At 46.4% G+C, this 122798-nt stretch overlaps 2 protein-coding genes across 6 annotated transcripts; both read right to left on the reverse strand.

The window, feature by feature from the left end:
• Window positions 1-27100: 27100 nt before the first annotated feature.
• FOXJ1 (forkhead box J1) lies at window positions 27101-32227 on the reverse strand. The gene is made up of 3 exons (XM_081272808.1): window positions 31506-32227; window positions 30374-31036; window positions 27101-28744 (listed from the first exon to the last, which is right to left on the reverse strand). Exons 2-3 carry the CDS (start codon window positions 30869-30871, stop codon window positions 27977-27979), a joined length of 1266 nt encoding a protein of 421 aa, XP_081128934.1. The 5' UTR covers window positions 30872-31036; window positions 31506-32227; the 3' UTR covers window positions 27101-27976.
• Window positions 32228-32771: 544 nt separating this feature from the next.
• Window positions 32772-103919, reverse strand: RNF157 (ring finger protein 157). Of its 5 annotated transcripts, none has more exons than XM_081270502.1 (20): window positions 103553-103919; window positions 84655-84773; window positions 62881-62969; window positions 57899-58045; window positions 57243-57360; window positions 56774-56840; window positions 56459-56502; window positions 56049-56096; window positions 53224-53295; window positions 52258-52417; window positions 51974-52086; window positions 48458-48696; window positions 47667-47775; window positions 45877-45988; window positions 45190-45362; window positions 44869-44934; window positions 43836-43896; window positions 42019-42129; window positions 36944-36984; window positions 32772-35223 (listed from the first exon to the last, which is right to left on the reverse strand). In XM_081270502.1, the coding sequence occupies exons 1-19, from the start codon at window positions 103638-103640 to the stop codon at window positions 36944-36946; spliced, it is 1977 nt and encodes a 658-aa protein (XP_081126628.1). In that variant the 5' UTR covers window positions 103641-103919; the 3' UTR covers window positions 32772-35223. The 5 variants fall into 5 exon arrangements, with proteins under 5 accessions (XP_081126628.1, XP_081126630.1, XP_081126626.1 ...); XM_081270504.1 differs by having other exon boundaries at window positions 43848-43896; window positions 103553-103918; XM_081270500.1 differs by lacking the exon at window positions 36944-36984.
• Between the last annotated feature and the right edge of the window lie 18879 nt (window positions 103920-122798).

Below are 122798 nucleotides of genomic sequence, written 5' to 3' on the forward strand. Positions count from 1 at the left end.
AGGAAGAGGAAATGGGGCACAGAGTAGGGAGAGGGATTGGCAGCTCTCCCACTGACAGGAGGACAATTTCAGACCTCTTGGGTTGCAGTGAAGGTGGTGATGAGGAAAGTACTCATATGGCGCAGCCCTGTTGCAGAGGGGAAGATAAAGAGTCAGGGTTACCGAGGTGGCCTTGTGCAGTCCTGAGACACTAATGGGGGAAAAGGTTAAACTGTCAGGTGGTGGGAACAGAATAGGAGGGCTAGTGGGCTGCTTCTGGACCATTGTACAGGGGCTGGTGTAGGACTTAACCTCTCTGAGTTAGAGAATAGAATCTATCCTGTAGTGGGTGCTCAAGAAAAATACTGATAACATTTTGCCCTGTAGGTCTTAGGGAAAGAATTCTTCATGCTTGCCAAGAAATAATGTTTCAAATTTTGTACACAAACACACATCATTGCATTTTTGTAAAGAAACTATGTATGCATATGCCACACACATCATTGCATTTTTGTAAAGAAACTACATATGCATATGCTTTTCTGAATCAAAAAAAATTTTCTTGAAAGTCTGAATGAACTTTGGCAGCTAACTACTGGGCATTGGGAGCCTTCTGTTTGCTCAGCTCTGTTGCAAACACCATCCTTGGTATTATTTCGTCTAATCCTCATGGTAAACCTACAAGTCAGGAACAGCTGTTGTCTCCTGCAGATGCGGAAGCTCAGGCTCAGAGGTCAGCTGCATTAAGTCAACACAGCTGGCCAAGAGAGGGTAAAAAGGCTGTCTCCATGTCCCAGGTAGCTTTGTTTTGTTATCATGTGAACTGCCAATCTGATTTTATATGACAAGTATATCTTCTAAAAGATAGAATGAAAAAAAGTTCATTTTCACTCCAATATCAGGCATGTGTTGGCAAGTAAATATTGGTTCAGTAAAAGCTATAAGTCTCCAACTATGCTCAGCATGGAACAGGCTACCTGAAAAGGAAAAAAGTGATATTTCAGTTATAGCTTTAGAAGCCTTGGTTTTCACATCCACAAACTTATACAAAATACAAAGATGCCAGTCAGAGGCAAGCCCCCAGCTATCCACTCACAGGGATTCTGTTTCCAGAGGGAAGGTGGGAAGGAAGAAAGGGGAATGGAGAGGGACTGAAGGCCCTCCTCCCCCAACAGCGTAACAGCGTGATTTGGGTTTTTTTTTTTGTTGTTGTTGTTGTTGTTGTTGTTGTTTTTGTTTGTTTGTTTGTTTGTTTTGAGAGAGAGAGAGAGAATTTTTTAATATTTATTTTTTAGTTTTCGGCGGACACAACATCTTTGTTTGTATGTGGTGCTGAGGATCGAACCCCAGGCCACACACATGCCAGGTGAGCGCGCCACCGCTTGAGCCACATCCCCAGCCCCATTGTGTTTTTGTTTTTGTGATACCAGTGGTAGAACCAGGGATTCAGAATTCACAAGTACCAGGCAATCCTCCTATCACCAAACCACACCCTCAGCTCTAACTTCCTTTCCAGGTTTCTCGCTCCTTCTTGGCAGTCAAATGTACATTTCCTCCAAATAGGATCACAACCTAGGATCACAACCACTTGAAATATGATAGATACATTGCACTAGGAAGACTTTAGGAAAAACCCACAAAATGCTAAAATGATGTCAAGTAGATAGATAGTCCTTTTTCTCTAGGGTTTGTTTTTTTTTTGTTTTGTTTTGTTTTGTTTTTATATACTGAGAATTGAACCCAGGAGTGCTTTACCACTGAGTTACATCCCAGCCTTTTTATTTTGAGATAGGACCTTGCTAAGTTGCTGAGATTGGCCTCAAAATCCTCCAGCTTCAGACTCCTGAGTGACAGGGATTACAGGTATGCACTAATGCACCTGGTTTAAGTTACCTTACTATTAAAACAATTCTGAGAAAACATTTTTTTTCCCGTAATATATATATTTTTAAGTCTATTTTCTTCATTTGGAGACCACATTGATCAGAAGGGATTTTCTTTCTTCCTTTCTTTCTTTTTTTTTTTTTTTTTTGGCAGGGGTACTGGGGATTGAATCCAGGGGTGTTTAACCATTGAGCCACATCCCCAGCCCTTTTTTATATTTTATTTAGAGATAGGGTCTCACTGAGTTGCTGAGGAGGCTAGCTTTGAACTCGTGATCCTCTGGCCTCAGCCTCCATCCCAAGCTGCTGGACCTGGCGGGTTTTTTTGGATTTTTTTTTTCTCTTGAAATCCTCTAGATATGAAAATAAGAGAGAGGTCCAGAGTACCCAAAGCCCAGGGGTGGACAGTCTTTCTTTTTTTTTTTTTTTCTTATAAGGAACAGAAAGCAAAGGAAATGCTTTGTATGCTTTTATCTCTTTACAGGCTGACATCTGTAACTTGATTTTTAAAACTATTTTTAAAATTAAATGTGACAGTTATACAAAAATATAAAACTCAAACTATAAGGAAGGCATAAGGTAAAATGACTTTTTTTCCCTCCAGGCCCTGAGTTTGAGCCCCAAACCACAAAAATAAATGAAAATAAAGTCACACAGCTTTATAACTGAATTATGCATTTAATATTTGGTGGGGATATTCTATTTATTTGTTTACTTTTATTTTGGTACTGGGGATTGAACTCAGGGGCATTTTCTCCACCACTGAACTAGGTGGGGATATTCTTTCTTGGATGAAGGTGAAATGTGACCCTGGAGAGAGAGGACCAGCATCCTCCTGGTGGTGCCTGTGACATGGCCACAGAGAGAGAGGCTTGAAGCCAGGAAGAAGATTCCTGGACCTCACAGGCAGAAGCTGGAGTGGAGGAGTGGCCAGGCAGCAGGAGCCCTGATGGACAGATCAAAGGCAAGGGGGTGGGGGCAGCTCTCTTCACAGCTGATGGACATAAGCAGAAGGAAAGCCAGGCAGGCAGCTGATGGAATCTCCATGGTGACCAGAATCCCTGGACAGGCCTTCTCAGGGCTGCCTCCCAGCTCCCTGCTGTGACCCAACATGGGGTGCTTAATAAATCACTGATGAACAAATGAACCAACAAGTGCCTGAGGCTAATCCAGAGAGTGTGGTGTGGGGGAGGTCTAAAGGGATGGTGTACATGTCCTGGAGTGGGCAAGTGAGGAAAGAGGCTGGGTGCACTTTTTGGGAAAACCATGAACCTCTGACCAGAGAATCTGCCACATACGCCTGAGCAGTAGAAACACACAGGCATGAGACCTGATGAATCTCTATCTCTTCTTGCTTCTCTTGTGGCCAGACCCCCACATACACCCGCTGGCAAACCCACTTCTCTCCTTATCCAGGGTAGTCTCAGGAGGGCACTGTCAGAGGTGGGGTTCTGGCTGGCTTTGACTTTGAACTGAGGACATGTGCTCACACAAGAGCATGTTCCCCATGGTCAAAACTGCAGCCAGCACCCTGGGTGGCAAAGAGACCAGGTATGAGGTCAAACGGAAGTTCAATCCCAGCCCTGCCACCTATTAGCTCTGGCCTTCAGTCAAGCTGAGTAAAATACCACATGCAACAAAAAGCCCAGCAGGACTGCATGACCAGTGTGATGCTACAACACGAACACTCAGAAAAATGGGAAATTATACCCATCTATGTGTGACCTATCCAAGTGCATAAATGCACTCTGCTGTCATGTATAACTAATTAAAATAAATTTAATATTTTTTAAAGAGTCTATACTGGGAGAAAAAAAAATCCCGTGAGATTTGGGATGAATTAAGTGACACAGCGTATATAAAAGGCCTGCACCTAATCAGTGTTCCATAGCTGTTAATCAGGGCCCAGCAGCCTTGTCACATTCCCTTGCCAGCTACTGGAGTGTATTAGGAACTCAACAGGCTTAGAAACATGTTTTGAGTCCAAACAACCAATTTATCCAGAACCTTTGGAACCCTACCTCCTCTTGTCTGGAGGGAACTTTCTGGCACCTTCTAGACATGCCTCTGCACCTCTGTCTCTCCTTCTGTAAGGACAATAATTCACACCCCCAATGCTCCCCACATGTACAGGTTGTTTTCAGGACTTCAGGGCAGCTCACAAGGCTCAGTGTGGAAGCATCAGGATGGGCTGCTGCTGGCTCAGCACACACACCCTGCAGGCTCACTTCCTGGCATGTAAACATGTAGGAAATGCCACTCATGTGTTCCCTCAGCGGGTGCCATGTGGTTCCTGCTCTTTAAACAACCCATCAGGCACAAAGCACTCCAGAGCAGCCTCGCTGGAAGGGATGAGGGGCCAGATGGCTCAAGATGCTGTCTGTGAATGACTTGGGACAAGGGGGAGGGTCCCAAAGATTCTGGATAAACTGTCCAGAACTTAGGCTACCAGAAAGCAGGTACTCCATTTTGTCCGTTGTGATGTTGCACATAACAATTTCAGAATGACCCACCAACAGGATGACCCTTCTGGGACCACCTGGAACATTCCATAGCTAGCCACAGTCCCACCTGACTAGATGGTGCACCTGAAGGCCACAACAACCAGGGGTCCTGGGGACATCCTGAAGACTTTGGTCTGGCCAAGGTCTTCTGGATCCCAAAGTGGAAGAGAAGTGACAAGGCAGGTGAAAGAGACAGATGCTTCTTCCTCACCACTGGCTCCACCAGGGCCAGGAGCCCTCCTTGTCCCTTTACTATGTCTCTCAGCTTCAGATCCCCATCTCTTGCCTCTGCTCACACACACCCCACCCTAATGCACACAGGCTACAGTCACCACACACCACTGTGCCTGTAGTCCATCCCATGTACCTCTCCCTCTTTCCTCTCTATCCCCGCTCCCTCACCCCTCCTTTCAGACCACAGCCCTCCCAGCGCGGCCCGCGCCTGGCCCCATAACAAACGTGAGCGCCTTCCCGCTGCCCAGCAGCCCCTGCCCCGCCCGCGTCCTGCGCCAGTGCCCGCTTTCCAAGCCCTGGGGGCGCTGCGGCGCGGCTGTGCAGCCAGGGGGCGCTCTTGGTCCGCGAACTCAGACTGGTGCTGTGGCCGCGAGGGGGCGCTCTCGACGGCCTTCGCTCCCTTCGGTGCTGACCCACACCCGCGAGGCCCGGGGCCGCGGACCAGCCGGAACCAAGAGGGGCGCGGGGCGGCCCAGGGAAGGAACTTGCTGACCGACAGGAGCAAACACTAGGGGCACACGAGAGGGACACAGAAGGGGCGAGTGGGCGGGGCGGGAGTGCTGCCCGGGCAGGACCGGGGCGGGGGCGGCCTGCCGGGGTGCCCTGCGCGCCTCCGCCTCCGGATTCCTCCCAACCCGCCGGGCAGGGGGCCGCGGTGACGTCAACCGCTGGCACCAGCTCAGCCGCGGCTCCTGGCAACCGCTACGCCGATGGGGCTGGGCTTGCGGGTGCGGGCGCCCCAAGAGGTCCCTGCCCCGCAGCCCCGGGCGCGCTCCCGCAGGCCCAGGCACAGCCCGCGCCCTGCAGGCCGCGCTCCCCGGGGCCGCGTGCCCGGAACGTGATTCAGCGCTTTCACCGGGCCTGTGCCTGCAGGGAGGGGAGTATCCCCGCCTGCGGGGCTAGAGGGCACGGGGACCGCAGCCCGAGCTTGGGGACGGGGACAGGGTCTGCATAGGTGCTCCACACAGGCCCCCCCGCCAGACACTGGGGAAGTCACGTCCTTTGTGGAGGGCCTCGATGCACCTGCTCAGAGGGTGCATGGGGAGCACAGGGCTATGGGGCTAGATTGGGGAGAAAAAGACAAGCCACGTGAGCAGGTCAGGGGACTTTGAGAAGGACAGGTGTGTGGCCTGGATTTTGAAGGATGCGAAGAGGGACCTCAGGAAGAGGACCCTATTTATGGGAAGTAGGGAAGCGAGCAAGGGTGTCCATAGAGTCCAGAGAAGAGAGGTGTTTGGAGGGAGTGAATCTTTGGGGTCCAGGTATCAGCTAAGGCTGGGCTGCATTTGGCTAGGAGCCTTAGAAGGACAGGCTGAGAAGCAAGAATGGCCTGTGACTTGGACACAAGTGAGGAGGCCACCCCAGTGACCCAGGCAATAACTAGAGTGGGCGCAGGGAGGCAGTAGTGAGACCATCAGGACTCAGGCAGTGGGACACTGTGTGTGTAGTGGTGGCGGCGGGTTGGGGGATTCTCTAGAACTACTGACTAGGGCTGGGGGACACAGGGAAGTCCTGTCTGGAGCCCTGAGGGCCAAGTTTCCGGTTCCCAAGCTGAGGTCTTGTCACTATGGTTGGAAACCCAGAGAGTTCGTCCTCTTGCTTGATAACTACCTGAGGCAAGAGATGACTGTGGGTTGGGAGTGGTCCCCAGTGTACTCTTGGGACCTAGCTGGTTTTCCTCTGTCTGCCTAAGCATGTCCTCCACACCTATAGAAGGGTCCTCCTGTATACCTGAGATTTGTTGAGTGAATGAGTGATCATAGAGAGGCTAGAGACAGGCAAATGCTCTCAGTGTACATTACCTTTCAATAAGGCCACATTTCAAGGAGGCTGGTCCTGGGATCTCTGAGGGCAGGGACTGCAGACCTGAGCTGTGTTTCTCCTGGCTCCCCACTGTTTACCCAGCTACAAGCTCTGTCTTTTGGATCTAGCCTGCCTTGTCTATGCTGGTGTCCTCCGCTGTGTCCTCCCTCTGTACCTCAGAGACCTGTTATGTAAGCAATACCAGAAGGCTCCCAAGGCCTTCTGCAGACTAAAGGTCCCTGCTTCTATGATGGACAACTGCTCCAGCTGCTCCCTTCCTCCCACGGAGAGGGCACCCTTATCCCTCCAGGTGTCTGGGCCTTTAGCTGCCCAAGACAAGACTCAGAGCCTGCTGGCTGCCAGAGGCCAAACAGCTGATGCTTTTCCAGAGCTCAGGGCCCAGCCCAAGATCTTCCCCACAAACATGAGCTGCAGATAGCAGCCAGGAGCCCCAGGAGAGCAGTCTATGCCATCAGTAGGGGAAGGGCATGAGTGCTGGGCAGGCAGAGGACAGAACCCCAACATTTGTCCTTTGACCTTGAGGCATTCTGCAGACTGCTGGAGTGAAAAGGGGAAGGGAACGTGGTGGAGGTTGGCCCCCAGACTGAGTTCTTGAACCACCAGATAGAAGAGCCAGGGTCAGGGTGGTAGGGAAGCCAGGCTATGCAGAATTCTGGCCAGCTGGAGGCAGAATGAGCATCCAGAAGCACTAGCCTTGTTCCCACCTAATGTGACATTGCCAGTGTTGAGGTTGGTTCAAGTTTGAGTGAGACCCCCAATGTGTATAACCAACTGCCTTCTCCACAGGAGAGCAGGAAGTGTTGGCACGAGTTCTATCAGGATTGGCCCTGGAGTGGTCTGGCCATTGGGTATGGTGAACCTGTCCTGGCCCTGCGGAACACAGGAATCAGGGGCACTCCTGCACTGCTCCATTAGGGGTCTCCCAGGCAGGTGTGGGGAGGACAGTGCATTGTGTTGAGGATGCTGTGGGAGACCAGACCCATATGAAGCCCAGATGGAAGGGCCAGGATTGGGGACTCAGAGCATGTCACCCCACAACCGTGTCCTGAAGGGAGTTATCCGGGTGAAAGGGTAGAGGGCAGGGTTAAGGGCTGGAAGAGTAGAAATAGTGATTCCAAGTAATGTTAATGTGACTAGTCACAGAGGGAAGGGTTGGATGGCAAGATGAGCAGCAAACAGGAGGAGGATTTCGACCAGGAAGCCACTGCAGTGTCCTGACCAGAGAAGTGACTTGGTAAAGGTGCACTTGTCAAGAGTCACACTGGACTTTACCCCCACCGCACGGAGTGTCCAGCAGCTCCCTGGGTCTGCCAGCCACTGCCTGCCATGAGCTGAGCAGCTCCCTTCCACCAGGACCTTCCGCCATGACGGTCTGCCTTACCTCCGGCCCAGAGCAATGAAGCTGGCCAACCATGGACTGAACTTCAAAGCTGTTAAGTCTTCACCCACTCCCCTCCTTCCGCCTGGAACTGCTTTCTTCTCTGGGTTTCGAAATGAATTGCCGCAGTCTGGCTGGGCACAATTCAGGAGCCACTTGTCAAAAGAAACTAACTTTATTTTTAGAACTACAAATGCCAAACAAAACAGCTCCTCAGGAAAAAACCCTCAGAGCCCAACTGCCACCACCGGCTTCCCACAAGCCTCTCACTTCCACACAAACCTCACCACCTCCCACAATCCTCCTGCTCTTGAGGCTGATTGGCTGGGTTGTGTGGGCAGAGCCAAAGAAGTCCCCCAATGAGCAGCTCCGTGGAGGAGCCAATCAGCTAGATGTTGCTGGGGCCGCTGTGAGCCAATCATCAGCTGGCAGTCTGAAGGGCAGGGAAACAGCCCAATGAACATCACCACAGAGGAGCCAATCAGCTAGATGTTGATGGGGCTGCTGTGAGCCAATCATCAGCCGGCAGCTGGAAGTTTGCTGGCAGCTGGAAGTTTGCTGGGGCCCCTTTGGCTGTGGCTCTCAACATCTCCCCCTCTCTGTTTAAACAACAAGCATGTGGCTTGGGGACCGTGCCTGCCTTAGGTTGTCCAATACTACATATGGTCCTTACCCGTCTTCGGATGAGCTGACCTCAGGGCGTCAGCCTCCTGTCTTAGGTTGGTACCATTGTAATTGGATCTTACCCGTCATTGACTACCGGTCCAGTATACAGCCACACCTGTGGAGAGGTCTTTGTCATGACAAGCAGAAGGGAGGAAGATACACCAAGCCAACTGATGGCTCTTGTTGGAAAAATTGTACCACCAATGACATCATCAGCAAAAATACCCCAACACTACCACAAGTCGCTGCACCAACAGATAGTTCACAATGCATACAAGTGACACATAGTCTAGGCAAGTTCTGCAAGCAGTTCAGTGATGGCTATTGCAGAAGCTGTAGATTAGTTTTATCTTTGTCTTCACCGGCACTGGGATGAAGATAGGAATTCTGGCAATAATGGCTAAAGAAAAAATTATGTAACATTCCAGAAGGCACTAAAAGAAAACAATTTTCTTAACAATTTACATTGTCTTGAAGAGAATTATTAAATATAATGAAAAGGTAAGGTGAGAATTATTAAATATAATGAAAAGGAAAGGTGAAAGTAAACAAACAGATCTGTTAACCTCCTTTTTTGTTTACATATTAAAACAATTCTTAATAGTTATTTACCCAATTTAAATTAAACCATTTAAATCACGTGAATAAAAAAAAAATATTTGGATCCATTTTTTCATGAGCGCTCCTCATATATGATATATGGACATACGTACATTCAAACATATAACACAAAACACAAGTGTGCACACATAATATAATATATACAACACATAACATAATAGTAAAGGCCTTATAACTTTTTACAGGTGAAATCTCCATTGCAATGTTTAAAAACTCTATAGTCAAAAAAAAAAAAAATAGAACTGATCAGCAAAACATTAACCTAGGTCTGTATGAGCTCAAAAAACAAAATAGAACTTCATGATATGGGAAAGGGCAATAATAAGATAGATATTGAAAAAAGCATCCTGGTTCTGTCGCAGATGTAAGGATAGCCAAATTGGAGTTTTGGATATCAGCTGTTATGGATTTGAGCCAAATCATCTTCTTTTTGGTCTGTAGAAATCGCTTTAGTTAATCTCTCTGGAATCCAAATCGGCTGCTGTTCTCCCTGTGGAAATACACAAACAGGCCCCCGACTCCAGACAATCACTGAGTCAAGATTTTAGTTAATCTCTCCGAATCCAAATTGGCTGCTGTTCTTCCTGTGGAAACACACAAACAGACCCCCGACTCCAGATAATTACTGGGTCAGGACCTTTCCATTGTCCTGTTAGAATATCTTTCCAAAGTACCTTGGGCTTATGTACATTTTTTGGACACATATGCCTTTCTGCAGCACTAAGTCCTGATGGATCCAAATTTAAAAAGTTTAGAGTAAAAAGGGTTATTTTAAGTTTATCTTTGGGGAATATATACCCCTTCCCAATTCCGTCTTTTTGCTTTAATAAGTACATTTTAATAGTTTGATGAGCTCTTTCAACTATGCCTTGTCCCTGTGGATTGTATGGGACTCCTGTTATATGAGTAATGCCAAATGATGAGCAAAATTGTTTAAAAGAGCTAGAGTATAACCAGGGGCATTATCTGTTTTTAACTGTTTTGGAATGCCCACAGTGGCAAAATTTTGTAAGCAATGAGCTATAACATCTTTAGTTTTTTCTCCGGCATGAAGGGAGCCCATCAAAAATCCAGAAGAAGTATCAACTATAACATGCAAATATTTTAATTTTCCAAATTCTGGCAAGTGTGTGACGTCCATCTGCCAAATATGGTTAGGTATCAATCCTCTAGGATTGACTCCAAGATTAACTTGTGGTAAAAAGGTCACACAATTTTGACATTGTTTTATTATTTGTCTAGCTTGTTCTTTAGTTATTTTAAAATGCTTTTGTAAAGTATTAGCATTGACATGGAACCTTTTATGAAAATTTATAGCTTCTTCTAGTGTAGAGAAAATATGTATGTCATGTGTAGTTTTATCTGCTAAATCATTGCCCAAACTAAGGGCTCCAGGCAATCCTGTATGTGCCCTGATATGTCCTATAAAGAATGGATCTTGGGCTGGGGATGTGGCTCAAGCAGTAGCGCGCTCGCCTGGCATGCGTGCGGCCCGGGTTCGATCCTCAGCACCACATACAAACAAAGATGTTGTGTCCGCCGAGAACTAAAAAATAAATATTTAAAAAAAAAAAATTAAAAAAAAAAAAAAAAAGAATGGATCTTTTCTGTCCCAGATTAAACTTTGTATAGTGGAAAACAAAGAGAAAACAGTAGAAGAAGGGGAAATCCTACCAGCATCTTCAAGGGATACTATAGCATTAACTATATACTGACTATCAGAAAATAAATTAAATACAGAATCTTTAAACATCACAAAAGCTTGTAATACTGCATTAAGCTCTACCTTTTGAGCTGATTGTTTGGGTACTAAAAATGTAAAAGTTTGATCAGGTGTAACTATTGCTGCTGTACCATTATTTGACCCATCAGTGAATATATTTGGAGCATTCATGATAGGTGTTTTTCTTGTCATTTTTGGAAAAATTACAGGATGCAATGACCAAAAAGACAATAAAGGATTAGATGGTAAGGGTTATCAAATGAAACATTAGATTTGCACATGATTATTGCCCAAGTATTTAACTCATTAGCTAATTCATCAATTTGATTCATAGTATATGGAGTAATAATTTTATTGGGAGAAATTCCAAATACTCCCTTTGTTGTTTTTATTCCTTTGAGTATTAATTGTCCTACAGCCTCAGGATACCTAGTAAGAATAGTGTTAGGAGAATAAGATAAATGTATCCATAATAATGGATCTTCTTGCCAAAATACTCCTGTAGGAATATTTTTTGTTGGTAGTACAATAAATAATAAAGGCAGGGCTGGGGATGTGGCTCAAGCAGTAGCGCGCTCGCCTGGCATGCGTGCGGCCCGGGTTCGATCCTCAGCACCACATACCAACAAAGATGTTGTGTCCGCCGAGAACTAAAAAATAAATATTAAAAATTCTCTCTCTCTCTCTCTCCTCTCTCACTCTCTCTTTAAAAAAATAATAATAATAATAATAATAAAGGCAAACTTATATCAATTCTATCCAAATGCATATTTTCCATATATGTTTCAATGATTTTTAATGCCTTTCTTGCTTCAGGCGTTAACATTCGGGGTGAATTTGGATCTGATGGACCTTTTAGGATATCAAATAAAGGTCCTAATTCTCCTGTTGGAATACCTAGATAAGGCCTTATCCAATTTATGTCTCCTAATAACTTTTGAAAGTCATTAAGTGATTTGAGTTGATCTACTTGTATTTGAATTTTTGGTGGACGGACCATGGTTGAGGATAATAGAACTCCTAAATAATTAATTGGAACATTTAATTGTACTTTATCTATTGCTATCTCTAGATTATAATTTTTTAATAAATTTGTAAGTGTGGCATAACATTCTAACAATGTGTTTTTAGCTTTGTGTGCTAATAATACATCATCCATATAGTGAAATATTTGTAGTTCAGGATTTTGATTTCTAAGTGGCTGGATTACTTTGTTAACATAAATTTGACACATAGTTGGGCTGTTAGCCATCCCTTGAGGGAGTACTTTCCATTCATATCTCTGATCAGGACCTTCATGATTTAGTGCAGGGATAGTAAATGCAAAACGTGGACTATCCTCAGGATGAATTGGAATTGAAAAAAAACAATCTTTAATATCTATAACTAAAACATACCAAGTTTTTGGCAAAGCAGACAATTGAGGAATCCCCGATTGAGCAGGTCCCATAATGACCATTTCATTATTAATGGCTCTTAAATCTTGCAATAATCTCCACTTACCAGATTTCTTTTTGATGACAAAAATGGGAGTATTATGGGGAGATACAGAAGGTTGTATATGTCCTTCCGCTAATTGTTGTTTGACCAGATCATGGGCTACTTGTATCTTTTCTTTAGTCAAGGGCCACTGAGGAACCCATACTGGTCTTTCTGATTTCCATGTAATTTTTATTGTCTCAGTGGCCCTTTGTGAAAATCCAACCCATGTCTGTCTGTTCCTTGATCTATTTGTATTGGTGCTGCTATACCTTGTTCTTGTTTTTCTAATCTTTTTCCTTTCCTAAAACCTTGTCTAGCCATAATAGTGGGTGCATTTTGATTGGTGTTATTTGTTAATGTCAAACCTAATTGATCTAAGACATCTCGTCCCCATAAATTTACGGGAAGATGATCCAATACATATGGCTGTATAGTTCCTTCACATCCTTCAGGATCCTTCCAATCTAATACCATTGCACTTCTATGGGGATAAGTCGCCACTCCTAGGCCTCGAAGTGTTTGAGTTGCTTGTTGTAATGGCCAGTGTTTTGGCCATTCTTGACGAGAGATGATGCTAAGGTCTGCACCTGTATCCAGTAGCCCATTAAATTCATGTCCTTGAATATTTAGTTTTAGCATGGGGCGAGAATCTAAATTTAAAGAAAGCATAGCCCAATCTACACCTGTGGAGCCTAATCCCTTGGAACCTCTTTCTACAGCATGACTGGAAAATTTATCATGTAGGCTTGGTATTATTAGTAACTGTGCTATTCTATCTCCTGGTGAAATTATTGATATACCCTTTGGAGAACTGGCTATAATTTTTATTTCACCTTCATAATCGGGATCAATTACCCCAGGACTTATCAAAAGTCCTTTTAGAGGGCTGGGGATGTGGCTCAAGCGGTAGCGCGCTCGCCTGGCATGCGTGCGGCCCGGGTTCGATCCTCAGCACCACATACCAACAAAGATGTTGTGTCCGCTGATAACTAAAAAATAAATATTGAAAAATTCTCTCTCTCTCTCTCTCTCTCTCTCTCTCTCTCTCTCTCTCCCCCCTCTATCACTCTCTCTTTAAAAAAAAAAAAAGTCCTTTTAGAGTAGAAGAGCTGCGTCCCAATAATAAGCCTACTGTTCCTTTGGGAAGAGGTCCTTTTACCCCTGTGGGAATGATTTGAACTCCCATCTCTGGAGTTAGTACTGATCTGGCGGAGGCGCAGATGTCCAACCCTGCGCTCCCTCTGGTTTGTCTGATGAGGGATCTGATGGACAATGTGTCCTGGGCACTACCCTGATGGGGTTGCTGGGTTCCTCCAGTGCTCCGTATATTTGTGGTTTGGGGCCCCGGAGCATTGGGGCCCCCTGTCCATTTTTTGGCAACGGAGCCTGATGCCTTTTTCCACGATATTGTGGATAAACACCTTGTTCTTGTTCGTTTTTTGATAATGGAGTACCTTCTATGGTGGTTTGAGAACGGCATTCATTAGCCCAATGTAATGGAGTACCCTCTATGGTGGTTTGAGAACGGCATTCATTAGCCCAATGTAATGGAGTACCCTCTATGGTGGTTTGAGAACGGCATTCATTAGCCCAATGTCTCCCTCTACGGCATCGTGGGCAAATACCCGGTATTCTACTCCTTTGATACCTGGTTTTGTTAAACCCTCCTCCTATGGGGCAATTCCTTTTAAAATGTCCTGTTTGTTGACAATTGTAGCATGTTCTTGGCCTGGTATATAAAGCCTGTTTTACTGCAGCTGCCACAATTTGCCCTTGTTCATTAATGTCTCTGGCATCTAAAGCCTGTTTTACTGCAGCTGCCATGACTTGCTCTTGTTCATTAATGTCTCTACATAATTTAATATATGTGTTTAAATCTTCCTGTTTCCATGGTCTAATGATATCTCTGCACCAACGATTCGCTTGGTCATAAGCCAGTTGTTTTATTAATGGCATTGCTTGTTCTGTATTCCCAAAAACTCTGTTTGAATAAGCCTATCTACAAATTCAGCGTAAGGTTCATTAGCTCCTTGTATTATCTTAGATAATTGACCTTGTAAACCTCCATGTCCTTGTAAAGTCTTCCATGCCTTAACTGCATCTACAGCAATTTGTAAATATACACCAGGATCATATGCAATTTGTTGCTGCCGATCCTCATAAGGTCCCTTTCCTAACAACATATCTAGATTTCTCTGAGAATAACCAGCTGCTGCATTTCGCCTAGCCGTCTCCTTGCAAAATTCCTCATTGGCAACCTTCCATAACAGGTATTGTCCTCCATTTAGCACAGCTTTACAAATATTAGCCCAATCTGCTGGCGTCATGTTTAAGTTGGTAATGGATTCGACCAAGCTTACAGTGAAGGGTGCTTGAGGACCATAGGTTGTTACAGCCTCTTTTAGCTCCTTCACTGTTTTGAAATTTAAACCCTGGTAAATTCGCTGCCCTCCTACCTCAAATACAGGGCATACTTGAGATCCTGTCTCAGGATCCCAACTATCAACTGCGGGGGTTGGGAGCCTCCTAGCATATGGAGGTGGTGCTGTTGATTGGACACTTATGCCCTCTGGTGATAGAATGCTGTTAGTAGCAGTCTCCTGTAGAGGTGGTGCCGTTGGTTGGACACTTACGCTCTCTGATAGAAAGGTGTTATTAGCAGTCTCCTGTTGTAACTTTTCCCCTGATGGCTTTTTCTGCTCTAAACTTCCTTCCTCTGTCTCACTAGCTTGAAAGACCTTCTCTTTTACTTGAATCAATATGTCTTCTCCTTCCTCTACCTTTGTCTGAACTGAAGGCTTTGGACTAAGCAAACCAGATACGAACGTCCACAATGGCAATGTGCCAACTGGCAGAGGCCCTGGGTTGTTCTTTTCTATTCTTTTTAAATCTTCACCATGATGGTTCCATTGTGATATATCTAACAACTCCTCCTTAAAAAGCCATGGGCTACATTTTCGTATTGTATCAACGTATGCCCTGACTGTTCTTGATTTTACTGAGATGCCTCCTTCCTCTAACAATTTACTTAACAGTCTTTTGGTTTGTTTTTTACTAATTTCTGTTCCCGTATTTCTACTATAATACAACCCAACAAGATGACGCCAAACAAAACCGAGACAGAATGAAATAAAAATGGAACCACACAAAATCATTATATCAGCCTTTCTATCCTCCTGAAATGTGCATCCGTCCTTTCTCCCTATCTGTTCCTCAGACGCAAATAGTTTTTCCTCAGATGTGAGCGGTTTTTCTTCCGCCTCACTCATCTCCAGGGACAGGCAACTTAAAACAAAAATGAAGCAAAACAAAAGAGGAAACTTAGAATGGCTACCCATCCTCTCGCCCTGCCCTCAGGGGCGAGCAGTTTACTTACCCTCAGTCGCTCCCCGTGCGAGCCACCAAATGCCGCAGTCTGGCTCGGCACAATTCAGGAGCCACTTGTCAAAAGAAACGAACTTTATTTTTAGAACCACACACGCCAAACAAAACAGCTCCTCAGGAAAAACCCCTCAGAGCCCAACTGCCACCACCGGCTTCCCACAAGCCTCTCACCCCCCCACAACCCTCACCACCTCCCACAATCCTCCTGCTCTTGAGGCTGATTGGCTGGGTCGCGTGGGCGGAGCCAAAGAAGTCCCCCAATGAGCAGCTCCGTGGAGGAGCCAATCAGCTAGATGTTGCTCGGGCAGCTGTGAGCCAATCATCAGCTGACAGTCTGAAGGGCAGGGAAACAGCCCAATGAACATCACCACAGAGGAGCCAATCAGCTAGATGTTGCTGGGGCTGCTGTGAGCCAATCATCAGCTGGCAGTCTGAAGGGCAGGGAAACAGCCCAATGAACATCACCGCAGAGGAGCCAATCAGCTAGGTGTTGCTGGGGCTGCTGTGAGCCAATCATCAGCCGGCAGCTGGAAGTTTGCTGGCAGCTGGAAGTTTGCTGGGGCCCCTTTGGCTGTGGCTCTCAACAGTGAATGTCCATGTGTACTCTTTTAAGAATGAACCTGGGGTGGTGCCCTTGAATGTGGCAGCTGTACCACACCTGTCTATGTTTCTTTTTTCTTCCTAAACCCCACCCAAATTAAAAGTGAAGGAATTTAAAAAAAGCCTCATACAAGAATGTACATAAGCTTATTTACCATAGCCTGACTGGCAACAACCCAGATCTCCATCAAGAGGGCAATGAGTGAATGACCTGCATAACCAGCTGACGGAGTACTCCTCAGCCATAAAGAGGATGCATGCAACAGCAGAGTTGAATTTCAAAACTGACATGCTGAAAGGAGACAAACACAAAGTACAAACTTGAATGGGGCCATGTGTGTGAAATTCTAGAACAGGCAAAACTGACCATGGCAATAGATATCCAGTAAGTGGTTGCTTGGGAATGGGATTGTGTTAGTCTTTTTTTTTTTTTTTTTTTTTTTGCTGTGACCAAAATACGTGACAAAAACAACTTAGAGGAAGAAAAGTTTATTTTGGGCTCATGGTTCCGGAGGTTCCGTCCATGGTTGGCTGATTCCATTGCTCTGGGCCGGAGGCGAGGCAGGGCATCATGGCAGAAGGACCTGGGGGGAGGAGAGCTGTCAGCTCATGGCAGTCAGGGAGCCGAGAGCAAGAGCGAGGAACTGGGGACAAAATATAATTCCCTAAGGGCATATCCCCAGGGACCTACTTCCTCCAGCCTTGCCTTACTTGCCTAGAGTTAGCACACAGTAATCTATTCAAATTATCAATCTGCCAGAGGTATCGATCCAGGGATGATGTCACGTCTCCAATAATCCAATCATCTCACCTCTGAACATTTTTGCATTGTCACTTGAGCTTTTCAGGGGGTACCTCATGTCTAAACCATAATAGGGGTCCTGGTGGGGATTGACTGGAAAGGGACACGAGGGCACTTTCCATGTCCTGATAGGCATTTGTCAAAACTGATGGAACAAGCAGGCACAGTGGTGCAGGCCTGTAATCCCAGTAATTTGGGAGGCTGAGGCAGGAGTATCACAAGTTTAAGGCCAGCCTCAGCTGTTAAGTAAGACCCTCAACAACTTAGTGAGATCCTGTCTCAAAATAAAATAATAATAATAATAAAAGACTGGGGATGTAGCTCAAGGGTAAAGCACCCTGGGTTCAATCCACAGTACTGAAAACAAAACAAAACAGGATGACTGAACAGTAAGTGGCTTCGGATCTGAGGGCTAATTGTATGTGAATTTAACTCAACAAGAAAAAAAAAATCCATAAGAGGAAAACAGAAAGGGACAGGGGAGAGGAGACAAAAACTGGTGAGGGGTTTCAACAGGGTTAGGCTGAAAACAGAGGAGAATGACAATGAGAATCAATGTCACAGAACAGAACTGCGGTGGACCTGCAGCACAGAATTCCAAAAAGAAGTCACATGATTGGGGCTGGGGATGTGGCTCAAGCAGTAGCGCGCTCGCTTGGCATGCATGCGGCCCAGGTTCGATCCTCAGCACCACATACCAACAAAGTTGTTGTGTCCGCTGAGAACTAAAAAAAATAAAAATAAATAAATATTAAAAAATTCTCTCTCTCTCTCTCTCTTAAAAAAAAAAAAAAGAAGAAGTCACATGATTTTCTCCAGATTCTGCAAAAGGTCAGAGCACAGAGCTGAAATATGTATAGTGACAGCAGATCTGGAGCACCCCTGCCCCATCTTCCTACCTGCTGCACAGGGAGACTGTAGCCCTCCTCATCCTCCACCTCATGGAGATTAGAGGCTCCTTTTCTGGAGCAATGGAACCAGGCTCTGGACCAAGGCACATCAGGTACTTGGGGTGGTAGGGATTAGTCACTGGTCAGAAAACAAGGCTATTAAGTTAAAGTCCACCTGAACAAAGAGACCTTAGACCCCTTTCCTGGACCAGCACCCATCACATCAGCCTGCAGCCCTCAGGAATAGACTAGACTTCTCTGAACTAACAAAATGACCTCAGGGAAATAGTCTGCTGGTACTGATTGTTAGGGCTCCAGGTCTTTGTTAGGGCTCCAGGTCATCTCACAGTGAAGCCCAATAGTTTGACCAACTACTCCATTTGCTGAGCTTGCAATTGATGCCAGGAAGTAAATGGGTGCTCTGAATGCAGAGACTCCTCAGTAGACAGGCACTCCACCAGTGAACCACATCCCCAGCCCTTTCTGTTTTTTTGAGACAGAATCTTGGCTGAATTGTTGAGACTGATTCGAACTTGTGATCCTCCTGTTTCAGCCTCCCAAGTAGCTGGGATTATAGGTGTGCGCCACCGTGCTGGGCAAGTGCTTCAAACATAAAAATAAGTAAAATAAAGGTATTGTGTCCATCTACAGCTAAAAATATTTTTAAAAAAGAAAGGTTAAAGGGGCTGGGAATGTGGCTCAGGCGGTAGCGCGCTCGTCTGGCATGCGTGCGGCCCGGGTTCGATCCTCAGCACCACATACAAACAAAGATGTTGTGTCCGCCGAGAACTAAAAAATAAATATTAAAAATTCTCTCTCTCTCTCTCTCTCTCTCTCTCTCTCTCTCTCTCTCCTCTCTCCTCTCTCACTCTCTCTTAAAAAAAAAAAAAAAGAAAGGTAAAAGATATTGCAACCATGAAGCAAAACCAAGATGATATATAAAAAGGAAAAAAAAATCAGCCAGGTGTGGTGGCACATTGCACAGTGGCTCAGGAGGCTGAGATAGAGTTCAAAGCCAGCCTTAGCAATGGTGAAGCACTATGCAACTCAGTGAGACCCTGTCTCTAAATAAGATACAAAATAGGGCTGGGGGTGTGGCTCAGTGGTTGGATGCCCTTGAATTCAATCCCTGATATCAAAAAAAAGGGGGGGAGGGGAATATCAGAACTAAAAGAGGTCTTGGGAATTTAAATATGGTAGTAGAAAAACAAAGTTCCACTGGAACACTGGAAGATAAGCAGAGGCAATCACCCAGAGAGTCAAACGAGATAAAGTGATAGAATACAAGAGAGAAAGGATAATCCACTTATTTAAGGTTAAACATCTGAAAATTGTAATTTCAGACCAAATGAAGGGAAAGAAATTATGAAAGAAATCACTTGAGACAGTTTCTCAGCTTAAAAAGGTCCATAAGAGGCCCATCAATGAACAAAAGACCCATACTGATGGGCACCGCCATGGACTTGCAGCACATCAGGGAAAGAGTGAAGACCCAGCTTGAAGAGGCTGCTCCAGTCACTGCAGTAAGGCCATATACTCCCCAGCCCAGGGGTCTTGCTCATCTCTGTGGCCTCCCCCAACTCCTGCTCCAACTCAGCCCAAAGGTATTAGGAATCAGGTCACCAGAGGAGCAGCTGGCCTGTGTGTCCAGCACCAGGCATTCTGGGCTTCCTCCCTCGCCACTGGAAATCCCCCTCCTGCTCCCATCTGAGTCCCTCTAACTGGAGACAGGCATTGCCTGGAGCTGGTCTTGAGGTAGGACAAAAGAAATAAGAAAGAGCCAGGTGTGGTAGCACACACCTGTAATACCAGGAGCCGGGGAGGCTGAGGCAGGAGGATTTCAAGTTCAAAGCCAGCCTCAGCAAAGGCGAGGTGCTAAGCAACTCAGTGAGACCCTGTCTCTAAATAAAATACCAAATAGGGCTGGGGTGTGGCTCAGTGGTTGAGTGCCTCTGGGTTCATTCCCCAGTACAAGAAAGAAAAAGAGAGAGAGGGAGGTGGGGGGAGAGAGGGAGGTGTAGAAAGGAGACATAGAGGAAGGACAAGAAATTGGGATTTTAACTCAGAAATTCTGCATACTTTTCAGAATTGTCATTCCCTTCCAGGTCTTCCAAGTCTACTACTCCCAGCTTCCTGAAAAATCTGAAAATCTACCTGTTCAGTGTTGGTTAATCCCCCATTAGTTAGATTAAGCAAAGAGAGATATAATATCTTGAGGAAACTATAATTTAGGGGACTTTACAACACTGTGTGGATTGGATAATGCAGATCATGTCAGCCTCAGGATCCAGAGAGTGACCAGACCATCTTGAGATCATGACATTCCTACACAGCTTTCCATACCCATCCGTCACCAAGTTTCCTTTAAAATAAGAGCCAGGAACCCCAGAAATGTCTCTCTCTCTCTTTTTCTCTCTCTCCCCCATTCTCCCTTGAATGTGTATTTCTTGTTTAACCCCAAAGGAATCTCTCTCTTGAGATGGCCGCGGCGTTTTCCCTTGAATTTGTATGTACTTTTCATATATATATATGTTGTAGATGGACACATTACCTTTATTTTACTTTATTTATTTTTATATGGTGCTGAGGATCGGACCCAGGGCCTCATACGTGCTAGGTAAGCGCACCCCGCTGAGCCGCAGCCCCAGCCCTGTATCCACTTTTCTAAATAAACCTGTGTGTACCTGAAATTCTTTTCCATCATGTAAGCCAAGGACCCCGCTGGTCCTGAGTCCAGCTTCCCCTCCTCTCGAGAACTCCTCAGACCCTTCTTCAGAGGCACTTCTTCCCCAGCAACAGTCTGACCTGCTGGTGGTCAGTACCTCCCCACCTCCCTTAGTGTCCTTCCCCCTTACTTCTGCCCCCTCCTCACACCCTGCTGGCTGCCACTAGCCAGAGCTGGACTCCTGCATGTGGGCCTGTCCACCCCAGCAGCCCACACCCAGCCTCTTCCCTCTCCTCCCTCCCTGCCCATTTGAGACCCTCTTCCTCTTCTAGCCCTCAGTGTTCTCCTCCCCCCGCCTCCTGGATCCACTCTCTCCTGGGCTGCGGGTCATGCCCTTCTCTCCTCTACTCAAACACACTCTGGTCTCCAATCTTGAAAGCTTCCCTTAGGCCTGTCCTCACTGGAACCACTGTCCTTTCCCCTCCTTCCTTTCTCCCTTCTTGGAGTGCTGAGTTTGGGGCCTGCTCTCATACTTTGGCTATATCCCCACTTCCCCTGTAAGAAAATTGCTCTGTAGGAGGCCACAGGGACCTCCTAGGCAGATGCTGCCTTCCTCCCCCCACCCCGGCTACTCGATGGGCAGTGCTGGGCCCTGTGGACTCTCTCTTGCCGCAGGGTGCAGGTGGGGCCCATGGAAACAGGGGTGCAGGGGAGGCAGAACTCCCTCCTGCATGCTCAGCATCTGGATGGCTGGGATCTCCTCCTTTCCCCTCTTGGGGCTCTCAACCCTGGTCCCTGCCTTATTGTCCCCTAACAGTGGCCCTTCCTGAAGCCCCATCCCTGGCTCTCTGCTCCCCACTCTGTTCTCATTTCTGCGAGACTCCATGCACCTGGGCCTTTAGCCGCATCCTTCATCACATGTTCCCTGTGACTTGTCTTAGCCCTGGATCTCTCTCTCTTGGGTTTCTGGTAGCCACCTGCTGATGATGTCTCCTCTAGACACGCCAGGGTGACCTCCATAGGACTGCTGAAGCCAGCAAGTACCCCGACCAGGTGGGCTCTGCTTGTCAATGTATCTAGCTGTCCTCAGTTTTCCCAGATTTTCATTTTGTGGCTGCCTCTTTTTTTTTTTTTTAATTTGTTTTTTAGTTGTAGAGGGACACAATACCTTATTTTATTTATTTATTTTTTAATGTTTTGCTGAGGATCAACCCAGTGCCTTACACGTGCTGGGCAAGCGCTTCACCCCTGAGCCCCAGCCCCAGACCTGTAACTGCATCTTGCTTGTCACTCGGGTCTGTGCCTCATCTTTTCTCTTAGGGAGCAGTGCCTTTTCCAAGTTCTGCTGGAGGCCACCACAGGTCACCTACTTGGAGGGGTCTGGGAGGAACAGGATGGAGAATCAATGTTCAAGGCAAGTGGAGGGAGTTTTCTTCTGTGGGCATCAACCAGGCTGAGATGCACCGATGGGCCCCAGGGCCACTCCACACCCTGAGTTAAGGGCGACCCATGGAGAACAGCTCACGGTGCTTGACCTGGTCCCCATCCACCCCATCCACCCCAGGGTATCCCAGGGGCCTCCTGTCCCTCACCCACCCCAACGCCCCCCACATACCTGGTTATTTCCTAAGCTCTTCCTGCAGACGGGAGCTCCCTGGGTCTGAGGGTTAGAGTCTTCAGCTTGGTCAGGAGGTCAGGGATGGACATCGGTTCCTCTTCATGGCCCCTGTCTCTCTGGGCCCAGTTGGAGAGTAGTCTTTGGCTTATTCTCTCCCCTGCTTGAATTTTTTCCATCTGGGACATTCTTAATGCTCCACTTACTCCAATAAAACCTGCACATGAACTAGGGAGCTGGAGGGGCCCAGGGAGTGTGTGGGGGGGTGAAGTCCACTCACCCACCCTCCCCATCCTGCCCAGAAGCCAGGGAAGTCTCCAGGAAGCCAGGGTTAATCTTTAACCAAATACCAGGCCTTGGCGCTCTCGGGCTCCCCCTGAGCCCCCCGCCCCCCCCCCCCGCCCTTGGTGTTGGACACTGGCCACATGAACCTGGGCTGCCAGGGGTCTGAAGTACCAGGCTCAGCAATCTCGGGGCCCTGTCCTGTCCTGGTGCACAGTGGAGTGGGGCCTGGTAAGGATAGCTGAGCTGGGCACAGCTCCTCTCTGGAGACCTTGTGGTCAGCGTCCAAATAGGTAAAAGGCCCGTTTGCTGACTCTGTGGGTTTGGATGGAATAATAAAAGAAGAGGAGGGGACTCCAGTGCCAGTTTCTCCACTCCAGCCCTGCCTCTTGGCTCTCTGTCTTCTCACTCCTGGGACACCTGGGACCAGCCCGGGGGATTGAGGCCAGAGGAGCAGATGAGAATGAAGGTCTCCTTGCCTCTCTGCCCCCCGCCTCCCTCTCTCGGTTCCTTCTTGCCCAGTTTCCCATCTCTGGCTCCTTTCCTGCACAATCCCAGGCAGCCTCAGGTGGCATTCAAGGCACCAACTGCCTTTCCCACGGGTGAGACACCCAAACACACAGGGCCAAACAGTGGCCAGTCCTTGCTTCCACAAAGCAGCAGGGGGCTTGCGTCGGAGTTCTCCCTGGGCTGGAATGCCCTCTCCCCAGCCTCTGCCCACCATGGGGAGAACCACAGACTCCAGGGGCTTCAGGAATGTCCCCAGCCCAGTGTCCTGAGAACCCCTTGATGTTGACTAGGTCGAGCATTTTGCCCAGGCCACTTCCCTGTGTGTGTGTGTGTGTGTGTGTGTGTGAGAGAGAGAGAGAGAGAGAGAGAGAGAGAGAGAGATTGACCTGCCAGTCAGCACGTGATTCATTAAACACTCAACACGTTGGCCGCTGTTGGAGGCTCCCCTTGTAGGAAGGAGCAGGACAGCCAGGTTGTCTGTCTGTGGACCTACAGGGGCTGCGTCTGCTCCACCCTCCCTGCTCACCACTGCCCAACTCAGGCACAGTTCACTTGGGGCAAGTTGGAGGGGACAGGGTTTGGTGCCTGAGTGAGGGAGGAGGGGGGCGGGACGGCCTGTGGGGATAGGGCCACTGACTGAGAACAGTTGGCCACTTCCCAGCTTCAGCTTAATCCCCTGGGCAAACAGCAGAGGGCCACCCAGGCTCAGCTTCAAAAGGCCAGGTGGGGGTGGGCCGTGGTGGAGGAGGTGAGCTGATGGGGGTGTGCAGGCCACAACCCTGTCCAGTTCCTGGTATTCTTGCTTCCTGAGGGCTCAGCTAAGCTGCTTCCTTCTAGGGGGAAGAGGGCTGGGCCTCTAGTCCTACCCTCAAAAGAGGGTATTATGGTGGGGCCCGGGGCCAGCAGTTGAGGGCTGCAGGGGAGCTGAAGGGGCCAGCAGAGAGACCTGGGGCCTGGCGTCCCCCTTTGCTTACTGTACATCCCCACCTTTCCCTGCCTGGCTTCTGGGGTCAGTGTCTTTCCAGCTGGTCCCACACAGGGAAAGTTCAGGCCCCAACATGCCCATCCTTTGAGGTGGCTGTGACCCACACCACTTGGACGCAACAGAGAGGCGTGGACACAACCAACGGGGAGGAAGGCAACTTCACTCCCTGCCCTGCAGCTCACACTGGTCAGCCTGGCCCTGGGCCCTGCATGGGTGGCCTCATAAAGCCCCCTCCTCTGCCTAGGTCCTCCCTTCCCTTGTCACCTGTGTTTGCTTCCTCCTCCACACACAAGAATGTGTCAGCAGGACCTGGGCCGCTGGCCCATCCCATTGTTAACAACACCCTATTCCCGACCCTGACAGGCCCAGGCCTGCCCCTGCGGCCAGCCCGCTGCCCCCTGCTGGAGTCCAAATACACCTGTTTACCTTTGGGCCTGAGCCCAGGACCGAGTAGCAGTGACTCCTAGCACCCTTCCTTTTCTGCCTGCCCTCCAGCTCCCCCTTGTCCTTAGCGGTTTGGGTCCCAGGTGTGGGTTGTCTGTGCCAGGGGTGGGGGTGGGAACAATTCCCTCTCCAGGTCTAGCTCAGCTCTGCAGGGGGCCTGGCCAGTTTGTTCCAGGAAAGCAGGATAAAGTATGGGACCAGGGGGATCCCCAGGGGACTTCCATGCCCCCTGGGTGGCCTGTCCTATGGAACTGGAAGTGTCCTGGGAAGGGAGGAGGAAGCCTCCAAAGTTCAGTAGCTGTCCTTTCTTCTCCCTTTCTGGAACCAGTTTTTCTGGCTGGGCTGGGGGGCAGATAGGAGAGGGGGTAGAGGGAAAAGGCAGGACACTAGGGACAGGAGAGTGGCTCATTCCCTTAGGAAAGAGAATGAATGCCTCAGGCACTGGTCACTGCAAAAGGGGTTTGCATCCTGGAATGAAACCGGCTCAGAGAACTTGAGTCATAAGCTTAAAGCCACACAGCTTAAATGAGGTAGAACAGCAAAGGTATCATGTGATTTAGATCATAATGCTGGTGCAGAGAGGAGCTCTTGGGGGGCAGCCTGCAGAATTTGGATGAACTCTGTGCCTTGGATGAGATCATCAATTCTGATTTTGATGGCTATGTAGACACGTCCCTGTTTTTTTTTTCTATTTTTTTTTAGTTGTAGATGGACACAATACCTTTACTTTTATTTATTTTTATATGGTGCTGAGGATCAAACTCAGTGCTTCACACGTGCTAGGCGAGCACTCTACCACTGAGCCACAACCCCAGCCTGACATGTCCCTGTTTTATGGAAATGCACACTGAAGTATTTAGTGATAAGAGGGTGTCATGTTTGCAACTTGCTGTTGAATGGTACAAAATATAATTTGGTTGAGATTACTCTGAATCTATAAATAAATAGGAGGTAAATGAACATTTTTTTTTTAAAAAGCCACCCTGCTAAGGGGCAGGTGGGAATGAAGAGGCGTGTAAAGATGGGTGCTTTCCCTACCACTGACGCTGCCTGCAAGCCCCCTCCAGAGCCCCCTCGCAGGTTTGGCTGCACATTGGAAGTGTCTGGGGACTTTAAAAATGCAGATGCTGGGGCCCCATTCCAGAGGTTTTACTCTGGTTGGTCCACAAGCAGCTTGGGCAAGTGCAGCCAGGGGCACGCCTCACGCTGCCTCTATGGCCCTGTGCACAACCAGGTTCTGGTGACCCTGACATTGCCCCCCCTTCCTCCCAGCATGGGCTAGGGCAGGCAGTGACTCGCCCGCTATCAATCCATGGTGTACCCACCTTGGCCAGGGCTGGAGGCTGATCCTGGGTGTTAGTGAAGAGGCTGGACTCCCCTTCTCCTTGTTCCCTTAATGCCGTGGCCCCTGGAAAGGTAGGGGTGTGTTGGGTGGTGGGGAGAGAGAAGGAGCTGTTGGAGTGGAGGCCCTACTGGGGCAGCCCTCTCTGTGTAAAGGAGACAGGGACTGACTTCTGGGCTCAGTAAGGCCCCAACCCTGCCTGTCCTGCAGTGTGTGTGACCTTCTGAAATATTTGGAATAATTAGCAAGTGAAAGCAGCAAGTTAGACTGAGGAGTGCCAGGCTGGCCTACAGCCCATCTCAGGAGAAAGCAAGAAAGGGACCGGGGAGAAAGCAGTCCATGGAGGCTGGGCAGGATCGCTCAGGACAGTGCCCATTTTTTGCTGTGTGTGTGTGTGTGTGTGTGTGTGTGTGTGTGTGTGTGTGCGCGCACCTGACATCTGCTCACGGGGGCGGGGGCCGGGGATGGCTGCACACCAGAGAGGCATGTATGTGGGGTTGGGTGGGGATTGGGTAGGGAGGTGGGTAACAGACAAAACTAGGGTAAGGGGACCGAATGGTGCTGGCTGTCACCTAGAGACAGGTACCGTGCCTCAGTTTCCCCATCAGGACTCTAGTAACCTGGTCCCTTATAGAGTGGACCTGATGGTGTGACTGAGGGCAGAGGGTCAGAGCACCCTATGCCCATTCCCTAGTGGCCTTCTTCCTCCCCAAACTGGCACTGGGTCAGGTCAGGTAAACACATGCCAGAGTGGGAAACTGGGACCCTCAGACCTCACACTCCATCCCTCCAGGAGAGGACCTAGCAAGGGAGGTGCTGGACTGGACGCAGGCCCAGGCCGTGGCTGCTGACTCTTGACAGGCAGGCGGGCGAGCCCAGGCAGGCCCTTGTGGTGGGGTGTAGCGTGAGTCCCTGGGGCCGGGTGGGGAGGCAAACCTCCTCCCTTTGTCCCCTGCTCCCCTGGGGCTCTGGGCTCAGTTCTCCCCATTGCGCAGATGGAGGCGCTGAGGCCCAGGCTGCAGGGGACTCCTGAGAGCCGCTTCTTGGTCCTTTCCTCCCAAGGGACACTGAGGTCGTGGGGAGTTCCATGGGGGATCCCTCTGCAGATCCCCATCTTTCTTCCAGTCACTCCCCCTCGGGCAGCCCCTCCCCACAAAACCACCTGGCCCTTGTCTTTCCCAAAGAAAGCTGTGTAGACATCCTTGTTCAGATTTTTAAAAAATTTAGTTTAAAAATTTTTATTGTAAATAACTTTCCATGAAAAAGGTTAAATTGCCCCATGCGGAGGGTGGATGCTGGATGTAGCCCTGGGTGGAGCAAGACCCCAACCCCAAGTGAGGGCAGGGGCATGGGGCTGCCCCCTTCCTGGTCCCAGCAAGCTCAGTCCCTCCCAGTTAAGTCTTAGCTACAGCTACTCACTATATTAGTCTGTCTGTCCCCCCTGCAGCTTGGCTGCCGGGCCCTAACTCCCCAAACCTCAACTTCCTGCTGCTCTTAGCCTCAAGTCAGGCCCAAAGATTAGGGATTGACATCCTCCGTCCTACCCCTAAGGATGGGGTCAGGTGAAAACCCAGAGGCCTTAGAGAGCATCTCCTTGCCCTACCTTGTGCCCCCACCTCATTTCTGCCTCCTCTCGGCCCCCTCCCCCAGTCCATCCCCTGCCACACTCCACCCCAGCCCCCACTGCCCTGGCCCCAGGGAGGCTCTGTGGAGAGAGGTCCCCAGGGGGTTAATTTGCTGTTACCTAATTAGCATTTGTTGTACCTGGGAACTTTCTCTGGATAGAGACCTGGGGAAGAAGGAGGGAGTCGGGAGAGGGGTGAAGTGGAAGAGCTCTGGGGAGGGCCCTATTCTGCTCCTCCCCAGCCTTGCCAGGCCCCTCCAGGCCCAGTTCCTGGGGTGGGGAGTCGAGGATCAATGAAACACTGTGTGGAGGGGGGCTGATGAGTGGAGGCGGCAATTCTGGTCCTGGGCCCCCAGTTCTCAGCCTCCTGGGCTTGAATCTGAGGACATCCTGGGCTGGTGGCAGATGGCCTCGTGCAGCCAGCCTAGGGAAACGTGGCCCAGCCCCTGCCTGGGTGTGGGGTGTTCACAGGCCGTGTTTGGGGGCAGTTCTGGGCCCTGACCTGGGCACTGTCCGGAGGTGGGGTGGGGCCTCGCCTCTTACACGAAGGCACCCACGCTGGCCCAGTCCTGCAGGTCAGCGGACAGGGTGGCATCCCCTGCCTCGAAGAGGGGCTCTGGGGGCAGGCAGCCACTGCCGCTCTCGTCCCAGGGGTGCTGCAGAAAGGATGTGGCCAGGAAGGTCTCATCGAAGTCCAGGCTGTCGGTAGCCTGCTCCGCTGGAGGACCCCAGGTAGTAGGGCAGTCAATGTGGTGGCCATGGACGGTGAGGTCTACATCCCCATGCAAGGTGGGGCTCAGTGGTGGGCTTAGCTCCAGGGCCTCCAGGGTGCTCAGCTCCCCGCCCAGAGTGCCAGCTTCGAAGATGGCCTCCCAGTCAAAGTTGCCTTTGAGAGGTTCCAGCTCTCCCTGCTCCTCCTGGGTCAGCAGCAGGGTGCTTGGGGGCCGCAGGACCTTGGCCACCCGCTTGGGCAGCGGTTGCTTGCGTTTATGCCCAAGCCTGCCCTCGCCCGCTCCCCAGCCCACCTCCCCCGTGGCCTCCTCAAACTCCCGCAGCAGCTGTTGGGCCTCGGTGTTCACGGTCAGCGGGCCAGCCCAGGGGGTGGTGCTGGGCTCCTGCGCAGCTTGGCGGGCAAAAGCCGGGTGGATGTGGACTGAGGGCAGCCGCCGCTTCTTGAAGGCCCCGCTCAGCAAGCGCTCAGCGTACTGGGGGTCGATGCGCCAGAAGCCCCCCTTGCCTGGCTCATCCTTCTCCCGAGGCACTTTGATGAAGCACTTGTTCAGCGACAGGTTGTGGCGGATGGAATTCTGGGCACAGGGAGAGAACAAGGGAAGGAACCACTGGGTCAATGGGGACAGTGGTGATGGAGTGGCGCCCAGTGCTCCTGCACACTCCCCCCATCTTCTCTGTGATGGGGGAAGGGAGGACAGACCTACTGCTCTGACCAGGCGGCTGCAGCTCTGGGACAGCAGCCACAGGGCACTGGGAGCCTGGAGTGCTGTCGGGGGCTTTTGTTCTCTGTTGCTGGGATATCTGCCTGCTCAGTCATCCGAGCTCTGAGCTGTAGGGTGGCTCTCAGTGCCACCCCTGTCGCCTGCCCTCCCTCCCTTACCCTGGTGCTTGCGGCCCCTGGCCAAAGCCCCTGGCTCCCCCAGGGCCTGGACTGCCATATCCCTTTGCCTGGCCTGGCCAGTCCTCCCAGTGAAGTGAGTGAGTGGATCAAGGGAGGGGGCTGGGTGTACAAGGATGGTATGTGTGTGTGTGTTGGAGGGGGCGGATCTGGTGACTTTCATTGTTTGTTGAGTAGGCTGCTGGCCTGGTCCTTCACCCCCCACAGCCGTCTCTTCCCATCCCAAGCTCAGTTGATTATTTTCCAGCCAGGAGCCTAGGGTTTGAGCTGGGGGCTTGAGCTGCACAGGCCTAGGGTAGATCTTCTGTGAGGACATGAGTGGCTGGGGACTGTGTTTCTGTGGCCTGGCCCTTTTGGGTGCCCCAGGGAAGGGTGGGCATCCTTAGGTTTCTGTCTCCAACTAGCCCTGGATCCTGACGGTTGAAGACTCTTGGAGCGATATCTACTCAGCCTCAAACCCAAGGTTCTCCTGCCTTGTCCATTCTTGGCTGCCTAGTTTTGTCCTACCTATGCTGGAGTATGGGGGCCTAGACCCGTACAGCAGGCAGATGGGTGGATAGTGCCTCCCAAATTTGGGATGTTTACATGGTGGCCTGGGCCTCTTGGCTGCTCTGTGTCAGGTTCTGGAGACTTGGAACACAAGCCAGTGCAGCAGGCAGAGCCCCTGTGGAAACCACCTAGCTCAGGTAATTGTCTCCCCAGGGAGGCTGGAGAGAAGAGGGAGAGTAGAGGCAGGAAACTGGGGAGGGGTTGAAGTGGGGGCTGGGCAGCAGCTTTATGAAGGCCCAGACCCCCTTTGCTGAGGCAGCTGATCTTTACACCCCCAACCCTTCCCACTAATGTCCTCCCCAAACCAACTGCAAAAAGGCAGGATGCAGAGCCTGACTAGGAGGCCACCTCCTTTCCATTTCTGAGTCTAGCTCTGACAAACCATCCTTGGGCAGGACAGTGTCTAGGAATTCTAGGACTTGGGACAAGAATGTGCCCTCAGCCCATCACCCTCCCCAGGAGACTCTGCCCTGGTTTTTGGGCTGAGCCTGCAGGATGAAAAAATTCCTCCCCCTTTAACCTCAAAGGTCTTCATGCTAAAGCCATCTGCCCTCAGGATATTGTCCCTGTTCCCTCTCTGGAAGTCAAAGGCGGTGAGTTCCAAGAACTGGGCTCCTTCGAGGACCTCAGAGGCCGCCCTCCCATGGAGGCCCTGGCTGCACGGTGCCTACTTGGCCTTGCAGATCTGGGATGAGTCCAGTGAGGTGTGGGGAGGAGGGACTGGGGAGCGGGCAGATGCTGCCCGCGCCTCCCCTACCTGCCAGGTGGGATCAGCGTGGCGGAAATAGCAGAAGTTGTCCGTGATCCACTTGTAGATGGCCGACAGGGTGATCTTGGTGGCCTTGCTGGCCTGCATGGCCATACAGATGAGCGTGGCATAGGAGTAGGGAGGCTTCACGTGCGGGTTGGTGGCATAATCCACGTCGTCGGGGGGCGGGGCCTGCAGCCCCGGGGGCGCGCTCCGCGACGTGCACGACGACGTGGGCTTGCCTGGCGTGTGCGGCTGCCCCAGGCAGGCGGGGTCAGCCGCCATCGGGGACCCCGGCGCCATTGAGCCTGACACCTGGTGGTAGCCATGGGGGTCCGTACCCCCAGGGGGGAGAGAGGGAGCCTTGGCGTTGAGAATGGAGAATTCCTGCAGCCACTGCAGGCTGGTCAGGCTGTCATCCAGGGCGTCCGGCTCCTCCAGGCAGCCCTCCGGCCCGGCCTCCTCCACCGGCCCTGCTCCCGAGAGGCGTAGCCAGCTCTCCGCCATATCTGCTGGGACTCTCCGAGGGGGCGGTCAACATCCACTGGCTGAGCTGAGTGACTTGCCGCGCTCTCTGCTCTCTGGCTCCCGCGGCTCCGGTTACACAGCTTCCTGAACGTGAACTTCCATCCCGCGACCCGGGAGTCTCTCCTCCCAAAACGAACGCGGTGCCTGCGGGACCACAGCGGGAGCTGAGCACTCTTCCCCCGTGGCGGAGGGGAGAGGGTGTGTGCGAGGGGGAGGCGGCCGGGAAGCTCCCGTCGTGCCCTGGCTCCGACCCCCACGGCTCTGCCTGGCTCTCCCTGTTTCTCCTCGAGGTTTTACTGGCCACGCGAGGAAAGAGGGTAGGGCAGCCGAGAGAAGAGCAAAGATGGTAGGGTACCCCTCCCCTCCAAACAAATGGAAACGGGGTTGAAAAGTCTTGGGAGGGCAGTACGACAGGGTGGGGACAGGGCTTGAAAAGAGATATTAGGATGAGGGGTCACGGGAAGGGGACAAAGTTAAGGGGGGGGGCGGAAAGCGAGTTCTCCGAAACTCCTCAGATGTCAGTCTCTGAGCCCACTCCCTCCGGGTACTGATGGGGGACCCGAGTGGTACCGATGCCCGCCCTTCCGTGGCCCACAGCTTTCCTATCCCTTACCTGGCTCAGAGCGCAGCCCGGGCCAGAGGAAGATTCTGGAAGAAGTTCCTCCCACCCCCCGCGGCTCTCTGCCCCAGCTCGAGGGCCCCAACAGAGCTTCTCGTCGCCCCCACTCCCGCCCGACGGCGCTTCTCTGAGCGCCAGCGGCCCCGGGACCGGCATTAAGTAGCCGCTCCAAAGGCTTCTCCTGCTGCCATGGCGACGCTCCGCCCCTATAAACAGCTTCCGCCACTCCCATTGGCCAACACGTCACCAAGGAGACCGCGGGCCCTTGCTACTCTCTCTGGCTGCAACTCTCTCGGAACTCGCTCCTTTGCCGCGCTCTCCCGCGCCACCCAGCCCCCTACCCGCCACCGTGTCCGAGATCGGCGCATTCCCGCCCGAGGGCCCCGCGCTGGGAACAGAATGGCGCGCGGCTCCTGCCCGAGGCCCCGGGAACCGCCTTCGTCCCCGTACCCATCGAGTCTGGGCTGCTACCAGGGGTTGATGGCCCTGGGACCGAGCCTGGGGTTCCAGGGGCCAAGGCAGGGAGCAGGCTCAGGCTCGGGAACCGTATCCTTGGGGTTTTCTTTCCTCCCCTCTGGGCCGCGAGTGGCACTTTCTCAGGTTTCTGCGGCCTTTCCTTCGCTCTCGACCCTGAGTGTCCTCTCTGGTGCCCGCAGCAGGTCTGACTCAATGATGCCACCTGCCGCTCATATTCTCAAAACCGCCACACCGCTCGCAGACACCAAGGCGGTAGGGTAATCCATTGTCTCCCGGTAAGCAGCTTCCTCCGTCTCCGATCCTCAGCAAGGCTCCCGAAAGGCCCCACATTCCAGAGGCACCTGCAAAGGTGCCCTCCCTCCCTGATAGCAGCAGAAAGCCAGTGGGTAAAAGTCACCAACTTGCCAAATTCTCCTAGTGGGGTCATTTGCCCAGTTATTTTCACCATTTAAGTGATAGGAACCAAGACTAGGAGACACTGGGGATTAGCACTCCCTCTTCCCTCCCCCTGACCTCCCTCCTGTCACCAGCTTTCCTACTTTAATTATTGAGGAGCTGCAGTGTTGGGAGTTCTCCGGTTTAAAGCAGCTCTACCTAGGAGTACAGAGACGGGGCTGAAGGCTTGGTGCCCAGAAGGCCACGCAGAAAGCTAGACAGTGGGCTCCCACCCAGCAGCATGCCTCCCCTGCCCCTCTCTACTTCCAGATCCTCTCCAATAAACATTAAAGAGTACCTGAGGAACTCAGACCCACCACTGGCAAATGAGACTTGGTAGACAACAGCTCTCCTCCCCTTGTAAACAGTTTTATTCATGTTTAAAATCATGCAGCAATCCATAAATATTGCATTCTGGATGTCCCCACTGAAGTGTGCCCACAAGTGTACTCCAGAGTGAGGGGGGTACACAGATGGCACCAACAGCATCACACACGCACACGCGCGCGCGCGCACACACACACACACACACCAGGTGTGCAGGCCCTAAAGCAAAGTGAACAACTGGAATGCCTACAGGTGGTGAGACAGTGTAGTGTTTGGGTCGGTGCCCAGGAGTTGCCCCAGTGGGGGTATAAACTGGTGGGATGGAATTGAGTAGACGGCAAAAAAGCTCTGTGAGGAAACCAGGATCACCAAAGCACCGCAGAGCATGGGAGAATGCAGACCTAAATCAGTGTGTGCCTTCAGGGAGAAGCCAGGCCCTATTCCACTCTCTGGGCAAATGCTGATAAGGTGACTCTGGATGATGATTAGGGGAGGAGAATGGCAGCTACCTGTCCCTCATCAGGCCAACTGAGGCCTACTCCTTTAGTTGGGCTGTTTCTGCTTGCCAAAATATGAGAACAAAGTTGGGGGTGGGGAGGAAACAGGAACTGAGCAACAAAGAGTAAAGGGCACTCTAGCCTGTGGTTGTCTCTGTGTGGAACTAGGTCTTCCTGGGAGAGGACCCAGTGCTTGCTGTGACGGACAGACACTCTGGGAAGGGCTGCCAAAAATGGCTTCCATTGGGCACTGTTTACCTGAATCTCTTGCATCTCAGTTATTTGCCTAATCCTTCCAGGTCACTCCACATTGCAACTTCTGCTGGCAAGAGGAGGGGGCTTTGTGTCCCCTGCCTCCCAAGGGAAGCACCCTGTTGCCTAGTCATACTTCAAGGAAATCTGAAAGTGGGCTTATTGCTCAACATATATTGGCTTAAATTTTAAGTATGGAAGGGGCCAAACTCTCTGCAGCCAGACAGAAGGTGCAAAGGACCCACTGGGCACTGGGATTTCTTTCTTTCTTTTGGGAAAGCTCTTTTAGGGTAACAACTGCAAATCCTAAAAGACAACCCATGGCAGTGGGCCCAGCCTAAGGCTCTCCCACATCTCATCCTCACAAATATTTGTGTTTCCCAAACAATCTCACATCCCACTAAACAATCCCTTTTTCCAAAAACCAGTGGACAAGGTATCTAGGCTTCTGTTCAAGAATCACTGAGATGAGAAAGGTGTATCACTCAATGGCTTCTGGGCCAGCCTCACTGGCAGGCTTTGTTTATGTGCTGATTATTATCTCTAATTCGCCAATAAGCTTGTGGAGGCTGTACCTCCCCTTCACCTATCATGCTCAGAAATCTAGACAGCAGAGGAAAACACATAGGATGGGGAGGGTCCTGGACGTAAAGGCCCCAACACTGGCTCCCAGGCCACTGCCTGGTCTTAGCTCAAAGCTCTCCACCATTTCCTTTGGTGATCCTGGGCATCAGTTTGAGAACCACTGGTCCATATCTCAGCCTAGTTTTTCAACTATTAAAAAAGGGGTGGAGATGGGGGCAAGAGGCATAAGATTCCCCAGTCGCACGGCTATAGTGAAGATGAAATAAGGTAAAGACAGTTCCAGCACTGTGCATATAGAGGTGGTCCAGAGACACGCTTCTTGAAATGTCACCTCTGGTGGAGTCCTAGGCCTTTCCTGCTGCACCTGATCAGAAGGCCTCTTGAAGGGTGATCATCATAACGAGGCTCTCAGATTCAGGGCCCCTTCTGAAGCAGACAGGCACATGAGGTGCAGGAGACAACTCTGCTACCAGAAGGAAGACCTGGTCTTTTAACCAGCCTCTGGATGCCACCATCTTCCTTGTCCTTGAGAAAGGAGCTCCTAATGCTTTGTGATGAAAACCACATACAGTGTAAGATGGCCTCCCCTGACCACCATTGGTTATGAGGTGCCAGAGACTAGAAACTACCAGATGGGTGTTGGTAACAAAGCTTGATCTACCCCTGAAAGGAGAAAGAGATGCAGAACCACTAGCCCCAGGCTCTCGGCTCCACCTGCTGATCAGGTATAGCAGATGCAGTCCAGTCTCTACAAAGGGTCTCATGAGTTAGAGCTGCAGTTCTGCAGTTCATTGAGTGGCATCAGCTCACTGAGTAAGAAGGGCTTCCTGTCCCCTGTGAGAGGAAGGATCATGGTTACAGGAGACAAGTAGTGGAAGGAGGAGTGGCCTGAACTCCACATCCAGCTTTCGTGTGAGTATAAAAGTCCACACTGATGTGCAAGCCTGGGAGGCCAGTGGTGCAGTGAGGACAGATGGAATGCAAGGACAGGGGTGCCCAGGTACCAGGCAGGTGCTCTCAGACGGCCAAAGGACCCCAAACGCAGGCTCTGTTCTCGGGGTCCTCCAGGCTGCCAGATGATAAGCGCCGGTGCTGGATGTTCAGACGGCTGACAATGTTGTCATCTGACTGCCAGGTATCTGGAGAAGAAACATCAAAGGTTACAGGAGCCCATCCAGCCTTGGCCAGGTCCACTTGGCATATCCAGTCGGGGAGCCTGGGAGTTTGATATGGAAGCTAGCAGGATGTGTGTGACCCGAAACTCCACAGAGTGTGCAAGTCTCAGAACACATGAGAAAGAACAGGGAGAAGCAGACGCTGACAACGTGGAAGAGCTGTTCCAGCCCTGGCAGGCCAGGTACAGTCACTACCATGGTGGCCCACAGAGGGACATGACAGATGTTCCTTGTTTGTGAACTTACCCTAGGATCCACTTTGGTATGTTAATTATTTGGTTCTGGAGTTTGTCTATGTGTTGTGAGATAAGGGAAAAGAAACTGGGCCTAGCTATTTCCTAGGGCAGGCAGAAGTGGGGGGGCAGTGAAGAGAGCACTTGTTCCAGCCCAAAAGTGCTTGCTGTGGGAGCGAGTGGGGAGCTGGAAAGGGCTGGCTACCTGCAGGGTGCAAGGGACAGAAGGCACAGTGAGGCTCTGGCCACCCTCCCCCACCTCTGCTTTTCATCTCTTCCTGCGCCAGAGCAGCAGCTGGTGCCATCAGCCCAGGAGACACTAGCTAGAGAGCTGCCCCTGCATCCTGGCTGAAACCCATTCGTGGCATCTCTGTGCACACATGCTAGTTGTGTACAACTTTAGTCACAAGTACCTGGGCTTCACGCTTATGATGTACTAACTGGGTGGTCCTGAGAAGGCTATTTTACTTCCAGCCTTGGCTTTTTTAAAAATATATATTTTTTAGTTGTAGATGAACACAATACCTTTGTTTATTTTTATGTGGTGCTGAGGATGGAACCCAGTGCCCCACACGTGCCAGGCGAGCACTCTGCGACTGTGTCCCAGCCCCAGGCCCCAGCCTTGGCTTTTTCATCTGCCATGTGGGAGGCAATGCTGCCCTCAGGTTTGCTGTGGGGACTGGGCAATCTGTGGCTGGCAATATGTGCTTGGAACCAGCCCCCAGGCTTTGTTCAGATCACCCTCCTATCTCCCCTGCAAATAGGCTCTGCCTGTTCATCCCTTCAGGGCAGCTAGAGCCACCTTCACCCTTGGGATGAAGTCCTGCCCCTGGTGTTCAGTAAGGCCCTTTGTCCCATGGACCCTCTGGCCTCCCTCACAAGGCATCTCCCAGCTGGATGAGGCCCTGCGGCTCCCCAGTGAACTGAACCCCACTTCCCTCCTCACACTGCGGGAAATTACAGGCCCTTTTGCTTCTCCTCAGACATGAGCACCCCTGGTGTTGGCCACGGCATATCACCGTTGCACTCCAGAGCCCAGCACGGTACCTGGCCCATCAGAGGGCTCCTCGAGGGGTCAAGGCCAGCCAACTCTAGATGATGTCGGAGCCACTGACACACGGCTGGGGTCAGCCTAGAGTTTGGCCAGCTCAAGATATGAAACCCGTTAGTGGCAGAAACACTAGGATGAAGCAGGTATCAAGTGCTCATTCCCCAACGTGCCCTGGTGTGGTAGTCCATCCTGAGGACAACCGCAGCGAGTGGGCGTGAGCCCAGGGAGGGAGGGGAGTGAAGAGGAAGGGCTGAGCCTTTCCATGGGATCCAGCACCCATGAAGGTGCTTCTTCCCTCTAAGGCGGGCAGGAGGAATAGCAGGCAGTACTGCCCATTCAGTTAGAAACCCCAAATAAAATGATTTGTTTGTTCATTTATATAATTTGGTAGATCTCATACCTATTCCTCAATGTTTATGGGGCAGGACTCCGGAACTGCAGCTGTTCAGTAGGAAAGACCAAAAGCAAATGGTAAACAAGAGAGAAGACACACATGCACGCACAAATAAAAACAGCAGCAGCCACACCACTACCACCGGCCACAGCTGCTGGCACAGCAGGAGACTGGGCCAGGAGGCTGCCAGAAGGCTGTCAGGGCTGAACTCACAGGAGTCTGTACAAGCTCTACCTTCTAGTAGCTTTAACCAGGGCTTCAAATCAGCTCCTTGAGGAACAGACTTGAGACGAAGTCTCTGTGAACAGGGGAGATGTGGCTGGAGAAAGAGGTGTCTTTCTCCTGGAAAGCCCCGCTTCTGCCCCTCCCCAGTTCAGTCGGGGCAACCTGGCCATAGAGCAGACCCAATGCTAAGGAAGACACCCCTTCCAGGGAGCCTCTGTGGCCAGCTGGATTGGGCCCACCCTCCAGCCAGCAAATGGAGCTTGGATACTTGACATCCCTCTGGAGGGCAAAGGTGCTTTCCATTCACCTCCTATCTAGGGAACCAGAACTGGAGGAATGTAGAGACCTCTAGAGGCAGGTATGGGGAGCACTTGAGGGAGATCTGGCATCCCCTGCTGGGCCTCTACCAAGTCCTAATTACATTTTTTTCTTTTAAAAGATGGACACAATACCTTTATTTTTAAGTGGTGCTGAGGATTGAACCCAATGTCTCACATGTGCTAGGCGAGCGCTCTACCACTGAGCCCCAGCCCCCTAATTACATTTAAGGGTTGTGATAGTTCAATTGTCTTTGCAGCTTCTCTCCAAGGCAAAGAGAAACTTTTTTTTTCATTTCTTTTTTTTTTAATTAGTTGCTCAAGACAATACCATAATCTTGACATATCATACATTTGATTCAAATGGGGTGTGAATTCTTATTTTTCCACGTGTACAGATTGCAAGATCACATTGGTTACACAGCCACGTTTATACATACAGCAATACTAGTGTCTGTTGTATTCTGCTGCCCTTCCAAAGGGGCAGAGGTGTGAAAGACTGAGTACCCACGGTTGGGAACGTTCTAGAGAATAGTGTTCCCAGAAGAAATAAATACACACACACACACACACACACAAAAAAAAAAAAAAAACCAGAATATTTAGCCTGATCCTACTGACACAAAACTGTGTGTGCATAGCAAGCTGTCTATATGAGAGTGGTTACCTCTTATGATTTTTAGCTTCTATACCTTTCTGTATTTCTTTTTTTTAATTGTTGGTCGTTCAAAACATTACATAGTTCTTAATATATCATATTTCACAGTTTGATTCAAGTGGGTTATGAACTCCCATTTTTACCCCGTATATAGATTGCTGTATCACATCAGTTACACTTCCATTGATTTACATATTGCCATTCTAGTGTCTGATGTATTCTGCTGTCTATCCTATTCTCTACTATCCCCCCTCCCCTCCCCTCCCCTCCCCTCCCCATTTCTCTCTCTACCCCCTCTACTGTAAATCATTTCTTCCACTTGTATTATTCTTCAAAGAGAAACTTAATTTAGATTTTCCCTTAGTGTCTGCAATGTGCAAACTTTCCTAGTAGCATCTTAGTCTTGGGTTATGAAGCCTAGAGAGAGGAGTGAATTGAATTCATGTCTTGATAAGATTTCATTGGACATGCCCACTCCAATACAATGCAATAATTTTAAAATTATATTTGTATTTCCATTTAAAACACCCAAGTTGGGGGCTGGGGATGTGGCTCAAGCGGTAGCGCGCTCGCCTGGCGTGCGTGAGACCCGGGTTCGATCCTCAGCACCACATACCAACAAAGATGTTAAAAATTCTCTCTCTCTCTCTCCCCTCTCTCACTCTCTCTTTAAAAACAAAACAAAACAAAACAAAACAAAACACCCAAGTTGTCTTTGCCCTCTTCCTTGAGAGCTTGTCTGGAGGTTCTAGAAGGGGAGTGCAGTCACTCATATACCCTTTTCTGCAGAAAGCTCCTCCTTTATTGGAGAAGTCATTCTCTTCGGCTGAGCACACAGTTTTGGGAGGGATGCACATGAAGCGGTGAGGAAGGAAGAGGACACCCACCTAGCAGATCAGACGAGCTGAATGGGCCCTGCAGTCCGTGGGGTGACAGATGTCACAGGCAGATTGCCCTCATATCCCTCTTTGCCTTTTCCTATCACATAGACTACTGAGAACCTTTTCCCAGAACTGTCACCTGCCCCCATCACTCTCCTGCCACCTAGGGAATCTCCACTCACTTCCTTGGCACCACGTCAACTTCTCACGGCTATGCAGTTCTACTTTTACCACCTGTCAGCTCAGACTCCCACCTCGGAGGACTTTTCAGAAGCAATCTCAGGACATTGCCTTCCCCGGTGTGGAGAACCAGAAACCCTCTCTGAGTCTTGGGGTCCTAGAAGACGTGGAAGCTTCTTAGGGGAAGAGAAGCTGGACTTCCCAGGTGCCCACTAACCAAGCATGAGAAAAATGGTGAGGAGGGGTCTTTTGCAGAGCAGTGTGAGCATGGCACAGGGTGAGCACGGGTGCTCCCTGGGCTCCGCTCCCCACTGGACTTCCCTGGAGAGGCAGCATGCACTTGAAGAGGGAAGCAGACTCAGGCAGGGACCAGGGCATGGGAAGCAGTCTTGCAGGAACAGTGAGGAGCGGAGCCAGCCTGAGGGTGTCTGGTGGTAGGGTGGGAGTTTGAATGTAGAGCGGAATGTGCAGAGGCTCATTTAGACCATGGGGCCCAACAAAGTGAATTCTCCTGACTTGGACCCAACTGATACTTCCAGAGAATTTCCCAGCTCTTTGCTATAGGTGTGATGCTAACAGGAGAACCAGAGAAACATTTTGCCAAGAGAGAACATGCACCTTCCCCTCCCCACCTGATGCTTTGGACCTTTGCTAAGGACATGATGGATATTTACAGTACTTATTTATATCTGAGTCCCTCTCCCAACAGCTGCCATAGGTGTTTGATTTCATGTCTGGCCAAACTGTGAACCCAGTTTAATCTTAAAACTGCTGGCTCTAGAAGTGACCATGAGGAACCCCAGGGCTGCTTCCTTCTGCCCTGGTCTTGCTGCCCTCCCACAATCCCGGAAGGGAATAAACATTGATGAACAGGTTGGTCAGAGGGAGTTAGGAAGAAGGAGCACAAAGAATAGGCTCAGTTTCTACCAGCACTATTGGTTCAAACAATTCATAGCAGCTCCCTCTGCCAAGAAACAGGGGTGTGTATGGGAGCCTTGGAGGGGTGCTGGCTGGCAGAGAGCTGCCAGAGACAGAGCTAAGCAGAGGTACCATCCTCACCCGACTATGGACCGAGGATGCCAGTGAAAAACAAATCCTTCCCACAAATCTTCACCAATGAAGCATGCCCATTTATGTGGAACAGAAATGCATTCTCACAAATATTTTTTTCTTGGAAAATCTTACTGTATTGAATACAGGTCCTCCCTGGTTAGGAAAAGAAACCTTGTCTACAACCCTAAGCGAGAGCCCTCAATGTGAGCACGCCAGCAAGCTTGGTGTTGGGCTGAGCAGAGGCAGGGAGGACAGTGCTGGCACGGAATGAACATGAACTTTCAGAGTCAGGTAATGTAAATGAGTTAAAAAAATAAACAAACCAGACGGACAGATCTACATTTGGCAAAAAGACATGAAACACAAACGGACAGACAGAAGCAAGGTCAGGAGTGGGAGGGTAGGGAGTGAGTGAGCCCTGGTCCCAAGCAGCTCCAGTCCAGGCCTAACTGGGCAGGAGGCGGGCCATGTGGGTCAATGCTCCTCCTCATGCTCAGGCTGGAAGGGGGTTTGCCCTGGGCCTGTGCAGGAGAAGCAGGAGAACGGATACTGCCTCTTGGGTCCTCACTATGGATTAAGAGACCCGGCAGTATCCTTAGACAAACTAAATAGAGAATGATCAAAGTGCCCTTTGGAAGGCTGGAGAAAGTATCTCCGAGAATTCTGGCTTCCCCCACCACAAGCTAGTGTGGGGCCAGCACCTGCTGGGGCCGCATCTGGCACAAGCTGATGGAGAGTGGCAACCACAGGAGGCCGTGCGGCTGCAACACCTCCAGCCACTTCGCTGAGCGAGTAAAGCACTGGACCCAGGCATGGTGGTTCTGAAGCTGAAGCAGGTCTTCCTTCAGGGACACTGGAGAAGACTGTAAATAGCACAGTGTGAAGGGCCTCTCTGCAGTGAGACCAGGAGGGGCCATCAGACCTGGCCACTTAGGCAGGACTTGGCTTTTAGAGGAGTGTTCTTGGAGCCCTTGAATGAGCACAAGGAGGTCAGTGCTCAAAGTGTGATTAACAAGGTTGCTTTATACAGAATTATCCTAGACTCCATTTAGTATCCTGGAAAGAAATAGGGGAATACTCACTAATACTGTCTAATTTTTTTTTTTTTTTTTACAGAGCTAGGGATTGAACCCAGGGCCTCACACTTGCTAGACAAGTGCTCCACCATTGAGCTGTATCCCTAGCACTTCCTGATCAAACTTAAAGTTAGGGCTCCAGGGAGCAGAGTTACCCCCGACTCCTGGCCCCTCCTTTGGAATCCAAATCATATGTGAGATGCAGCTGGTAACCTACAGCTCAGTGGATCAGAGAGCCATTTGTTGGCCTATAAATTGCTGACTGTCAAATTCCCTTTGGATCCTAACTCACATGTGTCCTCTGAGGAGCTATGACTTCACTTTTAAAGAGCTCCGGCTCTCTTTCTGGGACCTTCATGGAGAGTAGTTGGCTGCCTAAACTTCCTGAAAACAAGATAGGCCACCTGACATGGCATCTGCAAGATCACGATGGAGGGTCATGGTTAGGTCAAATTGTAAGAAGAGGACTTTTTGCTCCTTTCTTCCTATCCCAGTATTCTCAGAGCAGGAGTCACTCTGCAAAAAACTCAAGGGCTCTTCAGAGGCCTTCTCACTTCCTCTCAGAACCTTAGCACACCCCAAGCCTTGGCAGGAACTGCAGGGCAGGAGTCGGGTGTACCAAGGGTGGGAGCAGGGGTAAGAGCAGAGGGATGTCTCCCACCAAGTTCATGTTCAGCAGACTGCCACTCACCGGGTAAGCAGACCTCAGAGCACAGCTTATTGTCCAGTGCTTTCACGCTTGCGATGTCAAAGTCATTGTTATTGTCACACTCCATACCTAGAAATGCGCATGTCCTCTGGCCTGTAAGGGAGTTAATGCAGTTAGAGAGGGGCTGGCTGTGTTTTTCTCTGCTTTGCTGTCCTTAAAATGAAAATCTTAAGGATGGAGACAAAAAATAAAACCATATGTTAAAAAAAAGACATTAATTAAGTGAGTAAAGAGCAGACAAAAAAAGGAATCAAATCGTGTGGGCATGTCTGGGTTCTCGCACCATCCTGATTTGTTCCCCTCATTGGCCCCTTTCTAGCTCTGCTCCCTAAGAATTCAGATCACTGCAGAGGGCTGTGGGACACAGGCTCTGCAGAGACCACCATGGAGGGCAGCTGTGCCCAGGCCAAGCTGCTGACACTGTGGCTGGCAGAAGCTGGAGAAAGCCAGGGACAGTACTCTGCTCATGCCTGTGGCTATCTCGGGTCCAAGCAGGGTGTGTTTATGACCACAAGGCTCTGCAAAATGATAAACACATAAAACAACAACTAAAGGGCTTAGCATCCATAATTTTGCATTTCAAATCAGAATGACCACATTCACAAAATTATGATTCATTCTCTTGCAGGACTAAAGTTTTTGAGTATGTTTTCAGTGACTGCCTACAAACCTACAGACATGTAAGAGGGGACGGGAAAGTTCTAGAAGAGATTTTTGTGAACTACCTTTTTTTTTCCCTTGGTGAAGAGAAGAGAAGAAAACATAAACCCACTGTGTGGGGTTCAGAGTATCAGGTGGAAAAAACCTGGCCACCCTAGACTCCTTAGAAGCAAATATTCTTTGAGAGAACCATCACCCAGGGCGACTCTAGAGCCTGAGGCCCTAAAATCACCCACACAGCAGGTGAAGCTGCAAACCCTAGGCTGGAATGCAGGAGAGGAGGGTGCCAGTCTCTCAAAGGGCCTCTCCTTAGGCTCTTGCGAGGTGGGACCTGTCCAGTCTGCAGCACATCCCTGACACACTGAAGCAATGGCCAGCACTAAAGCAGAAGCAACGAGGGTGGCAGGTGTGGTACAACTGCTTCCAGGCCATGGCACACGTGTGCTCAGGAGGTGCCCCAGAGCAGAGGGGATGGCAGCTTGGCTCCTATGACAAGTTTTGTGACTTTTCCAGCACCCCCTCTTCTTCCTTGCCTTCACTCCTTTACTTCTAGCCTTGCTGGAAGCAAACTCTTCCAAATGAAGACAAAATTGAAGCCTGGGTTACAGTGAAGCCATCACCATGGCAGCCTGGGAAGCTCTCACCTTGGCTGAGCTGCTGAAGAAACTGGCCTTTCCTCGGCCACACACGTCACGTCACGTGTCTGCTGCCTCCTGAGGGCTCCCTCACAGTAACACCAGCTATTTTCTCCACTAAAGTGAAGCCAGGCAGGTGGTCAAACAGTCCTGCCTCCCAAGAAGGAGACGCTGCTTCTGCTGCTACTTGAGGGCTGCTAGGGCAGCTCCCGGGCTCAGCTGGAGAGCTGAGGGGGCAGGTAAGGGAGTGGCCAAGAAGCCACAGGGCCCATCGACTGCATGTGCAGAACTGGGTGTATCTTCTGCAGCATCCTCATCCTGACTCCAAGCAAGAGCTAGGAAGGTCACTGAGATCAATGATACCCTGCTTGCCTTGATATTACCCTCAGGAAGACAAATGTTTTTCTAACAGCCACAGAGCTGAGCACTGCTGCCAAGTTCCCCTTCTTTTATCCCTTAGGGAACACCCAGGAAAGAAACAGCATGTGGACGCATAGGACCAACCAGGTCTTTTACCATCTTCTTGCATTGGAGATCCATCCTCTTCCTCTATGACGTCATTTCCCTAAGACAGAAGGAAGTCCTCATAAGTCTACGAAGCAGTCAGAGGAACATAGCAATTGGCTAAAGTCAGAATTAGGCATCCGTATCTAACTCCCGGCCATGTCCACAGTGCACATTTCCCACCCTCATTTAACGTGCTGAAGAGGCCTGGGGAGCTAGATCAGCCTGTGGAATGTACACTCAGGTATATACTCAGGATGGTCCATTAGGAATACCCTTGTAAACAGCTTAGCTGGCACCCTTTAAGGTGAAAATAAAAGTTAAATAAAAAAGCAAATCATGGAGGAATCAAAACTTTCAGACACCTCTTAGACTCCCATATCCCATCCTGAAGCCCTTTGAAAGAATCTGGCTCTAGAACCGTGAAGCCTGGGACCTGCTGAAGTCAGGGCATGCCCCAGCTGCACTTCAATCCTGTCTGTCCCAGGATGGGCTCTTGGAGGGGGAACTGGGAGTGGGGCGGGTGGAAACCTCTCCACTCAGGCTGACACGTGCCTGTGTCAGATGCAGCCCAGCCTCTGTGCAAACGCTCACACATTTCCAAGGCCCAGGGTCTAGCATGGAAAGGTCCCTCTTGAGCTCACTCCACATATCACACTGGTGCACCCTGCCAACTGACCAGAGTGTGTGCTGCTCTTACCTCTACCCACATTCTACTTCTTTTCCTTTTGTGGTACTGGAGATTGAACCCAGGGTGCTCTACTACTGAGTCACGTCCCCCGCCCTTTTTAGTTTTTACTTTTCAGATGGGGTCTTGCTAACTTTCCCAGGCTGACCTCAAACTTTTGATCCCCTGCCTCAGTCTTCTGAGCACCTGTAAAGGCACTGCACTGCTACCAATATTCCACTCTGACTGATCGAGGTGTGCCACCCGGGAAGGCTCCTTCAGTGCCCCGTTTCCCACCCCCATCCCCAGCCAACAGCAGCAGTTCTGGCTGAGAGGAGAGGTGCCACTGTCTGCCCTCTGGATTACCTCTGCATCCTGCTCTCCTGCTGAAAGGCCAGCAAAATTGCTATCTGGAGACTCTGCTGCCATCCCCTGCAAAAGAGCAACAAAGCCCAAGGGCACAGTATGGGTCTTCATGACAGCAAAACCAAGCCCAAGCCCTCCTTAGCACAAAAATGGCGGCAGACAGGAGTCTGGCCTAAGGGAATGCCACCCTGCCCTCAGTGCTGGGGGCTTGGCAGCTGGTTCTGGCACAGCCAGAGTAGTCTATTAAGCTACTTTGGACATATGTGCAGACAGCATCAAGGCAATTCAAGTGTACCCCCCTTTTAGGTGCCCTCCCCTTACCTCTCCTTCTTCTGAGGGGACCCTGCTGGCAGCCCGGGGGGAAGGAAGGGCTTCTCCCTCCTCTTCAGTGCCAGGAGCGATGTAGGAGCCAGACATGGAGGAGACTGTGTCAGTGCTGATCTGGGAGGACGCCATGGACATGACTGACTGGGCCAGGCTGCTACTGGCAGGGTCTTTGGAAATAGGAGTTGGAGGAGGGAGACGGAAGTCAAATTTACTAAGAAGCAGAACTCCCTCTCTGTGCTCAGGCATGGGGAACACAAGGGCTCCTTTGCCTTCCCCTGAAAGGTTCTCTCTCTCTCTCTCTCCATCATACTGGGGATTGAACCCAGACCCAGAGGCACTTAACTACTGAACGACATCCCTAGACCTTTTTATTTTGAAACAGGGTCTTGGCTAAGTTGCTTAGGGCACCACTAAATTGCTGAGGCTGACCTTGAACTCGAAGCCTCCTGCCCCAGCCTCCAGAAAGAGTCACTGAGATTACAGCTATGTGCCACAAAGCCCAGCTGCTCTTTTTAGAGCATCCTCATGGACCAGGATTTGCTTTTTCCCATCACAGTGTTGAAGGAAACCTGTGGTGAGAAGACCCTCCCATAGGCCTCCACGAGCTGCTCCCATCCCCAAAGAAGTGCTGGGACAGTTGTGCACTAAGTGGGGGACACACACAGCTGCTCCCTTATGTACCTTCGGGGGAGGAAATGGTGGAAGAGAGTGGCGTCCCTGTGCAGGATGACTGGTCAACAGCCCCCGAAGATGACAGAGTGAGATTCTCACTTTCTGGAGTGACAGCACATTCCTGGGAATGGGGGACATAACAGTCATGGAGCAAGCACAAGTCAGGCACGTTGGAAGAAGGGGTCAAAAGCAGAAAGGGGACACTGGGAAGGACAAGGTCGATGCAGCACTGGGGCTTCTCTTCTGTCAACACTCCTCCTCAGTCAGGTCCTGGAGTGACTGTCTCCCAGGGGAGGTGCAACTTCCGTCAGCACCTTCTGCCTGAGGCCCAGCATCTGCTGGGCCACACAAAGACTGCAGCTCCAGTGACATAGGTCACCCAGCAGCTGTGACATGGGGACACCGCTGGTTTCCCCAGGATCATGAAGAGCTTTCTTTCAGATGGAAAAGAACACAAAGCCGGTAGGGACCTCACTGCCAGAAAGACATCTCATAAATGTCCCGTAAGTTCCCTAAGTTCCGCCATTTTTTTTTTTAAGAGAAAGAGAGAGAGAGGAGAGAGAGAGAGAGAGAGAGAGAGAATTTTTAATATTTATTTTTTAGTTCTCGGCGGACACAACATCTTTGTTGGTATGTGGTGCTGAGGATCGAACCTGGGCCGCAAGCATGCCAGGCGAGCGCGCTACCGCTTGAGCCACATCCCCAGCCCCCAAGTTCCGCCAATTAATCTGAAGCTGACGTGCCTCTGCTCTCCGTCAGTCGTGGGCACACAGCCTCTCCTTCCCTCTGCCTGCTCCCCATGCTCCATTTCCTCTTCTCCAGGTGGCCTTCTTTCATCTGGGCTCAGGCCTGGGCTACTGAGCTGCTTCCTGGCTCTGCGACTCCTGGCTGATCCATGAACTCTCACTGTATTCCTGGCTCTTCCAAGCCTCCACGAGAATGTTTTTCTTCCCTTTCTCTCATGTCTAAAAAAGTTCAAGATTCAACTCAAATGACCTCTCTACTGTTGCTTCTGATCTCCTCCATTTAACAAACTTGTGTAGATCTCCACAATGACATTTTACGGCCCTCGTTTTGGGTGCTCTTCATTTCTACAGCAAAGGTACATCTCAGCAGCAAGTGCTTCCTGGGCAGCGACAATGTGCCAGATCTCATGCTGGTATTCGATACCTGTGCTGCCTCACCTGGATCTGCGCTCCTCCACACAAGGGCACCTTATTGTCACTGCCCAGTACCCTCGACAGAGTTGGCTAATAAACTGTGAAGTGAACTCTTAGCAGGGACTTTGGGACACACAGGGTAGAAAGTTCCAGTCTTCTGCCACTTCTGGTCAATCTTCCAGTGCTTTGAGAGCCTAGGACCCTCTTCTGAGGCCTCTGGGCATCTTGATCTCCCCTGCTTTTGTCCCTGCTCCTGGACCACTGTTTAAAGGGAAACCTCATTTCCAGCGTCCACACCCTGTTCCTCATCCAGCATTCCGGTCTCCATCACCACCGGCACATGTACGACTCTTACTTAGCCATCTGTGCCCATCCCTACCCCAACTCTGAAAGGACACAGTGTCATGAGGACAGGGGCTTTTGGGGCTTCCCCACTGCTGCTATATCTTCAGCACACACTGGGGAGTACACAGGCTTGACACGTTGTGAATTCGTGAATCTCAGGGAACCTTTGCAGCTGCCGATTCCTTCGAGGGTGGTGACGGTATCTGATGAATAATGAAGGCAGGGACCCGAGGAGCCAGGGACTATAGGCAGGAGGACAGGGATTGGTGGCCATAACCCAGGGAAAGAAATTACCTCTCCAGGGTGCTGGGCTGATGGTCTCTGAGACATCTGAGTCTCTGACTCGCTGCAAGAGCGCTCATCGTCTTCTTCATGCAGCACGGAAGAATTCTGAGAAATGGACCTGTAAAAGTGCAGAAGACAAGCGGCGGACTCTAATACCCACTCAGAGACCAGGGAGCTGCCTACACTCCTCCTACCAGACTCCTCAGGAAGAGGACCACCAGGAGCACCTTGCTGCTCTGCCATCTGGAGCAACGAGGGGTGGAGGAGCCCCTGGGGGAGATGGAAACCTCTTCTGCCTTTGGCTTCCTCAGGGACTTACTGTTTGAATTTGAGGAAGACCACTGAAGTCGGCAGGGTCTCATTTCTTTCATTTGTAAAAACACCTTCCTTACTCAGCTGCAGAGACTTGTTGTGACTATACCCCACTGAGCTCAAATGCTTAAGTGACACTGTCAGGAGGTTCCTTCAGTCTTCAGACTGACCCATGCTCCCCTGGAGCCACAGAGACCCTGTCCAATGTACATCCTCTTCCCTGACCCCAGGCCCTCCCTGCCAAAAAGACCACATGACAAGTGTGTCTAATGGGAATTGTCCCAAGGACTCACACACGTTTTATTTCCATCTCTTAGGGATGGCGTAACTGCCCCCAAAGTCTCCCCTCAGGTCTTCCATGACTCTGGCGACTCTGGGAAGAGCAGGAGGGCTGACCATGCCCTGGAGCCCATGAAACGACCAGCGCGAGGAGGGAGTGGGTAGACGCATCTCATAGAGGACCAGGGCAACACTGGGGATCTACTCACTTGGAGAGACTCCTTTTGAGCTTGAGTCCTTGGCCGCTGCAATCAGATAAGCGGTCCAGTGGGGAGAGTGTCCTGATGGGGGGCAGGTGGCCATCACTACCATAAGAAGGCAGCATTCCTGAGAGGTGGCCATCTCCAAGTACGTGAAGTGGGGGGACTGCTGGGGATGGGGTGAGGGGCCCATTGAGGGCCTCCAGAAGAGACACCACTTCGTAACCTGGTGGAATATTCTCTGAGGACTAGGAGAATGAGAGACAGGAGGAAAAAGGAATTAATGACTTTTTGATTTATGGAATTATTGTGTTTCCTAATTGATGCTAAAAAAAAATCTTCTTTACATATGGTTTGGTGGGTCTGGTAAGAAAAATTCTTATGCCTGTTTACATAGAAAAAACAGAAAGTCAAAGAACCACAGGCTCCTCGCCTGCTCAGGGGTGAATTTTTTCTTAGTAATGTCTACTTTTTTCAGGGACAGAAATAAGTACTCAGTAGAGGAAATTTGGAACATATATCAAAGCAAGAAAAAAATCACTACTAATCAATTACCCAATCAATTACCCAAGGTAACTTTTGTTAGCATTCTAGTATATATTCTCCCATTTACATAGTTACGATCAATCTGTAAGTGACAATTTTATATTCTGCTTATTTACAGAACATAAATATTTCTCTGTGGTTTTGAAACTTCTTCAGCTACATTCCCTTGTTTCTCCTGTGAGTGCTGGGTATTTAAATATGCTTAAGGCATCCTAGAGAAAACAAGGTTCTAACGAACATTCTTGTATATGAATCTTTTTCAGGGTTGGGGATGTGACTCAGTGACAGGGCATTTGCCTGGCATGTACAAGACCCTGGGTTTGAACTCCAGCATTATAAAACAAAACAAAACAAAACATCTTTTTCAGATTATTTTCTTGGTATGAAACCCTTAGACCTTAGATTACTAAGTATAAATGTTTTTAAAGCTTTTAATATATATAGATGCTTTGTTTTGTTTTCTTCTAATTATACTCCTATAGACAGTACAAAAAACTATTTTATTGATTCTTTGCCAGCACATAGAGTATCTTTTATTTATTTATTTTTTAGTTTTAGGTGGACACAATGTCTTTTTTTTAAAAACTTGTTTTAATTAGTTACACATAACAGTAAATGATCTTGACATATCATACATTTGAGTCAGATGGGATATAATTTCTCATTTTTCTGAGTGTACAGGTTGCAGAATCACATTGGTCATGCAGTCACGTGTATACCCACAGCAATAATAAAGTCTATTTTACTCTGCTGCCCTTCCCTTCCCCCCTTCCCCTCCCCTCCCCTCCCATCACTTCTATCTAATCTAATGTGACCCACTTCTTTTTTTTTGCCCCCTCACATCGTCATACCTGTATTCTGTATAAGGATGAGGGTCTCCTTCCACCTTCCATACAATTCCCCTTCTCCCTCCCTTTCCCTCCCACCCCTCTTCCCTATCTAGAGGTAATCTTCTTCTCATGCTCTTCCTCCCTACCCCATTTTGAGTCACCCCCCCCCCTTATATCAGAGAAGACATTCGGCATTTGTTTTTTTGGGATTGGCTAACTTCACTTAGCATAATCTGTCCTAATGCCATCCATTTCCCTGCAAATGCCATGATCTTGTTATTTTTTAGTGCTGAGTAATATTCCGGTGTATAAATGCCACATTTTTTTAATCCATTCATTTATTGAAGGGCACCTGGGTTGGCTCCACAGTCTAGCTATTATGAATTGTGCTGCTATAAACATTGATGTGGCTGTGGACACATTATCTTTATTTTACATTTATGTAGTGCTGAGGATCGAACCCAGTGCCTTGTGCATGCTAGGCGATCACTCTACCAATGAGCCACAACCCTAGCCCCATATAGAGTATCTTTAAAAAGGAAAGTTTTGGAGTTCTAAAGGTGAGAAATGGTATACTATTTTAACTTACATAGTATCGATTTTAAATGTGGCTCAATTTTTTTCTTGTGAGGCTAGGGGTCACACTCAGAGCCTCATACATGCAAGACAAGTGCTCATCCACTGAGCTATATCCCAGTCCTTCATATTTTTAATTTTTTGTGGTACTGGGGATTTAATCCAGATGCTTTACCACCAAGCTATATTCCCAGTACTTTTTAGTTTTTATTTTGAGGTAGGGTCTCACAAAATTGCCTAAGCTGGCCTAGAACTTACAATCCTCCTGCCTCAGCCTCCAGAGCTTCTGGGATCACAGGTGTATGACACCACACCTAGTTTGAACTTTTAAAAGGTTATTGTTAACCAGCTTTTAAAAGGTTATTGTTAACCAGCTTTATTACCTCTCTTAAGAATTTTTTGTTTAGCTAGGCATGGTGGCACCTACCTTTAATCCCAGTGACTCAAGAGGCTAAGTAAGGCAGGAGGATTGCAAGTTGAGGACAGCCTCAGCAACTTAGCCTCTATGCTTGACTAGGTTTTTTTTTTTTTTTTTCTTTAAATAATTTGTTCTTTGAGGGCTGGGGATGTGGCTCAAGTGGTAGCTCGCTCGCCTGGCATGCGTGCGGCCCGGGTTCGATCCTCAGCACCACATACAAACAAAGATGTTGTGTCTGCCAAAAACTAAATAAATAAATATTAAAATTCTCTCTCTCTCTAAAAAAATAATTTGTTCTTTGATTTTTAATTCTGGTCAATTTTTACAAACTTAAGTTTTAAATGTTTTATGTGGACAAAGCTATGGATTCTTTTTTTGTAGTTTTCTACTGCTTGCAAACTCAGAGTCCTCTCCATCTCAAGTCAACTAAATAATCATCTACAATTCATTCTATGTTTTTAATGTTTTGTTCAGTTTGCTTTTAACATAGTTAACTAATTGCTCCATCTTGAATTTGTTATTTGGTAAGAATTAAAGCACTAAACTGATTTTTTCTCCCTAAGTAGCTAACTAATTATCCCAGTACCATTCACTGAATAACAAATCTCTCCTATCACTGGGTTAATCTAAAGAGAGTCCTATCTGCTGTTCATAATTGCAAAACTTGGAAGTTTACTCTAATGCCATCAACTACATATGACACTGAGGTCAATTACTTTGTCTACTTGGCTCCTAAATCACTGAAGCCATAAAATGGGATAAAGAAAAAGTTACTTCTTCAAGGATTCAAATAAGATAGTAAGTTGCATTCAAATTCAGAACAATCACCCCCTTGTTTCTGCTCAGGGGAGTTCCAGAGTGGACCCCCCTAGAGCACTCTGCAAGCAGATGGCACTAGGAATGTAAATAAAACTGGACACAAGTTCCCAAAGAGGAACGGGAGATTTTAGTGACCAGTATTCAACTATCTGTCACCTTAACGTTGGCTGGTTAGTTTAGCTGACACGACCTCAGCCAGCCCACTAAATTCTCTGGCATCCCCAGGCTTAACACCTTGCTACAATGCCATGTAGAGGAGGGTGAAATGTTAAAAAAAAAAAAAAAGGCTCTAGAGAACTCTGGCTTCAGAGCGGCCGTGGCTCTGAGCCCACTTACTGAATGCTCTTCAGAGTCAGATGTCTGGGATGAGATGATGGGGTTAAAGCTGGTGGGGGACAAGGGGCCCAATTTTTTCCTCATGGCTCGAATCTGAAGCAGTGCCCGGAAGGCTGTGGAGAAGGAAGCAGGCAATCAGGACATCCTGCTGCAGGATTAGGATGAGCAAGGGCCAGGCAGAAACCACACCGCGCCCAGGTCCGCCAACCCAGTAGCAGCATGTGCTCTGCTGCTGTGACTGTCCTCCCAGCCTAGCCCTCTCACGCCCCCTGGCTGGGGCTTACGGAGCCGGCAGATGGGGCAGTTGTTGGCTTGGTAGCGCAGGGTGTCTGCACAGGTGTTACAGAGGCAGAGGTGGCGGCAGGGCAGGATCAAGGTGTCCCGGACATCCGAGAGACACACCACACACTCAGCACTGTTATCGCTCACTTCGTCCTCAGCCACCTGCGGGGAGACAGAAGTTCAGCTACAAAGCCCTAGACGTCCCTGACAAGGCAGGGAGGGGCTGAAGAGCTGAGGCAGGCATGAGGAGGAGTCCACGCTGACCCTGGACTTCACTGGGGGGCTGCTTATCTGAAGCGGAGAGACCAGGACTTACCACCTAGCGCAAGCCCTGAGGCCAGCTTTGGCCCTGTGGCACCTGACTGAAGGAACCTAGGTGAAAGGCAATAAAGACCCTCATGGGAAACGTCCAAGAGCCGCAGAGCACCAGGACAAATCCAGAGCAGCCTCCTCCTCTCGCTTCCGAAGTGACAGAAGCATAATGATCTAAATGAGGAAGAGGAAATCCTCTTCTAGGGCCTGACTGACTCCATGGTGTGGCTCAATTAATTCCTCCATCTTGGCTTTATCTGAGAACTGTGGCCCTGCCTCCCAGGAGGGGACGTTCAGAGTTTTGGACAAAACTTATCTTAGAATCATTTTTTTTAAATGAAAGTGTTTATAACATATCATTTATTTATTTATCTATTCATCTTTTTTAGTTGTAGATGAATACAATACCTTAATTTTATTTGTTTATTTTTATGTGGTTTGGGGAGCGAACTCAGTGCCTCAAGCGTGCTAAGCAAGCGCTCCACCACTGAGCCACAACCCTGGCTCCATAACATTTATTTACTTTTTAAAAATATTTTTTAGTTATAGAAGGACATAATACTTTAATTAATTAATTAATTTTTATGTGGTGCTGAGCATGGAATCCAGTGCCTCACACGTGCCAGGCAAGCGTTCTCTCACTGAGCGGCCCTTACCTTAGAATCTTGTGTGTTGTACTTGTTTTCAATTCCATAGATCTCCTGAAGAAGGTAGCTGACCCCATCTACCTGAACAGCAAACGGAGATGTTCAAGGACAGGCCGACCCCACTGGGAGACAGCGTAGGAGCCCCACCCCACACCCCAGGAACCCAGGACTACCGCTTCACAATGAAGGAACTCGCAGGCCTGGACAAATAAAAGATGTATTTTACAAATAAAAGATGTATTTTTTTTTAAAGAGAGAGTGAGAGAGGAGAGAGAGAGAGAGAGAGAGAGAGAATTTTTTTTTAATATTTATTTTTTAGTTCTCGGCGGACACAACATCTTTGTTGGTATGTGGTGCTGAGGATCGAACCCGGGCCGCACGCACACCAGGCGAGCGCGCTACCGCTTGAGCCACATCCCCAGTCCGAAAAGATGTATTTCTTTACTTCTGTTTTCTCTTTGAGAGGGGAAAGAAAATTGAGTGTTTAATTCACCCACCATTATATACAACAGGGAACATAAAATTCCACCATTACTAAAATAATATTTGTACGTGGCTCACTATTGTGGGCAGTCGAGAAAGGATATGCCTCAAAATATAAGCACTAGCTATGTAAGGAAAGTGAGTTCAGACATACAAATAAAGGAATAGAAGAGAGAAAGAAAGAGGAAATGGGCAAGGAAAAAGAGGGAGACAGAAAAATGCAGATGAAAGGGAGGTGTAGACTTGAAGGAGGGGCTGGGCACACCCCTCCAGCCAGAGCCACCCCTTTCCTACCCTGCAGCAAGATCATCCCCTTGGTCCTGTTTCATTTCTTCCTTTTGGTAGTAGGGATTGGACCCAGGGCCTCATGCATGTTACACAATGTCAGACACTTGTGGGAGTGCTCTACCCTGAGCTACCCCAGTCCTTGGTCCTGTTTCTTTTCTTTGTTTAGAAAAAGGAGTAGGAATGGGCCACGTGTGGTGGCCACGCCTATAATCTCAGTGGTCTGGGAGGCTGAAGCAGGAGGATCGAAAGTTCAAAGCCAGCCTCAGCAACAGTGAGGCCCTGTCTAAAAAAAAAAGGGGGGGGGGGCTGGGCATGTGGCTCAGTGGTTGAGCACCCCTGGGTTCAATCCCCTACCAAAAAAAAAAAAAAAAAAAAAAGAAAGGAGTAGAATTTATCCAAGTGTGAAGAATCAAAACACAACTCTTCAGAGACAAGAGGGCACCCTATAGCAGGTTACCTGTCCTGTTTTAATTTCTTTTTTTGTATGGCAAAGTTTTTACTTTTAAATGATTAGTATTCCAAATAATAACATGTAACAAGTTCTTGAGTCCTATCATCTAATAATTTTGATGAAAATAAACTAATAGCAGCCCAGAGAAGTCTGTTAGTATTCACTGCTCTAACCCTTAGTCAAAATGGACAACTTTAAGGCTGGATGCTGCTTTAGACAAGTTACAAATAACTATTTATGACTTCTTCATAGATAAAGCCTTTGCCTGTCCTGTTTCTTAGAGCCCTGCCTGCCAACACCCAATCCTGCTTCCTCTAGCTGGGGCTACGTCAGTGCCTTGGGTGGTCCTTCCTTTAGTCCTTTAGGCGCCCACTCCTCTCTCCTGCCTCCCTTCACCTCTGTGCCCAGCACACAGATGAGGAACCCATCTCTGACTTCACATCTCACGCTTCAGCTGCACGGGCTGTTGCTAACGCAAATCTAGCAACAGGAAGATAGATAAAACATCTTCCTTTAGCTACACTAGCCTTTTCATCAAACCCAGGCCTCCTAGAGAAACTGGCCTTCCCATGAAGCAACTCACCTCGCTGGGCCTGCCCAGGTGCCGCCTGGGGCTCAGGATCTGTGACTCCTCTGCCTCTAAAACTTGTTTTAACCCTGTGGTGATTATACTGAAGAGGACACAATCAACTAATTTACACTAAGGTACTATTGGGTACTATTGACCTCATTAAAAGAGGGGCAAGTATCTAATCCAAAAGGATGAGTACTTGAGAATTTCAGATATCCATCAGCTATCTGCAGAACAGCCTTTCTGTGTACCTCAACCAAGGCAACCCTGACTTCCACCCGCCACTCGCCCTTGCCAATGCCTTTGGCACCTGCCTCCCTTCCCTCTATGACACCTCCTACTACCTCTGCATGCGGTGGGGCGTAGGCCTCTTGGCAAACCGAATTTTAGAATAGGAATGGTGGGATGAATTCAGCCAAGGGCTCCGGTTGGCTCTGAATTGGACCCTAATACATTATCCTTTTCTTGAAATGTTTCTTACTCTGGCATTTTAAATACAAAGAGTTCTCCCTAAACCTGATGTCAGGAGACAAATCTTGTCCTTTCACTGCTTAAGTCCTTTGCTCTTTGCTCAGATAACTGCTGCCTAAACACTAACAAATCTGGAACACTATAGATACCCCAAACCAGCATTCCTTCCAGGACACCCAAGTGGTTTCTAACAATAAAAAGAACTCCCTCTTTCCTCCCCTCCTTCTTTAAATCAAAGAAAGGGAAGAGGGAAAGAAAAATGCTAAAACCAGAAAAGAAGCCAGGTGCAGTGGTGCACGCCTATAATCCCAGCAGCTCAAGAGTCTGAGGCAGGAGGATAGCATTCAAAGCCAGCCTCAGCAAAAGCAAGGTGCTAAGCAACTCAGTGAGGCCCTGCCTCTAAATAAAATACAAAATAGGGCTAGGGATGTGGCTCAGTGGTCAGTGCCCCGAGTTCAATCCCTGGTTTCTCCCCACCAAAAAAAAAAAAAAACAGAAAAGAGAAAAAGAGGGAGGAGGTAGGCGGGGGGGGGGGGCAAACAGGAGCAGCCCCTGGCCTCAGGTACTTACCACTTGTTTCTGTTTGAGGGGTTTGACGCAGAAAGTCCCATCTGTGTGCTGGAATGAAAACATGTCAGTTAAGGCAGGACATCAGGGAGGGCACCAAGTACTCCATATTCTGTCAGTTTTCTCAATCATACACACTATTGGGCACTCAGAGTGGAATTACAGAGTCTGAACAGTAGGGCCTTCCAATGAGCCAGTCTATTTCACGTTAGGAAGAGGAGACTGAGGGCTCAGGAGTCTAAGGTCATGAGCAAGGTGGTGGCAGAGCTGGAACCCTGAGCACAGCTCCCATGTGATGCTCTTTCAATGCCACCCATCTCCCAAGCTGGGCCACTGTGCAGAGCCCAGGCAGCCAGCCAACCATGGTGTCCTTGCACAAAAGAAAGGGCTAAAGAAATGATAAAGTTACTCACCTTTTCAAAAGTACCCAGTAGGACATGGCAATGGCCAAAGTACTCTGAAAGAAACAAAGGCACACACACATATGAAGCAGACGGCCAAATAACACGTACTGATGCCCTCCCTTCCCAATTCCCACAAGGTGGCAAATAAATCATGCTGGGAACCTGTACAGCCCAACAGTGTTCACCTCAGCCCAAGAAGCTGGGAAAGACACTGCCTGTCCAAGGCCCATAGAGCAGGTATACTGGTCTGGGATCAAGGCTTTTGCCAGGACTGTGCCACAGAGGACAGTACACATAGCAAGAGAAGACAGAAATCACCCGTACCATCTCCTTCATCAACCACAGCATGTACCACCAAGGGGTAGACCTCTCGGTCCAGGTCAAAGCCAAGCTGCAGGGAAGACAAGAGGAAAAGAGGGGATTAAGCACATGGAGATGGCACGCAGCCATCTGAAAAGGCAGACAGTCAGGATGCACAGACCTTGTCCGCTCCTCAGTGATCAACCTTGTGTGACCCAAATCTGCTTAACAGAACCTCACCAATTTCTCTTTAAAAATTTCGTGGAATCAAAGCTCCCTAACCTGCAACTTCTTTTATTTGAGCATGAATCTCTCAAAGTATCTGAGGTTCACAGCCTGCTTTGAAAGAGAAGAATTAACAAGGGTGAGATGAAGGGATCACTAGGCGAGCTTGGCCTTCAGGCAACTGGGCAGACGCTCTGCTGCCCGCCTGGGTCTGGCGCCCCTGGGCCCTTCGTATCTACCTGGGGAGACCCCAGCAGAGACAGCTCACCTCCTCTTCGGCCCACTCGGAGGGGTCCACGGTATGGGAAGGCAGGCAGAACTGCTGGCACACCCCTCGCTTGTAGTACACAGTCTCAGACTGCAGGCAGTCATCTTTAGGAATGTAGCTAAGAACAAGGCGGGAAGCAGAGCAAACTCAGGATCTAGACCAGGTGACCTAACAAGTTCCTGTCTCTTGCCTGTTCTCTATTTTCAACAGGCTCTAGCACAGGACAAGAAGTTCCCTTCTATCTATTTCTGTCACCAGATAAGAGCCTGGCAATGTCATTAAACTTATCTACTCAACCCACACATGCTCAAAAAAGTAGCTAAATAGAGTTTTTTAAAAATATTTTTTAGTTGTTGATGGACCTATATTTTATTTATTTGTATGTGGTGCTGAGAATTGAACCCAGTGCCTCACACATGCTAAGGCAAGTGTGCTACCACCAAGCCACAACCCCAGTCCCCCAAATAGATTTTTCAAGAAGATTTTGAGGACTGAGGAGCTATGCTGCCACCTTCCAAAGGTGAAAGAATAAGGCCTGATAAAAGAAAATCTGAATTCAGGAACCAGTTCTCGCTTGGTGTAGACAAAGATAAGCACAAAAGACGGGGACCTACCTGTCTGTGAGGGAAGCGGCCCACCTAGCCTCTTGTTCTTACCTGGCAATGCCATTCTGGAATTCCTCCGTGGCCTGGTAGTAGATGGTGATGGCCACCCGGGCATCGGCATCGAAGGTGAACTCCACATTGTAGTGGACTCTGGCTCTGCTGGCCTCTTCCCCAGGGCTCTTCACTTCCTCCGCACACCTAGGACACACCAAGACTCAGCATTTGAGCACTTCCTTTTTGGTATTAGGGATTTAACCAAGGGCCTAGCACATGCTCAGCTTTGGCAAAAGTTCTACCACTCAGCTACATCCCCAGCCCTTTTTGTTTGTTTTATTTTTTGGCACCGAGGTCTGAACCTGGAGGTGCTTAGCCACTGAGTCCTTTTTATTTTTTAATTTGAGATAGGGTCTTGCTAAATTGCTGGGGCTGGTCTCAAACTTGGAATCCTCCTGTCTCATCCTCCTGAGTTGCTGGGATTACAAGTGTGCATCACTGCACCCAGCTGACCTTCTTTTTAAAAAATTTAGTCATATATTGTTGACTTCTCTCCATGGCCCTTAACATATATCTAAATCTTCATTTTGAATGATCACAGAATACCATCATTTGTGGGCACTGAGGTTATTTCATAGTGCTATAATTAATATTCATATGCACTGCCAGACTCTCAAGAGTTTTTTTAAAAATTTTTTTTAGTTGTAGTTGAACACAATACCTTTATTTTATTTGTTTATGTGGTGCTGAGGATCGAACCCAGGGCCTCACACATGCGAGGCAAGTGCTCTCCTCCTGAGCCACAACTCTAGTCCCGAGTTTTTGTTTTGATTATGATTATTAATCACATTAAGTAGCTTCCACAATGCTTGTTAAACACCAGTAGGCTTTACTCTTCCTTTTCCTCCTCTTCAGAGGAAACCTCGTCTGGCTGACCACTTTGGCATTAAACCACATTCCTAAATAACATGCTCAGAGGACTACTTCTTGATTTTTCAGTTTTAGGCACTACCTACTGATTTCCTACTGTAGAAATGACAAATTTATGCCTCTTTCCTCACTGTCTGCCCAATACACTAGCTCTGTCGCTTCCATGGTACAGTCATATTCTGATTTTATTAGCACAGTACCTGATTGTGTTGCCATGATTATAAAAACATTCACAGTCTGGTCACAGAGGAACCTATGGGCTGCTTTTCTTACCTAACTTTTTCTTGGAAATAGTGCTCATCTTACCTTTTCAGTTGCTTGGTTTTCTGTATATTTAGCCCAAATTCCAACCTGAACCCTCTTCTAGCAGTCTAACTCCTGGAGATGTTCAAAGGTAGCAGGTATTCCATTCAGCTCATCTTTTTGAGGTCCCTTCAGAGCCCTCTGTCCAGAACTGGACCTGGGGCCCTCTGTACCTGGCACACTACGGCCATCCTGGATTCTCTTGCCACTCCCCTGAGGCTCCCTTTGCCTGTACTGTAGAAGCTCATGTTTCTGGCATCTCCTGTCTTCCTCTTTTGGGGTCACCCTTTCATTTTGCTGGTGCACACTGTCCCTAGATTTCCTAGAACAGGGTGTTGGAGAGACAGGCTTTCTGAGAGCTCCCATTGTAAATTTGGCTGAGCAAAGAATTTTAGGTTATAAATACTTTCAGAAAGACACCAAAAGCCTCGCTGCTAAGTCTTTTAGCTCCCAGTGTGGCTGACCCTCCTCTTTGATGACTCACAGAGGCTCCTTTTTGCCATCTATGTGGCTGACAATTGCTGGCCCTTTCCATTAGGACACGTGTGCCCTCTGGTTCTAGAAAATGTTATTAAATTACCTAAGTCGCTGATGATTTCCTTCCCTCTCTGGGCTGTTCTCTTTAGAACCACTAGGTGAACATGAGACTTCCTACACTTGTAATCTATTCCTTGAATCTTTCCTCTTCTATTTCTCTTGATGCCTTTTTGCTCCACTTCATAGACCATTTCAACTTTTTATTTATTTATTTATTTATTTATTTATTTATTTAAAAGAGAGAGTGAGAGAGGAGAGAGAGAGAGAGAGAGAGAGAATTTTTAATATTTATTTTTTAGTTCTCGGCGGACACAACATCTTTGTTGGTATGTGGTGCTGAGGATCGAACCCGGGCCGCACGCATGCCAGGCGAGCACGCTACCACTTGAGCCACATCCCCAGCCCCTCAACTTTTTTTTTTAATATTTTATTTACATTTTAGTTTTCGGCAGACACTACATCTTTGTTTGTATGTGGTACTGAGGATTGAACCCGGGCCGCACGCATGCCAGGGGAGCGCGCTACCGCTTCAGCCACATCCCCAGCCTCTAGACCATTTCAACTTTTATCCCTAATACTCTCTTGAATTTTTCATTTCTGCTACTGTTTAGTTTTTAATAGCCCTTTTGTATTTCCTAAGCACTTCGTGTCATTGTGTCCATGAAATAAGCAGCAATATTTTCTCTTCTGTCTCTGAGGCTATTGATGCTTATGAGGGCTGATCCAGGTCTGCAGAAGAACCTCCAACTCATCTCTTAGGACCCATCCAGGCGGGTCCAATTCCCAGAGGTCAGTTTTCCTCTCTTCTGACAGGCTTGGCTGCTGGTGTTCTGGGGACTGGGGGAAGGCAGATTGAAGGGCTCCATATCCAGATGGCTAAATTCACTTACTCCCTACATCATCTGAGTTCAGAGATTCTCTGCTTAAGTTGAGCTCTTCAGCGAGAAATCTCTGCCAGACTCCACCAGGGTGTGGGCAGGACAGCTCTGGCTATGTTGTGCAAGGAAAGGCACCTGACTACCTCTTCATTCTAGCTTTCCCCCTTGACTTCCAGAGGCACCTGGTCCTGCCAAGCCCTGAGCCTTTTGGGGACCACAGCGTAAAAGGGTGAATCTCAACTCTTCCCTCTGTTGGCCCATGATTTTCTTTCCTGGGTCTGATGAGTTATTTGGCATTCACCATATGATTCCATTCTACAGTTTTGTCCATGTTCCTTTCCCATCCTCCCAATTCTGTGACTCATGCTCTTTACAAACACTTTTATTATCATACGTTAGGGTTTAGAAAGCAAGCAAAAGTTGTCGCCAAGTCCTCATCTTTCCCTGGAAATGGGAAGAAATAGAATTTTCTTTATTCTAATAATCTCAGAAAAACAAGAGCTGAGAATGGAGCTCCATGGAAGAAAGCCCATCTAGCAGGACTGCAACAAACAAACAAACAAACATGGGTAGGGGACAAAACAAAAGTTCCCAAATCACCCCAAAATGGAACACCAAGTGTTTCCCCTTGTGTTATCTCATCTAGTTTTGACAGCTGTCATGAAAGGTGAGGTTGAAAAAGTGACCTCTTTTACTGATAAAAAACCTGAAGCTCAGAAACTCATTTCAGTGGATGTCGGTGGAGCTGGGAAGCCCAGCAGAAATCTGCTTCCAGGGACAATTCTTGCAGCACATCGCAGCCTCTTCACTTAGTTCTGCAGCTGCAGCCAGGACCTCATGATGGCTCAGGCTCTTAAACCTACCTCCATCAAATGTGTGAACAAGCCACGTGTGATGAGGACACAGTGGTTGGAGTGGCTGGAGGCTGTAGCCTCTCAAGGCACAGCCCCAGCTCAGGCTGCTGGAAGCTCTTGTGTTGGCGGGCTATTCTGCAGCCAAGTGCCTCCTGGGCTCCCTCCTCCCCAGAGTTGACCCCAGAGGCACAGAGAAGCACAGCTGCAAGTGGTGCACGCCTGTAACTCCAGCAAGTTCAGAGGTCGAGGCTGGGGGACTGCAAGGTGGAGGCCAGCCTAGGCAACACAGAGACCCCGCCTCAGAATAAAACCAAAAGGGCTGGGGACATAGCTCAGTGAAAGAGTGCTTGCTTAGCAATGTGAGGCCCTGGGATCAAGCCTCAATATCACAATAAATAAATGAGACAGAGACAGAGACAGGCAGAAAATAGATTAGTGGTTACTGAGGACTGGGAGAGGGATCTAGAGGAAATGGGAAGTGCTGAATAATGGGCGTGGGGTTTCTCTCTGGGTTTTATGATAAAAAATGTTCTAAAATTACTGGTGATGACTCACAACTCTAAGCATACTTAAACCACTGAATTGTATATTTTGAATGGGTGAACTGTATGGTACATAAATCGTATCTCAATAAAGCTGTTATATGAACAATTATCAGAAGGAACTTCTTAATGCTAATAAGGCTGACTATACAGGGCTGGGGCTAGGGCTCAGCGGTAGAGAGCTCATCTGGCATGTGCGAGACCCTGGGTTTGATCCTCAGCACCACATAAAAATAAATAAGTGAGGGCTGGGGATGTGGCTCAAGCAGTAGCGCGCTCGCCTGGAATGCGTGCGGCCCGGGTTCGATCCTCAGCACCACATGCAAACAAAGATGTTGTGTTCGCCGATAACTGAAAAATAAATATTAAAAAATTAAAAAAAAAATAAATAAGTGACATAAAGGTACTGTGTCCAACTACAACTAAAAAATAAATTTTAAAAAATAAGGCTGACTATATAAGCCTAAAATGGACTCAGAGCCATCTTTCTTGCCTTATTCAGAGAAATTTGGGACCTCTGATTTGCCCTAATCAGATCTGTCACCCCAGGAAACCAGAGAGCCATAGGGAATATACTATAGGAGTGCAGTATCAGATTAAGAGTTACGCTCTCAGCATGGCAAGAAGGCACATGATAGTGAAAACTGATGAGGAGGACTAACCAACCAACCTAGGGCACCATGGATTCCTTGCAGGAAAGGCACAAGCAATAAAATAAAACAAGAATTTTATATTCCAAAATCAAACATTTCATTATTACATAGACTTGTTGGAATGTAAGAGTCCCCTTTGAGTTCAATAATTCTTCTTCCTTTTTTAATTTAAATCCACAAAATTGGGGAAATATTGACCTTCTCTAAGAAAGTGAAAGTTCTTCCCAAAGACTGATGTATGATTTCTGACCTTAAGGAAGCAGCGCCCAGCAGCTAGTACCCTGGAGACCATAGCGAGTCCATTGTTCTCAAGGAGGAGGTACCTGGAACTGGAGAACTTACTTGACAAGTCTCAGAGTGTCCTTTCGGATGTTGATCAGGCTTCTCAGAGTCTTCACTGGCTCTTGGGGAGGTGGGGCGGCATACGGGAACTGTGTCAGAAACAGAGTAGGGAAGGCAGCATGTCTATAAAGATCCATGACTGTCCCTTGGTGGGACAGGGCTGTAAGCTGTTCAAAAACAGTCCCACAAGGTGAGAGAGCAAGGGCCACTCTTCTCAATAAGCAAGGAAACTGGGACTGTGACATATTGAGTCAATTAATTCGCTTAAGGTTGCAGCTACAGGGAGAACAGAGATTGAATGGACATCAAAAGAGACAGACTTATCTGTTTTTTCCATTATATGAAAGATTATTTGAGTCAGCACCCAAAACATAGAGAACTAATCAAAAACTCCTACTGAAATTCCAAATACCAAAAGACACAAGGTGGCTGAGTTAATCACAAAAGGCTTTTTTCCACATGACCTTAGGCAATAGGGAACCAGACCCACAAGCCCTTTCCTTCAGGGAGGCCACATGGTATCCCAGGAATTTAGGGGCTGCAAATAAAGAGAATCCCATCGTGCGCAGAGCTGAGGCTTGCAGACAGTCATGACTATGTGTCCCTGCAGCTGATCATATAAAGCAGAGTTCTTTAACATGTGGCCCAGAGTTATTTGGGGTTATTGTAGGTTTATGGTTGTCATCATCATTTACCACACACTTTCTAACTCTTCCCCCACTTGGACCTTTGGATTTAGAGCTCTGAGTTTATAATAATGAAAAGTTAAAGAGAGGAGAATGTAAAATTTTTCACTTGCAATTGGCTTCAGTGGAGCAAAAATGATTAGGGGGCTGGGGATGTAGCTCAGTGGTACACAGCTTGCTTAGCATACTTGAGGCCCTGGATTCAATCACTAGTACCATAAATTAAAAAAAAAAAAAAAAAAGGTTTAAAAGGTCCTCAGTAGTCCTATAATGGGGTTTGGATAACACAGGTTTTTTTTACACCTACACTCATGTATCACTTAATGATAGGAATGCACTCCGAGAAACACATTCCTAGCGAATTTGTCTTCCTAGGAACATCAGGGTGAACTTGTACAAGCTAAGATTGTGAGGATGTCATCAGGTAATACAATCTTATGAGATGACCACTGGTATTTGATCCTTCCTTGACTGTAATATCATTTTGCAGCACACGACTGTAATTTAGAGAAAACCTACTGGTCGTTGTGTAATTTAGAGAAAACCTACTGGTTCTCCTAGCTCAAGAAGAGTCTATCTCCACAGTGCTGGGATCAGAAAACAGGATACCTAGGTTATAATCTAATTGTGCCTTTACAGATATCAACTGAATGGAGTTTTTCTTTGGAAACATAATTTAACTAAGGCACATGTGACTTTATGTATTCAGTGTAATTGCTGATAATTCATATGCATGAATGTGATCCTTAAGTTAGCTCAGTAGTAGAGCATTTGCCTAGCAAGTGTGAGGCCTCAAGTTCAATACCCAGTACAGAAAACAGAAAACAAAAAACCCCAACCACATCCGATCTAAATTATTTGCATTGACTGTCACTCTGTGGGCATTATATAGAATTGTTTTTGTTTTTTTTTACTTTTTCATTGACACATTAAACATGTATTCTTTAAAAGATGACAGTTGCTTTTTCTAATGACAAAACATTACATATTCGACCAGAAAACTTGAAAAAACATAAAAGTGGAAACCAGTTATCATTTCTCCACTTAGTAACATCAGCACATGTTTCCCTAAGGCCTCGCCCCCAACCCCCACCCCACATCAGGACTGCTTCAGGAGGCGCAGGCTGCCTCTCTTTCTGAGTGTGCCTTCAGGTGTGCCTCTCTCTGAGTATGCAGTTGTGCGACACAGGGAGAGTGGCACTTTATCCATCACCCATAGCACTCGGCGTCTGAAGCTGCTCCGACTTCTTTGCTGATATGGATGCTGTGGTGAACATCCTTGTCCCCACACTCTGCGTGTTTGTGTGATTATTTCCTTGGGACAAATTCCTAGAAGTGGAATTACTGGATCAAAGAGTAAGCATATTTTTAAGGCTTTAAAGAACATTTTGCCAAATTGTTCCACACAGAGCTGACTCCCCTGAGCAGGGCAACAGGAGGCTTTGAAGTAAGAAAATGGGGATTCTGGTCCGGATCCCACTGGGGCCTGATTCTCCACCCCCACTTCCCAGGCTGTCATACTGAAGGAATTTAAAACAATTCTAAAATAAGCTTAAGCAAAAAGTAATTAGGCAGGAAAATCTGACACAAATGCTAGCCTATTCTAAAGCCAAAATAAATGACTTCAGGATTAAAATTTTTTTCTGGAGTAGCAAAGTTAATCACTTCATTTGTGCAGGTACTTAGGAGTTATCCATAAATCCTATCTGAGTTAGAAAAAAAAAAGATGGGTCTTTCTCTTATTCTTTTTTTTTATCTTTTTTTTTTTTTTTAAGAGAGAGTGAGAGAGGAGAGAGAGAGAGAGAGAGAATTTTCAATATTTATTTCTAGTTCTCGGCAGACACAACATCTTTGTTGGTATGTGGTGCTGAGGCTCGAACCCGGGCCGCACGCATGCCAGGCGAGCGCGCTACTGCTTGAGCCACATCCCCAGCCCCTTTCTCTTATTCTTCACCCTTTTTCCTCTGTGCCCCCTAAAAAGGAAAAGAAAGGAAAGAAAGGCCCCAGTTCTCTCAGCCTCCACTTCACTCATTTGATGATAATTACGGCAAGGAAACACAAGTTATCCAAGGACAGGGGTCAACAGGACTGACTGCTAATCAATCCATCCCTACAGTTGAGCTCCCCCATATAGACATACAAGGAAATAGATGGAAACCTGCTCAGGAGAACCTCATCTTGTCCATGGGCTCCTACTACCAGCTACTAAGCTTTGGAGGCCTTTCATTTACACATGACATCAGTATAAACTGTAAGGAGAGACTCAAAGCGGAAAAGGTTAAGAGCTTTCTAGAAGTTTCATTCAAAGGCAGATGATACAGCTACATGAGGAACGGCAGTATCTGAGAAATGTTACAGAAGAGGCAAAAATTAAGGAAGCAATCTCTCTGGCCAGATATCCTGGAGGAGATGGTATTTGATTTGGACTTTTTTTTTGGGGGGGGGGTAGTATTGGAGCTTGAACCCAGGGACATTCTACCACTAAGCTATATCACCAGCCCTTTTTTTTTTTTGAGACAGGTTTTTGCTAGTTGTTGAGGCTGGCCTCAAGCTGGGGATCCTCCGCCTCAGCCTCCTGGTCTCTGGAATTGCAAGTATGCACCACTGCTCCTGGCTCTAAACTGGGGTCTTGAAGGACAGATGGAATTTGACAGAGTAGAGGAACGGAAGAATCAGAGGTGAACCGAAGGAAATGTTTTTCTGCTATTAAAGTCATCTCCCCTTCCTCTCTTCCAATTCAAGCCACCATTATTCTCTTTGCTTCTCAGTCATCTTCCTTTTAAAATTGACCAGGGTTGGGGTGCAGCTCAGTGCTAGAGACCTTGCATGGCATTCAGGAGGCCGGGGTTCCAAGCACAGCACCAAACAAACAAAAACAACTGGTGAAGCTTTTTTGCTTGTCTCCAGTATTCCCTTAACAAATACACCATTGTTCTTTTGCTACACTTACGGCAAAAGAAGCATCCTACTTCTACTGAAACCCAGAGGCTCCATTCTTACACTAGCACATAAGGGTAAAAGGAAGCCGACGCTGTCTTCTTGGGACTGAGGAGGTCGAAGCTCAGAACCCATCTAGGTCCAGAACATTCCTGAAGCAATGCTCTCCTCAGTCTACATCCAGGGCTGCGATTACTTTCCTGTTTTTTTTTTTTTTGTTTGTTTGTTTGTTTTTTGGAAGGGGTGGGAGGTTGTTCCGGCGATTGAACTCAGGGGCACTCGACCACTAAGCCACATCTATAGCCCTATTTTGTATCTTATTTAGAGACAGGGTCTCACTGAGTTGCTTAGCGCTTGCCATTGCTGAGGCTGGCTTTGAACTCATGATCCTCCTGTCTCAGCCTCCTGAGCCACTGGGATTATAGATGTGTGCCACAGCACCTGGCCCCAGTCCTTTTTATTTCTTATTTCAAGACGGGGTCCAGGCTATTCTTAAACTTTCCACCCCCTTGCCTCAGCCTCCCAAGTTGCTGGGATTATAGGCATGCACCACCACACCCAGAATAAGTAAACTCTTAACAGACTTTTGAAGAATCCCTAAATGAGGTTTTTCATAATGAAAATAGGTTTCATATTAAGATTCATGAGGAGCTGGGGCTCAGTGGCAGAGTGCTTGCCTCGTACATGTGAGGCACTGGGTTCGATCCTCAGAACCACATAGAAACAAATAAACAAAATAAAGATATTGTATCCATCTATAACTAAAAAATATTAAAAAAAAAAGATTAATGAAAAAATAATGAAATTTAGTCTCTTCAGGAATTTGTGAGCCAAACCTTATAGGTAACAGAGAAGTGAGACCCAGATGCCCCTAAACTATTCATTTAATCAGAAAATTCCAGCAAATGAAAACCCTCTTAATGGGGTAAAATTTGAGTAACTTGCACATGCCACAAAAAAAAAAAAAAAAAAAAAAAAAAAAAGAATGAACATGAGGAAACATTTAACTGAGCAGCCATGAAGGGCCAGGCATCACTCTAAAGTTCCTTAGCTATGCCCTATCTTACTTTAAATCATAGTAAACACACAAAACATGAAATCCACCATCTCATTATTTTCAAGCACATGGTACAATGGCATTAAGGACATTCACTTCCACATTATCGTACAACCACATCTGCCATGAAGTCTCATGGCAGATATACTCTTTTTTTTTTTTCTTTTGGTACCAGGGATTGAACCTGGGGTGCTTAACCAGTGAGCTACATCCTCAACCCTTTTTAATATTTTATTTATAAGCAGGGTTTCATTGAGTTACTTAGGGCCTTGCTAAATTGCTGAGGCTGGCTTTGAACTTGTGATCCTCCTGCTTCAGCCTCCTGAGCTGCTAGGATTTCAGGTGCAACTGTACCTGGCAAGATACACTCTTACTTTGCTCTTTTTTACTTTGCTCTTTTTTTTTTTTTTAAGAGAGAGTGAGAGAGAGAATTTTTTAATATTTATTTTTTAGTTGGCGGACACAACACCTTTGTTGGTATGTGGTGCTGAGGATCGAACTCGGGCCGCACGCATCCCAGGCGAGCGCGCTACCGCTTGAGCCACATCCCCAGCCCCTCTTACTTTGCTCTTAACATGAAGAGATATCCCACCAGCTGTAAGCCTCTGCAGAAAGACATAGGAGGAAGTTGGCCATTTTGCAGGTAAAGAAGCAGAATCCAAAGATCTGTGTAATTGTCCAAGGCCTCAGGGCTAATGAGCAGCAGAACCATGATCTCAATCCAGGTGTGTCTGACTGCAATAGTCTTGCTCTGACTCCTGCAGCTGCCTGAGTTCTGCAGGAAACATCTGCAGGCTGCCTTGGCCACCCCACCCTAGGAACCTGAGGAGGGTGCAGGGAGTACGTAAGTTGTGTCATCACTGCACAATGCCACTTGCTGTTCGGGCTCTGGAAGCTCCTCAAAGCTCCTGACTACATCCTCACACTTAGATAGCACTGCACACAGAAGCACAGCTCTTGCCACACTTTAAAAAAAATTTTTTTTTTTTTTTAAAGAGAGAGTGAGAGAGGAGAGAGAGAATTTTTTAAATATTTATTTTTTAGTTCTCGGCGGACACAACGTCTTTGTTGGTATGTGGTGCTGAGGATCGAACCCGGGCCGCATGCATGCCAGGCGAGCGCGCTACCGCTTGAGCCACATCCCCAGCCCCACTTTTTAAAAATTTTAACAGGAGCATCTGAGTTCTACACAGAGAAAGGCTTTCTTAAAGAACAGCATGACAAAATCCTTCTGCCTGTGAGATACCTTCTAAGGCATTTGGGGTATTTCATTACCCCAAATACCTTAGAAGCATAGTCGTGGCTCAACCAGAAGACTTGGTCAAGTGAGCCCTAGGGGGTCTGCCCATCAGGCTGTGTCTGCTAAGCCAGCTCCTCTGACCATCTATCCTGGAGATCCTACTTCCTTTTAAGTAGCACCTCCTTCCCACTGGCAGAGCACCATCTGGTGTCCAAAGATGGGACTGCCAGTCTGAACCCTCTGAAGGGAGGAGTGCAGATGAGGCACACACTGAACAAATATGTGTGTATGGAAATGTCAACCATATGTTCTCAAGATTTTTACTGCACTGATTTCACATATCTTGATAAGCTATCCCTAAATTTGTACTCACATGTTTGTCATAGAAAATATGCTCATGGGCTGGGGCTGGGGCTCAGTGATAGAACGCTCATCTCACGTATGTAAGACCCTGGGTTCCATCCTCAGCACCATATAAATAAAATAAAGGTATCACGTCCACCTACAACTAAAAAGATAATTAAAAAAAGAAAATATTCTCAGGCTGGGGATGTGGCTCAAGTCGTAGCGCGCTCGCCTGGCATGCGTGCGGCCCGGGTTCGATCCTCAGCACCACATACAAAGAAAGATGTTGTGTCTGCTGAAAACTAAAAAAATAAATACTAAAAAAAAAAAATTAAAAAAAAATATTCTCATGTTGCATAAGATATAAGTGTACTGTACTCCATTGCCAATAAAAATCTTCTTAAAAAGTACATAATTTTGGGGCTGGGGTTGTGGCTCAGTGGTAGAGCACTTGCCTAGCATGTGTGAGGCACTGGGTTCGATCCTCAGCACCACATAAAAATATACAAATAAAGGTATTCTGTCCATCTATAACTACAAAAAATTAAAACAACAACAATAACAATGTGCTAGTACTCATTTTGGTGTACACTTGTAGTCCCAGACACCTGGGAGGCTGAAATATTAAAAGCTTTCTCTTTATCTTCTTTTTTTTTAAATATTTTTATGTATATTTTTTCGTTAGATGAACACAGTATATTTTTTTTTTAATGTGGTGCTGAGGCATGCGAGGCGAGCGCTTTACCACTGAGCTACAGCCTCAGCCCCTCTCTTTATCTTTTTAAGGTGATCTTTTCCAATCAACTTCTGAACTTCTTGTTTAATAAATCTGCACAATACATTAATTGCCATGTCTTTTTACAGTCTCTTCCAGTCAGTGACAGTTTTACTTTGTTTGTTTGAAATAATCTTGATATGTTGAACAGCTGTTTTGTGGAATCTCTCTCATTCTAGATTTGCCTGATGTTCTCACACAATAGACCAGCTCACGCATGTTTGTCAAGAATCCCACTAGACGGGTGCTTTCTTCACCATTCCAGGAACTTTGACCACCTGGTTAAGATGGTGAGGGCCAGAAACTTAGTATTTTGCATTCTATAATTAATAAGTGTCTTATAGGAAGAAATTTTGAGACTATGCAAATATTTACTAGCATACTTGTATTTTTATATTTTTTGCGGTACTGGGGATCAAACCCAGGGGCATTCAACCATTACATCCCAGCCATTTTAAACTGTGCTTATAATTGTTGTTTGCCAAAGTGGTATCAGACTTGTGATCCTCCTGCCTCAGCCTCCAGAGTTGCTAAGATTACAGAGATGTACCACCATGCCCAGTTCATCAGCATACTTGGGCCAACTGGGCACAAGTGAATTTATCATTCATTGACAATTCTTGCCTATAACAATGATTAATGAGGTGTTTGTCTACTGGTGACTTTCTATTTCCATCTTTCCTGTAATTGTGATTCTACAGGAAGAACTTTCCCTTCTCTGCCATTCATTCATTCATTCTTTACTTAGGCTAAAATAAAAGAACAAAATGCCCAAAATCTGCTCCCAAAGGGAAAGAAAATCATTTTAGACAACTTTTAATTAAAGTAGAAAGTATTCATTTCATTCACTGGGCAGCATTATTAAAAATAATTAGCACAGGGGCTGGGGATGTAGCACAAGTGGTAGCGTGCTTGCCTAGCATGCGCGAGGCACTGAGTTCGTTTCTCAGCACCACATAGAAACAAAATAAAGATATTGTGTTCACCTAAAAACTAAAAAATAAATATTAAAAAATTAGCACGATGGGTAACTCTAGAAATAATGTAATAATTTGTGCCAAAAAATTAAATAATGGTTACTATGGAAATCAACATCAAAGGGATAATAATAACTCATTATGGCACTACATACACCTTTCTTTCTTTCTTTCTTTCTTTCTTTTTTTTTTTTTTTGTACCAGGGATTGAACCCAGAGGCATTTAACCACTGAGACACATCCTGTTTTTCATATTTTATTTAGAAACAGGGTCTCGTTAAGTTGCTTAGGGCCTCACCAAGTTGCTGAGGCTGGCTTTGAACTTCCAATCTTCCTGCCTCAGCATCACAAGACACTGGGATTGAAGGCATACACCACCACACTTGGTTACTTACACCCTTTAAAAAATAGTTTTTAGGGTTTTTACACTTAAATACTGTTTCATTCCTATTTGATGCTTGGTTACTGTTCTGTTCCCTCTACTTCTCCTCTCTCACCATATTAGTGTGTCCAGAGCTCACCAGTGGCTATTTTTAGACTTGTGATGTTTAGAACATTTTCTCAGGTCTGTGTCAGGGCAGACCAGTGAGTCTCTGCTTGAAAGCTGTGAATTGCGTACAAATTTGCCTGTTCAGCCAGCTGCAGCACTGAGACAGTCTGAGGAGCCTGAGGTGGACCAGAATGACATGGTCTGTGTATTAGCTGAAGCAATCCCTTTGGCACTCATTTTCTGTCCTGGTGGGAAGTCAATCACAGTTCAGTGGGACTGGTAAGCTTAAAGCTGAGAAGATGTAAGACATTCTTTTCACTCAAGTCAAAGACGTGAAAGAGACACCAAGAGGGTGTCACAAGATGACCTTGAACACAAATACGCTTTGTATTCAGACTTGGCTATCAAAGAAATCCATCCAGGAAAGCTGTCTATTTATAGTCTCTCAAATATTTTGCAAGGTCTCCTGGCAGGAAGTATACAAGAGCAATGTCATGGCTATGTGACATCACACTTAATGTTGACCTTTTCCAAAATATTTAAGTAATTACCTTAAGCAATTGCCCAATCAAGCAATTCTCTTTGTTCATCCTAATAGGACAAGAGTGCCCACAATCTACCTCAGAGCAAAACACACATCATAAAACTATACAGATCTTGGCTAGTGACCATCACAGACCCGTTTTCTCTCTCTTCTTAGGGTCTGGGTCTCAACTCATGGCTTGGGAGTACTGAGACGCTCAGCACCACTCTGATACCAAGCACAAGTACACAGCTTGTGCGCTACTTAGATGACAAATGAAACCTACTTGCCTTCTAGGCCCTGTGGCAGGATGGCTCCCCTTTTCACCCTCCGACCGCCACAGTGTGCTTCAGAAATCACACTATGCTCCTGAAGACACCTGCTTTCAGAGGCGAAGGACCAGCTCATCTCAGATGCAGGTAATGGAAGAGCAGAGCTTTCAGTAAAGCCCCATGGCCATCTCTTCCCCGCAGCAACTGACAAATAATGACAAATGATCAGAACCATCCCTTTCAGACCAGCCCTTTCTCTAGCCCAGTTCACAAATAAGAATCAACTTTCAAGCAAGAGATATTGAGATGTCTGATACTGTTTTTAAACGTTGTTTGGAGAGGCAGGCACCAGTATCAGCCGGAACAGATATTTAAAAATACATGACATCATAAATATATACGTATATAAAATTTCCCACCCCCCCCAAAAAAAATAAGCATTAGAATGTTCTAATGCCTCCAATGTTGGTTTTCCAGGTATTTTAAAACAGGTGGTCTTGGATTGTGGCTCAGCGATAGAGCACTCGCCTAGCACGGGCGGGGACCCAGGTTCGATGCTCAGCACCACATAAAAATAAAGGCATTGTGTTGTGTCCATCTACACCTAAAAAAAAAAAAAAATATATATATATATATATATATATATATATATATATATATATATATAAAAACAGAGGTATTTCCTCTTGCCCAATTACTGACAAGGGCAAGAGGACCAAAATCTTCCCCACCCCCCATTACAAACACAAAAAGTAAAAACTGGGGCTGGAGATGTAGCTCAGTGGTAGAGAGCTTGTCTGGCATGCAAGAGGCCCTGGGTTCAATCCTCAGTTCCATAAAAACAAACCTATAAACTGGTCTTCAAGTTGAAAACCTCCAAGCTGTCATTGTATGTCCTAATGAAATATACTGACTCTAAAACCATCTATGTAAGATCCAGGATTAATTACAGGAGTTGTCAAGTTTCCTTCCCTTGTTCCTGGGAGGAAAATCTTCTCTGAAGTCTACTAGGTTATAAGTCTCAGCTCTGGCTTGAGATAAAGAGTGTTATATGAAATACAGAAATAGTTTATTAGCCAATCATACGGAATCCAGAGATTGGACTTTGGACACTATATATTTGCAGATATGACCTTAGGAAGAAACCCTCAACTCAATCAGTAACCCTAAAAACATTTTATTTTTGTCCATACATCATCCTAAAATATGGAAGCCTTATTTAATTAGAACAAATTTTATAAAATAAAAAGCCACAGCATATGACTTGATAGTTTTAATTTCTATGTTATTAATACAAAGACCTGTGGAAACCCTGAAGGAAAAATTCATTCTGTGCTAATTTACAAGGTGGCAGGGGCTCCATTTTGTCCTGCTAAGCTTCTAAAAGTTCTGAAAGCTTTGATGATTCTTCAATCACCCCTCACCAGCAGTGGGTAGCTGCGATTAGATGAAACAATTGAACTGATTTTTTTGGCTTGTAAGTTTAAAGTTCATTTAAATACTGTATATACAAAATCCAGTGCCTAGAATTGTTGGGTTGAAGACAGTGAGACTCAGAGACAAAATGCAAACACCCACAAGACATCATGTTCAGCGTGCAGCTGCGAGGACCATCAGGGCACCAGCTTTCCCCTCATCCTGTGTCCTACCTTACCCCTCCCACAGCCTCCTTCCTGAGCTCTGCATCTCTCTGTGCCTGTCACCTATGCCCTCCCTCATGCGGTCCTTGTGAATCTCTACTCCTGGAGCCCCATCCTTCAACGCCTCCCATTCTCCCATTCTCAGCAACCTTCTCTTTATGGTTATGCCTATTGTTACTGATTCCCACTAACACCCTGGACACACCCCTGCAATCCTAGAGACTTGGGAGGCTGAGGTAGGAAGATCACAAGTTTGAGGCCAGCCTGGGCAATTTAGCAAGACCCTGTCTCAAAATAAAAAATAGAAAGGGCTGGGGATGTGGCTCAGTGTTGAATACCGCTGGGTTCAGTCCAGTACAAAAAAAAAAAAAAAAAAAAAGTCCCTGGACTTATGATCATCTTTCAGGTCTTATCAGAGTGATTTTAGTTCATTGAGAATAAATAGGCACCTTATCCTTAGCCATAAGCTTTCTGAGACTAAAACATGACACATTTCAGATTTAAACAAGCAAGATGGTCAGCAGGCCAGCAGTCCAGGTTCTGAGCTTGTAGCTCTCAGCCTGGCCATTCTTACCAAGGTTCTGTTATGCTGGGTTAATAGAGTATAAAGAGAAGTCAGCTCCAGAATTCAAAAGTTACAGGAGGGCAAAGGGGAAGGGGACGAAGGGGAAGGGCTGGGGTCCTCTTTAGCTGGGACTGACTTCTGGCAGGGTCAATCGGCTGCTTCAGCATTTGTGGAGGTGGGCACAAGCACAGACATGTACACCCCCCCCCCCCCGGAGGAGGCACCAATCCCAGCCTCTGCCCAGGCAGGAGGCCTTGCTGGGACCGGGGTCATGGGCATAGGTAGACTGAGGGAAGTGGCCAGCCCTGGAGAGGGACAGCCAGCAGGCATCAGAGACCAGCACAGAGGTGGCCAGGACTGGGAGACAGCGGCTTACCTGCTTTACCTGCCACAGGGTGTGACAGCCCTGTCAGCTGAGAGTGCTGCCTGCTGGCATGTTACTTCTACTGAGTGCCTAGGTTGATTGCTTGCTCTCCCTCTCTTAAAAATATTTTAACATATGTATTAGCAGAGAACCTAAACCTCCCATGTTATCAGCACTAAAAATTTCAGCAAGTGGAAAATGTGGCTCAGGATACTCTCTACAGTGTAACCATACCGACCTTCAGCATACCTTCACACGTTTATCAGTGCTACCTGCTAAAGATAAGCAGGTCTGGTTGCTTCCTGCAGTAGTTAGAGCTACTGTTTTACTTGATCAAGGCCTGGTGAGACGATGTCAGGCGAGTGGCATGCTCTTGATGTAGCCAATTGTTATGCTATCTGACCTGCAAGTCTTGGCTTTTACAGACTTTGGTAGAACTGTTTAATTAGAATTTAAGGCCACTGTGTTTTTCTTTACAAACTGAAAAAGTTAACCAAATTTTTCTTTGAAATGCAACACCACTAAGTATAGTTTCCCGTAAGATGGGGCGTACAATGACAACAGGAAACAGAGGTGAGAGTGTACCCTGGGTTTCAGTATGTTTCAAAGAAATTTCGAGGAAATTCCTACAACCCAGATGCTTTAGAGTTCATCTGATGAATACCACAGCAGTTCTCTGTGCATTAAACAAATCAAAAGTTCAAGCAGATAGAGGCATTTTTCAAGTCAGTGGAACTTACCAAGTTCCTTTCTGCACACTTCTGTAAGCCCAGATCCACACTTATTTTTCACTTCTCCCTTTGCATCACAGGTGTGTGTGTGTGTGTGTGTGTGTGTGTGTGTGTGTGTGTGTGTCTGATCTACTCTTTGAGATGATAACTGGAGGGACAAATCTATGTTGGAGGGAGTCATCTTTGTACCATCCCGAGGAATTGCTCCTGCACAGGTGGAAGGCAGAGGCAGGCCCTGGTGGAATGAATACGTGAACACTAGATCCTCGGCACAGTACAGCACATGCCCCGTGGTGACTGGCTAGAATTCCAGGACTTGCCTCACAGACTTAAGGGGAGACTAGCAAAATTAACACTCACAGAATAACTGAAAAACACAGGCCACCAAGTGTTTTTTTTTTTTAATATTTATTTTTTAGTTGTAGGTGGACACAATATCTTTATTTCATTTTTATGTAGTGCTAAGGTTTGAACCCAGTGCCTCACATGTGCTAGGCAAGCACTCTACCACTGAGCCCCCAAGTGTTTTTTGATTGAGTTTGTGGAGCAATATTTATTAAGTTTATCTAGTACTTAATATTTCTTAAGCTAAGATGCTCTGGTCCTGCCAGTGACCTGTGGCAAAACTGAAGAAAGAGGACCAAACAGAACTCACAGAAGGGTGTACCTGACCCTTGTGCATGCCTGGCTGGACAGCCTTGTCACTTCCTACCCATTGGGCCCTGCACCCAGGCCATGGGTCCTCTGGGACAGCAGAGCCTCGCCTGGTTGGGTCTTGGTGTCTCTGCGCAGCACTCCTCCAGGGTGTTCACTGTTCCTAGTTTTAGGATAAGCTCCTTGTGGCAGGAACTGCATTGTATCTTTTTTGTATATCTCTGGTATCTAACAGTAGCTTGGAGCCCAGAGGTGTTCAACAGAATGTTACATGAATGGATGAATAAGATAATCAATTTGATAACAGTGAGGGAAAAGATCAAAAGTAGGCACAGTCTAATGATTACGAAAGAAAAACGATCTTCTCAGCTACCGCAGAAGCCAAATTAAGAACAGTGAGACTGGTGGTGTCGCGCAGTGGCAGAGTACTTGCCCAGCATGCCACAGTCCCCATGTTCAATATCCAGCACCACAGAATAAAACAAAACCCAACAACAAAACAAGCGATTTCCTCCTCCCATTCTCTTCTTCCTGTGAGTACACTGTTTATAATTAAAATTGGTTTTGAAGTTTTTACACAGAAGAAGCAACCCAACTAGGTTTACAGCTACTAAAAACACACCCTGCTCTCCAATCATCCCCAGAACTTGCTTCCTTTCATAAATTCAGATTACAATGCAACCCCTTTCTATCACTTTAATCCACAAGAGTAAACCCTGAAGTCTCTATACCAATCAGGTAAAATCATGACCACTGTCCAACTTCTCAAATACATGCAAGTCCTACTTCACCAGCCTTAGCCCCCTCCGCATTTTTGGCTAAAGAAACAATGGCGAAACTTGTTTTCATGCATTTAAAAAAAAAAAAAAAAATCCAGGCGAAAGTTTCAAAGTATCTTTCACTAAGATACTTAACTACCAAGGGAAAGATGGTAACTCTACTATGAGAAACCCAAGAAGAGTCTCTCAATGAAGCTATTATTTTGGTATCAGGGACTGAACCCAGGGGTGCTGTTCCACTGAGCTACATCCCCAGGCCTTTTCATTTTTTATTTTGGGATAGGGTCTCACTAAGCTGCTGAGGTTAGCCTCAAACTTATGATCCTCCTGCCTCAGCCTCCCAAGTAGCGGGGATTACCAGCGTACATTACTATGCCAGGTCAAGCATGCTATTTTTAAAAAGTCCAAGTGACATTCTCTGTAAAGCTCTAAGCCATTTACAAAGTGTGAATTTATTCCCTAGCTCAGTTCTTCTCTAGGCTGGGTTTCCTCTTACTTTCTGGTGGTTAAAAGCAAATCACATCCATACTGAATCCAGGGTTTCTAAAGGCAGACCAGTGTGCCTCAGTGCCAAGATGAAGCTCCAGGCCCCTCTCCTTTTCCTGGCTTACCTCATTTTCCACAAGTCCCCAAACAACTTCCTGGTATGTACCCAACCTGACTCAGCAGACCCCACCTTTCCTGTAGATCACTAAAAAATTAAAACTATTACTTTGTGAACTTTCTTAATTTTCCTACTTCTACATATTCTCTTAGACCTATTTCCTTCCTCCATTCAGAAATATCCCATCTCTATTTTTAAAGAAAATTGAAATGCTTTTATTTAAAAATAAAAACATGCTTACTGGAGAAAATTTGAATAACACTGAAAAATGTGAACTTAAGAAGGAAATAACCGGGCTGGGGCTGGGCTCAGTGGTGAGTGATTGCCCGACTCAGGCAAGGCACTGGGTTCAATCCTCACACCGCATGAAAATAAATAAAATAAAGGCATTGTGTCCATCTACGACCAAAAAAAGATAATAAAAAAAGCAAATACCTGCTCCCTGAGGTGCTCCATATTCCTGCTATAACAGTTTAAAATGCACTATTCTTGCATGTATTTTATGTAACTATAAATATAAATCTCTCAAGGCACACTGCCCCACGCCCCAGTCTGACCCAGGCCAGGCCAATGCTGTTACCCAGAAGTTCAGGCCTGTCAAGTCTTTTCTTCCTTCGACAAAATAAATTACTTCCTAACTGGTCTCTTTATTTCCTGTCTTTTTGATTCATTCTGTATACTGTGAGGTAATTTTTAGAGTTAACTTTCTAAAACATTAATTAGATCATAATAGTTATCAATTTTTGAGTTCTTAGAATATTCCTACAAGAAAGGTACCTTTGTAACTGAGGAAATTGATGCTCAAAGCTAATCAGTGGCAAAGATGCCTGTGACTGTGACCTTCTCCACTGTCAGAGAAAGAACGGCAAAATGGGGGCTGGGGTTGTGGCTCAGCAGTAGCACACTTGCCTGGCACGTGTGAGGGACTGGGTTTGATTCTCTGCACCGCATATAAATAAACAAAATAAAGATCTATCAACAACAACAACAACAACAAAAAAAAAAAAACCTTAAAAAAAATAAGAAGAAGAAGGGCAAAATGAGGGGTGTGTAGTCACACCTGTGTTCCCAACAGCTCCAGCGGCTGGGATCAGAAGTTCAAAGTCACCTGAGCAACCTGAGAGATCCTGTCTCAAAATTAAAAAGAAAAAAAAAAAGTTAAAAGGACTGGGGATGTAGCTCAGTGGTACAATGTCCCTTGGGTTCAAGTTCCGGTAACACACACACACAAAAGATTGCTCTTGAGGGCTGGGGATGTGGCTCAAGCGGTAGCGCGCTCGCCTGGCATGTGTGCAGCCCGGGTTCGATCCTCAGCACCACATACCAACAAAGATGTTGTGTCCGCCGATAACTAAAAAAAAATAAATATTAAAAAAAAAAACATACAAAAAAAAAAAAGATTGCTCTTGAGCTCAGAGGTAGAGCACTTGCCTAGCATGTGCAGGGACATAGGGTTCCATGCCAGCACTGAAAAACCAAACCAATCCCTTTTTCTTCGTGCACACATAAATACAAGTGGTCTATTTACAGAAACTGGATTTAGTGCAGCTTTTTGGTATTCCTTTTGCAGACAGGAGAAAAGCACACCATGTATATCTGGGTTCTTACCAGTGCCCTCAGCCCTCCATGTCTGCAGCAGGGTGTGGGGAGGGAGCACACCAGTGGCCAGTAGAGGAGCACCCAGGATGGTGAGGAGCACCCAGGATGGCATGGAGCACCTAGGATGTTAAGGAGCACCCAGGATGGCATGGAGCACCTAGGATGGTGTGGAGCACCCAGGATGTCATGAGCTGCTGGGAGGGAGACCACAACTCAAGGGCTTCCCTTGACATGAAAGGAAAAGTGTGAACTCCTAGCTACAATGGCAGGTAGAATTAAGGCATTGCTTCACACTTTGACAATCCAAAGTCACTAAAGCTCCAAATAACTCAGAGCTTCAGTGATTATCTCAACAAAACAAGATGTAACTCAATAAGGGGGCAAAGCGGCAATCCCTGCACTGAGGCAGGAATGGAACAGTCTTTAATTAACATTTTATTACTGATTCCCAGAGGACTTAGTTCCAGCATACAGGGACCAGAATGAAAGACCTTCAGAAGTTCCAGTCACCTATTAAGACAGCACTTCAGGGGATGTGGCTCAGTGGTCAAGCAACCCTCTGTTAAATCCCCAATACTGAGGGAAAAAAGAAAAAAAGACAGCACTGAAAACCCAGCATACGGAGGGAGTGGAACTCAGTGGCAGAGCACTTCCATAGCACACACAGGTCCTGAGTTTGATTCCTAGCACCACCACCACCAACAACAACAACAACAACAAAAAAAAAAAACAAGCAAACAAAAACCCAGTGTGCACTCCCTCCACCCACAACTGAGTTCAAAGGTTGGCGACTGTAGGTATCACTGCCCCAGGCTGCTTTTCATCCAGTAATCCCAAGGCACCTCCTGAGCACTACATTCCTCCAAAGTCATAATCAACCCCATTTTGCAAGTGGGTAATTTGAGAGCCTGAGTGATAAACTTGCCAAGGTTACAGAGAGTTTAATGGCAAGATATAAATAAAACTTGAAATTTTGATTCCCACTCTCTTCAACTGTCTCTCTGCATACACATACTCTCTAATTTCTTTAAATCTGATCCTTAAGACTTGATAATAAATTTGCTTTGACAGGTTATTCTAAGTGGTAGAGCCACAGTGCTCCAGTAAAAACTACAGATTTAGTGAGGTGCTATGGTGCAGGTCTGTGTCATCCCAACTACTTGTGAGGCTGAGGCAGGAAAACAGCAAGTTTGAAGTCAGCCTGAGCAACTTAATGAGATCCAATCTCAAAATTAAAAAAAAATAAAAAGCGCTGGGGATGTAGCTCAGTGGAGAACACCCTGGCTTCAATTCTTAGTACTACAAACAAAACAAATATACAAAGGTCCTGAATTTGATTCCTAGCACCACCACCACCACCACCACCACCAACAACAACAACAACAACAATAACAAATAAGCAAACAGAAACAGACCAAGTGATAGCTCGGTCAAATGACACGATTTTAGTCTCCCTATTTGGAAATGACAGGAAATACCACAAATCCCAGGAACCTGGAAGTCTAAGACATATATATATATATATATATGTTTTAAAAAATTGTTTTAGTTGTAGATGGACACAATACCTTTATTTTATTTATTTATGTGGTGCTGATGATACAACCCAGTGCTCCATGCATGTGAGACAAGTGCTCTACCACTGAGCCACAACCTCAGCCCAGGCATTTATACTTTAATATGACAATTCATATTAACATATTTCTCATTTTCTCTGGAAAGAGGAGCACTCGTGACGTGCTCAGGATGACTTTGAAAGGCTGTCTTCACTGCTGTGCAACCTGATGCTTGCTGCTGACACCCAGCTCTGCCACTGGACAGTGGAAGTCAGCTCTTCAGCAATAAGACTTCCCGTCAATCCTCAGGTCTCTAGGCTGCTCCCTAACCAAGTGGGAAGAGCAGTCATGGCAAAACCCAGAGGTCAGCTGGCAGATGGAATTACACACCACATGGGCACCCTCACGGGGATGCTCCAAGAGAGCATGTCAATCCACCGTTCTACTTTTAGATCTCTACCCAACCTCACAAGCTGATCAACACAAAGGGACTCACAGACAAGATATGGGCAGAGATTCCCCAAACACTGGACCTTCTTACAGAAACGACCGAGCAGCTCAGTCTCCAGAGCCAGGCTGCTAGGTTTACATCCTGACTCAGCTCTTACAGGCTTGGTGATCTTTTTGTTTGTTTTTCTTTGCTAATGGGTATTAAATCAGGGGTGCTCTACTACTGAGCTACAGCCCCAGTCCTTTTTATTTTCTATTTTGAGACTGAAAATAAACTAAGTTGCCCAAAGTAGCCTTGAGCGTGTGATCCTCCTGTCTTGCCTCCCAGTCACGGAGGTAACAGGCATGTGCCATCACACCTGGTTTGGTGATCTTCATTAAAGTTCTCTGTGCCTTGAGCTCTTCACCTGTCAGTGAGACCGTCCTCACTAGCTGTGAGGACATGATGAAGTAACACATAAGAAGTGCGTAGGACAACCAGGCCTGGCAAATCAGGAAGTGTTCAATAAATGTTAGCCATTATTATTATTAAATAACATGTAGGGAAAGAAAAGAGAAGCATGCTACATTTATTCTGTATATTTCTGAATAGCTATTTGAAGTTACTTTGATTTTCTTTCCTAGTGTGAAATTATAGTATGTTTTTTCAAAAATTTGCTCCATATAGCATTAAGCACACTTAATGATTACTACCTAAAACAACAAGAAAAACACCAATGTCAATACTCCCTTAGAAAAAAGCCTCAAACTTAAGATCAAGTCTAGTCCCTAGTAATTCAGGCAGAGCTTGGGCCTCCTCAGAGGTATAAGCAGGTGACTCACTTCAGGCACATGTGTCAGTCAGCATAAACCTCAAAATGAACCCAAAAAAGCATTTGCTTATTTTAGAATCACCTAGAAGCAAAAAAAAAATCCTTTTAAAACATATAATCTAGGCTGGTAGAGTGCTTGCCTAGCATGCGTGGGGCACTGGGTTCAATCCTCAGCACCACATAAATATAAAATAAAGATATTGTGTCCACCTATAACTAAAAAAATAAATATTAAAAAATATAATCTAGGGCTGGGGATGTGGCTCAAGCGGTAGCGCGCTCGCCTGGCATGCGTGCGGCCCGGGTTCGATCCTCAGCACCACATACCAACAAAGATGTTGTGTCCGCCGAGAACTAAAAAATAAATATTAAAAATTCTCTCTCTCTCTCTCTCTCTCTCTCTCTCTCTAAAAAAAAATAATAATCTATTCTGACATCAGAGGAAAGAAAGAAACAGATGAAGAAGTCAATCCATATAAGAAAGAGCCCTTTTCTTTCTTTCAATCTTTAGTTGTAGATAGACACAATACCTTTATTTTATTTATATACTTTTTGTGTGGTGCTGAGGATCAAACCCAGAGCTTCGCACATGCTAGGCAAGTGCTCCACCACTGTGCTACACTCCCAGCCCAAGGAAGAGCCATTTTCTTTTTTTTTTTTTTTAAGAGAGAGTGAGAGAGGAGAGAGAGAGAGAGAGAGAGAGAATTTTTAATATTTATTTTTTAGTTCTCGGCGGACACAACATCTTTGTTGGTATGTGGTGCTGAGGATCGAACCCGGGCCGCACGCATGCCAGGCGAGCGCGCTACCGCTTGAGCCACATCCCCAGCCCCAAGAGCCATTTTCTAAGCATGAACAGAATCCTGTTAAGTGAGAAAAAATCCTTATCTGGCTCTATCAGAAAAAAAGAAAGTTCTTCCTATTCTAATTGCTAAGAAAGAAAGCAGCAAAATCAAAGCATACATTGGATCAGTTTTAGTTGGCATAACTTTGATTTGAAGCAGAAGGGACTTGGTATTTTGAAGAGTACTGCCAGACTAAATTAGAAGAGAGGTCAACCCAAGTAGAAAGAAAACCAACAATGACAAAAACAATTTGTAATTAAAGCCCAAATTGGAAGACCATCACCAGGTCACTTACCTGCCAAAAAGTATTAAACACTCCCCATGTCCCACAGGAGAGGGTGAAAACCTCTCAAGGTAACAGAGTCCGTACCTACCTTTTCAATCATGTTTTGCCATCAGGCCAGACTAGTTTCCTTATTTGTTCCAAGGCAGAACAGACCACTGGCTGGGGATGCAGCTCACTGGTAGGGCACTTGCCTAGCACGTGTAAAGTCTTGGGTTCAATCCCAAGTACCAAGGTCCTAACACAGTAATTGCTCAGTAAATGTCTATTGATCCTACAAATCCATGAATGCTTTCAGACTTGTACTCTGTGTCACTCCTGGGAAGCTCCTTTCCCACTCACCTGGTCAAGCAGCCATTCTTCAAAGCCCCACTCAACTCCCCCCACCTGTCCAATGTCCTCACACACCACCAAGCAATCTGCCCTAGCTGTTCTCTTTCTCCATTTCTCAATTCCTACAGTACTCATCACTTATCCACTCTTCCTATTTATGTTTTGTCTGCCCTACTAAGCTGAAGGTTTCTTGAGAAAGGCAGAATATTCTGCGGCAGTGGAAAGACAGTGGATTTGGGGCAAACCTAGTTATACAACTTTGAGAAAAAAATGTGTATCCAACATTAGGAATAGACAGGCATGATGGCATACAACTAGGGAGGCTAAAGCACTAGGACTGCAAGTTCAAGGCCATCCTGAGCAACTTAGCAAGACCTGTCTCAAAATAAAAATAAAGTGCTGGGGGTATGGTTCAGTGGTTAAGTACCCCTGGTGTTCAGTCCCCAGTGCCAAAACAAAACCAAACCACACTAGGAACACAGCCTCAAACACAGTGCATACTTCCTAAATGCTGGCTGCTACCAGTGTTCATCTCTTGGACCCTAGGATTTCTCACTCTTGAAATCAAAGTGGCTAGAAGTCTTCTGACTGGTGAGTCTTCATGGGGAGTAGAAAACTGTCAGAAAGCCTCGAGGACCTTTCTTAGTGTACAGGAGCTACTTAAAGCCACACAGCAGCCTCTGTCATAAAGCCCCACAAGCTGGGCATGAGAAGGTGCTTGATGAAAGTTTGCAGAGCCAAGCACAGTGGTGCACGCCTACAGTCCCAGATCTTCAGGAAGCTGAGGCAGGAGAATCACTTTAAAAAATAAAGTTCACAAAATAATCTGAACAAACAACTGAGAGACAAATTCTAACATCAATTCAGCACCAAAGGAAACCTTCAGTCATTCATTCAACAACGTTGGCAAGGCTTATCATGATGTACCAGGCTCTGCTCAAGATCTGGCACTCGTTGGTACTTCCTAAAGGGGGAGGCAGACAAAAACAGAGAAAGAGACAGATAACCAGAATGGAGGGCCAGTGGAGGTGTCCGGTGGGCAGAACTCCAATCCAAGGAAAGCTTCATGTGGCCGCTCCACCGACCTCGCCCAGAGGCCAGCCTGCCCCAGCTCTCCTCCAGCACCAACACCGCCGGCTCCTAAGGCCCCCAGCCCACACCAGGACACCAACTGCTGAGCCAGCAACTGCAAACTTGCTTTCTACATGGCTGCTGGCCACTGGAGCCCCACGGGAAGCAAAGAGATTATAGCCCTACCACAACTGGTCTGTTCCCCAGGAAGTTCAGGTCGCTGTTCTCGCCAAACAGGTAACCTTCAGGATGTGTTGAGTCAAATTTTTCTCCTCCCATGATGAAGTGACTGGCAAAATAGCTGCCTAAGAAGGACAAACAGGAAAAAAAAAGAAAAGAAAAATTCAGACAAGCAGATGGCAATCACACTGAACCCAGCAAAAAAGCTGACTAAAAAGATGTTAGCTAGGCACAGTACAGACTCCCACTATAATCCCCACCTGCACACCCTATAATCCCCAGCTAGTCAGGAGGCTGAGGCAGGAGGATTGCTGGTCAGAGGTCAGCCTCAGCAACTTAGCAAGACACTTTCTCAAAATATAATTTAGAATGTGGTCAAGTGCTTGCCTGGCATGCACAAGGCCCTGGGTTCCATCCCCAAAAACAAAAACAACATGTTAACACTATCAACAAATAATTAGAGCAATTTCTAACCCAAAGTGTTTTACTTCTGATTTGGGACAGTGGCAAAAAAAAAAAGCAAGCAAAATCACAGCAGGGAGAAATAAAGAAAAATAGATCATTGTTTTCTTTTTTTTAAAATTTCTTTAGTTGTAGATGGAAACAATACCTTTATTTTATTTACTTATTTTATGTAGTGCTGAGGATCGAAGCTGGTGCCTCATATTTGTGAGGCAAGTGCTCTGGCACTGAGCCACAACCCCAGCCCTGTTTTCTTTTTAATAGTCTTGTGTCTTAATAATGATCTGTTTAAAATAAAGGCCAGAGGGCTGGGGTTGTGGCTCAGTGGTGGAGTGCTTGCCTAGCACATGTGAGGCACTGGGTTCAATCCTCAGCACCACATAAAAATAAATAAAGGCATTGTGTTCATCTACGACTAAAAAAAAATTAAAAATAAATAAATAAAATAAAATGAAGGCCAAAAGGCCCCACAATGCCTGTGGGTAAATGTGTGTATTTTTCCCTAATATTTTTTGTTGTTGTTTTATTTATTTACTTATTTATTTTGGTACCAGGGATTGAATTGGTACCAGGGATTGAATTTATTTACTTATTTATTTTGGTACCAGGGATACTTAACCACTGAGCCATGTTCCCAGCCATTTTTATTGAGAGACAGGATCTTGCTAAGTTGCTTACAGACTTACTAAGTTGCTGAGGCTGGCCTCGAACTTGCAATCCTCCTGCCTCAGCCTCCTGAGCCACTGATATTACAGGAGTACACCATCAAGCCTGGCTTTCCCCAATTTTTTTCATTAAACCTGAAGCAGTTATTGCATGTTTCTGGGAATCTTAACCGTGAGTACCAGCATGTTCACATACATCAGCTCTGCCTAGGTTTTCATTTGCCAGCTCACATCCACATGCTTAAGTCTCAGCACCTGCCATTCCATACCTCCATCATCCTTGTGATGAAGGCTCTTCATACCTTAACTTGCTGTAGAACATATGATAGTTTCACTGGAAAATATGAATTTAACTAACACAGCTGTTGCTAGCTTACCTATGAACATCACAGAGACCCAAGTCTAATGAGCACCAGGTCAGTGCTGTGGAAGGAACAGCACACCTCTCAGCCTCACACTCACTAACAGGGCTGAGGGCCAGGGCTACAGCAGTCAAGGTGGGCTGCCCCTCTCTGCTCCTTAACCAGACAGGGGACAGGGTATTTTCCACATAACACAATAGCCCAATGCAATCATGAGTCAGGAGTCACAATTACCCTCAGCCTCATCCAAACAGACCAGGGAACCAGGACCATGTGATGGCACTGCTACGTCACCAAGGAAGGCCTAGATACACTGACACGTCAACCTGGGAATACACTTTCCCTCCGATGATCACACAGATGCCTCCCACCCCACATTTCCATGACCAGAACTCAATCCTTCTAAAGGAAGCTGTCGGAGGACTAACAGTGAACCTCATCCAGCTCTCCCAGACCCCAGCCCTCAAACCATGAGAACTTGTGGAGGGACAAAGGCTTGTTCGTGTGAGACAGCTAGGAGATTTCTAACTCCCTCAGTCATCTGCAAATCATGTTAAAGATTTACAACAAATCGAAAAAATGAAGTACCGGCTCTAGCCTGTGGGAAAGCCACAGGGAGGTGGACAGAAGACAACTCGAACAGGACGTAGAAATGAACATTCCTCTATTTTGTTTTGTTTTTGTGGTGCTGGGGATTGAACCCAGGGCCTTGTGCATGTGAGGCAAGCACTCTACCAACTGAGCTGTATCCCCAGCCCCATGAACATTCATTTTTAAAGGAAGCTTTTAGTCTAGAAATACCTATGGAACAAAACAATGTGGATAAGCTCACTCGCCACTAAGTGAGGCGATCCTTGAAATAACATTCTTTGAGCAATAGTGGCCCAAATCAAAGCCACCAACTGAGGAACTCTTGAAAGTGACCCATCCACACTTGAAAACACAAAGAGCAACATCTGCAGTAATACCTCATTAGGAAAGCTTACTTATCAATTATTCATGTCTCACACTTGCTGGCCGTATTTTCCAAGTGCATAATTTATACAGAGGGGTGGTGCCTTGCTGACTTCAGCAGAAAGTAGCCTTCTCAAATAATTTAAGCCACTGGCTGTTGAACCTTAGTTAACACATATTTCCTACATACGGGGTTATATGTTTATTATACACTATGTGAAATTAGAAAAGTTAAAGATTTTACTTGGTGGCTTGCCCAGAGGATAAAAAGGAATGGAGAAAAGCAGGTTCGGGGTCTGATGTTGTCCAACTTGAATTCAGTATGAGACTGCTGTTTGTAGTACCTGTGAGCAGTCATGTGAAAGATATAGGACAGGGCTGGGCATGGTGGCACACACCTGTGATCCCAGCAGCTCAGGAGGCTGATGCAGGAAGATGGCAAGTTAGAGGCCAGCCTCAGCAAAAGCTTGGTGTGGCACTAAGTAACCCAGTGACACCCTGTCTCTAAATAAAATACAAAATAGGGCTGGGGATGTAGCTCAGTGATTAAGTGCCCCTGAGTTCAATACCTGTTACCCCCACCAAAAGATTAAGAGCTAGCTGGGCACACTGGCACATGCCTAATCCCAGCTGCTCAGGAGGATCACAAACTCAAAGCCAGCCTCAGCAACTCAGTGAGACCCTGTCTCTAAATAAGATATAAAAACGGCTGGGGATGTGGCTTAATTGTTAGGGAAAAAACATGTAGTCCTGAATTTGAATTAAAAATATCAAAATCCAGGGCTGGGGATGTGGCTCAAGCGGTAGCGCGCTCGCCTGGCATGCGTGCGGCCTGGGTTCGATCCTCAGCACCACATACAAACAAAGATGTTGTGTCCACCGAAAACTAAAAAATAAATATTAAAATTCTCTCTCTCTCTCTCTCTCTCTCTTAAAAAAAAAAAATATCAAAATCCAGGCTTGGCAACGCACACCTGTAATCCCTGTTTCTCGGGAAGCTGAGGTAGGAGGATTCCAAGTTCAAGGCTAGTATCAGCAACTTAGTAAGACCCTGTCTCAAAATTAAAAATATAAAAGACTGGGGACATAGCTCAGTGGTAAAGTGCTCCTGAGTTTAATCCCCAGTACTGAAAAAAGAAAAGAAAAACAATAAAAACTCAAACATTTCTGGCTCTCTCCTCTGAGTGACAGTGACGGCTTCTCTTACCCAGACATGGGTCTCCAGACGTCATTTCCCATCAACAGGAACCAGGGCTCTGTGGGGGCCACATTCCAGGCTCGGGGCAGGAAACAGACAACCTGGGCCTGGATCATCTTGTCTGTATAGATAACAAGGAAGTTCTCAAAAGCCCACTAGAGTCGCATCAAAAGGATCCAAGAACTGACCTGCAGAGGTTCCCACTGACAAAGGCTGAACATATTAATCTGAGCTTTTCAGGTTAATAATAGCAAGGATTGAAATATGGCTAATGTGCATAAGTCCATGAGTCCACAATGATGTGGGGGTTTGGGGGTTTTTTGGGGGCTGGGAATCAAACCAGGGCCTCTTGCATGCCAGGCAAATGCTCAACCACTGAGCTACAACCCAATTCCCATAATACTTTTATAAAGAAAAAGAAAGAGTCACCACTGGAGAATGCTAGTGAACCAATTCATTACAGTCATTCCTCAGTATTCGTGCAGGATTGGTCCAGAACCTCCCGTAGATACCAAAATCTACAAATGCTTAAGACCCTTACATAAAATGTCTCTGTTTGTTTTGGTACTGGGGACCGAATCCAGGAGTACCATAACCCAGCCCTTTTTATTTTTTGAGACAGAGTCTCACTAAGATACTAAAGGCCTCACTATGTTGCTGAGGCTGGCCTCAAAATTTCTATCCTCCTGCCCTAGCTTCCTGATTCACTGGGATCACAGGTGTGTGCCATCACATCCAGCCTACAATTGTCATATTATTTGCACATACCCTACATACATCCTCCCACAGACTGTAAATCATCTCTAGGTTACTTCTAATTCCAACTATAATGTACATGCTATCTCAATACGTGTGTCATACTGTATTTTTAGGGAATGATGACAAGAAAAATTAGCACATGTTCAGTGCCCTTTTTTCCTATGTGTTCCAGGTCCACAGTTGGTTGAATCCCATGGATAGAGATGGCTGACTATTTTGAAAACTGGTATGTAAAGAGAAGGCATTAAACATCTATCTCACTCCTCCTATGTGAACTGTACCTCTGGGTGAGCAACCAACTAACAGAAGAGGGACTATTTCTCATTACAGTAATACGCCAACTAAAAAACAAAGAGGAATAAAAAAAAGTCATGGTTTTACAACATTGAACAAATCATTGCCGGCCCCTGTCCAACCAGATATGGACCTAGTGGTAAAGAATACAACAAAGTCATTTTGCCAAACACATATATATACATGCACTTCTAAAGCTGTAAGAAAAAAACAAATTTGATCAAGGTTCTGAATTCAACCACCAGCTTACAGAAAATAGAAGAGAAGGGCTGGGGATGTGGCTCAAGCGGTAGTGCGCTCGCCTGGCATGCGTGCGGCCCAGGTTCGATTCTCAGCACCACATACAAACAAAGATGTTGTGTCCACCAAAAACTAAAAATAAATATTTAAAAAATTCTAAAAAAAAAAAGAAAAAAGAAAATAGAAGAGAACATGCTTAATGACAGTTCAGGGAGTCAGTCAGCAAATATGGAATGTGGAACACGCCAAAAGACAAATGACCAGGTACCTCAGTGAACATATTACAACGCAAAGCAGGAACCTTTCCTTAATCTCCTTTTATTTCCACATAGTCTACAGTGTACAATCAGAAAAGTCAGGACTTTCCCCGGTCCTAGCTATTGTCCATGCTCTTTCATTGATTCTTGATGTGACTCTGTGGTTAAGGGTTCCTGGGTTCAATACCTGGTACCCACCCCACCAAAAAAGAAACAGGGAAACAAAGGACACAGAAATCATATGATATCATGAATAAAAGCACTATGCACAATAGCCCAAAGGTGTAAATACTCCAAGTGTCCGTCAACAGGTGAGCGGCCATACAAAGCATGGAATGTCCACACAATGCACTGTCACTCAGTCAAAAGGAGGACAGCATGGAAGGACCTTGGAAACCCTGAATCAGAGGCCAGACACAAAAGGTCACAGTGCCTAATGACATGTGTCTGAAATGTCCAGAATTGGTAAATCCATGGAAAGAGAGCAAGGTGGGTAGTCAGGGGCTGGAGCACAGGAGAATAAAGAGGAACTGCTGAGTTCTTTTTGAGGTGATGAAATGTTTGGACTAGAGATGGTAGCTGGGCAACCCTGAGAATGTACAGCATGCCATGGAACTGTTCACTTTAAAATGATTAATTTTATGTGATGTGGCTTTCACCTCAATTAAACTCTTATAAGGAGGAGGAATTTGGCACAAGTCAGATTATTTTGTTGTCATTTGAATCTTAGCTGTAATCCTCATGTATGAAAAGGAAGTTGTAAGACTTTACCAAAAATATCCCTCTTAAATGTCACCTGTGAGATACATGACACTTTTGCCCACTCTTCAGTTGGAAAGAGTTCAGTGACTTGTGCAAAGTCCCATGGCCAAGAAACAGCAGCAGAAAGAGGCCAGGTTTCAACCAGCTCCAAATCCCCTGTCTTAGATCATCAGAGAGACGCAAAGAATAAGGAGGGCAGGGAGGGGTAAAAACCAACACCCCTCCTTATGCACACTCCCATACACATTATGTTGGTTTGTCTGTTTGTTTGGGGGAGGGGGGTGTTGGTACTGGGATTGAACCCAGGGTGCTCAACCACTGAGTTACATCCCCAGCTCTTTTTGTATTTTAATTTGAGATAGGGTCTCACTAAGTTGCATAGGCTGGCCTTGAATTTGCAAACCTGTAGCCTCAGCCTCCCAAGTTGCTGAGAATACATGTGTGTACCACAGCATCCAGCTATATAATTTTAATATGAATATGGGTATTATCTCATATATATGTGGAAGAAAAGCCAAGTGCATGCACAGAATCTGTTTTTTTTTTTTCCTTTTCCTGTATTGTAATAGGGAAAAAAGCAACAGTTCGTTAGATGATAAGATGTTCAACCTGATAAAGTCTAGGTTTTTTCCTCCCTGAAGATGCCAACAAGAACACATCAGACCCTTTACTTCAAGAAACCTGGCTTTCCACATTAAATTGAAATATTTTGCTTTACTTGTCTAGTGGAAGAAGAGTAATTTCAATATTTAGGGTCCTTCTCCAGAATAAATTATGGAACGAAACAAAAAACACATGGACTACACTGCCTTTTATATTTTTACAAACAAAAGAAAACGACCCCTGGATGTAGGTGAAAATTTTAGAAAATGCAGTGTTTTAAACATACTCACAATTACTGCATGGCTTTCCACAGCGCCATCATAAGGAAACGAGTATACTGGTAGCATAAGAAAACCCGATACTGACTGAAGGCCAATAACAGAAACTATAAAGATCAATTTGATGTTTTTGAAACAAAGAACTTCCAGAGCCCCTCAAAGCTCCTACAGTTCCAGACCAAGAGAGGAAGAGCACAGTTTACTCTGCCAAGATACCAGGTGGGTCTAACCACACACAAGGTTTTAAGATCTCATCTAAAAACACCTCAATGGGCTGGGGATGTGGCTCAAGCGGTAGCGCGCTCACCTGGCATGCGTGCGGCCCGGGTTCGATCCTCAGCACCACATACCAACAAAGATGTTGTGTCCGCCGAGAACTAAAAAATAAATATTGAAAAATTCTCTCTCTCTCTCTCTCTCTCTCTCTTTAAAAAATAAAATAAAATAAAAATAAAAATAAAAATAAAAACACCTCAAATAAATGTCCATCAATAGGGAACCTATTTTAATAAATCTGTCAATAGAATGCCATGCAACTGCCAACAATGTCAATACAACGCATACTATTAATACCAGCAACTGAGAAGTAGAGACCGTAGCATCACAAATTTGAAGCCAGCCTGGGCCAGTTAGCAAAGCCATATCTTAAAATAAAGTATAAAAAAAGGACTGGAGATGTGGCTCAGTGGTAAAGCTCCCCTGGGCTAAATCCCCAGTACCAAGAGACTTTTTTAAGTCAATATAATTTTACATTTACAAGGAAAGATACCAACATTTACTGAGCAAAAGATACAAGTTAGCTGGCATATGCCTATAATCCCATCAGTTTGGAAAGCTGAGACAGGAGGCTGAGACAGGTGAATCACAAGTTTGAAGCCAGCCTCAGTAATATTGAGGTGCTACGCAACTCAGTGAGACCCTGTCTCTAAATAAAAAACAAAATAGGGCTGAGGATAAGGCTCAGTTGGGGGTCTAGTGCCCCTGAGTCCAATCTCTGGTACAAAAAATAATACACACACACACACGTGTTAAAAAAGAACAGGTATAGTAATATCCACTAATTTAAGTCTTTTGTATATATTTGGATTGATTCCTAAAAGACGTTTCACTAAAATGTTAGTAGTGGTTGCCTCTGCATGGAAACATTTTATGGTGATTCTTTTTTTTTCTCTCTGAATTATTTTAGTGTTTTAAAATGAATATCTACTGTTTTTTAATTAAAAAAAAAAAAATCTTGAGGGGCTGGGGTTGTGGCTCAGAGGAAAAGTGCCCGCCTAGCATGTGTGAGGCACTGAGTTCAACCCTCAGCACCACATGAAAATTAAATAAAGGGGGCTGGGGATGTGGCTCAAGCGGTAGCGCGCTCGCCTGGCATGCATGCGGCCCGGGGTTCGATCCTCAGCACCACATACCAACAAAGATGTTGTGTCCACCGAGAACTAAAAGATAAATATTAAAAATTCTCTCTCTCTCTCTCTCTCTCTCAAAAAAAAAAAAAAGAAAATTAAATAAAGGTATTGTGTCCACCTACAACTAAAGAATAAAATGTTTTAAAAAAAATATTGAGGGCTGGGTTGTGGCTCAGCGGTAGAGCACTCGCCTAGCATTTGCGAGGCCCTGGGTTCGATCCTCAACACCACATAAAAATAAATAAATAAAATAAAGGTATTGTGTCCTACTACAACTAAAAAAAAAAATCATTAAAAAAATCTTGAAAATCTTGTATATCTCTTTAAAAAGAGAGAGAGAGAAAGAAAGACTCCAGGGAAGCAAGCACCGACACCAATTTTATTTTATTTTATTATTTTTGGTATCAGGGATTGAACCCAGGGACACTTAACCATTAAACCATGTCCCCAGCCCTTTTATTTTTTTTTTTTTATAAATTAATGTACATTTTTTTTTAAAGAGAGAGTGAGAGAGGAGAGAGAGAGAGAATTTTTAATATTTATTTTTTAGTTCTCGGCGGACACAACATCTTTGTTGGTATGTGGTGCTGAGGATCGAACCCAGGCCGCACGCATGCCAGGCGAGCGCGCTACCGCTTGAGCCACATCCCCAGCCCCCCAGCCCTTTTAATATTTTATTTAGAGACAGGCTCTCACTAAATTGCTTAGGGCCTCGTTAAACTACTGAGGCTGGCTGCCTTTAGACTGGGGATTCTCCTGCCTCAGCCTCCCAGCTGAGATTACAGATGTATTCCACCACACCCAGCCTCAAAATGCCATTTTTGATGGTCATGGTGGCACATGCCTATATTCTCAGTAATTTGGGAGACTGAGGCAGGAGGATCGAAAGTTCAAAGACAGCCTTAGCAACTTAGCAAGGCCTTAAGCAACTTAGTGAGACCCTGTCTCAAAATTAAAAAAAAAAAAAAAAACGGGCTGGGACTGTATCTCAGTGGTAAAGTGCCCCTGAGTTAAATCCCCGGTACCAAAATAAAGAAATAAATAAGGTATGGGGATGTGGCTTAGTGGTAAAGCACCCCAGATGCCATATCCAGCCCCCAAAACCAAAATAAAACATTATTTTTGCCAGGCATTGTCACGGCACACATACAGTCCCAGCTACTCTGGAGGCTCAGGCACTTGAGCCCAGGAGTTCAAGGCCAGCCTGGGCAACAGAGAAAGACCTCATTTCTTTAAAAGAATAAAAATTTTAAAAAGTCATTTTCTAAGATCAGGCTTATAAAACAGAAATAAACTGAGAGTTGCCAACATCCATTAAAGTTAGTGTACACAAAGAGCTGACTCAGATAAATAAGATCTCACTTTCTCCTACTCAAAAAAAGAAAAAAAAATCAATCCACTCATTGTTTTTTGTTTTGTTTTTCCTGGGAATTGAACCCAGAGGTACTCTATTGCTGAGCCACATCCTCAGCCCTTTTTATATTTTGAGACAGGATCTAAGTTGCCCAAGCTGGCCCAAACTTGTGATCCTCCTACCTCAGCCTCCCAAATTGCTGGGATTATAGGCGTGCACTACTGCACCCAGCTAGAAACAGTAATTTATTTACTGTCATGACACAATTCCAAACCAAAGATTTTTAAACTCTGTGAAGTCATGAAAAACTTTATGCTTTATAAAACAAACAGACAAGCAAATTTTGGATTTTAGCTACTATCTAATGTTAATAAGGAGTTTTTATTGTGAGATCTGTAGTCAATCTGCTCTTCATTTTGTATTTTTCCGTATTAAGGTCAGAGCATAATAAATTGAACAAACAGCCTGTCTATAGGTGAAAAATACTAATCTTGAACTATTTACTTTTGGAATAATGGAATTATACACTTGATTATTTCAGGGAAATAAATTGCATTTAAATTTCACATAAACTTAAATTATGGGAAAACTGGCTATGGAATTCCATCAGATTTTCACACATTTGAGAAATCTTATGTACGTGACATTACAATAACATGCTTTAAGCTTTAGGTCACAAAAACTTAAAAATTTAAAAATTCTCCAAACACATCTATCCAAACACCTCTAACAGCTCACATCAACTCTAATACCAGAGTGCTGCTTGTGTCATTCGTATTTCTATTTTAAAAATTATACAGGTAAGCTGGAGCTACAGCTCAGTGGTAGAGCACTTGCCTAGCATGTGTGAGGCACTGGTTTGAATCTCAGCACCACATATAAATAAATAAAATAAAAGGTCCACTGACAACTAAACAATATTTTTTAAAAAAATTATACAGGTAATATAAATCCCTTGCAAAAAAACAGAAAAGCATCCAGTATCTCACCTAGGTAAAACACCTATGCTCCTTTGATGCCCTTTCTTAGGGTGAGCAAGTTCCTTCTCACTCCTAGCATGGAGAGTTATTTTATCACTTATGGGTGGTGGTTCTGTCAAATGTCCTTTCTACAGCTATTGAGGTGATGTGTCCTTTATTCTATTAACATGATGCATTAGCATTGATTAATTAATTACCAAATATTAAACTGACTTTGTATTCCTGGGATAGAGCCTACATGATTATGTTTTCTTATTTATTTATATAAGCATACATCCTACCTCTGGCACTAAGTAATAAGCACTGAAATTTTGCAAGGAGTGTAATTTCTAAATTATTATTGTCATCATCATCATTATTATTACTGTGCTGAGGATGGAATGCAGGGCCCCATGCATGCTAAGTGCTCTACCACTGAGCTACATCCCCAGCCCTTTTTATTTTTTGAGACAGGTTCTTGCTGAATTGCCCAGGCTGGTCTTAAACTTGTGGTCCTCCTGCTTCAGCCTCCCCAAGTAGCTAGGATTACAGGAATGTAGCACTTGGCCTGGCTGAATGATTTTTAAAGAATGTATAACTTTTTATTGTTCTACATGTGGGGCACTGGGTTCAATCCTAAGTATGTAAAAATAAAATAAAGGTTTTGTGTCCAACTATAATTAACAAAATATTTTTTAAAAATAAAAATAAGCTGGGGAACTGTCTCAGTGGTTAAGCACCCTAGATTCAAACCCTAGTATCAAAAAACATTTTTTAATAAAAATGAAATAGGAAGCCACCATGACTGTTACGGCTAGACTATGGTGCTTAGTTGTCTTTCCAAACACAAGGTTATATGCTGTTGTGAGGGATTTTGTAGATATGATTAACATCTCTCTACCAACTGACTAAGTAAAGGTGATTACCTTTGAAAATATGGGTGGACTTCTTTCCATCAACTGAAGGCTTTAAGAGCAAACCTGAGGCTTCCCAGGAAGGAGGGGATTCTGCCTTTAGACTGTAACCTAGGAATCCTACCACTCTGCTGGCCTGCTGTAGAGATTTCAAACCTGCCAGCCCCACCATCACATGTGCCAATTCCTCAAAATAAATCTCCTTTTTATCTCTTGTTGGTTCTGTTACTCTGCTGATATCAGCCACCAAATACCTGTGTTTTCAGTACCATCATCTGTGGCCCACATCACAAATTACAAAATTCAATTTCAGGGTTTCTATTCTCCTATTCATAGCATCAAAGCACAAACACATGAATCAAAATCTACACACTGGTACCAGCACAATACATAATATACAGCAGGTGCTCGATTAATGTGTTCATGAGGATACGGAAAAAGGGAAAAGAAATGCCACACATCAAAAGGACATAAAACACCATTGGATAAAGAAGCCAAAGCCTCTAAATCTTAAGACAAAACCAAGATGTAAAATTAATTGGTGTGCTCTCAATGAAGTAAAGTACATATAAAGAACAAATAATAGGGATTTCAAAAGTAAGAGAATTGTAACCCAATTAATAAAAAGGCAAATGATTTAAACAGACACTTCTCAAAAGAAGAAATACAAATGGTCAACAAATACATGAAAAAATGTTCAACATCATTAGTAATTAGAGAAACGCAAATCAAAACTACACTAAGATTTCATCTCACACCAGTCAGCATGGCTGTCATCCAAAATGCAAATAAATGCTGGAGAAGATATGGAGGAAAAAACTCTTGGGATTGTAAGTTAGTACAACCACTATAGAAATCAGTATGGAGGTTCCTCAAAAGACTAGGCATGGAACCACCATATGACCCAGCTGTACCATTTTTCGGTATTTACCCTGAAAAATTAAAGACATCACAATACATGCATACATGTTATAGCCACACAATTCACAACAGCCAAATTATGAAACCAGCCTAAGTGGCTAAATGAATAAAGATGGATAAATAAAATGTGGTATATATACACAATGGAGTTTTATTCAATCATAAAGAAAAATGAAATTATGACATTTGCAGGAAAATTGATGGATTAAGTGAAATAAGTCAAAGTCAGAAGGTCAAGGAGTCTATGTTTTCTTTCATATGCAGAAGTTAGAGAGAAGACAGTTGGGAGCAGATCTCATGAAAATCAAAGGGAAATCAATAGAGGAAAGAGACTAATGGTGGGAGGTGGGAGGGAGGGGGAAGTACTGGGGAGCAATACTGGCCCAACTATTTTGTTCTGTTGTGTATGGTGTGCATGTATGTACATTTAACAACAAATCCCATGGGTATGTACAACTATAATGCACCAATAAAAAGTGTAGAAATAGGGCTGGGGCTGTAGCTCAGTGGTAGAGTGCTTGCCTAGCATGCGTGAGGCACTGGGTTCTATCCTCAGCGCCACATAAAAGTAAACAAATAAAGGCATTCTGTTCATCTACAGCTATAAATTTAAAAAAAAAATGTGGAAATAAGAAAGAACATACCTGCCAACAGGAATTACTTAGTGGAATTTTAGAATCTCTAACAAAAAGTTAGTCTCTCATTCTTTTCCAAACTTACCTCTCTGTCATCATCAAAAATAAAAAACCGAAAAGAAAAAGTAAGAGAATTATTATATTTTAAGTGTTAAAAAATAATAATACAAATGGTCTGGGGGTGTGTAGCTCAGGGGTAGAGCACAGACTTAGTAGGTGTGCGGTCCTGGGTACATTCCCCAGCCCCTAAATAAATAAGTAAATAAATAAGTTGCTGGGTGTGGTGACACTTTATAATCCCAGCTACTCAGGAGACTGAGGTAGGAGGATCACAAGTTTAAGGCCAGCCTTAGCAATTTGGTGAGTATCTGTCTCGACCTAAAAAGGGCTAGGGATATAGCTTAGAGAGAAGAAAGTTGGGAGATCTCATGAAAATCAAAGAGAAATCAATAGAGGAAAGTAACAAAGGGTGGGAGGCAAGAGGGAGGTGGAGTACTGGGGAAGGATACTGGCCAAACTATTTTGTTCTATTGTGCATGGTGTGCTGGTGTGAATGTATGTATATGTAACAACAAATCCCATGGTATGCACAACTGGGCTGGGGGTGTGAACATGGGTTCAGTCTCCACTCTCACAAAAAACAAAAACAGAATTTAAAAATAAATAAATTGATACACCCCAGAGCTAAGAGAAACTTTTACAATTATTTGAAAGTCAAAGAATTATATATGCTTTTTAAAACTGCTCTTGCCATGGAAGAGACCCATTTGATAAGCATATGTGTACTCCAATAACAAAAATCTCAAGAATGATGATGTAGATGTGATTAATATCCTCTGATTTTAAACAAAGGAGATTACCTTTTATAAGGGGGGGTGGGGGGGGGGTAAGGGAGATAAGGGAGAGTTCATTCAATCAGTTAAAAGCCTACAAAGCAAAATTCAAGGTCTGACCAAGTTAGCTGGGCAGGATTCTAATTACCATTCTAAATTTTTATGAGATATACTTTTTAAAAGTTCACAAAATAAACTAGTACTATTTTATAATTTGTTCAAATATGTATAGAGAAACTAGCCAAATTTTATGAGGTACTGATTCACATGATTTAGTTGTCTTTATAGCATGCTTATTTCTTCCTGGATACAGAAAGCAGGCCCAATGACTTCTATTAATGAAGATACTCCTGTCAGAAAGTAGGCACATATGCATAAAAATTACCATCTCTAAACAAATGATCATAAGCTTTTGAAGAAACAAAGATCTTAGATAAGGATTAAAAGCACCTATGGCCTCTAACTCAAAAAGTTCAAAGTCACAACCAAATGCAGCAAAGGCACCCACTTGTAATCCCAGGGACTAGGAGGCTAAGGCATGAGAGTCACAGGTTCAAAGCCAGCCTCTGCAATTTAGCAAGACCCTAAGCAATTTAATGAGACCTTGTCTCAAAAAATAAAATAAAAGGGGTTGGGATGTGTGGTTAAGGACCTCTGGGTTCAATTCCCCAGTACCAAAAAGAAAAATTGCTCTCTATGCTAACAGAAAACAAATACTGTACAGAAAACTAATCCCCATCATGCCTCTGTTACTTAAAAGGTTAATAAAATTTGTGCATTTATTAACAAAACTAACAATCACCTAAGAACATATGCATAACATTATTCATTGTTGTACTCTTTGCAACTGTAAAATTCTGAAAAAGGCCAAATGTTCATCAATAAGACTGTGTAAAAAAAAATTATGAGTCCAGGCGAGGTAGCACATGCCTGTAATCCCAGAGGCTTAGGAGGTTGATGAGTTCAGGAGGATCATGAGTTCAAAGCCAGTCTTAGCAACGGTGAGGTGCTAAGCAACTCAGTGAGACCCTGTTTCTAAATAAAATGGCTCAGTGGTTCAGTGCCCCATCATAATGATGATGATACACTCCCAGAAAAATATTATGCAGTTGTTAAAAAGAACAAGGAGGGGCTGGGGTTGGGACTCGGTGATAGAACACTCATGTAGCATGTGTGAGGCACTAGGTTTGATCCTCAGCACCATATAAAAACAAATAAATAAATGAATAAAGGTATAAAAAATCTATTTAAATAAAAGAACAAGGAACCTCTCAAATATGGAGAAAATGTAAAAAGATCTCCAATATTTCTGAAAGTGAAAGAACAAAGAACAGTCTAAACAGCATGTATGTTTGTATTTACAAAAGAAATTCTAGAAGAAATAGAAAAAAGCCAGCAGTGGTGGCATAGGAATGGGGATGTATGGAGAGGAAGGGGAACTAGGTAGATGGACAATAGTAGTGAAAATAAGACTTTCACTGTATGCCCCAAACCAGTCAGGTGGAGATGTGCCACAGTGGAGAGTACTTGCATAGCATGCACAAGGCTCCGAGTTCAATATCCAATGCCCCCCCGCAAAAAAAAAATATAGTGAACTCAAGTCAACTTGAAATCAGCCATTCTCAGCAATTTTTAAATATTTCAAGTTCAACGTAAAATTAATATCTATTACAAATCTTAGCTGGGGGCTGGGTTGTGGCTCAAAGGTAGAGCACTCACCTAGCATGAGTGAGGCACTGGGTTCAATCCTCAGCACCACAAAAAAATAAAGTTACTGTGTCTACCTACAATTAAAAAGCAAATTTTGGGGGGCTGGGGATGTGGCTCAAGCGGTAGCACACTCGCCTGGCATGCGTGCGGCCCGGGTTCGATCCTCAGCACCACATACAAAGAAAGATGTTGTGTCCGCCAAAAACTAAAAAATAAATATTAAAAAAAATTCTCTCTCTCTCTCTCTCTCTCTCTCTCTCTCTCTCTCAAATAAAAAAGTAAATTAAAAACAAAATTTAGCCTGGTGCGGTGTCACACACCTGTAATCCCAGCAGCTCACGAGGCTATGGCAGGAGGACTGAGTTCAAAGCCAGCCTCAGCAACAGCAAGGCCCTGAGCAATTCAGAGAGACCCTGTCTCTAAATAAAATACAAAATAGGGCTGGAGATGTGGCTCAGTGGTCAAGTACCCCTGAGTTCAATCCCCAGTACCCCCCCAAAAAAAAAAAACTAAGGAAGGGAAGGAGGGAGGGAGGGAGGGAAGAAGGGGTAGCAATTTCTCCTAGGATGACTAACATAACAGATGATAATGTCTTTCTGTACTGGAGAGCCAGAGGGTAGTCTCCACTTGGTCTCTAGGCATGTTCCATCACCTAGAGAAAGCTAAGACCTGCTCTTTGCTTTGTTCCACTATCAATAAGCAGGTTAAGGACACTTCTTAAAATCAACCCAGTCTAGCCACGCACGGTGGCTCATGCCTATAATCCCAGTAGCTCGGGAGGCTGAGGCAAGAGGATCAAAAGTTCAAAGCCAGCCTCAGCAAAAGCAAGGTGCTAAGTAACTCAGTGAGACCCTGTCTCTAAATAAAAATACAAATAGGGTTGGGGTTGTGATTTAGTGGTCAAATACCCCTGAGTTCAAACCCTGGTACCCCAACACAAAAAGAAAAAAAAAAACAATCAACCCAGTCTGATTCCTCAACAGGGACAATCCTCTTCAGTTTTACCTTGGTTCTTACAGAGAATAGCCTCCACTCCACAATCATCATGGACAAGATTGTCCATGTAAAATGCAGAGAAAGATGTTACAAAGAAGGGCACTACCCAGGTGTAGTAGCACACAGGCCTGTAATCTCAACAACTCAGGAGGCAGAGGCAGGAGAATCACAAGTTCAAGGTCAATCTGGGCAATTTAGTGAAACCCTGCCTTGAAATAAAAATACATACATAAATAAAAAGGTTTGACGATGGAGCTCAGATGGTACACCGCCCCTGGGTTCCATTTCAGTATTATTAAAAAAAAAAGAAAAAAAAAAAAGCAGAGGCCAAAAACCTTGCTGCATGAGGGATGGGGATATGGTTCAGCAGTAGGACGCTTGCCTAGCATGTGCAAGGCATGGGTTCAATCCCCAAAACAAACAAACAAAAAATCTAAGTTGCTACATGACCCTAGCCCCACCAATTCATTTCTCTGGGTCTCCATTCTTACCAAAAAAATGAGTGGATCTGGATCTGGACCCAATTCACTCAACAGATGATGTCAGGTCCAAAACACTATAAATTCATAAAGAGCCAGATCAATTTAAGGATCAGATGGGTGGGGATGCCTCTGGCCTAGAGCACACATGTGCAAACTCCCCCAAGTTTTCATGTTCATAAAGGTATATTGACTGGAACATGGATGTTCTGATTTTTATTTTCTGTTATACTGTTTCTCTCATACATAACTTCTGATTAAAAAATGAGTTACAGGGGCTGGGGATATAGCTCAGTTGGTAGAGTGCTTGCCTCACTTGCACAAGGCCTTGGGTGCAATCCTCAGCATCACTGCCCCCCTCCCCCCGCAAAAAAAAAACAATATGAGTTATAATCAGGTAAAACTTTTAAAGACTGGCAGAGTGGATAAGTATTAAAGAAGTTTTGGGTTGGCCCATTATCCTTTTACTATCATTATCCGGGGTTCACAGTTGTAGTTGAAACCCTCTGAGAACCGCCTTTGTGAAATATCAAGTCTAAAGGAGGGTAAGGCAGCAAACTATTGAAAACTCCAAGCTCAGCAAAACTTGCTCGATATCCTGATCAATAAAAGCCAAGTGATGTAAGAAAAAAATGCAAAAATCCTACTGCATATTTTTATCCACTAAAAAAAACAAGATGTGTGCCTTCTTTAGCACTGGTTTCACAAAATCATAATTAGCCAGAGTTTTGTTAAGATACTAACGACCCATAGCACTGTCCTGGACCTGTCTAACACAGCTCTTAAAACATACCCATTTCTGCAACGATTCATTCTTTGGCACAAAAGCAGTGAGAAAAAGAGCTCTGGCAGACACTCTGCAGGGAGACAGGTTCATTGTCTGGCCGCCGCCGCTTTCACCTGGCAGGAACTGGACTTACTGCTGGGAAACCAGCTCGTCTCATTAACACGTCTTTATTCTACCAAAAGGAAACTGTCGGCTCAGCTCCAGTTCTGACACCTCAATCCCAGATCACCAGAATTCCCATCAGGTCCTAGGCTAGAGACAAGGTGGGAGCCACGGTCCCCGCAAGTCTGGAGAGTAACACCAAAGGTAAAGAGCAGATAGCCGAGCTGGGTCAGGAGCCAGCAGATCCGACGGGCCGACTGTCACTCAGCGGGACACCTAGTGATGCTCTCTCCTCGGTGGGTAAAATCCTCCTGCACCTCCAGCTCTGAGGCCGCAACCCAGCGGCTGGAGGCAGATCCCTCTTTGCGCGAAGGTACGCTTCTGAAAACAAACACAGTAACTCCATCCATTTCAAACGCCTCGGCGCAGTCCCAGAGCGGCAGAGGGACCGTCCGAGCGCCTTTGACACTCAAGACTCCAAACATTCCTGTAGAGACACTTGTGCCTTTTCTTTCTGACAGCGTCTGGGGCTGCACCAGCACTGCGCACGCCGGCTCGGCCTCCTCCTCCAGCAGGCAGAGGAAGCTACTCCGGGAAAAGCAGCTCGAAGCTTCCCGGAGGCACGGAAGCGGCAGCCCAGGGGCAGCACCGGGTACAGGTGCCAAGCACCGATGCGGAGCCCGCAGCCCTGCGCGCGGACCGCCTGCGTCGCCGCATCCCTGCAGGCGCGCGTCCCTGTCGCAGGGCAGATTACCATGGAGGCTGCTCACGTCCTACGTGGAGGGTGACCTCGGCGACCCCGCAGGCGCCAGCGCAGCCCCTCGCCGGGGTGGGAAGCGACCTCAGCCTCCTCGACGCCCTCCCGCGCGGAAGACGGTTTGGGAGCCGCCTCGGCCACCGGGTCGCGGCCTCGCGCGGCACCCCCGACGCGCTGCCCGCCCCGCTCCCGCTCCCGCTCCCCCGGCCCTCACCGGACTTGGGCGGATAGCGGTACACGGAATTGGACGGGATGTCCACCTCCTCCACGCCTGCGTGCTGCCGGCTCGTCAGGGCCCCCATGGCCGCTGCGGCGCCCCGCCGGCCCTGGCGCCCCTCCGCCCTCCGCGCCTCACCGCGGCCGCCCGCCCCGCGCCCGCTGCGGGGGTCGGCTGCCCGCCTCGTCCAGCTGGGCTGCGGCGCTGCGGCTCTGGCGGCGGGGGACCCCCGGCGCCCCGCGCACCATCCTCCGCCCGGCACCGCAGCGGCACCTCTGCCGAAGGGGCTCGGGGCTGGGCCGGGGGCGCCGCCACAGCCGCCGCAGGCCGCGTGATGTCAGCGGTGGCTTGCGCGGGGACCGCGGCGGTCCAGCCAATGGCGCGGCGGGGCGGGAGCGTCCGCGCCGGGCCAGCCAATGGGCGGTGAGCTGCGGCGGGGCCAGCGGCGCGTGCCTCGCGCGGGGCCGCGACCGGACTAGCGCGCGGGGCCGCGGCACGGGGCTCGCGACCGGGGCGGGGCGGGGAAGCGTCCCGTCCGTCTGTCAGTCCTGGTCAGGTTACCGCGCGGGGAGTTGCCTCCTCCCGCCTTTGTCCCAGCATCAGAAAGCGTGCAGGCCCTGGCCTGCCTACCCGGTCCCACCCTCGGCATATGCCGACGTCTGCTGTCAGAAACCCCGCACAGGGGCGCGCAGTTCGGGTGGGTTCCCCAGGCATGGACATCTCTCCCGCCCCTGCACTTGAACCCCGCGTGCTCTGCCAAGCGCATGTCCCCAGGCTCCGTAAGACCTGCTAGGAAGACGTGGTCAACCCTTTCCCAATCAGAACTTTGTACGCGTGCCGTTTGCTTATGGTTCCCTTGGACTCAGGTTGCCCAAAGTTAGGACCAATTCAGGATGAGATAAAGACATCCACCTGCTGCCAGTAGCTTGAAAACTGGACCCTGGAAACTTTGGAAAGGCCTTGCATGTGGCCTTTGCTGCTGAAGAAAGTCATCACATGGGAAAGGGATCAGGCAGAACAGACTCCGTGTCTCCCTTGATAAACACAGAGGAAAAAAACAGTGGGATCTTGGGCAGGCAGAAGACGTCATTCCAAAGCATAATTACAGCCATTTGTGTTTTCAAGCTTTTATTTATTTGTGAGTCTGGTGGGTTGACTCCCCACCCACTCACCCCCCCTCCCAGAGATGGACTGATCAGCAAAAATTTCAACTGCTAGAACATGACCAGCTACTTCAACAATATTGAGTGTACAGTTTGCAGTAACTGGTTTCTTTGATTAGGTGTATAAAGCTATTTTTAGAGTCTAGCTCTTTCCTGATTATATTTTACATTTTCCATCACCCTCTTTTCAGTGCCAGCCAACCAGCTTGCTGCTAAAGTTACATACTCAAAATTGCGCTGGCTTTCTCCAGGGTCTTCAGGATGGCAAGAACCCATTCCTGTTATTTACATTGACTGATGCTGAAGAGGGCATGAGCTACATGGTACAGTCCCTGTCCTCAACAACCCCCTAGGCCCCAGGGATGCAGGGCAAAATTCCAGCCTCCCCTGTGAAGGCTTCTGAACATAGCTTTGGGAGGGAACCTGGATCCTCTTCCATACTCCGTTCTCCGCACACAGGTCCCACCTTGTAATTGCTTAGTAAAGGTAAAATACAACTCATGAAGAATCTAGACCCACCTCAAAATAGGCCTTCACCATGTCACAGAGTAAAATGTTGCTTTATCATTTCAGGCTCTGTTCAGAAGCCTACTTTCTTCCTGACCTCAGCATTTTGTAAAGAGGTCATCCCTCCTCTTTGTGGGTTTATTTGTGTCTAAGAGTTTCCTTTTCTTAGCCAGGGCCAGGCAGGCAGCTAGTTCCTGTTGCTTACAAGGTATCTACTCTACTCCCACCTCAGCCTGCTCAAGCCTGGGACTCCAGTCCATTCCTGTCTTTGATAACAATCCCAAACCTAGAATTGGCTCCTCCTCTCATGAGGGAGTCATAAACCTAGAATTGGCTCCTCCTCTCATGAGGGAGTCATGTTTGGAATAGTAACAGAACACAAGCATGGAACTATAAAATTAGTGGATGTTTATTAAATATTCTTTATATGCAGGCCTTGTTTTTTTGTTTGTTTGTTTTTAGGTGCAAAATAGGTTTATTTAGCTCATAGTTTTGGAGGCTCAAAGTCCAAATAGCAGCTGGGCACAGTGGTGCATGCCTGTAATCCCAGTGACTCAGGAAGCTGATCACAAGTTCAAAGCCAACTTCAGCCACTTAGTAAGGCCCTAAGCAACTCAGAGAAATCCTGTCTCTAAATTAAATACAAAAAAAAAAAAAAAAAAAAGGTGGAGATGTGGTTCAGTGGTTAAAAGCCCCTGGATTCAATCCTGGTACTACTACTACTAAGAAAGAGCACTGACTTTTAATTGGACAAATCAAGAACCTAACTTTAGGGCTGGGGATGTGGCTCAAGCGGTAGGGCGCTCGCCTGGCATGCGTGCGGCCTGGGTTGATCCTCAGCACCACATACAAACAAAGATGTCGTGTCCGCCAAAAACTAAAAAAAAATAAATATTAAAAAGAATTTCCCCCCTCTCTCTCAAAAACAAACAAACAAACAAACAAACCTAACTTTAGGTCAAACCCTTAGAATCTTTGTCTTTTTTTTTTTCTTGACTGAAACTAGTTTAGCCACCAGTGGTTATTGCAGAGATGTAATAAGTGAACCAATATTCATTTTAAAAAGAAATGATGGACAGAGACAGAAGTGAAAGAGGGGGTACTTCAGAAAACTTATAGATCAAAGAGAGTTTCCATGAATTAATTGAGTTAGAACCTACCAGTCTAGAGGGTAATCATATCATGTTACAGTTTGGAAAGAGAACCTCAGTCAGTGCCCAGGGCAAAGGTAAGATAAGAGCCACACCTTCCAAGCAGCCAAGTCTAGAGGGGCCAAGCCCTGCATTCTTCTCTGGTCCTTCCTGACTCTGCTTAGCAATCATACCGGAGATCTGGGCCAGGGAGGTGCCTGAGGGAGAAGTCGGCACAGAGAGGAGGAAAAATCCAGAAGACTGCTATCAAGAGAGCCATAAAAAAAGCTTTTAAGTGGAAAAAATGGTCTGGGGAGGGTTGAACACTGTGCATAGGGAAATCACATGTGATTAGCACATCTCCTCAGTATAACTATCCTCCATGCTCTGAATGCAGCTGTTGGGAGAATCCCTGCAGAAAACCTAGCATTCGATGGTCTTGGGGTTTCCTTTAAATAACTGTGGAAGGCAGGGTTAAAAGCTAGATACTTAATCTTGGGTCTAGGGGAAAAACCAAAAGGCTGGAGGAAGCACAGGGACAAGCAATTTCTAGGTCAGCGAGTTCCTTTGAGCTTTCAATTTTGTTCATTTTGGCTGTCCTGGTTTCAGCCCAGATGTGCATTTTCCAGCCTTGGAACATATGCACTCATTTCAACAGATTCCTTTAACAGGAAGGGCTGAGAGCCTGCAGGTAAGGACGACAGGCGCTGCCCTGCAGCCCAGCATTCCCCAGGCAGCCACACAAATAGGCCAGCTGCTGCCTCGGGCAACTCCAGGGAGCTCAGACTGGCCCCTCCTGCAGGGACAGAAAGGTTAGAGCCCTGGCTGTCCTAAATAAGTAAGGATCTCTCCAAAAGGTGGGGCCCAGTCAGTAACTTACAGGCCCTGAACCCTCCCTAGGTCCTTTGCCAGTGGCTACAGTGCATTAAAGCCAAAGCCACCAACAGAGAATTTCACATGGTGCTTCAGCTTTGTGGGTTAGACTAGTGCAGTAGAGGAGTCAGATTCTAAACACCTCAGGACCCTACACAGCTTCTCTGGCAATCTAAAGGCTCTCTGTTGGGGGAGATAACCTTGTCCATTAGGAAGTCAACAATTGCTAGGCATGGCAGCACACACCCTAATCCCAGCAACTCAGGAGGCTGAGGCAGGAGAAACACAAGTTCAAGGCCAGCCTGGGTAATTTAATAAGACCCTGTCCCCTCCCCCAAAAAAAAAGAAAAACGAAAAAGGGCTGGGGATGTAGCTCAGTGGTAGAGCACTTGCCTACCATGCCCGAGGCCTTGGGTTCAGTCCCCAGCAAGGGGGGTGGGGTTGGCATTAGGGTTTTCACATTTTGCTTCTGGTCGAAGTGAATTCCTCCTTGTTTTCATCCTCAGCTGTGGGCCTCTAACAACTGAGGACTGTTCAAATGGCTGTAAGTCTCATTGGGTTTGTCGCTTCTTAATTTACTTTTCTCAAGTTAAGAGAAAAGTTAAATACAATTTGCTTACGCTATCCAAGGTGGCAGGAACCAGTGGGAGGTGCGTGAAGTGCCTGGGTAGACTTCACTCTGTGTCTTGTTCATCCAAGAAGCCTCAATTGCGTCCTCCTGCTTCTGACCTGCTATCCAGCATCTGGCATTTGCAAAAATGAGACATTGTCCTTGCTCAATAACTCATTTAAAGAAATTAGGCAGTCCATTCTGTTTTCCTTTAATGTAGTCACAGATGGTTTCTATCAAATTCCAGACCCTGTAAGCCTGTTTCTGGACTGCATGTCCCCCTCTGTCTTCATTTTCCTCATTGTTGACCCTGCCCTTCTTTCCATTGAGTTCGCCCCACCTGCGGCTGAACTTTTTTTTTTTTTTTGCCCCCCCAGTACTGGGTATTGAATCCAAGGGCACTCTGCAACTGAGCTACATTTCTGGGCCTTTTTTTGTTTTTGTTTTGGTACCAGGGATTGAACTCAGGGGCACTCCACCACTGAGCCCCAGCCCCAGCCCTATTTTATATTTTATTTAGAGACAGGGTCTCACTATGTTGCTTAGCACCTCACTGTTGCTGAGGCTGCCTTTGAACTCATGATCCTCCTGCTTCAGCCTCCCAAGCCTCTGGGATTATAGGCATGGGCTACCATGGCCCAGCTCCTTTTTATGTTCTGAGACAGGGTCTTTCTAAGTTGTTGAGGCTGGCCTGGAGCTTGCCATCCTCCTTCCCCAGCCTCCAAGTTGCTGGGATTACAGGTGTGTGCCACCGTGCCCAGCAAGGAGCTGCACATTCTGCGTGGTAATCAGTGTGAAAAGAATGTGCCACAAATGTATCAGTCCAATATCCTCCCAGCTGCTCTGTCACTCTTCTCAGGGCAACAGATCAGGCAGACACAAAGCCCACCATCTATCTCTTAATGCCATGGGAAACTAGAATGTGACAGAGGCAGCATGGTAACAACCCAAACCTTTCTTTAACAAAATACTCAATCATGGTTACTTAGAAGATCAAAGGAAGAAAGTGAGAACAAATTCTCTTCCTTCTCCCAGGGTTCCTCGGTTTCCCCCACCCACTCCATCTCTCTCTCTTTTTTTTTTTTTTTCCAGTGCTGGGGCTCTAACCCAGGGCCCTGTCCATTTAGGCAAGCACTCCACCACTAGTCTGCACCCCCACCCCTTCTAGGGTTTCTTGAAAATGCCTGTCCTAACCCAACACGGTGGCATAGACCTATATTCTCAGTTACTTGAGAAATTGAGGCAGAAGGACCTAAAGTTTGAGACCATCATGGGCAACTTAGGGAGACCCTGTCTCAAAAAAAACAAAAACAAACAAACAAAAAAAAAATTGAGGAATGCAGCTCAGTGGTAGGGTGCGTACCTAACATGTGCAAGGCCCTGGATTCCATTCCCAGTACTGCAAAAGAAAAGAAAAGAAAATGCATGTCCTAGCTGAACCATCATTTTTGGAAGCAACCTTAAAGATGTAGCCCCCTCACCTGACAGATGAGGCAGCTGCAGGCTGGATGGGTCCACCATGCGGTCAGCGCAATGGTTTCATTAATGAGGTTCTTGGCATAAAAGTTAGCTAGCAGAGATGGAAATAAAACACACAGACTCAGTTACCTTATTTCTATTGCCAGGTCCGAGACGGCTCCCCTCTCTGGTTCCCACCTCTAACCGCCCGGCAGGGCAGCAAAAATTACTCAGGGCTAGCAGGAGAGAGAGAGCGTGGGAGCACGCTAGGGAGTAGCCTTTTATTGGGGAACAAGAAATTCAGGGGAGAATTCCATCCAATGAAGGCTGAGGGGGGGGGCTGCACTCCAAGGTCAGGGTCAGTGATTGGGCCCCCGGGGTCAGCGGTCAGTCACACTCCCACACGGACGGGTTCTCTCATCAGGAGAGGGCCGGGAAAGCTCCGACACAGCCAGAACGCCTCAGACCCAAACCGGGAGTCGCCCAGTCGTGTGTGAGAATGGCTCCCCACAGATAGGCAGAGGGATTGGCCCAAGACCATACAGTGATAGCTCAGAACCCAGGGATCCTGGCTCCCTGAGCTTGGCTGTGGGAAGCTGGTGCTGTTGGCTTGGGGTTTTCCCTCCCTTTCTTTCCTTTCCTTTTCCTTCCCTCCTTCCTTTCTCTTTCTTTGCTTTTCAAGTTCAGCTGCCTCCTGGCGTAAGGGGACAAGCCAACTCACAAAATAAGCTCAGAGTCCCAACACAAGTACACATACATGTTCTCCTGTTGTAATAACAGTGTCAACAAGCAATAAGTTATACTTGCATGATAATTACACATAACTGTTTTCAGGTTGGCTTAAGAAAACCCTGGAGCTGCCTTCAGCAGGACACGCCTCTGTCCACCCTCTCTCTGAAAATGGAGCTGAAGTCAGGGATGCAGAGCATGAACCCATTAACCCTTCAACCATCAACCATCAACCACAGCCTGTCGCCTAGCTCCTCCCAGGCACAGGAACCAAAGGGCAGATGAGAAATGAGAGCGGCCACTGAGAGTTAAGAGATCAGACTCTTAGCAAGAGGGTGATGAACATTACATTCACAACTATTAGTGTGTCCCAGCTAAAGTCCAGACCAGCAATTCATTTACAATGACACATTTATTCCTGAGCTAATTGCTTGTTTATTTAAGCCATAACTACTGTCCTATTAGGGCACTTCAAAGACCATGTTGGGCCTGACAAAGCAGTAAACAGAGATACCATTCACTGTTGTGGTTCTCCCAGTAAACTGTTGAAGGCCTTACATCTTTCCTATGCACCATGAGGTTTATGTTTATTATATTACTTACTTGTATACTCTTATCTTATTCTGAGATGAAATCTATATATGAAAAGAGGTTTGGCAGTTTCATTACTGTCCTCTCTGGTCTTCTTACCCCATGATCTTCCCTCCTTTCATCTATTTAAAAAATTGCTCTCAGGCTAACTTTTTTTTTTTTTTTAAAGAGAGAGAGAGAATGAGAGAATTTTTTTTTTTAATATTTATTGTTTAGTTCTCAGTGGACACAACATCTTTGTTGGTATGTGGTGCTGAAGATCGAACCCAGGCTGCACGCATGCCAGGCGAGCGCGCTACCGCTTGAGCCACATCCCTAGCCCCTCTCAGGCTAACTTTATTGATATGCAACTGTCATCCTCTGTCTCTCTTGCCCACATATCTTTAGTGGCTCCCTGTTACCTTACAGGACACAGACAGTTCATCCCTGAGTGCTGAGGGCCATTGCCAAGTAGGAATGACGCATCGAAATTTCCTTGCCAGCGTACCCCATGTTGCTTAGAGGACATTCGCTGGGACATTGCATGTATGCTTTAGTAAGGTGACCTTGCTCAAGGACCAGGGCGGATCAGGGTTTAGAGCAGATCAGGTTTTAGGGAGTATCCCGTCCTTGGGTTTAAGGCAGTTCCAGGTTTAAGGTGTACCCTGCAGGGGAATAGGGCATATCCTGCTGCCTCAGGCATGCCCGATCCTTGAGTTCCCGTTGAGTTCTCCTGAGATTCAAAAAGTATTGGAGAAGAAAGCCTTGTGGAGTAGGTGAATTGGGCGGCAGCAGAACTTGGATTTCCCCAGAACGAGTGTAGAGGCCGGTGTGAGTTCGGGAATAAAGATTGCTGTTTGAATCTACAAGGTGTGTGGTGGCTCGTGATTCTGTGCCAGCCAAGACATTGGCACCTGAGTCCTTTCCACCCTCTGCTTTCCATAATCCACCACTCACATGCAGCTTATCATCCTTACTCATGTTTTTGCTCATTTAAAAAATCTTCCACGACCTGGGCAAGGTGGCACATACCTATAATCCTAACTACTTGGGAGGCTGAGGCAAAAGGATCACAAGTTCAAGGCCAGGATGGGCAACTAAGTAAGACTGTCTAAAAATAAAAATAAAAAGGACTCAGGGTATAGCTCTATGGTAGAGCACTCACCTAGCATGCACGGAGCCCTGGGTTCATCCCTAGTACCTCAAAACAAGCCACAACACAATATGTGTTCTTGCATGTGTGTCCTTCCCATGCCTGTCTGTCAAGGTGAACCCGACAGCTGAAATTCTACCTCCTCCATGAAGCCATCTCTGAGAACTGCAGCCCGAGGAGGGCTTTTCTTTTTCTTTCTCAGAAGTCTTGTTGTATGAATTATTTTCTATATGATTTGTTCAATACTTAGATGCCAGCCATCCCAGCCTGGAAAGGCAAAAGATATATATATATATATATGGCTCTGGAGTCAAACAGACAAGGATCAAAATCCAGCTCTTCCATTATTGGCTGTACATCTTGGGGAATTCTTCAACCTCTCTGAGCCATAGTTTCCTTATCTACAAATGAGCATGAGAACAGCAAAGAGCTGTTTGAACGTTAAGTTAGACAAAATATGGGAAGCCCTGGCACAATTCTTGGCACATAGCAGGAGCTCAATAAAAGCTAACTTTTTTTTTTCTTTTGGTAACAGGGATAGAACCCGGGGGTGCTTAACCACTAAGCCACATCCCCAGCCCTTTTTATTTTTTGAGACAGGATCTCACTAAGTTGAAAAGGTAACTTTTTTAAAAGAATTTTTTTTAAATTGTAGGTGGACACAATACCTTTACTTTGTGTATTTATATGTGGTGCTGAGGATCGAACCCAGGACCTCACATGTGCTAGGTGAGTGCTCTACCGCTAAGGTACAACCTCAACCCAACTTTTTTTTTTTTGTTTTGTTTTTTTGGTGCTGGGGATCAAACCCAGGCCCTTGTCCAGGCAAGGCAAGCACTCTACCAACTGAGCTATATCCCCAGCCCCCCCCCAACATTTTTTAATTAAAAAAAATTACCAAGAGCCTGGATTCCAAAAGTAAATTTTAAAGTCAGACTTTTAGAATTCCAGACCCAAGAGTTGTGTTAAAGGTCCTGCCTTTGTTGCACAGATGACAAACTGAGGCCCGTGCCCCAGCAGCCGGAGGCAGAGCCTAGGGCTCTGATTTCCTGAGTCATCCCCTTTCCACGCCTGCTGGGACTCAAAAGGCCTGGAACACATCTTCCCTGTCAAATGTATGACAACTGCTGAAGGGTCAGAAAGAAAGACAGCCTGCTCCTCGTTCTTCCAGAAGTGCAGCAGCCTCTACTTGCCTAGAAGCAGATGGGACCCCCAGTGGCTCTATCCCGCTGTGGTCTGTATCAGCCATGGTTGACAGGGGGTGTGTGTCAGGGGTCAGAGGTTGTAGCCATTAGGAGCTTCTCACTTATGTGTCATTTGCTAACTAGAGAGAGAGTTCACTGATGTTGGGGCCTGCTCTCCAGAGCTGATTGTTCAGGAATTTTGCCAGCCAGTTGATAAACTGTTGGTAGCCCCATACTGACCATAATGAGAGTATTTACAAGGCTGAACCATCACATATGAATCAGGCCACCCCCTTATTCCATGGAGCCAGTTTACCAGCATCCCCCGGCCTTGTCTCTCTTAACCCCCAAGAAAGAGTAGGCACATTGTTTTCCACATGGTAAGTGCTCACTACAATAACAACCATTTAAATATGTATTAAGAATAATCAGGGGCTGGGGCTGTGGCTCCGAGGTAGAGAGCTCTCCTTGCATGTGTGAGGCACTGGGTTCGATCCTCAGCACCACATAAAAAATAAATAAAGACATCGTGTCCATCTACAACTAAAAACTATTCAAAAAAAAAAAAAAAAACAATCAAAATAGGGCTGGGTGGTTTGGGCCTATAGTCTAGCTTTTCAGGAGGCTGAGGCAATAGGTTCCCTTGAACCCAGAAATTCAAGGCCAGCCATTGGTAGCACAGCCAGATCCTGTCTCTAAAAATCTTGTGTGTGTGTGTGTGTGTGTGTGTGTGTGTGTGTGTCTGGTACTGATGATCTACCCAGGCCCTTGAGAATGCTAGGCAAGTGCTCTACCACTGAGCTGCACCCAAACCCAAGAACAATCACTTTGGGTTTTTTTTTTTTTTTTTTTTTTTTTTTTTTTAGATATGGAGGTATGGAGATCAAACCCAGGAGCTTGCACATACTAAGCAAGTGCTTTACAATTGAATTGCATCTCCTGTCCTTTTTATTTTTTTTTTATTTTGAGATAGGATCTTTGATTATGGGCGTGCATCGCCATGCTGGGTTCCCAAGCACTTTTGATGCATCCTCTCATTTAATCTTACAAACAGCCCTAGGACATCACAACTATTATTGTTATCATTTCTCAGGTGAGGAAACTGATGCTCAACTAGGCACAGGGAGCAGAAACTTGTCTGGGGTTCATTGGAATCCAAAACACAGGCCTTATTCATAGATGGCCACTCTGAGCCTCTAAGGGAAAGCCTGCCCAGTCCCAGGCCTGCTGACTGCTGAGCCCACAGAGTGGTCTCTGGTGCCAGTGATCAAGTCCAATGCATGGGGACTTCTCTGTCACCGTGCCTCTCTCCAAGTTTACTGTTTCTTCTTATCTCATTTCCTTCTACAGGATCTCGTTATCTGAATTAGAACCCTTTTCTCAGCAAGCCTTGGTCCCTGTATCTCCTCGTAACTGTAGAAGTTCTTTTTGGTTTAAACCTCTCTCCAAGCCAGGTAGAGTGGTGCATACCTCTAATCGCAGCTCCTCAGGAGGCTGAGGCAGGAAGATCATGAGTTCAAAGCCAGCCTTGGCAATTTAATGTGAGGCCCTAAGCAATTTAGGGCCTCACATTAAATTGTCTCTATAAAATATTAAAAAGGGTTGGCGATGTGGCCCAGTAGTTAAGCGTGCCTGGGTTCAATCCTCACTACCCCAAAATAAATAAAATAAAAAAGGCTGGGGATGGAGTTCAGCAGAATGTCCTGGGTTCAATCCCTAGGAATGCAAAACAAAACAAAGCAAAACAAAAACAAAAACAAACCACTGTCCAAGAGCTTGATAGGATGAGCATGCCTTCAGGACAGATGGATGCCCTGTCTCATCACTTTGCCCCTTTCTGAAAACTGGGCTCCATATGCAGTCTCTTCAGTGGGTCAGCTGTGGTCTGGAAGCTCCCTGAGGGCAGGACACAAGGTTTTCTCTGGCTGCTCCCAGCCCCCTGGGCCTGTCAGGCAAGGGCTAGCATAGCATGGACATGGGAGATGACAAGGCACATTCTGGGGGTTTCCCAACTCTGTCGGGTACATCCAGTGCTCTCCCGCGCAGCAAACGCTTCCTTCCTCTTTATGCAGAACACTGGTCCTGTGTTTATTGACAGCCTCTTGTGCTGGGTCCAAAGGATGATGGAGAGTTTGGGCTCCTGGGGTCAGGAAATAGCCCTCTGTCATTTTCCCTGGAGGTGCTGCTCTGTTTCTGAAGGCAAAGGGGACCTTTCACCTCCAAACCAGCAAAAAGTCAGAGGCTTTATTTTAAACAAATCCTTCTTTTCCAGGACTCTCTCTCTCTCTTCATCCTGTGCTGGCTTCTTGTGTTCCTGAAATTTTCTGAAACCTCAAACATTATCTCATCAGCAACCTCATACCTCTTTTAACATTTCTGTGCTTTCTGCCAAATCCTAGTCAATTTGGGGGCATTTTTAAAAAATATTTATTTATTTATTTTTTGGCGGACACAACATCTTTGTTGGTATGTGGTGCTGAGGATCGAACCCGGGACGCATGCATGCCAGGCAAGCGCGCTACCGCTTGAGCCACATCCCCAGCCCTGGGGGCATTTTTTATGAGTGCATTATAGTCATGCACAATAAGTTCATTTTGATATATTCATAAATGCATATAACATAATTTACTCCATTTTAATCCCTAGTACTTCCCTTTGCTCTCCCTTCCTCCCTCCCCCTAGTCCCTTTCCTCTACTGGTCTTTCTTCTACTTATTTGTTGTACTTTTAATTAGTGCATTATAGTTACACATAAAAGTGGGATTCATTGTGATATAATCACACTTGTACCTAGCATAGTTTGGTCAGTTGGGTCCTAGTCAATTTAAATTCCCTCTGTAAAGCTGAGGATGTAGCTTAGTAGTGGAGTGTTTGCTTAGCATACAGCACCACAAAAAAAAAAATTAAATTAAATTAAAGAGCTGGCACAGTGGCACACACCAGTAATCCCAGTGACTGGGAAGGCTGAGGGAGGAGGATTGAAAGTTCGAGGCCAGCCTCAGCAATTTAGTGAGATTGCGTCTCAAAATAAAAAATAAAAAGGGCTGGGGATATAGCTCAGGGTAGAATGTCCCTGGGTTCAATCCCCAGTGCCACAAAATAAATAAAAATAACTAAAACAAAAAAATAATTCCCCATGTGACTCTGAAATGTGGAGATAATCAAGAGTGAACAGGGTGATCCTCACTGTCCCACAGGTTGGCTGCCTGAGGGAGAGCATGGTGACTCCACCAAGGTGCTCCCACACCCCATCACCTCTTGTGGGTACGTGGAGAACTGCTGTGCTGCCCCCTTGCAGTTCAGCGAAGGCACAGGACCCTTCAGGACAATTAAGTGTGCTCAGAGGCCATTAATCCCAGGCTACAGCATCTCACTGCTGACACTCCGCCATCCAGCCCTGACCATGACTGCTGGCCCGTTCCAAACGTCACAGGGGGCCAGATTGAAAATATTTCTGGCTTTGTGGTCTGTGGCACCCAGCCACTCAACTCTGCCCTGGCACAGAAGTGGTCTTAAGTAATATGTAAACAAATAGGCCCAGCTGCCCTCTAATAAAACTTTATTACAAAAAAGAAATGGACCTGAGGGCTAATGTTTGCTGACCTGGAGCCACAAGACAGCAAGACAATGGAAGATTCCAGGGTCTGGATCATGATGTCACTGCCTAGAGAGGAGTTTTTCTTGAGTCACCAAACTGCTGCAGACTTTGTATGGGTGAGAAGGGCTGTAGGGTTGCATTACCTCGGCTGGCATAGCCTAACCTGGTGAACCTGACGGGTCTCTGGGCCAACTGGACGTGTATGCCACTTTTTGGAGAAAAGAGATTAGACCACCCTTCTCCCCCACTGCAAGGAGCACATCCCTCGCAGCACCTGCCCATCAGGCTCAGTGCTGCCCAACCCTGGTCTTGTCCTGCAGGTGCACAAAACGGGCCTCAGTATGAACTTGCTTTGATCTGTATTGTTCTCTCTTCCAAGAGCTCCTCTCATCTTTTTTTCTATTTATCTCAATCCTCCCCAGTTTCAGTTTTCCGCGTGCTGAGGTGCTTTTCGGACTGTGTCCTTTAGGCCCATGATGGTCAGTTTGGATAAGATGGTCAGTATGGGGTCAGAGGACAGAAGAGAAGCCAGCTCTTGCAGTGAGGTATCCACATTGGTCTGGAGACACCCGAGAGCTCATCCACCAGGGTTAAATGGAGAGAGAGAGAGACAGAGTCACTTACACCACCCCCACAATGCATTGTTCCCGAAATGCTATGCATACAATTAAGTAGGAGAGAGCTCGGGATGATGGAGGCAGATTTGAGGAACAGAGTCTCTGGAGAAGAAAGGAAGGGGCGCATTTGAGAAGGGTCATTCAACTTCTTAAGTTCTGTGTTGGGGACCCCAGTGACTAGGATTTTAAAAACCACACAGGGGGAGGGAGGGTGAAGTGCTGGGGAGTGATATTGGCCAAATTATTTTGTTAAGTGTGTATTGTGTGCATATGTGAATATGTAACAACAAATCCCACCACTACATACAACTATAATGCAGCAATAAAAGTATGGGGAACATTATGTATGTAGGTTTTACACATGCTTTCAGTGTATGTTATATTTCTCCAGTTTAAAATAGGTAGGTCAGGTAGGGAGGCTGGCTCAAACCTGAAGTCAGCAGCTTCCACACTAACAGGCCTCCTGTGTTTTGGACACAAGGATGGAGCTAGGGTGGCCCAGCTCCAGGCCTATTGATTCCCATTCCCTCTAGAGAAGGTGGCCAGGAGTCCCTGAGAAGGAAGCATTTCCTCAGGAGACTGTCCATCGGCCCTCCCTTTGTTGCCCAGTCCTGTGTCTGGCCAAGTGTCCATTTGTAAGGATTGCCAGAACTCACCGACCACAAGACACACCTAAGGAGGAGGAGCCACCTAGCACTGGGCTGGCAGGTACAGGACAGAAAGTGCAGGCCAGAGTGCTGCTTCAGGTAAATGCCATTAAAAATACTGGGAGCGGTGTGGCCTTTGTCCCAGTGAGACAAGTGATATTTTGTGAAAAAAATATAATCTGGTATCAACCAGCATGAACAACTCATCACTGAGGGACCAGTTGTGACATTCCTGATGTCTCCATCAGGAGTTCAGGATCTTGTCAATACCATCCAGGGAAAGCTAAAGGACACTGTGGGAGGCAGGGCTTCCAAGAAGGGATTAGACACCTGGATTCAAATCTCAGCTCCACTGGGAGGGAGCCTAGAGGCCTTGAACAGAATCCCTTGGCCTGTCTGGCCTGTCTGACTTGCCTGCTCCTCTTGTCTACTAGCTGGGGCTCTGCAGGGTGGTCCCAGCACACTGGATCACTGTGTTTAATGAAGAAATCCCAGTAAAGCATTCAGACAGAGCTAGGTTCCCATCTGTCCTCAGTACACAGAGCTGTTCTCCCTGGAAGCACTGGGATTTGCTGGGGTAGAAGAGCAGTGCTCCTGCACTAAGCCTCCTTCCTCTCAGAGGCCAAAGACTAAGAGGGAAAAAACAATTTCAAAGTGGCAAAGTCTACTTAACCCCACCCCCACCCCGCCCCATGTTTATAAAGTGCATAAATTTGCAATGAAAAATAGCAGCAAAATATAGGTTACATTAAAGAAACAAAAGCTAGCAGTAGCATTTAGAAGTCCAGAAAAGCAAAAGGAGACCATTGAAATCCCAGCACCTCCCGGGTCTGAGCCTTCGAGGGTCCAGGGTCCAGCCTAACCCAGAGGCCCCAGGGCCCCAGGGGCCGTTCACTCCAGGTGTCTTTCTGTGCTTCCCTTCCCACTCTCCCTCCTTTCTGCTCCCCTGGACACTCTGTCCTTTTGTCCTGGATGGATCCCAGAGCCTCTGGCAGTCTAGGCAAGCCCTCTACTCCTGAGTCCTGTTCTGGCAGTTTGAAGTAACAGGAGGGAAACTAGAATTGAGAATTACAGGAAGGAAGGAAGAGAAGGAAGGGGAGAAGCAAGCGAGGGAAGGAGAGGAGGGAGGAAGGAAATGAGCTTTTTGATCTTCGAGCTCGGGTTTAGTCCCAGTGCTGCTGGAGTTTATTCCGCGCCCTCTGAGCCTCGCGCTTATTAGGAGTTCTGACCAACCATCCTCCTCACGCTCCCTGATCTGTGTTGGGCTTGTCTGAGTTTGGGGAGTAGGAAGTGGACAGGAGGAAAAAGGAACAGCACTGAAATGCACTTGGGAATGCCGGTGCTCCTCCACCACAGCCTGTGCCCTTTCCTCCCCCTCAAGCCTCCCAGGTGGAAATCTCAGAGCCCTTGGGAGCTCCTGTCTGGAAGGGACCCCCTCGTGAGCCCCTTCTGAGCAGATGACTGTGCCATGTGCAAAAGGGAGGTAGTACTGTGTGTAACCACCCCCTCACTCCACCAACTGGGTGACTTGGGGAAACCGAAACCGCTGCCTCACCTGCAAGATGGGATTCCTGGTGGTTGGGAGGATGGAAGCGAGTTAACAGACACATGCACGCTCCGAGAGGCCAGAGGGCCAGGCTTGCATGAAGTGTTTGGCAAATGGAGCCGTGTGCTGCGGTCCAGCGATTGTGTATCTGCCAGGAGTGACACGGTGACTTGCATCCAACAACACCCTGCTTAACCAGGCACCAGGAAATACTGGCTAAGATTGTTTCTTTTCCCTGTTGCTGCATCACTGCTGGTCCCAAGGCCCCAACTATTTGATGTCACCAAGAAGATTTTGTTCTTTCCAAGGCCACTGCCGTGTGTTTTATTTGTTATTAATGGGCATGTTTTTATTGCTCTGTTTTACCTGCCACACATTGTCCACTCAGATTAAAATAATAACACCTTCAGTTAATAATACCTTGCACTTGGGAAGTTGCTTTCATCCCAATAGCTCAAAGCCCTCTTGCAAACATGACCTCATTCATTCTCCGTGGCTCCCAGACGCTCATCTTCGACTAGATTCTCAGAAGACTGAGTATTGATAAAGTACTTCCACCTTGCAACACCACAGATCACAGGAGGAGCTCTCTAGCTCTCCCTCCCACTGCCTAGAGCGATCTTTTGCCTTCAGAAGATGAGCAGAACCCCAGTCCCTCTGACTTGGGACCCTTGGGACTCAGGTGTTCACAGCTATGGCCCAGGAATGGCAAACAATAGATAAACCTTTGTGCTGGGCACAGTGGTGCACACCTGTGCTTCCAGAGACTCAGGAGGCTGAGGAAGGAGGATCACAAGTCAGAGGCCAGCCTGGGCAATGTAGGAAGAACTTGTATCAAAGTAAAATAAAAAGGGCTTAGAGTGGAGCTCAGAGGTACAGCACCCCAGGATCAGACCCCAGTACTACCAAAATAAAAATAAAATAAAAAGGGCTAGGGATGTAGCTTAGTTGTAGAGTACTCAGGGCCTAGCATATGTAAGGCCCTGAATTCAATCCCCAGTACTGAAAAAAAAGCTTAAACTAAATTAATAATAAACCTTGGGGAACAACTGCCTTGGTGTCCGAGAAATAACAGGTTTGGCAATTTTGGACACTTGTCTTCCCTGAGAACTTTTTAATTAAGATCTGAGGCCATGGGGCACATTGTCCTGTGGCCAGACAAAACTCTACCCAGAGTAGACTCCACTATTCAAGGCATATGATACTTGCGTGTATTAATGAAAACCTGGAGCCCCACAATGACACTACTTCCTTGTCCTGGGGCTGCTTGTGGCCTGAGCTCCCTGGTAATGGAAGCTGCTGGCTGTTCACTTTTGTTTTCACCTTGCAATGACAGGAAGAGAAGGGTGGGAAGCTGCACAGTTGTCCCTCCTATCTGTAGGTTCCACATTGCTAGAATCAACCAACCTTGGATGAAAAATATTTGAGAAGGAAACTGTCTGTACTGAACACATACTGACACCCCACCCCCACTTGTCTTTACTGCCTGAACCAAACAGTACTCCTGTTTACATAGCATTTGCATTGCACTAGGCATTATAAGTAGTCCAGATGTGATTGAAACTATACAAGAGGATATATAAGGTCATGTACAACATTATACCATTTTATGTAAGGGATTTGAGCATCCACAGATTTTGCTATCTTTCAGGGGTCCTGGAACCAGTCCCCCAATGGACACTGAGGGACAACTACACTGGACTGACCCAACCACATTCAGGTCTCAGGCCCTGAGCACTTTGGAGTGTCCAAGGTCAATTACAGTACTCCCAGCCTTTGAAAACAAACAAACAAACAAACAAACAAAAAGACAAACTAAATGGGATAACTCATTAGAATGCCCAAGGCTGTGTTTCCTTGTCTTTTTGAGGTGCTAAGGTAGGAGGAAGCCCAGGGCCTCATACATGCTAAGCAAGTATCCTAAAATTCAGCTACATTCTCAGCTGTTTTTTCATCAGTATATAAACGTTGGTTGTAATTTTTTCTTCATTGATCTATGTCTTTTAAAATATGATTGAGTTTTCTTAGATGGGGAATTTAATCCATTTTAGGTAGAGTCAAAACCATGATTTGCTTTCTTTCTTTCTTTTTTTTTTTTTTTTAAGAGAGAGTGAGAGAGGAGAGAGAGAGAGAATTTTTAATATTTATTTTTTAGTTCTTGGCGGACACAACATGTTTGTTGGTATGTGGTGCTGAGGATCGAACCCGGGCCGCACGCATGCCAGGCGAGCGTGCTACCGCTTGAGCCACATCCCCAGCCCCGATGATTTGCTTTCTTCTTCCTAGCCTCTTGTTCTTCACACCTTAACTAGTTAGAATATACTCTGTAATTGGCAGTTCAGATTTTTTAAAAAATGTACTCTTTCTGAAACAGAAACCCTAATAGTAAATCCCTAACAACCCAGTTGTCCCTCAGTAGCCCCAGGGAATTGGTTCCAGACTCCCTCTCCCCATACCAAAATGCTCAAATTCTCAAGCCTTCTATATAAAATGGTGTCATATTTGCCTAAAACCTACCCTCATTCTCCCCTGCACTTTCAATCATCTCTAGATTACTTACAATACTTAATACAATCTAAATGCTACATAAATAGTAGTTTTACTGTTTTGTTCAGGGAATAATGATAAGAAAAAAAAAAAAGGTCTGTGCATGCTCAGAAGAGAGCCAATTCTGTGTGTGTGTGTGTGTGTGTGTGTGTGTGTGTGTGTTGGGGCTGAAACCCAGGACTAAGCATGCTCCACTGTCAAGCTACCCCTCAGTCCATTATTTACATATATGAACACACAGGTTTGGAGGGTGGGTGGATGTTTTTACCTTTCTAACTTCTCCTCCTACTTCAATCTGTTTAAATTCTTTGTCCTTTCTCCACCTCCACAATCCCCAAACAGCCCTGAAGGGCAAATCTTAATCCAGAAGGTGGAAACTCAGCACCATAAAAACAAATTGGGGTTTAAAAACACTAGAGTTGTGGGCTGCATTGGCATTCCTGTAGTCCCAGCTACTCTGGAGGCTGAGACATAAGGCTCCTTTTAGCCCAGGAGTTGGAGGCCAGCCTAGGCAACTAGTAGCTCTTCTCTAAAAATGAATAAAGGTTTAGAGTTGGAACTAGTACCTGTGTAGAAACACTCACTTAAAAAAAAAAAAAAAAGGGGGGCTGGGGATGTGGCTCAAGCGGTAGCATACGTGAGGCCGGGGTTCGACCCTCAGCACCACATACCAACAAAGATGTTGTGTCCGCCGAGAACTAAAAAATAAATATTAAAAATTCTCTCTCTCTCCCTCTCCCCTCTCTCACTCTCTCTTTAAAAAAAAGAAAGAAAGAAAGAAAGAAAGAAAGAAAGAAAAAGAAAAAGGTAAAAATTACAGCTTCAGTTAGGTCAACCAATTTAAAAGGAAAAAAAAAGTTCAACTTGGGAAAGTGACTTTTCCCTCTTGCAGTTATGTTCATTACTCATTAA

Source organism: Spermophilus citellus (genome assembly GCF_964194105.1).
Source record: "Spermophilus citellus genome assembly, chromosome: 17".
Classification (NCBI taxonomy): domain Eukaryota; kingdom Metazoa; phylum Chordata; class Mammalia; order Rodentia; family Sciuridae; genus Spermophilus; species Spermophilus citellus.

What these genes read in the sequence shown, in the direction of transcription:
- RNF157 (XM_081270500.1), bottom strand. Translation starts at nt 103,640, where the DNA reads ATGGGGGCCCTGACGAGCCGGCAGCACGCAGGCGTGGAGGAGGTGGAC. An exon ending in TGTGGTTGATGAAGGAGATG is followed by an intron (nt 56,503 to 56,773) that starts GTACGGGTGATT and finishes TGTTTCTTTCAG; the next exon opens with AGTACTTTGGCCATTGCCAT. An exon ending in CCCTCAAACAGAAACAAGTG is followed by an intron (nt 53,296 to 56,048) that starts GTAAGTACCTGA and finishes TTTGCTGTTCAG; the next exon opens with GTAGATGGGGTCAGCTACCT.
- FOXJ1 (XM_081272808.1), bottom strand. Translation starts at nt 30,871, where the DNA reads ATGGCGGAGAGCTGGCTACGCCTCTCGGGAGCAGGGCCGGTGGAGGAG. An exon ending in ACGCTGATCCCACCTGGCAG is followed by an intron (nt 28,745 to 30,373) that starts GTAGGGGAGGCG and finishes CCCTGTGCCCAG; the next exon opens with AATTCCATCCGCCACAACCT.